Genomic DNA, 144,179 nt, shown 5'->3' on the forward strand with positions numbered 1-144,179 from the left:
GGCTAGTGTTGTGACTAAGGGTTACATTTAGGGATAGTGTTTGGGTTAAGGATAAGTATTAGGGTAAGGGTAGGTTAAGGATTAGAGTTTAGGATTAGGGTAAGGGCAGGTTATGAATTAAGATTAGGATAAGGGTTATGATTAGGGTATAAGATCAGGGTTAGGATTTAGGTTAGGATTATGGTTAGGGATTAGGATTAGGGTTAGGATTAGGATTAGGGTTAGAATTAAGGTTGAGGGTTAGGATTAGAATCAAAAGGCAATATAACGCCTAAGACTGTGACAATATAAGTTATATGGTTTGCTACTGACCCCCTACGGATCCATAAAGGGTTAGTAAAATCCATAGGGGGTGAGGCCGTAAGCCGAGTCCCCTATGGATTTTACTAACCCTTTATGGATCCGTAGGGGGTCAGTAGCGAACCGTATAACGAATTTATCGCACTGAGAGCGTTTTATGTCAAGTTTAGTATAAAATATCAAAATAATAACAATAACAATAGGAATTTATTAACACATTTACTAACAAGTATTTAAAGTATTTTCTTGTATGAATATAGAATTTGGAATGAAAGTCATTTGTTCAATGTTAGATTTTGAATGATTGTCACTTTACATTTGTGAAATAATTGTGGACCGGCAGCTTGTCTTGTGTTGCTAACATTTATGGATGATTCATTATAATCAAAGTCCCCTAATATAGCGTTCAAATCAAATCCTTCGAAATCGGAATGCAAAGTTTGTGGAGTGTCTGCTTCAATAAGAGCAGGCACCATAGATCCATTTTCAGTAAGTGCTAGTCTTGCAGGAGGTGCTGGTAGTGCTGATCTAATAGGAGGTGCTGGTAAAGCCTCTATCCGGGCTGGCACAGCTCCCTTAGTTACTCCCAGAGTTTGTCCAATTTCTAACGTTTCTTGCGTGTCTACCCGTTGATAAACGGATAGAGATTGTACTGATTTGTGACCGCGCTGAAGTACGTCCATTATTCATAGTTCATTATTCATTATTCAATAATGAATAATGAAATAGTTCATTATTCACTATTCAATATTGAAAAATGAGTAATGAATAATGAAATGGTTTATGTTTCATTATTCAAATTGAAGCGGTGAATAGTGAAAAAAAAATTAAAAAAATTGACCGTGACACTATAGCTATATTTTGATTCGCAATGACCATAAGAGGGTTTACGGACGACCTAAATGCCACAATATGCATAAAAAATGAGGAAATATAAAAAAAAAGAAGATGTGGTATCATTGCCAATGAAACAAACATCCACAAAAGACCAAAATGACACAGACATCAACAACTATAGCTCACCGTACAGCCTACAACAATGAGCAAAGCCCATACCGCGACCCTTAAGCCCCTAATTATAGATAAACCTTATACCTCATTCGAAAGCTTATTACGAGAGGAACAAAATGTATATAGTCAGCATGTTCTGCAACGCATATTAGAGGACTTAAATGTCGAAATACGCGTGAAAATTAAGAAATAGCCAATTTTGAATAATGAAATGGATATTTTGAATAATGGAATGGACTGCTGCGACCCTTTAACCCCTAATTATAGATAAACCTTATACCTCATTCGAAACCTTATTACGAGAGGAACAAAATGTATATAGTCAGCATGTTCTGCAACGCATATTAGAGGACTTAAATGTCGAAATACGCGTGAAAATTAAGAAATAGCCAATTTTGAATAATGAAATGGATATTTTGAATAATGGAATGGACTGCTGCGACCCTTTAGCCCCTAATTATAGATAAACCTTATACCTCATTCGAAAGCTTATAACGAGAGGAACAAAATGTATATCGTCAACATGTTCAGCAACGCATATTAGAGGACTTAAATGTCGAAATACGCGTGAAAGTTAAGAAATAGCCAATTTTGAATAATGAAATGGATATTTTGAATAATGGAATGGACTGCTGCGACCCTTTAACCCCTAATTATAGATAAACCTTATACCTCATTCGAAAGCTTATTACGAGAGGAACAAAATGTATATAGTCAGCATGTTCTGCAACGCATATTAGAGGACTTAAATGTCGAAATACGCGTGAAAATTAAGAAATAGCCAATTTTGAATAATGAAATGGATATTTTGAATAATGGAATGGACTGCTGCGACCCTTTAGCCCTTAATTATAGATGAACCTTATACCTCATTCGAAAGCTTATAACGAGAGGAACAAAATGTATATAGTCAACATGTTCAGCAACGCATATTAGAGGACTTAAATGTCGAAATACGCGTGAAAGTTAAGAAATAGCCAATTTTGAATAATGAAATGGATATTTTGAATAATGGAATGGACTGCTGCGACCCTTTAACCCCTAATTATAGATAAACCTTATACCTCATTCGAAAGCTTATAACGAGAGGAACAAAATGTATATAGTCAACATGTTCTGCAACGCATATTAGAGGACTTAAATGTCGAAATACGCGTGAAAATTAAGAAATAGCCAATTTTGAATAATGAAATGAATATTTTGAATAATGGAATGGACTGCTGTGACCCTTTTGCCCCTAATTATAGATAAACCTTATACCTCATTGGAAAGCTGATTACAAGACAAACAACATGCTTATAATCAATATGTTCCGCAACCAATATTAGAAGACGTAAATGCCGAAATACGCGTGAAAATCAAGAAAAAGGTCAATTTTGAATAATGAAATGGATATTTGGAATAATGGAATGGAGTGCGGCGACCCTTTAGCCCCTAATTATAGATAAATCTTATACCTCATTCGAAAACTGATTACAAGACGAACAAAATGTATATAGTCAACATGTTCCGCAACGAATATTAGAAGACCTGATTGCCAAAGTACGTGTGAAAATTAAGAAAAAGGTGAATTTTGAATAATGAAATGGATATTTTGAATAATGGAATGGAGTGCAGCGACCCTTTAGACCCTAATTATAGATAAACCTTATACCTCATTCGAAAGCTGATTACAAGACGAACAAAATGTATATAGTCAACATGTTCCGCTTTCGAATGAGGTATAAGGTTTATCTATAATTAGGGGCTAAAGGGTCGCAGCAGTCCATTCCATTATTCAAAATATCCATTTCATTATTCAAAATTGGCTATTTCTTAATTTTCACGCGTATTTCGACATTTAAGTCCTCTAATATGCGTTGCAGAACATGCTGACGATATACATTTTGTTCCTCTCGTAATAAGCTTTCGAATGAGGTATAAGGTTTATCTATAATTAGGGGTTAAATGGTCGCAGCAGTCCATTCCATTATTCAAAATATCAATTTCATTATTCAAAATTGGCTATTTCTTAACTTTCACGCGTATTTCGACATTTAAGTCCTCTAATATGCGTTGCTGAACATGTTGACTATATACATTTTGTTCCTCTCGTTATAAGCTTTCGAATATGGTATAAAGTTTATCTATAATTAGGGGCTAAAGGGTCGCCGCAGTCCATTCCATTATTCAAAATATCCATTTCATTATTCAAAATTGGCTATTTCTTAACTTTCACGCGTATTTCGACATTTAAGTCCTCTAATATGCGTTGCTGAGCATGTTGACTATATACATTTTGTTCCTCCCGTTATAAGCTTTCGAATGAGGTATAAGGTTTATCTATAATTAGGGGCTAAAGGGTCGCAGCAGTCCATTCCATTATTCAAAATATCCATTTCATTATTCAAAATTGGCTATTTCTTAATTTTCACGCGTATTTCGACATTTAAGTCCTCTAATATGCGTTGCAGAACATGCTGACGATATACATTTGGTTCCTCTCGTAATAAGCTTTCGAATGAGGTATAAGGTTTATCTATAATTAGGGGTTAAAGGGTCGCAGCAGTCCATTTCATTATTCAAAATATCCATTTCATTATTCAAAATTGGCTATTTCTTAATTTTCACGCGTATTTCGACATTTAAGTCCTCTAATATGCGTTGCAGAACATGCTGACTATATACATGTTGTTTCTCCCGTTATAGCTTTCGAATGAGGTATAAGGTTTATCTATAATTAGGGGCTTAAGGGTCGCGGTATGGGCTTTGCTCATTGTTGTAGGCTGTACGGTGAGCTATAGTTGTTGATGTCTGTGTCATTTTGGTCTTTTGTGGATGTTTGTTTCATTGGCAATGATACCACATCTTCTTTTTTTTTTATATTTCCTCATTTTTTATGCATATTGTGGCATTTAGGTCGTCCGTAAACCCTCTTATGGTCATTGCGAATCAAAATATAGCTATAGTGTCACGGTCAATTTTTTTAATTTTTTTTTCACTATTCACCGCTTCAATTTGAATAATGAAACATAAACCATTTCATTATTCATTATTCATTTTTCAATATTGAATAGTGAATAATGAACTATTTCATTATTCATTATTGAATAATGAATAATGAACTATGAATAATGGACGTACTTCAGCGCGGTTGATTTGTGACCGGTAACAGACATTATCTGAGCATCATTAAATTTATTTTTTGACAAAATTGAAGCTCCTGTTGATCTGATTGAATGATTTGTATATTTCTGGCTAAGTTTACATGACAAACTCAAGTCACTCATCAATGTTTTTAGCTTTTTCTCTCCAACGGGTGCGTTGTAATACCATATTTCGTTGTCATCATCAACAAAACAATCCCTTGGACGCTGCCACAATCTGAAATTTTTAAAATGAAGAATAAAATGAAGAATAAACATTAAAAAATCTGGTTTTTCTTTACCTTTAGAACAATTATGATACATACCATCATTGATACACTTTGGGTGGATTTTTTTCAGCTGTTTTTTTTTTATTTACCAATGTTGTTTTATGTTTTTGGGGTTTTGGTCCTCATGATTGTGTTTAAAATTGTTTGAAGATTGTAGCTTTTATTTATGCTAGATTTACTTACCTATCACAATCAGGGTGCAGTTTGTCTGTATACTTTATAAAGGAATCCACTGGACAATACATTGAGCCTGGAATAAAAAATTCTATATGATGTAGGTAAAGTAATAAAAAATACATTTTAAAGTATACAAACATTGAGAAAATGTTGATATTTTTTTGTGCTGCAGTTGTTGACAAGTAAAAATACATATCATTCCATGCTTTTTAAGATATTTATAGATTGATTGTCTGTGAATAATCAGGTTACATTTTTATTTTGTGTTTGTTTCGGGATTAGGACTCGTCAACTTTAAATTACCAATAATTCTGAGGTTGTTTTTCATAAAAAAATAAATTGGGGTGAAAAGATGGGAGATAATTAATGATACATGTATTACTAACCTAGTCTGATAATTATCAAATATATAAAACTAATGTACCTGTAGCTTCTGGCATGACTCCACTCGTTGTCTCCTTATCATTTCCTCTATGGTTTTTGGTTAATTCATCTAAAATCTTTTCGATGTATTTCATTCCAGTATTTGGGTCTGTTTTCAGAGCAAAGGTTGACTTGGTCATTGTATGCATATTTTCTGCACCTCGTCGACAAAAGTACAGTCTTATATCATACTGGACTTTATTAAATAGTCCTGTGGGGGTATGTGTAGAAAAGTAAACTGACTTGTATAGCTTCTCCCTGTCAGATTCCTGGATTATTGGATAGTGTTGTACGTTTCCCTTTCCAGCTTGTTTCAATTCGGCCCTAGCAGCGTCGAAGCTCATGTTTGCATATGGGAAAGCTGCATCTTTAATAATGTCAAATACCTTATTGTTCGGAGGTGCTTTGAGGTGGAGATTTAAGCCATGTCGAATCGATTCTAAGGAAGAGGTTTTATACATTGTAAAGCTTTCAAAGTCCGCTTCATGGTTTTTACTGGTAAGATATTCCCTGAACAATTTTGCAGATAGGGTGTTACTCTTTTGTGTCTTGTCGGCGTGAATGTTCCGTCTTTTATCGTCAATGTCCTGACGTGTTGACGTCCCAAATCTCTCCATTTTGTTGCAGACGAAAATATGACGTCACATGTTGTTTGCAATGGGAGATAACTTCTTTAAAGGGCCAGTTTTGTATACTGATCAACGGGGGACAACTCCCAAATAATTAATTGAATCGATAAGGTTTACGTTTAAAATACTGTTTTGAAAATTCGAAACGGCACATACGTCATCTTCCATCGCCGCCATGACACCCCATATGAAATCTACTGACCCCCTACGGGCCCATATGGGGTCACCACGTGACGATTTTAAACCAATCACAATGTGACTATTTACTCGAGGTGCGATAAACGTCAATATAACACCGTAGGCTGTGTCAAACGACAATCTAGCGCCGTAGGCTGTGTCAAAGAGCAATATGGCGCTGATGGCTGTGTGAAAGAGAAATATAGAGCCAAAGTGTCTAAGTGACTGTATGTCGATGTGTCTATGTGTATATATATCGGTATGTCAATGTGTCAATGTGTCGATGTATCGATCATACATCAAAATTTCGATGTGTCAATGTGTTGATGTGTTAATGTGTCAATGCGTCGATATTATGTCCATTAAATGTAATACGGATTCACTCATTAATAATTCGCTGATGAGAACTTTATATTTCTTCCGTATCATATGAAAACCTTCTCTAAATGACTTGGTATTTGATTTAGATGCATGTTTTTTTTTATTTTTTCATTAAAGAAATACTTTAGACATAATATTTCTAAAAAAAATCAAAATGTTATTCAGCGTGATGTGCATCTGATACAATTTGAAGACTTTCAAAATTTTAAATGTTTGTTAGGTCGTTTAATTTTGCCTCGACAAAAATTCAAATTTAATTCATTTAAATTCAAATGACGATATATTATATGCAAGAGTATTTTTGTTTTAGTTACTGTTGTTCTACTGATACATTTTTTGAATTAAGATTTAGATATTCGCCGGGCGTCCATAAATTAATTACGTGTTAAAAAAAAACATGAAGCACACTGATTGTTACTTTTTTAATTGCGTCCAAAACAAGAATAAACGGCCACAACATTCTAACCGTGGCGGATCTAGAAATTTTCATAGGATGGGGCGCCCACTGGCTGCCTAAGAAGGGACCGAATGGCTGCCTAAGAGGGGGACAACTCCTGTCCCCTTAAATCCGCATCTGTCTTAACTTATACAACTGACACCAGTGTACAAATATGTGCATATTGATTGGGTTATAATCTCGGTTATAATAGAGCATAAAGTGGTGCACGTTGTTTTTTATTTTACTAAACTCGTTGAAAATAGGTACATGCATGCATTCAGTCAATTTATTTTCATAAGTTAAAGAAATGTTACTTGGCAGTGCATCTTAAAGTAAAAACGTAGCATGAAATGAATGCACTTCTTTTGTAATAACCTTTAACAGTGGTTAATAAATGTCATCTAATTTTGTTAAATGCGTATGCTGTAATTTTTTTTAAAAGCAAACGGCAGATAACTCTTTCACCATGGCCGAGGGAGGTATTATAAACAGTGGTAATATTATATTTTAACGCATTTTATATTGGTCCTTTATAAAATAAGTGTTGCATTAAAGTATTTGGAACTTTATGTTTTTCAAAAGCCAGTAACACATCTACGATAACCACAAATTATCTTTTATGAATTCTCGACAATATTGACCGTTAGACTTTTAAAATTAATTGAGCATCAAGAAACATTTAAGGATAATAAAATTTATTTCATTAAATTAAGATACAAAAAATGGTTTCATATTTTTTTAGCTTCATAGCCTGTGTTGTATGAACTACATTTCCAGTGTAAACAAACCTACATGTATAATAGTTTCTTTCTAAAAATAACCAAAATAAGAATATAAAGATATGGAAGCCCGTTGGAGAGTATACAATTGTGATTAAATGTTTGCAGATTTAAGAAAAAGAATATTCAGTTTAGTGAATCTTATTATTTTAGATGAAAGGAATGTCATTTGTTTAAGTGATTGAAAATATTCAAAATAAAAAAAAAAAAAAAATAGACAAAAGTATATTATACGCAAAAACTGGACATGATAACGATACAAATTGAAAGTAATAAAAAAAATAATGAAAAAAATGGTTCTGGGTTCGATGAAATAAAAAATAAAATACTTTCTGGTGTTATAAAACTTTAAAGTCCTGTGACTATCATGCTGAAAAAGATTGTGTTTTTCTTGCATAGCATTGACATTTTCGGTGAAATGATTTTCACATACGACTGAAAAATCTCTGAATTTGCTAACCTTGTTTCATGAACAGACACATCGACACCCTTTCAGTGTCTCCTGCAACTAAAAATTTAATAACATTTAGTATGATAAAATAACTGCATCACCAATTAAGACATAAGGACTTTTTGGACTTTTTCGGAGGGCCTGGCTGAGTTTAAGGTAAAATATAAAAAAAAAATTATACTGAGCTGAAAAACACATTTTTTGGTGGTTTGTAATTAATTTTGGTTTTTGATAATTGTCGTCAACGTTATAGATATTATATGACTTGTCTGTAACAAGATATAAGAAGAAGTGGTATGAGAGCCAATGTGACAACTCTCAATCTAAGGTACAATTTGTAATAGTAAACCATTCAAGGTCAAAGTATGGCCTTCAATTTGGAGTCATGGTTCACACCAAACAGCAACATATAAAGGGCCCAACAAATTGCTAGTGTAAAATGTGCTTTCATTTCTCAAATAGAGTTTGGTCTTCCCATAGAACGGTAGAACCATCTTTATGAAAGTTACTAATTATATTTTGTCTTCATGCTCAAGGTTATCAGCTCAACGACACATCAATTCAGCGCTGGTGAAAGAATATATTACGGTCCAATTTCTTAAATGTGGTGGACTTATCTTGATTTCTGTCTGCAATCAAATGCTGATTCGAGTTGCAAATGGAAATGTGATCCAATTCATTTTATTCTGGAAGACAATACTTCCTAGCAACCTCTGCAACCATTGAGTAACTCCAAGATGCATATATGTTTGCAGGCAAAGAGAAAATTTAATTCCCATGATTTTTCTTTTATTCAAACTTTTGATATTTTTGATATTTGAGTTTAGGACGTTGTCAAAGTATGATGCAGTATATTTTTTTTCCTAAATATTTCTTATTTCTGTCAAAAATATAAGTTAGACAAATAATTTTCCTTATCATGTTTTTTGAACATAACAACTTTTTACAAAGAAAGTTGGGAGTTATAGTTTTTAGTTCACGTTTTTAGCTTACCTGGCCCAAAGGTCCTATAAAAAAATAGTGAGCTTTTCTCATCACTTGGCGTCCGTCGTCTGTCGTCCTTGAACTTTTACAGAAATCTTCTCCTCTGAAACAGCTGGACCACAAACCAAACTTGGCCACAATCCTAATTGGGGTATCTAGTTTAAAAAATTACTGATTTGGTCATTATTTATCTGTCCTGAAATTTTCAGATGAATCGGACAACCAGTTGTTAGGTTGCTGCCCCTGAACTGGTATTTTTTTGGTTATTAGCTTGAATATCATTATAGATAATGATAAACTGTAAACAGCAATAATGTTCAGCAAAGTAGGATGTACAAATAAGTCAACATGACCAAAATGGTCAGTTGACCCCTTAAGGAGTTATTGCCCTTTATTGTCAATTTTTAACAATTTTCAATATTTTTTTAAATTTTTACAAAACGTTTTCCACTGAAAACTTCTTGGCTAAGGTAATTGTAGATAGACATAACTTTAAGCATCAAGAATGTTCAGTAAAGTACAAAATGTAAGATCTACAAACATCATTTTTGTCATGAATCCATCTGTGTCCTTCGTTTAATATGCACATAGACCAAGGTGAGCGACACAGGCTTTTAAGGGCCTATAGTTTTATCTGCAACAGGTCTACAGTTTTATTATTAGTGTATACAGATTTTACATTAATTCAGTGAGTAATTTCCTCTGCTGGAGAGAATGAAATATAGAATGGAAATGGGGAATGTGTCAAAGAGACAACAACCCAAGCAAAGAGTATAAAACAATCACCAGTGGGTCTTCAACACAACGATAAAGTCCCGATTCCGCAGGCTGACTTCAGCTGACTTCTAAACAAAACCGTGTGCTAGCTAAGTGAAAATGGACGTCATACAAAACTCCTAAACATATAAATGAACTAAAATTAAAATTCATACAAGGCTCACAAAGGTCAGAGGCGCAAAATTACAGCGGGGTTAAACATTTTCAGTGAGATCTCAACCCTCCCACTTTACCTCTACCCAATGTAGATTAAACTAACGAATATCAAAGATTATGTCATATGAAAATCAAGCACAATCTCCCCGTTAGAGGTTTAGTAAAATACCACAATACAATATATGAGATTGTATCATGCCATCAACGGTTTTTTAGAATAAATGTGTTTTTTCCAATACAAAGACCATATGAATACCAAAATATGCAATCCCTAATGACATGATAACAGTTTCGTAACTATATCTTTTCTAAATAAATCTGTGTAAGGGTTTGGCTAGCTTTTTAGGTGAATGCCGTCATTTTTGTGCTTTGTAAAGAATAGTATCATAAAAGATTGGATGTGAAATACCTGAACGTATTTAACACGCATAAGATCTATACTTGTTGATTTATATTTACGAATAATGTTATTGTACCGATGACAAAACTTAGTAAATTTTTTGTCTAGTTTGTGATATTGAAAAAAACTGATGTAATAATTTTACAGTAATAGAGAGATGTCTTTGTTTAAATCAATTACGCTGTCACATACAAGAGCGAATCGAACAAGTTGAGATAGATAAACACCTTAAGGTGACGTGGTGACAAAGAAATGACTCCATCTAAAAATGAATGATTCACAATAGATAATGAAAAATCGTCTCTTTTATCATAAATTTTGATATTAATCTTCCTGTTAAAGATACAGAGATCAAGATCCAGGAAAGAGCATTGTTCATTGTTGGTATTAGCCTTTTTTAAAGTCAGTTCAGCAGGATTATTCTCTTAAGTGCACATTAAAACCTGAAACCGTGAACACGATTTGAAATGGTAAAATTGCAATGAAAAGAAATTGTGCTGCATAAGTGGCTCACTGACATAGACACACTTTTAGCTACAGTAATGCTTATCTTTCTCAAACTCTATATGCTGTTAACAATGTAGTAACAACCGTAGTCTTGTCCACCGCATACTAAATTAAAGGAAGACTAAGATATCATTTGATAGTATCATTAAAACTTTCCAATCTTTCTAGCAATGTGTTTGATCACTTTAATATACCCTAAACAAACAATTTGATTTAACATATTACTAACTGATTACCATAATTTAGAGTCCAAAGTATCAATTGATCATATTGATTAAAATATTATATATTCAAGTCTTTGTATTTGCTTTTTTTATGAGAATGAGGCTGTACACTATCATTATGTGTCTTGAAATTGATTTCCCAACTTTAATCTCGACCGAACCGAATGACGATTATTCAGTCCAAAGTGTTATACATGTATAATGAACAGAGGCATTTGTTATTTAGATGCTACATAGATACGTTTTGCATGCAAGACGACAAACTTCAATTACTATGTTTTATACCCCTTTTTTTTAACCCTTTTTGCTAACATTGCCTATGTAAATTTTAAAATTGATTGTATGCACATTGAACGACAAATTTATGTGACGTATAACATTTTCTGACGTCAGACACACACATCAATGAATGTGTTTGTAGATAGATGTGTTTGTGTTCTGTTAAATTGTTCCTTTTAAAAATGTTATACGATGATGACTGATTTACCCATATTTTGACTATTTTATTTACTGTGTCTGTTTAGTTAACGCATCAATGTAAATATAACGGAATTTGATGAGACTGTCATCAAAGTGAGAGGGTTAGCGCTATAAAACCAGGTTTAATCCACCATTTTCTACATTTGAAAATGCCTGTACCAAGTCAGGAATATGACAGTTCTTGTCCTTTCGTTTTTGATGCGTTTTGTTATTTGATTTTGCCATATGATTATGGACTTTTCGAATTGATTTTCCTCTAAGTTCAGTATTTTTGTGAATTTACTTTATTAGCATGTAAAATGTTCATTTGCCATTTGTTCTCTTTTAGAAACAACTGATATCGAATCACAGGAATGTGGACCATGTCAATCACAAGATATGTGTAAAGCAGCAACTAAGTGGTGTACAACATGCGAAGAAGGCTTATGTGATAATTGCAATGTTCACCACAAAGCAAACAAGGCATCACGACATCACAGCACAGTACAAATTGAGATTTACAAAAAATTGCAACCATTTCTTTCAACATTAAAAACGCAATGTGAACTTCATTACAAGCCACTGGAACTTTATTGTCCAAATCATGAAAAGCCTTGTTGTTCATCTTGTGCCTCTATTAATCATGCAACATGTCTTGGGATAACTTCCTTCAATCAGATTATAACAGAATCAAGAAAATCTTGTTTTAGGGAAGAAATTGATAGAAAAATTGACGACCTTTTGAATGAAATTGACGTAATCATAAAAAATCGGTCAGCTAATAATACACGAATTCCGAAGCAAATGAAAAATCGTAGATATTCAGTAGATGAACTTAGAACAAAAATAAATGGTTATTTAGACGAACTTGAAATCCAGCTACTTGACAAAAGCGGTGAAATTCTGACTGTAGAAGGCAAAGCTATTGAAAATGCTATTACTTTTTATGAAATGAAAAAAAAAGTATTAATCGAATTGAAGGACAATTTTTCAAATCTTCATATCAATGCATCTGATACTCAAGTATTTTTAGGTGGACGAGAAGTGGAAAAAATTTTGAACACTGAGGAGGGATCTTTGCTTTCAATGTTAAACGGGCCAAATACTTTGGAAAGTAATTTAGAATTTATTATTGACCCGACGATCGCAGAAATCCTTTCAAAACTTGTCGATGTTCATTTGAAGAGGGAAAAGTCAACACCAAGCTTGAATTTGCAGATTACGCCGCCCACATGTCAAATAATTTGCGATGAAACTGCGGTTTTGTTAACAAATTATAACACCTCTGCATTTACAAAAGATACAACAATATCTTCCATGATGGAAACCCGATCCGGCAAAATAATAGTTTCTGATTTTTCGAATAAATTATTGGTAGTATTATGTGAAGACGGAACAATAGCCAAAACTATCAAACTGAAAGAAACACCATTTGGCTTAGCTGGCATAAGTGAAGATAAATTTGTCCTCTCTCTACCCGACTCTAAAACTATTCGCACATACAGAATGGAAGATTATGAAGTTGATAATGAAATACAAGTTGCTGGTGAATGTTGGGGATTAGATTTTTCAGATGGCATGTTGATAGTAGCTATCAGAAAAAAGGAAATTTTATTTCTAGATATAACTGGTAATCCAGTTAAAAGATTGTCTATGCCTCACAAGAATCTCGTTTATCTTAACATATTTAAGGACCGACATTTTCGCTCAGATTTTGAGGAAAGTTCAGTTCACTGTTATTCTTCTGACGGAAAGAAAATTTGGCGCTTCCACAAAGACGATGCGCTTGGTACGAGGAGTATGTGTTGTGATAATCACGGAAATATATTCGTTGCATGTCAAGATTCCAATCGTGTCATATTTATTTCAAAAGATGGTGTCAGTGGTAAAGTTATACTTGAAACACACAAACCAAAAGCAATTTGCTACGATTCCGTTAAATCTGTCTTGTATGTCTGTAGTTTGAAAGGAGATAATATATCTTCATATCGTCTGTTTTTTCGCAATTGATTGAAAAGATATAAAGATTTTTTTTATAACGCCACTTTTAAGCACTGATTTTGGGTTATTTCGTAAAGCCAATTTTTATTGGGGGAGGAGGCGGAGTGCCGGGAGAAATATTTCAGTCTTGACTGGCTAGTGATTAAAGTAGTAACTACTTAGACCAATCGGCCATCGAGGTTTCCCTAAGCGAGATACAGAGGCTCGATAAATAATATGATTTCAAATATATAATCAGAATCAAAATCATGTTTACTTTGAGGCATTATTTTTTATTGTTTGGTTTATCCGTCTGTATATATCGCTTTAAATATTCGCCTATTTAATTAAAATCGATTATGATAATTAATATTTTTTTATGATATTAATTTTCCATGTGTAAAGGTTCGAGATTTAAAAAATATATTAAAAAAAGCATTGAAAGTGGGTCATATAATAAAATGTTCTTCTTTTTTTTTTATCATATTTGTGGATATTTTAAGGAATGTTGTTAGAATTTGTTTTTATATGATATTTAAATGATTTATTTCAAGTCTATATGTGTTTGTTAAATCTGTGGCATTTGAAGATGTAAGTTGTCACACATTTGAAAAGTAGTTTGAGAAACTGCTCAAACAGAGTTATGTAGAGGAAATATTAAAATGACACTCCGGAATCACTATGTGTCTGTGTCTTAACTAATAATGACATTTTTATCATTTCTTGTATAATGTTTTTACATATGTGTAGTCTGTTTTCTTAGTACCGAACGTACAAATAAGTATGACATCGTCACAGCTTTTTTTTTAGGTAGCCTTTCAATACCGTCGTAATTATGATAATTATTTGGACTAATATTGTGAAATAAATTTATGCATTTCATAATTATATATTCTTTACAAATATACTTCACTGTTTGTGACGGCCTGTTCTGCCGATAACGAAAGATGTTCGTTGTTATTCTGCGGTTTACATATTGTAACGGCTACGGAATCATTTATTTATGCGTTTTTTTTTTTTGTTCTGAAGAGTGCTTGCGTTTGTGTTTGTTGTATTCCGGTCATGTAGTTGTGTCATTTCATCGATATTTGAAACACTGTCAACTAAGCGGTTGGTTTGGCTTGCCATAAACCAGGTTCAACCAAACAAAGTTTCTTTAAATGTCCTGTACCAAATTATGAATATTGCAGTTTTTATCAAATAGTTCGTTTCTATGTATGTTGGCGTTTGTTTTTGTTGAACTGCAGTGTTTCTGTTTTTCCATGGTTTTTTCTCTTATAGTTGATATGTTTTCTATGTGTTTTAGTTTTTAAACCGGATTTGTTTTCTCTCAATCGATTTAAGACTTTTGAATAGTGGTATACTACTGATGTTTTTATTATGCACGTGTACAGTTCTTATAACTATAAATATATGAACAAGCTTTGAAAGATTACAAAAACTAATAATTTATACCTGTTTATGATAATGTTGAGGAGGTTGAAACATCAGGTAATATTTTCTAGGTTTAAAGCATTTTTAGTCCAAATAATTGACATTCTTTTACTTTTAATGACTTAACTGCCTTTGCTTTAAAACTATTCGGGTGGTGTCAACTGTGTTAAGATATTAGGAAGGCAAACAAGCCAAAATTTAAGACAATATGAACAGTTTGTAAATCTAAAACTGTCCTGTTTGGTCTTAGATATATCGTCTCAGAAATTGCTGAGCGCAATCTTGTATGCTTTAGATATGAGTATTGGAAAATAAGAAATTTTCTTTTAAACAAACTTTACGAAAATAGCTATGACAATCTAGAGTAAGATTTAATCGAATATAGTGTTCGATGTTGATAAGTCACTTGAACAAAAAACATGGGTCTAAATAAATTTTATTACCACTAACACGTCGAAGTTGTGTTTTGCCCAACTTTGCAAGGAGTAGGAGAAATGTTTTATATTTCTTAACTATTTGTTTAAGAAAATGATGCATCTTTTATTGATATCAGGATCGAAATTTTGTATTCGCGCCAGACGCTCGATTTGACTAAAAAAGACCCATAAGTGACAAAGATAATATAGGCGAGCCAGACTTGAATATCAACCGTAATCCATAATGATTTATACCAGATGTTTAGATCAGTTAAATGAGATTAGGAATTAAGTATTTAAAATTCATGGTTTTTTGTTGGAGTATTTGTTTTCTATAGTCTACGGCTTTACCTGATGAAGGGACCTAGTTTAAGTTGTTATTAGAAAGCTAAATCAGTGTTATATTTAACGGTGACATTGTATGATATATTATCAATTTTCAATAATTATTTATATTCTATTCATATGGGAATAACTAACAGCTTTATTTTTTTGATTTCTTAAATTTTATGTTTTTTAATATACTTGTTACGTATGGATGAACTTTTCAACAAACAGTCGGCATTGAACATTCCCTTGAAAACCAACTGTGCTCTTCCTCTTGTCTGCTTGTACCTATATTTATATGAGCATGATGAGGGTGGTTTGAAAACAAAACTTTATGACAAAATATATTATTTCAGATCACCCACATATGAATTTTCTATTTTTAAATTTTGAAAACATTCCTTCGTATATTTTTCTGACACAAATTGGTTAACTGTGTTGGAATATCCGTTTCACACATGATATCAGAAAGGTTCCTTATTACGTAACTACAAACCCGTCCTCTTTCCCAAAATTTAAACTATGGTATTAGATTTATTTCCGGGCTTATCTCAGGCAAAGATTACCAAATTCGTATTTGGCACAACTTTTGGGAATTTTGGGTCCTCAATGCTTTTCTATTTTATATATGTTTGGCTTATTAACTTTTATCTGAGCGTCACTGATGAGTCTTATGTAGACCAAACGCGCGTCTGGCGTACTAAATAATAAGCCTGGTACCTTCAATAACTATTGAACTAACTTTCGTGTGCACGATTTGGGGCACCTCAGATCGAACGCAGTTTTGGTAGGGTTCGTGTTGCTCTATTTTTAGTTTTCTAGTTATGTAGTATGGTTTTTTCTGTTTTTCTTTTTCCTTTTAGCTATAGTGTTGTTGTTAGTTTGTTTATGACTTATGGGTTTGAATGTCCTGTCGGTATATTTCGGCTCACTTATTCACGTTGGTTCTGTATTTTGTAAAATGTAGGCGTCCATATTTCGAATGAAACCAAGAACTCAGAAAACCTGTTATATTTAGAAATCTTATAACCCAGTGGCTTTCATTTGAAACCATAGTTGAATATGTACTAAACTATTGCACATAGTGGTTTTAACAGTTCATTAATTTGGCAGTTATAAAGTAATTAACATACTTAATTCACCATAATAATTAAATATGTTTTCACAAAATAGTAAATATTGCAGTAAAATTTAAAAACAATAATTAGAACACCTAATCGTTTTAATCTATACATTTATTCTAAATAAACACATCTATTTTTTAACGCTAGACGTGCGTTTCGTGTTTGTGAGATTTATCAGTGTCTCTCACTTGATTAAAAAAATGCCTTATAAAGTAAGAAGTTGAAGAACATTAAAAAGTTTAGATGATATATTCCTGTGATGGAATGGATGTTTTGAAGACTACCTCAAAAGGAATTAATGTTTACCAAAAGTAGTTTGATTGGCCTTATTATGGAAAGCATCAACTGTCATATATTAGAGACTTACAACACATTATACCGAAGAATAAATGTATAGTTAAGACAGCAAAAAGTGAGAAATCAAAATGCGTACTCTGATTTACAATATACTTAATTGAATCTGCGTTACGATGACTGGCAATGACAAGTGCTTCAGTTGTTCTAGTATAATAATAAGTTACGATGCTGTGGTGGTATGCCAACAACACACTACGCTGCGTTGAAATGGGGTGAAGTTGACGTTGTCTGATGTAAGATAGCAGATTGTTAATAATTTGTCGTCCACCTCGATTGATGGGATATCAAATAATGTGAATAGCTAAAATGTAATATGTGTATTGTGCTGACTTATTATTAATAATTGTTGAACTGGGATAGTACGATGTTATATCATGATTGTGATATAACGATATGTTTATCATGCAATATGTTGATTTAAGGATCTTCGCTCCTCTTGTTTTTGATTTTTTGTCAGATATTCTAAACCCTCTGGTTCTATCCATCTTGTGTCCATTAAACATTTTGCCCATTAAACCCTATCTTTCTTTTTATGATTTTTCTTTTTGAAGTATAGTTTTATAAGTCATATTCGAAAATCTTATAAATTCCTTGTTATTTTTTCATTGGTTTTGAAAGACAAAAGATGACAATGTTAATTGTATGAAAAATCTAGAGAGAAATATTTCCCACCAAATTTTCAATGGTTTATATCTCGGACTCCTATCTTATTCGCATTTCTAGTTTTTTAGCTCACCTGGCCCGAAGGGCCAAGTGAGCTTTTCTCACCACTTGGCGTCCGTCGTCCGTCGTCGTCCGTCGTCGTCGTCGTTAACAATTTACATTTTGAACTTCTTCTAGAGAACCACTGAATGGAATGGAACCAAACATGGCATGAATGTTGCTTATGAGGTGCTGACCAAGTGTTGTTACTTTGTAGCCGATCCATCATCCAAGATGGCCGCCAGCGGGGGACTTAGTTTAACATAGGACCCTATGGGAAATGCATACAAATGACTTCTTTTAGAGAACCACTGAATGGAATGAAACCAAACATGGCATGAATGTTCCTTATGAGGTACTGACCAAGTGTTGTTACTTTGTTGCCGATCCATCATCCAAGATGGCTGCTAGCCGGGGACTTAGTTTAACATAGGACCCTATGGGAAATGCATACAAATGACTTCTTTTAGAGAACCACTGAATGGAATAAAACCAAACATAGCATGAATGTTCCTTATGGGGTGCTGACCAAGTGTTGTTACTTTGTAGCCGATCCATCATCCAAGATGGCCGCCAGCAGGGGACTTAGTTTAACATAGGACCCTATGGGAAATGCATACAAATGACTTCTTTTAGAGAACCACTGAATTGAATGAAACCAAACATGGCATGAATGTTCCTTATGAGGTGCTGACCAAGTGTTGTTACTTTGTTGCCGATCCATCATCCAAGATGGCCGCCAGCGGGGGACTTAGTTTAACATAGGACCCTATGGGAAATGCATACAAATGACTTCCTCTAGAGAACCACTGAATGGAATGAAACCAAACATGGCATAAATGTTCCTTATGAGGTGCTGACCAAGTGTTGTTACTTTGTTGCCGATCCATCATCCAAAATGGCCGCCAGCCGGGAACTTAGTTTAACATAGGACCCTATGGGAAATGCATACAAATGACTTCTTTTAGAGAACCACTGAATGGAATAAAACCAAACATAGCATGAATGTTCCTTATGGGGTGCTGACCAAGTGTTGTTACTTTGTAGCCGATCCATCATCCAAGATGGCCGCCAGCGGGGGACTTAGTTTAACATAGGACCCTATGGGAAATGCATACAAATGACTTCTTTTAGAGAACCACTAAATGGAATGAAACCAAACATAGCATGAATGTTCCTTATGGAGTGCTGACCAAGTGTTGTTACTTTGTAGCCGATCCATCATCCAAGATGGCCGCCAGCGGGGGACTTTGTTTAACATAGGACCCTATGGGAAATGCATACAAATGACTTCTTTTAGAGAACCACTGAATGGAATGAAATCAAACATGGCATGAATGTTCCTAATGTGGTGCTGACCAAGTGTTGTTACTTTGTAGCCGATCCATTATCCAAGATGGACGCCAGCGGGGGACTTAGTTTAACATAGGACCCTATGGGAAATGCATACAAATGACTTCTTTTAGAGAACAACTGAATGGAATGAAACCAAACATTGCATGAATGTTCCTTATGCTGTGCTGACCATGTGTTGTTTCTTTGTAGCCCATCCATCATCCAAGATGGCCGCCAGCATGGGACTTAGTTTAACATAGGACCCTATGGGAAATGCATACAAATGACTTCTTTTAGAGAACCACTGAATGGAATGAAATCAAACATGGCATGAATGTTCCTAATGTGGTGCTGACCAAGTGTTGTTACTTTGTAGCCGATCCATTATCCAAGATGGCCGCCAGCAGGGACTTAGTTTAACATAGGACCCTACTGGAAATGCATACAAATGACTTCTTTTAGAGAACCACTGAATGGAATAAAACTAAACATTGCATGAATGTTCCTTATGAGGTGCTGACCAAGTGTTGTTACTTTGTAGCAGATCCATCATCCAAGATGGCCGCCAGCAGGGGACTTAGTTTAACATAGGACCCTATGGGAAATGCATACAAATGACTTCTTTTAGAGAACCACTGAATGGAATAAAACTAAACATTGCATGAATGTTCCTTATGAGGTGCTGACCAAGTGTTGTTACTTTGTAGCCGAACCGCCATCCAAGATGGCCGCCAGTGGGGGACTTTTGAATGAAATTAAACATGTTCCTTTCCTTATCAATGAGGTTGTGTTGTCACTTTTAGCCAAATTTTATATTTTTATGCCCCACCTACGATAGTAGAGGGGCATTATGTTTTCTGGTCTGTGCGTCCGTTCGTCCGTTCGTTCGTTCGTTCGTCCTTCCGTTCGTTCGTTCGTCCGTCTGTCCCGCTTCAGGTTAAAGTTTTTGGTCGAGGTAGTTTTTGATGAAGTTGAAGTCCAATCGACTTCAAACTTGGTACACATGTTCCCTATGATATGATCTTTCTAATTTTAATGCCAAATTAGTGATTTTACCCCAATTTCACGGTCCACTGAACATAGAAAATGATAGTGCGAGTGGGGCATTCGTGTACTGAGGACACATTCTTGTTTCATATGATTTCAAAAACCCAAGTAGAATCAGGTGAGCGATACAGGCTCTTGAGAGCCTCTAGTTTTATTTATATGCTATCAACTCATCACAGTCTTTACAAAAGATAGTTATTTTGAAACAGAGTAGCGAACATCCTTAAAACAACACAATAATCAGTTAAAAGTAAAAGGTGTTAAGTTCCATTGATATTTACTTTCTTATCACTATTGTACTAACTTTGGGTGCCAAGGCTTCGTGTTAAAAACTGCACTCAGACCTATTTATTTTATGAATTTAAACTTAGATGGAGAGTTGTCTCCTTGGCACTCATATCACATATTCGTATGTTTACAAGAACTTATTCACATTTTTTAAATCACTGACATTTGAATTACTAATTGCATCTCATTTTGATTAAAAACAAATCTATAGAAAAAGAAAAGATGTTAAAAAGCTGTTACACTGACTCATCTTCGAGTGGTTCCTGTTAAAATGTCTTCGACTTTACCTCACTAATCGATTTATCTTTGTATGTTTCAAATAAATCACTAGCATTAAATGATTTCTCCGATACAGCATACTTGTTTGTGAAATCATGTATATTGCCAGTTTGATGGAATAACGGTATTCCGTGTTTAAGCATGAACGATATTTTTGTCTGGCGAGAACCGGTTTGCATTCGCCTGACTGTTCATTTCTATGTCCTTTTGGTAGCGTTCCTGAAGCGGTTTATGAATTTCTGAATTATCTTTACTCACGAAGTTTGAGTTGAAAGAGGTAGTTGTGAGGCTTTCTTTTCGCATTACATGATTTTCTACTTGTTCATTGACGTCTTCTTTCATAGCTAAATAAAGGTTTGTCATCTTCATTACATGCTGTTCTAGGTTGGTTTTGATGAACCGTAACGGATATCGCACACGTGCATCGTCCAGGCAGGATTCTGAAAACGAATCATGAAACTCTGCACTATCTTGACTAAGATCGTTTGAGTTAAATGAATTAGTTGTAAGGCTTTTCTGTCGCAACGCTATGTTTTTTACTTTTTGATTGACGTGTTCTTCTTCAGCAAAATATCCAGCTTCATCATCCTCATTACATGCTGTATTATTCTGTCGTTCGTGAACCGTTACGGATACCTCACACGCATGAGCATCTTTTTGGCAGTATTCCGGAAGTGTAATATGAAATTCGGTGTTATCTTGACTAAATACGATTGAGTTGAAAGAACTCATTGAAAGGGTTTTCTTTTGCAATGTGTGATGTTCTTCTTCGTGATCGACGTCTTTTTTCATATCGAAATAAAGATCAAAATATCCAGCTCCATCATCATCTTTACTTGCCGAATACGATTGGCTCTCACGTATAACAAAGTTTATAGTTTCATTATGAGATGTTTTAGTTGCTACATTTGATCCTGTCATGATAAATGTTAATGGCGTCTTGTCGACTTCAGTATAGTTACCAATATCTGGAGTGAACGGTTCGGAGACAGTTGTTGCGGTTATGGCTCTCACTTCCAGTGATCTTCGCTTTCTGTACGTAAGAAAACAATGCCCAAAGCCAGTAATACAAACACAAGTAGTAATACAAAGTGTATAAATTATCCAGTCAGCTTTTGACGTTCCTGTAACAATTAATAGTAATAACTAGAAATTATATGATTATGTCAAAATAGGGAAATGAACCTTATTTCTTATGCCAATACAAATTCAAAAGATGTCACTATAATCCTTGACATCACTCTTACCTCGCGATGATGTTTGATTCGATGCACGATATCAATATATACGAAATGTTTTTACTATCGTAAAGATCTAATAAGAGATAACAAAAGCAAAAACATGGAACCTATACCACAAACTTACTTATATAATCTTTATCAGTTGATTGAAAAAGAAGCTTTTTTATTAAATGTATCTCGTCAATTTTGAAATTTAGTCATTGTGAGCAATTTAAATAGCACTACTTTACTGTCATGCCTGTCCATTACTACTTGATCAAACGCGTTATAATTTGCCAGTTTTATATACAATTAGTATATGCATACATATAATAGGCTTAATCGTGATGCTTTTCAACTATTGCATTTGGATCAACATTGTCCGAACTACTTCCTTCCTCAACAGTGACATATCAAAACGCGCAGACAAATGTAGCCAGACCCTTCCGGTTAACATTAAACAGGAAATTGAGTCTGTTATTCTTTATTGGGGCTCTTGGTTTTGTCAAATCTGTCATCCAAGAATAAGATTGACCTGTAGCGGACGCAACAGACACACCTCTATGACATATCTTGATACAATCCCTGCAGTGTGTTTGTGGACAAACAGAAACAAAGGAACTTTATTTATCAAATGAAAAAAAGTCAATGTATATTACAATGTAGAGCTGACCCCAATTTTGTATCACATGTTTATTTTTTAATATTAATTTAGTTTTTTAACTACATATAAAGAGTTCTTTAACATCATATGTTAACACTTATTTACTGCATACGTGAGACAAGCCGACTACCAATTAGACGATGATAATATCAATAATATGCCAGTGCTTAGTTCCTCATGCTTAGTCACAAGTCACAAGGCATATTTATACATCGGATTGTATAGTTCTACAACTTTAAAAATTAGGATCGTACGCTTCCTACCAATAGTGCGCTCGTCATTTCATAAAATGCAAGTTAAATAGCAGTTTTACGAATATCGTGAAACAACAATAGTTAATAATTTGTGTTTACTTATTATTCTTTACAATTGTTGATTACATTAGGTTGTGATGCCTTTTTATTTGCAGATATATTATTTAACTCGTAAGTCATTAGATATTTTGAATTGTGATCCCACATAAGCCTTACATACGCTAGCATTTGTTTTATATTGATATCACCGGGTTTGAATAATGTTGATGCAATGGATGAGCGTTGGTTCGTTAAAAATATAGCACGAACCCGGAAGCTCCTTGCGGTCAATCGTCTATTGATTTCAAATGAGAAACTGCATATGAAAATGGTTTACATTAATTCTTATGTAAGACTTGATTTGATTTCTGCAAGAAAGCGAATGTGTTTTTTTTTCAAAGAGAGAGAGAGAGAGAGAGAGTGCAACGTACAGAATTTTAAGTTTATCAACACTTTGACCTTTTTACTGTTTTACTAACCAATTTTTGTAACACTTCCCGCATTTGCAGAGTCGATTCCATTTGAAGATGCATCGAAAGTGGTTTCTACAGAAAAATAATATAAAGCTTACAATTCCTTATTTTTTTTTGCATTTCACTTTTTCTTTAAAGTTGATAGCATGTTATCAATACTTGCATACGTATTCACATTTGTTCGACTTAGATTTTTCTCCGGAAGGTTTATGGCTATATTAATTGACAGGCATTCATGTACATTTGGCCAGTATTATACTGTGAAAGTACTTTTATTCGTGGGGTACCAATTTTCGTGGTTTTCGTGGATGACTTTATCCACGAATTTAAGTGTCCAACGAAATAAAACAACCAAAATCAAGTCATGGAAAGATATCCATGTAGATGTAAGTTTGACTACTGTATTAAATGATCTAGAGAATATATTGAAAAAACACCAAATCTGAGAATACTATAATAGTAGTCACAGGGCAACGGAACTATGAACTACTGTACAACTGCATGCAGGATTATATCCATTTAATCTTAAATAACCTAAACTGTACAACTTTTATCTTTTAATACTCATACAATATTTTTGATCGATGGAAGTCATATTTCCGGTATTGATATGCTAGTATGATAAAGTGTTCATTTTATATCCTCATAGTTCTCGTACATATGGGAAATAATAATTTCATGTTGGGCTTGATTTTGATAAGAAATATTTTACATTTCAAGATATGTTTATAGCATTTGATTATGTTACTGTTTTCTTTAGGTGACATGTTTATGGCCTAATTAACACATTTGATGGCCTTTAATCTGTTGATCACTTTACCTTGAGTTAATAAGTGTTGACACTACGATTTATACGGGTCACTGTTTACTTAGCAATTTCCTTCAATCCAGACTTAGTGTAATCATTGTTTCTAAAGGCTTCAATTTTTCATTTTTTTTTTAGAAAACTTAAATCCACGAATTTAAAAACCCACGAACATGTAAATATTCCTGAAACCACGAAAATTGATACCCACGAATTAAAGTACTTTCACAGTAATTGTTCATATAATTGCTTTTAAAAAATAGGTGTTCAAAACAGAACAAAAAATGACATCAAAATACATTCAAAAAGGTAAACACATGATATAAATTTTACAAAAAAAGTATATGCATAGCACAAAATTATACAAAAGGCAAAGGAGCAGCGCCTTTATCGCTGTCCTTTTTTCTCATCTTTAAGTTTGAATGACGAATTAACCACAAAGCACAAAATTAATCCAAATCTCAGCTCACTGCAAGTTTAAGACGGTCCCTAACACAGGTCCAGTGAAATTGTTTGCAAAATGATAGGATAAATTTTATAGCCTGATAACTGATTTGACAAACATGTTTCCTAAAAAGATGAAAAAGAAACAAAACATTTAGCCAATTGTAAAGACAACAAAGTCGCTGAAAACTAAATATAAGTGACGGTAATGCTCACCTGTAATATTTGTTGTTGTGCTGTTCGTGTTTGGAATACATCCCACTTTAGAGTCACATCTGAAATATAGAAAATTGATTACTTGAGATTGTTGTAACATTCGCATTAAATGATATGTTCAGGAAGATATCACAACAAAGAATGATGAAAATCAATACATTTGCAATACAAGGGAGGAAATACAAGAACCTCCTTTGTAGGTTTACATATTTCAGCAATTGAAGACTGTCTTATAAAAATTAATAAAACAATGAGCTATTATCTAGGTGGTTGATCAAATTTTTCTACCCGAATAGAAATTTGGCCTAAGTAATTTTTGGAACAGCTTTTTGTTGAATTATTGTTTAATATGCTCGTCAACTTTGTTTCGACTACAGATTTACACCAGTTTTGATCTAAGCACCACTACTGAGTCTTATATTGAAGAATGGAGTTTGTCGTATCAAAACATCGATCTGATGTCTTTTATGAGTTTGTACATATTGATGTTAAAATAAATCTACTCAAACTTTGATCAGACAATCTTTATTTATTCAAATGATTTTATATTAAAAAAAATAATTGTTATCTGAAACACACATAAACATGATAAAATTGGCGTTTGACAATAAAAATTAAAAGAGCATTGATGAAACTAAGGTTTAAACAGAATCAACGTCTAGTTTATGTACGTTGGAATGTTAGTTGTCAACCTTTTAAAAATAGAAAGATATACCTCTCGGTCTCATCGCAACGACACTTCTGAGCACACTTCTCACCATAGAAGTCATTTTGACAAGACAAACATCGATCTCCAGCCTCCGTAGTCGTTCCAATTTTGCACTCTAATTTAAAAGCAGATATCTTGTCAATCCCTAACAATTTATAAATCATAAATGCGAAATTTCTACAATGTACAATGTATACCACTATACATACTAATTTGTATCCCACATGGTATCCCTTGTCTGTCGAATATGCTTAAACTGTAATAATAAGTTGTGAACATTCAAATTACATGAAATATGAAATTAGAAGTTATCATAGATTGTATATGCTCTTTGCGTTATTTTGGCTTAAATATGCATTTTTAAAAAACGAAAACAATTTAACAATAAATTTTTTTTTTCTATGGACTAGTTTGTCTGACAAATGTCTGATTGTGTTTTTGATTACGACCATTTGTTTTGTATTTAAAGCTGCTATTTGCTAGTTTGTATTTTAACATGTTTGCCATTAAATTCCATGTTCATTCGTCAACTTTTATTTGATTGTGTGTATGTCTTCTTCACTTATAAATATATATATAAAGGTATATGTACGAAAATAGGATGCATTCTGCTGGTAGCTGATTACATTGGGCACGTATTTGTCTTTTGAAAGGGATGTTATAGATATAAGCATATGTGGTATGAGTGCCAATGAGACAAATGTCCATCTAAGTCACAATGTGTAGAAGTGAACTATTATAGGTCAAAGAACAGTCGTTAACACGGAGCCTCAGTTCACACCGAACATCAATATATATAAAATATGTATGTATCTGTTTAAATCAAATTGCTATACAATTTTTACTTAATGTCATAAATGTATTCTACGAAAAGAGAAGATGTCTAATGACAACCAAAACAAAAACGTCAACTGAACCACAACTGATAATAGAGCTAAAAAAATGTGGACAAACATAAGCCCATCTGAATGTTCTGCACAAATACAAAATTTAATACACACGATGATTCCAACTTAATATCGAGGTCAAATTGTATGCCTCAGAAGCTTTCTTATTTTGGTCTTCAACATTTCAATGCTCCTCAACAATATACTTATTTGACTTTCTAATCTTTTTTATCTGAGCATCACTTATAAATCTTATGTGGACGAAACGTGTGTCTGGCGTAACAAATTATAAGCCTGGCACCTTTAATATATAATTATTCCACTGTAGTGACAAGTATATCAGGTTTTATTTCTTATTCAATAGTAGATTATTCATTGCATTTCAGCAGATTTTATTACATCGTTTGCTTTCTCTAAAGACATAGCCTATTGTGTACACTGTCCGATTCATATGAAAAATCTTATAAGCTTCCATAACCTTAACTGAAAATCGCAAACAAAACAATTTGCAATAACATATACAAAAGTCACGCAAATAGGTTACATAAATTTACCAAAAATTAATCTTATGTTTTGAAAACATTACTTAAGTATTTTGTTTTTCGTTCAAATTAAACTTCATCTGGGATCCATAAATTGAAAGCCAGTATTGTATACTATTTGATATATTCAGGAGTTATGTAAGTAAGGCATATATGCTTGGAAGGCATTACCAATCAATTTTATTTTCGATTAAGACTTTTCAGGTTTATATGATACAACAAGCGATGCAGATGACCCAAAGCCGAACACGTGGATCTGTCAAATATATATATATATATATATATATATATATATATATATATATATATATATATATATATATATATATATATATATATATATATATATATATATATATATATATATATATATATATATAGGTTAATTACAAATAATTATCCTGATTGTAATGGTCAATTGTAGGTCTAATTTGTTCATATCAACTTGCTAATAACGTCATAGTGATCGCAAACAAAACAATATCATAACAATATCACCTGGTGATATCATAAGCGATTTTTGTGCATTAAAGTATTAATATTACATATGTATATGTATCTGTTCATTTATCAATATAATTAGTGTAATTGGAAAGAATTGTAAAGCGTTATATCAATATGAATCACTTCTTTAAATACATTATCCAATCATTGTGGGCTAACTGTAAACAATGGTATTTATAACTTCCGTGTTTTTTTTTTAACTAAGTCAGGAATATGACAGTTGTTATCCATTCGTTTGAGCTTTTGATTTTGACATTTGATTAGGTACTTTCCATTTTGAATTTCCTCGAAGTTCAGAATTTTTGTGATTTTACTTATAACGTGTTTTCTTTTTCTTTTTAGGGTTGGTACTACGGATTGTCCTAAAACTTTTCTTTCAATTGCAATCTTGTTGCCTTATTTCTTTTTTTAAAAGTCATTACCATGAAAAGAGGCGACCCAAATCAAAGGGACATTCAAACTGATACATTGTGCGTTGAAAATGAATTGAGAATGCCACGCATTATTTAAAATGATTCAAGTTTGGAAGAGCAGGTTGCACAAAGGAACCTGTTGTTTACAATGGTAGTATTGGCTAAGGTGTGCCAATGTAGACGCACAATTTAAAAATGATAAAGTAAATAAAACAAAACTTACTGTTGCACTTTCCTTCACTCCATTCGTAGTTATTACAGCATACATCACGACGTCTGAAATGTTTAAGAATATACGAAAGGACTGATAAACTTTCTAATTGGGATGATATTTCTGAACTGTATTTTGTTATAAGACATTATAAATTCAATATATGTTGTCATTGTATATGAACCATACAAATCTTAAGCCGTTCGGTTCAGGTTAGTATAAATAATGACGTAAAATTGCAGTAATTCCGATGAATTCATGGCCCCTGTTTCCATGTTTAACAGGAGACCTTAACATGAAATGCTGACAAGACCAGTAATGAACATAGTTGATATAAGTTTTCATCAATTTTAAAGAACATTTTACTCCTTACTACAACCATAATAGCCTTATTTATCGTATCAAACATAAGCTAAAAAAACTCGCGAAAAAATTTGTCCCGGTTGATACGGCTGATAATGATATCATTATTGTTTTGACGTAAATTTTACATTAAGGTTCTTTAAAAGGAAATCACGAATTTAATCAACATTCCAACTGAATCCATTTTCTACCTCTTTACAAGAAGAACCAAATACAATGAAAACTCCAACTATGTTACTGTCTTCCGAAGCTGCACAAAACACCTTACAAATATAGATTCATTTCATCTTCAAGCCATTGTTCCACTACTTAACTATATATTGAATTTAAGCAGGGGTCACACATTCACGATTTTTACTGCCGTCCTTGACAGGACCATTCCCGATTAAAATTTGTCAAAAGTCTGATCAAGGTCCTGTGAATCGTGGATGGAAATTCGATTTGTATTTTTCGCCAGGTAAAATTCGACCGAGTCTGTCACGACTGCGTCCCGATTCTACCGAATGTAATCCGACAGAGATCAGATAGTGACAAGACAGTGAACCGACGCTGACGGAAGTTATCCGTTCGAAAACTGTCGGCATAATCGGGATGATCAGGTACTGTCGGAACGTAATCCTATCACGGTCCAATCTATCGTATTGCAAACGGCTTTGTCTGGTCTCAGTCGTATTGTATTCTGTTATTGTCGGGACTTCTCCGGATCATTCCCGTTCCACAGGACACCGTCCCGAATACACAGAACATTGTTAGGAATTCGATCCGATACAGCAGAATCTGTCACAACATAGGCACGATTGTAATCCGACTAGACAAAATCGGCTGAGTTCCCTCGAATGTTACGGGACGCACCTAACTGTCGGGGTGCTTTGCCGAACTATTCGGACCCTTCCCGACCAGTAGGAATCTGTTACGAACTAAAACGACTGCGTTCAGACAATAATAGGACATTCCAGATAATTGAGGATACTAATCCGACTTTTTCACTTTTCGTGTCGTATCGCTGTCTGATCTCAAACGGGAGCAATAATCGGCAATGTGTGAACCCCGCATTACTAGTGCACTTGGAATAATCGAACTTTCAGTAATGAATTATTCAAATAAGGCCTTTGAAAATAGTGGAATTAATTACTTTTTGATGGTCAAAAATTCGTTGGTAGTACTTGATTACTTGTATGCTAATATTGATTTTCTACCCTATATACCACTTTGCCTCATAATCTTATTTAGAAAAATTCACACACCTGATTTAATTGATATTTAAAAAGTCAGAATGCAAATATATATTTTCAATATTTTTTATGTCATTTTTTTTAGAAAGAAAACAAAAGAACTATTTCAATTAGATCTGCTTTGATACTATAACTGCCCTTGACATTTTTCTCGATAATAGTTTTGTTCGATAGTGGATATTCCATTTATCGTCAAGCTAACTGTGCACCACTTATTATGGACGTTTTTCTGTATTGTTATGAGATAAAATTTAGGACTATAATCAGCAAAGACCCATCGAAACAACATCTAATATCAAACATTTGATAACACGTTTTGATATTAGAATGATATAATAGCTCTCAATAACAACGACTTTATTATCTACATTAAAGAAAGATTAATCCTGCCGAACCGACTTTGAATAAAGATTATACTATTAATGAACAAGGAACACTATCCTTTTCTGGATCTAGATTTTTATATATTTAACATGTTTAACGGGAAGCTACATACCAAAATGATCAAAGAGATGAATTTTTGTATTTCATATTGTTAGTTACGAGGTTTTCAGTTGAACCTAAGGATGAAAATGTCGAATGTATTTTACTATTGATTGTTATTCATATACCATTTTCATGCGCATATTCAAATACGTTTCACATAGTGGTTTATTACGCATCGAGTGGTTATTCAAACCAGTTTTCACTGTTTGACTTCTATGAACTGAGTGGAAAATTTTCAACGGCATAAGGAAATATTTGTACTTACATGATGTAAATTGTTTAAAATATCCTATAATATTATAAACACTTACACTGTAGTTTTATTATAACAGAGATGGTCATCCTGAAAGGTATTTCTTATTCCAAAACAAAGTAAAAATATCATTTGATACTTCATTTCATATCGATATGAAAACGATGATTTCCGGGATTGAGCGTCGACATTTGAGGAAGGATACGTAGAACAGTGTTATTTGATCTATACTTTATGAACATTATTTTTTATTTTTAATGCTTAACTACTCATGAAATCAATAATATGTTTTTCGGATTTTTATTTGTAAAATTGTATCCGTATCTCTTCGTTACAATGGGGTTTCCTTTTTAATGTTCAAATAATGCTATGCTTGAATTGTGATGTATTTTGATAGTTTACACAAAGATCCAAAATTTGATGCACGTAAAATGCAAACATATCACACATAGTTCAATTTGAAACATGTAATAATTGAATTATTTTTAATGATTTATAAGAATAAAATATTGATGACATAGTTCACCTTGAATGACAAATGCTGATAACTGAAACTTAAAATAGCCATTCGAGTAATTGGCGGTGTACATACGGCGTATAACACTTTCAATACGTTCAGATAAACTTGCTACCCGTTCGTGTTAATTTTTAATGGGTTGGTTTTAAACTTTTAACTCGGTCATTTTGATAACTAACACATTAATTCGTTATACATACGGTATGAAAAATCAACGGGTTGGTTTCACTTTTTACGACACAGTCATCCATAATCATATTCTAACGGTAACGCATTGATTTTTTGTACCGTATGAATTTCGTATTAACGCGTTAGTATTTAAATTCATCGCGTTAAAGGGAAAATAGTTGCATTACGGATGACAACAGCACACCAACTAATTAATACAGAAGTTCAATGTACATGGTGTATACAAATCTTAAAGGTAAATTCTAAGGAGATAGACCTTGGGTACTATATGCGAGACGAAGCTTACACCTGTATTGAAAGTAATTTGTATGGTTTAACATGGCAGTAATTGAAACCGAGGTCAAGCAATCATGTTGTTTACATTTGGCTCTGAGAATGATACAGACAGATCCAGTAAATTAGACATGTAAGGCACCACCAAGCATTTAATTAAGGAACTACTTTTTAAAGATTGATCAGTTAAAGCTAAGAAATGGTAGACCAATAACCATCCAAACATGAAATGCTTATAAAAACAACAATGTATCGAGGAGTTTTGAAACGAAGGTTTCGAGAAAAAAAAATCGATTGGAAAAAAATGGATAGAATAATGAAGTTTTATGGTTTGACTGCTAAGTCATTGGTAAATATTTCTTTGTTTTTCTTTGGAATTTCTTAACAACTTCCTGTTGAAATACAAAACCGTCGTCGAGAAAAACTTCCACTACTGAAAGAGCTGAGACAGAAAAACATCAAAGCGTATTTTGTTAGAGATCAGATCTATGTCGGGGGGCAAAGAGTATACACTATAGGAACAAAGTAGGGGAAAACTTGAGAACTTAAAATGTCTTTCATGGAACATTCATGGACTGAATTCGGTTTTGAAGATAACACTTTTCTAAACCTAGTGAACAAATATGACATTTAGTTTTGATGTGAAACTTGGTTGAAAGATGACAATTATATAGAAATTGATGGCTTCGTTAAATTATTGAGTCTAAATAGAGATAATAACAATGGAACAAGGAATGAGGGAGGATTAGTTATTTTTTGGTAGAAGTTATTTAATAGATGGTATTTCAATAGAAAAAGAACTGAGTTGTGGAATTGTTGTTATAAAATTTAAAAAACATGAGTTTTCAATATACTGTATGATATTATTGTATGTATATACCACATGAGAGGTCAAATTTTTATGTAATTAAGTCTTTTCACTTTTTTGTGAAAAGACTTATTGTATTTCTTCTGATTATTTTTTTTTTCTTCCGCCAAATTTTGTTCTTGCGATAAATGTTTGTTTCGCAATATGTCGCTTAGATATTTCTAATATGATATCATATAGTTTATGTGCTTTTAAATTTCACCCTGCTAAACAAACCATTTTCTTTGTAAGAGTTATTTCCCTATTCACTGTTTATCATCTGTGTGCATCTCCTACGTAACAAAAAAAGATAGCGACAAAATTCCTCCTACAAATTGTTCGTTACATCCTCAGGAATTTTTGGCTAATTTGGATTGAAGCGATTCGATGAAATTTTATAGGAGTTATCTACCTTTACAAAATAAAATTGTCGGTATGTTTTTTTTAACTCATCAACAGTTAACCGTATAACCCTCGAGTGTTTCTATTTGAGGCCCCTAGGTCCTAACTTAGAAAATGAGGTCAAGGTCAAAGGTCAAGGTCAAGTTCTCAATTGTGACTTTTGCTTGTTTTTGCATTTTCTCTGACACTTTTAAAGATACATATAAAAGAACAGGTGCAAGATGTCTGCTTTATTGTAATAAAGATATGCTACGTTTAGTCTTATACAATTTAATGGCATCTTGTAGGAGTTGGTGCCCCTGAAATGTCTTGATATGAGGTTATTTGATTATAACTATAACTAAGTTCATTATAAAGGCATTTGACCGTGTACAAAAGGTTAGGTAACAAATGACCTTGAAAAATGACTACCGGAAATGACCTTTAGAAAACCGGAAGTTGCTTTTTATGCAATTTTATTCATATAAAATTACTCAGAATCCATATATTTTGTCATATAGATACATAAACTGATTACTGAAGACTAAAAATGACTTCCAACAAACCGGAAGTGACCAATTATCTCCCATTCTACATACAAAAGTATATAGAAACTATATATTTTTGGAATCAGTGTGAAAGAAGCTATCATATGAGACCGGAAGTGACATTCATTTCACCAGAAGTAGCATATTATCTCCCTTATATCACTCATTGATATAATTAAACCATTATTTATCGCATCAGTAGGAAGAAACTATCTTATCAAAATTTCTTTGATGTGGAAAGACTTTCAATTGTTCTCTGAACAATTGGTTTTTAATTAATGATATTGATTTTTATGAGATTATTGAAAATGTTATTTAAGAGTACAATCACAATAGTTCAGTTTTTGTTTGTGGTGATTTAAATAGCCGCATATGTATAATTGATGACATTTTAGAAAATGATTATTTAGAAAGATATGTTTCTAGTTTCGAACACATTGAAAACCCCATAATTCCGAAACGCCATTCACCAGATAGTACAACCAATGCGTACGGTTGAAAGCTACTACAGTTGTGCTTCAATACAGGTCTAACGGCGGCGAACGAAGATTAGGAAAAGACCAGGACGGAAACTTTACATTTTGCACACCAAAAGGTAGAAGTGTAAATGACTATCTTCTCTTATCACCAGACGATTACAAACTATCGGATTTTAATGTTTTAGAATTCAACGAACATTCCGACCATGCACCGTTATTTTGTGAACTCGTTTTAGCAGATGCAAGCCCAAAAAAACGTAAACCCTAAGACTCATAATATTTTAAAATGGGACGATAGTAAAACAAACGATTTTGTTGCAAGTATACAACAACAAACAGAAAATTTAACATCATTAGTGAGTAATATTTCGAACACGGATAATATGAATAGTGCAGTTAGTGATATGTCAAACATTTTGTATAACAATGCTTTTAAAGTTTTTGGTCGTTCGATTCTTATACGAGATAAAACAAATACATATGGACCGGATAATGAATGGTTTGATGTAAAGTGTGCATCTGCCCGTGATCAGTCCCATCGTGCTCGCAACTTCTTCTTTAGACACCCTACAGAAACAAATAGAAAATTGTATGTAACTGAAAAGAACAATTATAAGAAGGTGAAACGAAAGGCAAAATTCAATTACAAGCGGCGAAAAGGCAACATTTTGTGTAACGTGGCGAAAACAGACCCTAGGACATTCTGGACCGAGGTTCGTAGAAATAAAAGAAACACTGGTTGCAAAATAGACAATGCAATAATGTTAAAACACTTTGAATCTATCCTTGGAGATAACCCACCGGATTTATGTGACGAAGTTTTAAACCTTATGAACAATTCTGTTTTTGAAATTTTGAATATAGATGCCCTGGACACTGAAATATCTGAGGATGAAATTAAAGCTGCAATACATAAAATAAAGTCAAGAAAGAGTGCGCAAAATGATGGCATAATTAGCGAAATGTTATCTTGTTGTCCGATCTTATTTGCACCAATTTTGAAAATTTTGTTTAACTTTATTTTTTCATCTGGAAATATCCTGATCACTGGACAGAATGTTTAGTCATAGCGGTTCCTAAAACTTGTGATTTATCAGATCCAAACAACTATAGACCAATAGTTTTAGTTAGTGTTTTATCCAAACTATTTACTGCTGTTTTAACCAATCGTTTATTGTCGTGGTCAGAGGAAGGAGAAAAACTCATCAACAATCAAATGATTCAGACCCGGTCGATATACTATAGATGAAATATTTGTATTACATTGAATTATTACTAATACTCTTCAACAAAAGCAAAAACTGTACTGTTCATTCGTAGATTTCCGTAAAGCGTTTGACAAGCTGGACCGAAGAATACTTATGTATAAACTCCTTAAAAGTGGAATCAGCTCCAAATTTGTTACTATTGTGAAATCTGTTTATTCTTCTGTTAAAATGCGTGTTAGATCTGGTAGTATTTTTTCCGAATCGTTTGATAATTTAATGGGGGTTAAACAAGGGGAACCTTTCTCGCCTCTTTTGTTTTTATTCTTCATCAATGACTTGATTGAGGACATTCATATTGATATGCGGGGTAATGCCGTTACTGTGAATAATATTCTTATATATCTTATTCTTTTTGCGGATGACATTGTGTTGTTTGGAAAATCACAAGAATTATTGCAAGAACTTTTAGATAAATTATTGAAATACTGTCATAAGTGGAACATTGAAGTTAATACTGAAAAAACAAAAGTTATAGTATTTAGAAATATATGGCAACCAGTAAGTGCCAGATTCTTCTACGACAATAAATAGTTAGAAATAGTAAATTCCTGTATATATCTTGGCATGATGTTTTATTTTAATGGAAAATTCGTACAGACCCAGAAACGTGTGTCCCAACTGGGATCTCGAGTTTTAACCAATATCACCCCAAGTTTTTGGTTGGGTTCGTGTTGTTTATTCTTTAGTTTTCTATGTTATGACATGTGTACTATTGTTTGTCTGTTTTTCTTTTTCATTTTTAGCCATGACGTTGTCATTTTTTTTTTTAGATTTATGAGTTTGACTGTCCCTTTGGTATCTTTCGTCCCTCTTTTATCGTCATTGTTAAACTCAGTGAAAGATTTGTACTTATCAAAGAAGAAACAACTTGATCTATTTGACTGTATGGTGACCTCTGTTTTTAATTATGCTACGGAAATATGGGGTTTCAATCGAGTTAAAGATGTTGATATTATTCACAATCGTTTCTGGCGATATATTTTAAAAGTTTGCAAATCTATCCCAAATTGTTTTTTATAATTATGGAGAATTGGGCCATTTTCCTATGTATATTATGAGAAAATTTAGAATTTTGAAATATTAGTTGAATATCTTAACTAACAAAACACCATTGTTTATGATGTTTATAAATTGTTACTTGATAATGCCATAATGGCAAAACAAAATGGGCTTCTAATGTACGTGACTTACTATTTGATAGTGGTCTCAATTATATATGGTATCAACCATCAGAAAAACATACTAATGGATTTATTGATGTAATCAAGAATAGAATTAAAGATCAGTATATACAAAGCTGGTTAGCATATGTATAAAAGAGCAAAAAACTCCTTTATAAGGATATAAAGTTAGAATTTAGGTTTGAACATTATTTAGATTTTTGTTATAATTAACACTTTTTAACTTAATTGCGAAGTGGTACACTAAAACTGAACATTGAAACAGGAAAATATACTGGCATGGCTAGATAATTACGTTTATGTAAATGTTGTAATATGCAGTGTGTTGAAAACGAATACCACTTTTTATAAGTATGCCCTGCCTATAGATCAATTAGGCCTATATATTTGCCAAAATTATATTGCTCTTGGCCAAACCTTACTTAATTAAAGTATCTATTTAAATTAAAGTATGTTTTACATATTAAAAAAAAACATAAAATCTGTGTGGTCAATCAGATCACATATTGTTACTTAATGTTATTTGCTTTCTTATAATGATTTTTATGTATTGATCCCTGCTGTTTATCATTTGTAATGTTGTAAATATGTTTTTCGTTGCTATATCATAATATATATGTTTTTTTGCAATAAAGTAATCATTCATTCATTCATTCATTCAACATAACCCGCTGAATCTAGGAGATATGATCTATAATTCCATTCAAGTACAATATAATGCTTATAGATAATCTACATGATCACATACATAGGACTTTGATAGCGACAGACTGAAAACACATTGAATTCTTATAGCGTCAGCTATTGAAGACAGGTTCATTTTATAGTCTGCGGAGAGAAACTAAAACATAGTTGTGATACTAGTATGTCAATTCTTCAAAAAGTTTTTAACCCCATACTGAATATTACCGTTTTCCTTATAAACATGATTACAATTATTATTTGGAGAATACAGTTTTGACCTGTGCAATTAAAAGGATTGCAAAGACAGTCTGTCGAAGGTTTTGAAAGGGAAAGATGAATTTGTTCCAAAATTTCTTTTTTTATTGTGCCTTGTCAGTCAACCTGTTAAAATTTTTTGAAAACTAATTGAGCTGTCAAATTCATTAAGAGTTTGTGATTTTCAAGATTTAAGCATTTTTTTGCAGGAATTGAACGTCACTATTTTGTTTGGCAAATTTAGAAGAAAAAAGATGTGTTATCTGATTTGCACTATAATAAATCATTCATTCATTCATATAACTACTAGTGCTTTCAACCATTTTAATGTTATCAAAAACTGGACATATCCAATATTCCTTAAACATAAAATGCAACGATGAATTCCAACATGACTTCGGAAGATGATGCGTGAACCCCTTCTTTTGAAATTTAGACGAGAAGAAAATGTTGATGTTACCAAGGCGTATTCTCTTAAAGTTGAAATATTTCTGACTTGTCCGAAATTTGGGAAATAGTCTGTTTAATGCAATTTCCAATTGCCCATTAGTTTTCAATTTCAGAATGTTGGAAATAGTAAACAAGTCCTAAGTAGAACAACATGAACAACAAGTATCACTCCGTATGAAAACCCAGTGTGACTACTTTGGTGTATTGTTCGAGTTTTTCAATAGTTTGTTTACTTCGAATTCGCCGTTTCAAAATCTAATGCATTCTGGGTAATGTTTTCCACTCCAAAAGTGAACACCAAAATGTTGTGATTGGTTTAAAACGTTCTAAACAATAAAAATTCAACCAATGACGTAACGTTATTTTCAGTTTGGTGTACGAACAATTAAATTACCCACAGTCTTTTAGATTCTGAAAAGGCGAATTGCATTATAATTTAAATCAATAGGCTGACGTTGTCATTCACAACATTAATGTCTTTTGGCCAAGGAAAAATTCAACTACACCATTACACGCGTTGTAAGACACCATGCAAAAGTTATTTCAACATGTACTGCGTAATTGCATTGTACTGGTACATTTGTGCTAAGTAAAATGCAATTACAAATCAAATTTTGGACTGACTTCGAACATAATATATGCTTAACGTTACCACCAAGCGTCCAATGCATGCGTATGCACGATTGAGCATTTTCAGAATTTCCAGTTTACAAAAAACGAATTCCAACTAAAAATTACTCAGCGATACTAAAAACATTTTAAAAATTAAATTATTTCGTTTTTTCTACGTGAGGATAATATTGAGGATAATATTGATTACGATATCAAAACAGTAAATAGAAGAGTGACGAAATACACCAGAAGGACCGTCAAACTCATAGAACTGAGATAACTGACAACGACGTGGCTAATAAAGAAAAGATAACTAGACAAATAATAGTACACAAGACACAACATATAAAACTAAAGACTAAGCAACACGAGCCCCATCAAAACCTAGGGGTAATCTCATGTGCTCCTGAAAGTCAGAAGATGATTAATCATGCGTACAGGTACAAGCTCTAATTTATACATCTTAACGTACTGTTATACCAAACTGGTTTAATGAAGAATACTATATCATATTACCATCGTTACGAAGATCACTCAAGTTGTGAAATCACTAATATTATTCAAAATAAACATGATAAAGGCATGTTTATAAAATCAGTCTTTGAAAAAGTTTGTTTATGCAGTCATATAACATGTATAATCTATCCGCGCAAAACGACTAATTGGTTTATAAAAAAGTTTTTTTTTAGAAAAGCTTTTACATTTTTCAATTACCCTACATTGAAGAACCAATTATACCAAATACATATTGTTGATATGTTTATAACGCCACAATGACATCAAAATGACATATCCACACTTTTAACTTAAATAATAGAAATGGTTAACAAATTCTGACTGCTCTAACCTAACGATGCAAGTTTTGACTGCATGCTCGAACCTAACGAAACAATCTTTTTCTACATTTACCAATGAAAATTTGCTATAAACTGCACATGCTGAATGTTAAAGTGTGAAGATTTATTAATAAACCTGTTGTCTTTCGTCTATAAAATAACAGATATTTTTTTCCAGGCATTGTTCATTTTTTTTTATATAAGTGCGATGAAAAGACAAAAAAGAACTTTTCTGTTGTCATTGGTAAATACAATAATTTTTCAGTAAGCGGAATTCGTAACATTTTGAATGTAGAGGGAGCAACCATTACATGTTAGAAACCATTAAGGATCTCTACATATTGCTAGTGTTCCAATTTATATTGTTTTAAATTTGTTATTTCGGTATGGGATTTGTTCATTGTTGAAGGCCGTACGATGTTATAGTTATTAATTTCTGTTTCATTGTGTCTCTTGTTGAGAGTTGTGTCAATGGTAATCATACCACATCTTCTTTTTTATATTCGTAATTGCAATAAACTTGTACAAACGTGTGGCCTACCGAACAAGACTATTTATCGGATTTGATATCTCATAAGCAACACGACGGATGCCACAGATGATATTGGATATGGTTCTCACGTCGTAACTACATTTTCCATCCCATTTCATGAATGTGACCTACCGAATTAGACTATTTACCGGGTTCATGTAATAACATGAGCCACACGACGGGGTCACATGTGAAGCACCTTCGATCACCGCCAGTTTTTTGTGGGGTTTGAGTTGCCCAGTCTTTAGTTTTCTATGTTGTTTCTTGAATACTATTATTTGTCTGTTTTTTTTAATTTTTAGCAATGATGTCATTTTATTTTCCAATTATAAGTTTGACTGTTCCTCTGGTATCTATAGCTCCTCCTTTAGAGACTAAAATCGAAACCTGGCTGAGTGTTAATATATTTGTATTTAAACATTATATACCAAAGTTATTGTGTTCTGTTGTTTTACCTTATTCAAAAGAAAATTCAATTTTGATTAAATAGTATAAGTTCTTGTCCCCTAAGAATGATAAACGAGTTTAAACATTTGTTTATATCTATTTCATGTAGTTGTACAACTTCCACTCAGTGGTTTATTGCACCATGTCAGGGATATGACAGTTATTTTCTTTCACAGTTTTTTGCGTTTGACTTTTCGTTTTAAATTTTCCATGGAGTGTGGTATTTTTTATTTTTTTTACCGGCTTCTAAGTATTAAAAAATATAAATGACAAGATTTGGTCAATCTACGATATATTCGGTAAAGCAATGTTATGGTGCTCTTTAGCAACATAACAGTTATTTGAATTGTAACTAAATAACTAAAGAACACTTCTCATTCTAAATACTTTAATCAAAATTGAATGCAGTTCATCATAATCTTCGCAGCATCATCACCGAGTTTTTCAGTGAGTAGTTTATTCCTTTCCAAGTTCGCCAATAAACACCGCGGTGTTCCAATACTGGAGTTCTAATGAAGTAAACGCCATTCAGGTTAGCCGTCACGCATCTGTTATACCACCATCCGCCAGGGTACCAAGTCGAACAATTTCCATTCGGAGCATTATCGTTATCTTGGTCTCTGGTAGAAAAACTGTAGCCATTATGGTGTTCCAAACTGTTACCTATAAATTGATTATTTAAAAACCAATCAAAACATATATGTGCAGGGTATCTCCTTATTTGTTTGATATAAACGGAAATTAAGCATCTATGTTCTACCGAGAGGTCTTTCATTACATAAATAACACGTATTGTAGAGGACAATAAGGCAGATTGTTAAATTAACAAACAAACATTACAAACAAATCTATTTTGTATTCGTTTGATCATCAAATATCAAATATTTAACTTCTCAAAACTATATTCATAATAAAATATCTTTTTTTTCTGGTGAAGCATAATACTTATAAAGTTCTGTGCCACAGCTCCGATTATCGGCAACAATCCGTACACCTTTTTTTGACAGTCGTTTCTTCATGGTTAATCCAAAAAGTGATTTGATCAAATTGATAATAAACCACTCAATTCAATTTTAAATATAAAGAAATTACCTGCAGTACCGTAGTATCCATTTGCTGTCAGTTTGAACTTTGTACTTTCAGCACCTATTTTGAAATGTTTATATTTTGCAAACGCATGGTTTCCCTCAAAGTCTGTTAAGTCTATTCTCATTTCGTACTGTCCATTAGATGTAAGAGAATGCATCTTTATATTTCCTGAAAAAAGTCAGCCTTCATTTATATGTTATCTAATTATTCTCATATTTAAATTCATAAACTGAGAATTTTAGGACATATTAAGACTTGAAATTAATTGACAAATAATTGCGTTAAACAAAAAAAAAAACAAGTTGAAATTATCAATGATATCAGAGATATTTTCAACACAGTATGTACTATAGTCAAATATGAAAAAAATATGTCAATCTGCAATATTCAAAAAGCTTGCTTTCTTGAAGTATTGTAGAATTAGGGAAACACTTAATTTCGATTTATTTCCAGTCTTATAACTCAAAAATACAATACGTTCATTTTCAAAATTCTTAAGGTTAATGTGATTTTTTATAAACGTCTAGAATAAATACATAATATGTTTTATAAAAATAAAGTCATCTTTTTCACAGCATTCTGTAGTTACAAGCAATTGCAAGCAGCCAGTTATTCAGTGGTTTTTGCCTGTTTCTATGTATCATATTTGCCGTCAGTTCATAATGTTTTATATAAACCAGTACGTCAGTTTTGTCATAAGTTTAAAAAAAAAAGATGTGGTATGATTGCCAAATGAACCAACTCTGCACAAGAGATCAATGATAGTTTAACATTTGTCTTTTCAGGGCCTTTAAGGCTGACTGTGCGGATGAGCTTTGCACATTGTTGATGGCCTAAAGCTGTTACCTTCTATGTTATTGGGTTATAGGTGGACAGTTTTACCACATCTTTTGTTTATATTGACCTAAACTTAATCGGGGCAACAACAGAAACACAATAAATATATTCACGTTAAGATTTTTTACACCGAGTCTTCTAAATTAATTTCGTACAGCAGCATATAATAAACTCGCGTGAAAATAATAATATTGTTTCAAGAGCTGCATAAGTACTCCATTTCAATGTTTATTCAAAACTATAGCGAACCAATATACAATAGCTGTTACATTTGTTCAATGGAACGACAAGACTGCCAAAAGTTTAAATTGACAGATGAATATATTGAAAAGTATGATTGGCTTCGCAATAACAATTTAGAATTTTTTTATCAATATTTAGAATGATAAGAAAAGCTTACCAAGCCAGAATTCATGCTTGAGATATCCAAAACCATGTTTGTAATCATTCCATCCTCGAAGGAAATCAACATACCCGTTTTCTCGCCTTTGGAAAACCTGAAATAATTTTTCAGTATTTTTCTTAAAATTTGTATTTTATTTTAATAAATTTTTGGTGGTTTAAAGATTTATTTATTTTCAACGCTCCAATTTGATGATAATAATTCTATTAGTTTGAACGTTAAATTAAACGATAAATTAGCGCTTATTATGCATGCCGAACCAGGAATCATTCTATGTGCCTGTACTAGCTTATTAGTTAATTGTTGGTGGTCGTTAATTGATGTTTGCCATACTTACTTTTTTTTATTCAATGCTGTTTATATTTAAAGATAATTTTTTCTGCTTTCAGTTTCACATTTTATCATCCCTAGTAACAAAAATGACGGGAAAAAATACACAAAACAAAACGAAACAACTTCAAAGAGCATATTATTCATTAAATTGACAAAATCGGTAAGTTAATTATAATTTTGTTTAAACGTTTCAGTTAATTTTCTACTTTTAAGTCGTGCGGTCTCAATTGAATATAACATCAACTAACAGGGCTGAATCAACTTGGAAGTATGAAAACTAAAAAAGTGAAGAAAAAATAGAATACGTTAAGACGTGACATAATATGGTGACATCTCCATTCAATTGTTCGAATAGCAACACGTACAGTCTAATAAGATAAACAAAAGCTTACAGTCCAGTGTCCTCCATCTATTTTCATTTCGCAATACACTTTAAATCCAGTTGTATATCTAGGATAAACTTTATAAACGCCATTTGGACACAAATCTGGAATATCGTTGCAGTCATGTGGCCGTCCTCCTAGAAAGTATAAAATTAAAACGAGACAAATGCAATACGGAAGTAAGCTTAATAATATCATACGAATATCAGCTTTATTAAGATGCATGTCTTTGAATTTTATTAATGTAATATATATGTAGGACTCTAAAGTGCGATGGTCACGCTAAAGTACGATGGTGTCTCACGCTAAAGTGCGATGGTCCAAAGGTAAGATTCGAAGTATTAAAATATCGAGGTTTGAAAAGTCTTTGCAAAAGCTATTATGCTAAAGTATAACACATGTGATAGGCTTTACAATTTACCGGTAGGCTGGAGTGATTGTTTCTAAATTAACAAGTCCAACCAAGTAATACTTGCTATAAAGGTAATTTATGTTTTGCAAGTATTATATTTCATGTAAAATAATTTTTTAACAATTCGAAGCGTATTGAATATTGGATAATTGGTGCAGATTGCCGTTCACACTAATGTTACAACCTCCCTTAGCTTACATTTGTCATTGAAAATTAAAAAAAACGGTAACGAAATTCGTTCATTGTCGGAATATGCAATATTTATTTGTATAAGCTTCAATTAATTTAAATGCGAGAGAAATGCAATGTTCGCCGAGCTTTCTCCGTTTTCGTAGCGAGTACAAAGTGACATGTTTTATTTTCCTACAATGTACATTGCGAACTAATGTTTTAACAGACAATTTAAAGTTCACGCATGAAAACATCACTACAAACCATTTAAAGTCTGAAATGGCCTATATCTGTACTCGACTGTACTGATTTTTACTCGACCAGTCTGAATTCGTCTGAGATTTACTTGATAATACTCGACTGTAGTCTGAACCATACTTAACAGTCTGAATGTGTACTTGAGCAGTACTTGACCAGTACTTAACCATTTTATACGAGTCTGAACCGTACTCGACCTAGTCTAAACCGTACTCGACCTAGTCTGAACTGTACTCGACCTAGTCTGAACAATACTAGACCTAATCTGAACCATACTCCAACAAGTCTTAACCAACCTAGACCTATTCTTTGTATCTTTCAACTGAATTTTATCAATTTAGGAATTCTTTTAATAAAAATGGAATTTGAACAACATCTTGAAATTAAAAATGGATTCAATACAGTATTGAAATTAAGATTTCACAATAATCAACCATAATATAACTTCAACTCACTTTTTTTTATGAAATTCAGAAGAAGAAAAAAATGGTTTTTTTTTAATTTTCCGGGGGGGGGGGGGGGGGGGGGGGGCATAATTTTTTTTTCTAATTTTTCCTCAAATTTATTATTTTTAATTTATTATATTTTTTTATTTTTTTTTACCTTTTTTTTTGTTTTGGTTTTTTACCTTTTTTTTACTTGATTTTGGTAATTCTTTTTTATTTTTTAGCACCATTTTATTTTTTTCTTGATTTTGGTAATTCTTTTTTATTTTTTAGCACCATTTTATTGATCCCGTGGTGAACAAAGGTTGGGTGTTATTTACACCGGGGTAATTAACCAATCAGAATGCAGTATTTTTGCTGCATAAGAAATAAGTATGCGTATACTGTTTTGTATTTATATACAATTGTAGTAAAATAGTCGACTGTAGTCCTTCTTCCAGCACTCGAAAAAAACAAACATTGTGATTCAGCCGACAAAGAATCAATTACTAGTAAGTCATGGACATTTGGTGTTAAAATTGTTAATCAAATATTCCTCATTTATATCTTCCGGCATGTTCATTTTTAGTTTGTATAAATAAACTCATCATAGATACCTGGACTAAATTTATTATATACGCCAGACGCGCGTTTCGTCTACAAAAGACTCATCAGTGACGCTCGAATCCAAAAAAGATAAAAAGGCCAAATAAATTACGAAGTTTAAGGGCATTGAGAACCAAAATTCCTAAAGATTTGCAAAATACAGCTAAGGTAATCTATGCCTGAGGTAGAAAAGCCTTAGTATAAACGACTGTTAACGTCATTATCGAACCACGTTTCTAACGCCTATATTTTCGCGGACTTTAGCGTATGGAAGCAACACACTTTAGCGTAGACCATCGCACTTTAGCGTGACCATCGTACTTTAGCGTCCCCATCGCACTTTAGAATCCTACATACATAAAGATCAAAATTGTAAAAACAAATTTCCTTTTTGTGCTATTTAAAAAAAAAGGAATTTGCTTTTGTGTAATTGTAATATCCATTCGAATTAAATTGCTAAGCTAGTTAGTGTTCCTCTTGATTCATGTTATTGTTTTGTAAAAGTATTTCTTACTATGACATTCTGGATACCAATCACTTTTTGCCAATACCAGTATTCTCTCAGCAGCCTTTCCATAAAAACACACACCTGTATAGTAAACATACTCAGAAACAAATTCTTGTATAATAATAAAGTGTTTAAATTAATGAGTAATATAATCAATCAATCAAATTGCTTTTGCTTTAACTGATCAATCATAATTACCGTAAATAAACAGTTTTGAAATACTGGAAACACACACTATACAAACGACTCAGAGTCTGAAAAGACCATATCTTGTGCTCGACTAGTTAGGTCGAGCACATATTATACTTAACAAAACTCGACATAATCTCGAAAGTATACTAAATTGTACTTAATTGTACTCGTCTTTGGTTTTGACTTTACTAAATAGAATATTGTAAGTCTGATTAAGTATAGTACTTGATAATTTTCTATATGGCCTGAATATGGTAAATCACAAAATATTATCTTAATTACTTTTTAATTTTGATATGGTCTGAATATACAATGATATAGAAAAACCGGTTCTCAAAATATATGGTCTTTTCAGACTATGGACAGTTTTCAGTGTTACTAAACAGTGAGAATAATTGAGTCCGCATCTTTCGCGAAAGTTTAAATTGATCCTATCACTATAGGATTAAACACATTTTTTCTAGAGGTTATTGATGTGTAAACCGGGGCGATTAACTCACAAACTGAATAAAAGTCCGAAGGACTTTTATGTTGAGTTTGTGAGTAAGAGCCCCGGTTTACATATCAATAACCTCTAGAAAAAATGTGTTTAATCCTTATAATTCTTCAGCCAAACATTTTTTTTGTTGATGGCTACTATATATATTTACCATCAAAAGCACAATGACAAGTCGTAACTAATGAGTACGCCGCCATTTTGACTTTCTAAAAACCATAAATGTCCGATAATACAACGGAATCTTAAATGAAACAGCACCTACCTCAAAAACTTCATTTTAATTAAATTTTATCCGAATTTGAAGCGTACACGTAACGAAATAATCTTTACCTTGAAAATTTCCATTCGTATGACGTCGTGTTTTGCCATGACGTAAATTCGCCAAATCCTTCATGAAATTTCGCGGAATTTTTTTAAAATTTAATTTTTGTACATTTTCGAAGCTTTAGTGCAATAAATTTATTTCTTCTTTTGTTTTATATGTACAAGAATAGTCACAACTGTTATGCAATTGTTTTTTAATCTCAATTTGCTGAAAATACCGGGATCACTGCAAACTTGTGTATCGCGCATAAATAGATTACAAAAGTAGTTTCGGAAACATGGTTTATCGAAGTGTAAACTTAGAGAAAATTTCTAATTGATCAATCAAATTCAAGTATTTATAGATATGCAAATCATATAAGAATTATAAGCTATTAATAACGGTAATTAATGTTAGGTTAAATGAAAAAAATCAATACGTGCACATATATTTATACATTGTAAAACAAAATGTGTATTGATAAATGTACTAACATTGAACTTGCTGCAAACATTGGTCGATATACGTTTTTGTAATAAAAGTTTTGCCTGTGTTAAATTACTTTAGATTTTTTTTGTATTTTAATATGTAGCATACATATTTAGTCAATCAATTATACAAAAAAAAATCAAAAATCAAAGAGTTATAGGTAAGGTTGATCTAGAAACATTTTAAGTCGATTGATTCCGTGAATTTAAAAAGTAAAATCACAAAAATACTGAACTCAGAGGCGAATCCAATCGGAAAGTCCATAATCACATGGCAAAATCAAATGACAAAACACATAAAAAACGAATGGACAACAACTGTCATATTCCTGACTATTCAAATGTAGAAAATTGTGGATTAAACCTGGTTGTAAAGCGCTAAACCTCTCACTTTGATGACAGTCTCATCAAATTCCGTTATATTTACAATGATGCGTGAACTAAACAGTCAAAATATGGGTACAGCAGTCATCATCGTGTAACAATTTTAAAAGGAACAATTAACAGAACACAAAAACATCTATCTACAAACACATTCATTGATTCGCGTGTCTGACGTCAGAAAATTTTATACGTCACATAAATTTGTCGTTCAATGTATATACAAACAATTTTAAAATTTCACATGGGCAATGAGTGCATACAGGGTTAAAAAATCAAAGTAAGTATCCGAGCGTGTCTTTCGGTGTATTTCCCGTCGTGTCAGGCTATTATAGAAATTCAAATGGTTGCTGATGCATGCATAGCAGAAGATTTTTTCTAAGTCAACGTACTATGCCCACTGTTTTTCCAGTTCCTGATACTTTCTCGGGTTTTTTTCTTGTAAATTAACATACATGCATGAATTGGAACACTATTAAAGTACTTTTGATCACATGCATACACTTATTCATTGATATAGATATAAGAAAATATGGCATGAGTGCCAATGAGACGACTCTTCAGCCAAGTCATAATTTGTAAAAGTAAACCATTATAGGTGAAAGTACGGTTTTCGATACAGAGCCTTTGTTCACATCGATCAGCAAGCTCTAAACGAAGGGCAAAACAATAACTAGTGTAAGTAGTTATTAAGGTACCAGGTTTATACGTCAGACGCGCGTTTTGATCGTCTACATTAAAGACTCATCAGTGACATTCAGATCAAAATAGTTAGAAAGCAAAAACAAATTCAAAGTTGAAGAGCATTGAGGACTTAAAATTTTCAAAAAGTTGTGCCAAATGCGGCTAACGGGAAAACCAACTGTCCCATCTATATAAAAACGATCGAGAAACGAGAAACACTTATGAATAACATCAATTAACAAACAACAACCACTGAACATCAGGTTTCTGACTTAGGACAGGTGGAAACAAATACAGCGGGAATACACGTTTTAATAGGTACCAACATTTACCCTAACCTGAAACAATAGTGTTACATCACAACATAGAGAAACACATGTACACTATAGAATATTAATTGAAATGACTTAACTCAATAAAAAGACATGTTAACACAAACAAATGAATATACACTGAACGAATACATTTAATCTATGACACAATGTAAATACAAAATTAATAATATACGGGTAATATGTTAATCAAGTTCAGAAAAAAAAAACAATTTTAACCTTGAATAAAATGCCGACAAATAGAATAATGAACATAATTTTGTACGGTAATGGAGAACAGAAATATTTTTCATAATATAATTAATTTTGTTGTTCATAGTACAAGAACGGGAGTGAAAACGTATAGCCATACTACACAATGATCAAATTTAGTATATATTAATTAATTATCAAAGGTACCAGGATTATAATTTAATACGCCAGACGCGCGTTTCGTTTATATAAGACTCATCAGTGACGCTCAGATTAAAATAGTTATAAAGCCAAACAGGTACAAAGTTGAAGAGCATTGAGGACCCAAAAAATTGTGCCAAATACGGCTAAGGTTATCTATTCCTGGGATAAGAAAATCCTTAGTTTTTCGGAAAAATTAAAGTTTTTTAACAGGAAATTATAAAAAAAAATGACCATATAATTGATATTCATGTCGACACCGACGTGCTGACTATTGGGCTGGTTATACCCTCAGGGACGAAACGTCCACCAGCAGTGGCATAGCGAGACGAAACATAAATAAAAACATTAACTAACAAAACTGCATCATAAATTGCATCAAGAGGGCAAAGTAACACAAAAGCACGATTTGAGACACTACAAACCAGTAAAAGTCTGAAATGGTCCATATTTGTACTCGACTGTAGTGATTTTTACTCGACAAGTCTGAATTGGTCTGAAATTTACTTGATAATACTCGACTGCAGTCTGAACCATGCTAAACAGTCTGAACTTGTACTCGAACAGTACTTAACCATTTTATATGCGTCTGATCTATGCTCGACCTAGTCTGAACCATGCTTGACCTAGTCTGAACCATACTCGACCTAGTCTGAACCATACTAGACCTAATTTGTTTTTGTATCTATCTATTGTATTTCATCAATTTAGGATTTTTTTACAACAGCTAAATTTTTGAATGTGTCAGATATATTTTATGGTTACTGGACAATTTTCACCATCATTTAAGCCTATAGATTTATTGTGTCAGTTGAGTTTAGTTTATAATGCAGTGAATATTTTTCTATTAAAAAATATATAAAATAGTATATAAAGCAACTAAAAAAAATTTATATTAAATGACACTAAACGAGAATTTAAAATAACTAAGATAATAAAACGTCCATGATATTAATCCTTGATAACCTTTTAAAAAAGGAAATGAGTTCCAAAGTTACAGTACAAATTTCCTTCGATTACTTAAATTTAATCAATTTTTGTCTAAATTAAAGACATGGTATACTAGAAGTACTTTAATAAGGTTTAATAACCTCATAATACATGTGTGTTTTACAGGTAAAAAGAAAGCCCTTTGTTTTCTCAAACTCGTGTAATTCCTATCTTGTCAATTCAAAAGGCCTTGCGATTTAATTTAAACAGGATGTTGCAATTTTGAATGAATGTTATTTAGAATTTAATACTTTCTGACCAGTCGTGATCTTTTTAATGAGTTTGCGCCAAGCAGCAAGTATCATCTTATACTTCAACACTGATCAGAAGAACAATTTTATTAATCTCTTAATTTTTTTTATCCCTTTTAGAGATATATATTATATATATGATATATTCGAAATTATAATAATAGATATATTTCTAATATAAGGTTAAACAATTTCAGTGATTTTGTTGGCTGTTGTTACCTCATTTAAAAGATAATTATATAACTATTGTATGTTCCCATGAAACCTGGTTTTTATTAAGGAATTGAGGAAAATTAATCTGAAATTAAAAAAAAACGCATGCCAAACAAGAAGCACCTTAATAAGGTTTAATTATCATCAGCCGTACTCTTAGTATAGGTGTGGTTTTTAAGTAATTTTTTTTTAACAAAACTCTAAAACTTAAAATTAATATAATTAAATTATTATATATTATGATCATTAGATTTAACTATCTCTATTTCATAAATCTAAGAATCATGTAAGGATGTTAAAATCTGTTTTTATATACAATATATCTTTATTTTGATGTGGCTGTTGTCATGTCAGTTAAAAAGAAATATATTTAAACGGTTAAAATTTAAAATAAGTAGAGGTTATTTGGTCAAGTATAGTTCAGACTGGTTGAGTATTGTTCAGACCTTTGGTCGAGTATGGTTTAGACTGAAAAAATAGGTCGAGTACAAGTTGACACTGGGTTAAGACTGTTTCAGAGTGGTCGAGTAATAGTTCAGACTATTTGCAATAACAAAGATAAGGGTCAAGTACAAATCAGTACAGTTGAGTATGGTTAAGACTGGGGTCGAGTAATGTCTAGTAAAATTCAGACCAATTCAAACAGGTCGAGTAAATATTAGTACAGTCGAGTACAGATATAGGCCATTTCAGACTTTTACTGGTTTGTAGTGAGAGTACTCGCAGTTAATGAACGCTAGTTAAAAGCCTAAAACAATTAATCATAGAAAAATATCATGCATCAGAGACTAAAATCCTTAGATTGCAATTAAATTGCGTTTGCGCCGTCAAAAACCAAAACACCTAGTTCGTATACAAACCAGCTAGAAAAAACGAACACACAACAATTAAAAGAAATTGTGTACTAAACTACAAATAAGTATGCATTGTTTTTGCTTTAAACCATAAAAAAAATCAATAATTTTAACATTCACATTAAAATTCTTAAAATAATAAATTGATAAATATTGAATGGGCCTTACCTGTGTGACACCTAGACGGAACACAATGTTGGCGACTTGAATTAGTTTGTAGCTTGGCATTTCCAAAAAGGCAAACAATAGTGATCAGTGCAGAAATAATCATAATGCTTTGGTATGCGACGGAGGAAAACAGTTGCACAGAACAGTCGCTGCAAAATCATCACTTTTGCATTTCTAAACATCCTAAAGTATACTGCGTCGTGTGTGGCAGATGTTTGTTAATATGAATATTGCGTGATAAGATATTTTATGCATGTAATACTTATTCAGTTGCTGGAAACTTGATTTTCTTTTTATTGTAGTTAGATGTTTTTGAATTCATTGAATTGAATACGAAAAAATCCCACATCTCAGTGAAACAAAATTCCCCGTTTCTATTCTCGATTTCATCTTTTGGCGTTGACCTTGGATTATTTTCTCAGACAGAGCTGTGACTCCGAAAAATTAAAACTCAACTAACAATAACAACAATGTTTTTAAATTGATTAAGTTTTTTGAACATTTTATTCATCTCTCTCCATTACATGGCTGTTATTAAGGAACAATATGAAAATAAGACAAATTTGTCATGATTTTACACCAATCATTGCCTTTTTGAACAAGATTTTATAAACTGTACAACATTTACAAAGTTAACTTATTTTTGTTAATTTGGCATGCGGTACATTTTGTTTCGACAAGCAGCAGCTGATAACTCAACATGGTTGAGGGAGATGCAGGAGGTAATTTTAAAGTTCATAAATACATGTACATACGATGATATTGGTCTTGTCCCCGTTGTATTACTTGTGCAGTTTTGTGGTCATTTGTTTATTTAAACGTCATCAACAAAATATGCGAACCTGGACTATACCATTACTTTGTTTATTTTAATAATTTAGGTATGGCATGCATTATTAACAATAAACAATTTTAGAACAAGTTGTATAATCTTCATGATTTCTGAGAAAATATTCTTTGTTTTATTATGATTCGTGATACATATTATTATTTAGGTATTGTTTCAAATACTACATTTCACCTTCATTCCTATTTAAATTTAAATTAAACAAACAGGATTTAAAGATAATTTTCTATTCATAGTATAATATTACAACGAAAGGGTAAATTTTTTCATTTCTTTTCAAGTTCTTGCTTTAAACTGTAGACTTAAGGGGGTTCGTTCGCGTGTCTAAATCAATTTTTTCTTAATATAGGATTTCGTTATATTTTTCTATATATGAACTTTATCTTATACTTAACATGATAGAAAAAATAAAATAAAAAAATGGGGTCATTTACTCTCACAATCTGCATTCGAAAGAAGCATACACTTTTGTAAAGGTACTTTTTTCTGTTGAAATAATAGGAAAAATGGAGGTAATATGGAAATAAAAAAAGAACTAAATTACAGAAATAGGTCAAATTTTACAATAGTTTAGTTTAAGTCATGTAAGTACAGCTTGTTTAAAAAAAAATAATAAAAAATATAGGTCACAAATGAGTTTAAAAAGATGTTTCATTTTAATGGCCAAAAAATTGCATTTTTGCACCAAAGGGAGATAGCCTAGTTTGTAACTTTTTCTATGATATATACATTTTGAAAGTCATCTGGGGTTAAAACGAATTGATTTTTTTGAAGGAGTTTTGTACCATATGATAAAGTAACAAAGTTCTAATAAAGTAATAAATAAAATTTGGAATGAAAAAACAGATGTTTAATTTTTTTTCTGAAATTTGTATACCCTCGAGCCTCCTTAAATATTAATGTCAGAAGTCAGAAGTGATAGATTAAAGTAAATTTTTGGAAATTGCATAAATTATTAATAATTGCAAAATTTTGAATGCAGTTTGACCATAGGTGAAAATAGATGGTTTATGGGACGAAAATGGGCCCCAACACTATAGGTAATCTTCACCATAACTGATTAAGATTGGGCCATGGTAAATAGGATGAAACACATTTTACAATAGGAGGATTGAGTCTATTCAATTCAATTCTTTATTACTTTGAACCATACAGTCTATCAGTAATGACAGTAGAGTATAAAATTGAGAATGGAAATGGGGAATATGCCAAAGAGACAACAACCCGACCATAGAAACAAACAACAGCAGAAGGTCACCAACAGGTCTTATGCATTAATATACAATTTTACAATTTGGATAGTGGTTAACAAACACATAAATAATAAATTGTCAGAATATCAGTCACATGTACAGTTTGTGAGTTTCAGACTACAAATATAAATTTGTATAACTAAAGATGTGGAAGGAAAGTACTGTTATCATGGTTATTGTTTTATTCATTTGTAACTGTAAAATTAAAAAAAATCTTATCCAAGCTGACTTATCTGTCAGTATAATTTGTATTTTAGAATATAATTTGAAGTTGAACTGATAAGAAGAATCTTTACAAAATGTCCCATTTATAAATCACTTTAGAATTTTTCGTAATATTATTATTTTTATATTTAATTTTAAAAAGTATATGTATGCTATCATCCTGGTTTTCCCATATTTAATTGCAAGTTTTTAATGTTTATAAAGCATAGGGTGTTTTGTTGTTTTAACAATAATTTTAGTTTATCTATGAATTATAATATCTCTAACATGTCTAAGTCTGACCATTATTTTACCTGTAAAATAAAAAAAAAGATATTTGATTTTTCTGTTAAAACTAGGAAAATGTATCGAATTTGAAAAAAAACATATATACATACAAAGTTAAAATGTTTATTATTTTGACAAATTATCAACAAATTTTTAAATTGTTAAAATACATTCTGAAAAAAATAATTTAAAGTTATAAGTAAAACAATAAAACTGCAGAAATAAGCAAATTTAAAATTCACTATATTTATTTTTTTTATATAAAAATAATTAGAGAATGTGTTTTTTGGCAGTAGATTCCCTCAATTGTAAATATCCATGAGTCAACTTCCACATATGCAGGATTAGAGGTAGTTAAGACTGTCTTGAGATTATGATCATTGTGTATAAATTTTCTAACATTTGGTTGTGACGAAATTAAGTTCGAGAAGAGAAATGACAGATTTATTAATTTTCATACAACCGCACAAATTACCGCAAACTTTTTGCGGTCATATATTGGTATCACGTCTTCGTCATCGTCGTCTGAAGACAGATGGTTTCCGGATAATAACTTTAGTATACATAAATAGCAATCAATAAAATTTTAACACAATGTTTATAATCACAGAAGGAATCCTGGGATTGATTTTGGGGGTTATGGTCCCTAAGGTTTAGGAACTAGGGGCCCAAAGGGCCCAAAACAAGCATTTGTCTAGTGTCAGGACAATTAGTTGTGTATAAGTATTGAAATTGTTCTGAAATTGTACCACAATGTTTAATACCATAAGTAGAAGGTTGGGATATATTTTAAGGGTTATGGGACAAACAGTCTAGGAATAAAGTGCAAAAAAGGGCCAAAAACAAGCATTTTTGTAGTTTCAAGACAATAAATTGGAGTTATCTTTCTTTGTCAAGAATGGTTGTTGAATCACCTAAAACCAATGCTTTATGAAATATTCTTTGGAAATTGGAGTTATCTTTCTTTGTTCAGAATAGTAGTTGAATCAACTTAAATCAATGCTATATACAATATACAATGCAATATTCACTTTTAATACCAACTAATAAATTAAAACAATCTCTACCATTCAGTGATTACAAGCACTTTGATTACCATTCTAGGGTTATGCCCCTTTACAAGTGGAAAAATTGAAGTATTTTTTTGTTTCTATTCTCTTTACTTTAGTTTGTCTCAACTAAATTAAATGAAATGTGTATATAATGTTTATTACCTCTAAACTCAGTTCAAGTTCAATTTTTGGCAGCTTCACTTTTACAGTTCTTGAGTAATGTCCCTTTATAACGTTATATGCTAACAGGGGCATCATCTGTGTCCCTTTGGGCACATTCCCCATTTATTTTTTTAGAAGTTACTATTAATTAAATTTGTTTTAATCATGACTATGACATTTTATATTTTAATATTTTATGATGTATTTAAATGAGTAAACTCCATTAGAAATATGAATTGAGATCAGTTTTGGAATAAGGGAAATTGGGAGGTGGAAAAAAATGGGGGAGGGGGTCAATTTTTCTCATTTCAGATTTCAGAAATAAAAGAAAATGTCTTCAAACATTTTTTGTTGTTGAGAGGATTAATATTCAACAGCATAGTGAAATGCTCAAAATAAAAAAAAGTTCATTAGACCACATTCATTCTGTTTCAGAAACCTATGCTGTGTCAACTATTTAATCACAATCCCAATTCAGAGCTGAATCCAGCTTCAATGTTGTGTCCATACTTGCCCCTACCGTTCAGGGTTTAACCTCTGCGATCCTATAAAGCTAGCCTGCGCCCTGCAGAGCATCTGGTTTTATTTTAAAGGGGCTTATACAATATTACTCAAAAGTTAATGTTAAAGTTAGGCCAGCCAATTTCAATGATTTGTGTTTTATTATAATAAACATAGTGTGCATGAGCCATAAATTAAAGTGTGCAGTGAGAAGTGTTTACTCAGACATTTTTTCACAGAAAAGGTATTTTTTGATGTGTCAGATGCTGTGTAAAAGTTTTCATTCAATTGGACAATATTAGGTGATAAAAAATGGCTATCAAGTTCTTTCCTGTAAAGATTGATTATTGAATAAGAGATACTGTTTCACAGGAAAGAAGTTTATAAGATAGATAATAAAAAAGTTACTGAAATGTTTTCGCTATATTTAATTCCATATTGCTAATAAAAACATATAAAAGAACCAGTTACAGTTTGCTATAAACAAAAATGGAAGTGGTTGAATTCAAAAGTATTTTCAATTGTCTTAACTAAGTTGTTTTTAAGTATCCACCAGCCTAAACATGCTAAACTGACAATGTAAAAAGAACTATCATGATTGATCAGTAAAGCATCTACATGTAACTATAAAATTAAAATGATGAACTGTTCTATTAACAGTCAGAGGTGCGACTTAAACAAGTGATTTCATTATCATGTATTTCAGGGATTTTACAAATTCAGTTATCACCTATTTAAGTGATTTTGGCGTTTCCTTAGATCTTCAAATGCTAATTTCATTGATTTTCAATATTTTCACAAACTTTTCTATAATTTTCCTACATAAATCAATGATCCCTTTATCTTGGGATATCAATTTCACTAGTGCACTTTGGCAGTAAGTTAATGCGCTAAAGCTTTTAAACGTGCCCTTGGGAATCGTTCTGTAATCAAATATTCATTTACTACTCTTGCTATCAGACAAAGGTCAGCAATATCAGGTGACCTGATTGGTTTTCTATAGAGTTAGAAAGATTTATTTTAAGTATTGTTAAGGTTTTGTCCTGATCTACAAATTATTCCAGTTTTTGCATATTCAAATAAACTAAAATATGACAGGCTTATCAAGGAAAAGACAATTTCTGCATGTACATAGTTGTTTTTTAAATAAAATTCTTGTCTTTTGACAAATAAAATATTCAAGCTTGTGGGAAAAATATCCAAAGAATGTTATAAACACTTCTTGAAGTGATTACATTTTAACTTTTCAGATTACTTGTTTCAGTGATTTTGAAAAGTCTGTGTGAAAATTTTTAATATTTCACAACCAAAATCACTCAAAGAAGTGATATTGAAATCACTTGTTTAAGTAGTACCTCTGACTGATTAAAGTTTTGTTTTTTTTGTATTAGTTAGTACATGTTTTAATGTATAATTTATGTTTAATTTCACATGGATGATGATCATATATATTCCAGTTTACATGTCACGTTTTAATAGAGACGAAAGCACCATTGCTGTACTGTTAAGTCCACAATACATGTATCTAATGTCTACAACACAGACAAAGTCCACAATAAATTTCGGCTAAAGTCCATAACGCTGCTACAGTCTTCGAACTTTCAAATTTGCACAAACTGACCTCCACTTAAGTCCACAAAAACACCATTAAAGTTCACAATAACAAGTTTCGCTAAAATCCATCAGAGATAAAGTCCATCAGAGACATATATATAGTAAATGTATGTCTCTGAATCCGTCAAAAGCACCGTTAATACCGATTTAAAGCTGATATGCTTATGCTTGTATTTTTAAGATTTGGTTGGCTTGCTTGCTTTGTTTGTATAAATATTTGCTCAAGCATATTTTAATTAAGATTGGCACCTGCAATCAAAAGATAGGTTGGGCTTCAGCTTGTATGCATTACTGGTACTTATTATTTTATTTTTCATGTTTTTAGAAACGAGTGACCATTTTGACTGTGTGCCATGCCAAATGCAAGACATTCCGAAAAACGCTACAAATTGGTGTACAACGTGCGAAGAAGGGTTGTGTGACAACTGCAACATTCACCATAAAGCAAATTAAGCTTCCAGATCCCATACAACTATTGCTGTTGGTAAACTTAAGTCTTTAGATCCTTTTGTATCTTCCTTAAAGACTACATGCGATGTTCATAACTTACCCCTGGAGTTGTTTTGTCCAAATCATGAAGCTCCCTGTTGCTCAAGTTGTGCTGCTAATAGTCATGCCACATGTCTTGGGATAACATCTTTTCAAAAGGTAACACAAGAAGCTAATAACTCAAATCAAATCGATGACATCAATGCAAAACTGGACGATCTTTTAAGTCAAGTTGATATTATGATAAAAAACCGTAAAGATAATAAAACAAAAATTATTGATCAAGCTGGGAGTCATAAATCTAAGATGAAAGAGCTCAGAAAAAATATAAATGATCATTTAGACATTCTTGAAAATCAGCTGCAGTCTAAAAGTGATAATTTAATAACATTAGAGACAGGTGCCATTGAAAATGTGGTTAAACGTTTGAAGGTGAAGAGACATGACATTGACAATTTAAAAAACAATATTTTGAATCTTAAAGATGTTGGTTCAAATGCACAAAAATATATTGGCGGAAAAAAGGCAGAATTAACTATTGGCGAAGAGAATAAAATATTAGCTTCATTGGCAGATACTTCAGACATCGCTGAGGTCAGTTTAGAATTTACTGTTGACCCCATGACGGAAGAAACCATTATGAAATCAATTGATGTTTAGATGAAAAAAGAAACTGGAAATTCGAAATCAAAGGAAAAGGTTTCTTCATGTCAGACCATTCCTGATGAAACTACCATTTTGCAGAAAATTTTTGACACTTCTGTTTTTGACAGACATGTTACAATATCATCTATTGTTGTTTTACCATGGGAAGAAGTGATTGTTTCTGCTTATTCTAGAAGTTCTGTAGTAGTATTCAGCCCATTAGGGACAATGGAACAAACCATTCCACTAATGGATGCACCTTTTGGACTTGCATACATTGGTTGTGACGAAATTTCTATATCTGTTCCAAAAACAGAGATAATCTTGATCTTCACAACTAAGAGTTATACAAAAAGAAGACAAATAGAAGTGAACGGTCAATGTTGGGGGATAGACTTTGCGAACGATATGCTTCTTTTGGCAATAAGATACAAAGGAATTTTGTTTTTAGATAAAATTGGAAGTATGATTAAGAGGGTTTCCATGTGAAATAGCAATCTTACATATGTGCACATGTTTATGGACAGATATTATCGTGCAGAATTTACAGACAGCTCAGTTCATTGTTATTCATCTACTGGAAAGAAAATTTGGTGTTTTTCAGAAGCAGATGCACTCGGTACAAGAAATATGTGTAGCGACTCTGAAGGAAATTTATTTGTAGCCTGTCAAGATTCTAATCGTGTTATATTGATTTCAAAGGATGGCACCAGCAGTAAAACAGTACTAGAAACAAGAGAACCAAAGGCTATTTGGTTTGATTCAAAATCATCTGTGCTTTATGTATGCAGTTTAAACGGGGATAACTTATCGACATATAGACTCACATAATTATTACATTCACGAGTACTGCTTTCATCCAGCATACCACTGCTCTAGAACTTGCTTTGTAATCTTATGTTTTATGATAATTACCTATAAAACCTTTTGTGAAAAGAAAATGTTTTTTTTTATTGATCTTTATACAATAATACAGGTATTTACATGATTTATTTATGATCCTTCCATTTTATAATCCACTTATCTTTCATGTAAAGACAAGTGCATTATGTATGTATTATCTATACTACTAAAAAAATACCGAGGTCCAATTTGTTAGCCTAACTCAAATTCATAATACATCATACATGTAACTAAGTATGGTGTAGATTACGAAATAAACCATTCCCACGGGTAATAACATTGTCATATCAAGAATTTGTATAGATGCAAATGTCCGCCATTAATCAAGGCATGTTGAGCATCTTCCAGATGCAACACGGGTAATCACACAAATTATCGCGCTGCGTAAGCCATTATTCTATATGTACAGTCTATGCAAACGTCCACGAGATTCCAATCCTTCTTACTATACAAGTCCTTGGTCATATCGATGAGCGTTAAATAATATGATTTTGTCCTAGTTTGGTTAATAGTTATCAAAAGTACCATGATTATAATGTAGTACGCCAGACGCGCGTTTCGTCTAAATAAGACTCGATCATCAGTGACGCTCATATCGAAATATTTATAAAGCCAAACAAGTACAAAGTTGAAGAGCATTAAGCATGTTAAGTTAGACAACCCGCTGCATTCGTTTGCACCTGTCGTAAGTCAGGAACCTGATGTTCATTGCTGTAGTTTGTTAATGTGGTTCATAAATGTTTCACGTATCTCGTTTTTTATATAGATTAGACCGTTGGTTTTCCTGTTTTAATTTTAATCTACATTTGAATGGTTTTACACTAGTTATTTTTGGAGCCCCTATATAGCTTGCTGTTCGGTGGGAGCTCAGGATCCGTGTTGAAGGCGATACTAGTATGATCACAACTATTGAAATACTTTTGAAAAACATATTTTTGCTGATATTTTTGTTTGCGTTTAACACTTTGAGGCAATATGACTGTAGCCATGTTCCTATGCTGTTCTTTTGTTCACATACGAAATCAGTGTTTCACATTCTGTCGTTACTTGATATTCTACTAACAGATACATCGCTCGAGAAAATAGGTCGTCTGAAGTAAGATATTATCATTAAGTGTATGTTATTATAATTATAAAACACGCATATAATATAAATACATTTTGTACATGATATACGGAGATCAGAAGGGAAAGATATTACTGCATTCCTATAGCAATTGTCTTTGAAAGTAGGTTTATTTGGAATAGTAAATGACATAAGGAAACATAGTCATATTAATATATAATAAGTAGATGTGGAATGATTTCCAATGAGATAACTATCCACCCGAGACAAAATGACGTAAATGTTACGTCGGTGTACAACCTTCAGCAATTAACAAACCCATACCTCTTAGCAAGGGTACGACAACATTAAAGGTAAAGCAATTCAAAAAAGAACACACACGGCCAGATTTTTGTTTAAAATAATAGGCAAAACGCAAATATGATATAGACATGACACAAAAAACAAACTGCAATTGCCGCTTACCAAATGTAACATACCTAAGTCTTCAGACAAGCACAACCAGAAGTAGTGTTACAAATTATACAAATCAGTTGAAAAGGGGTTAACCCATCAGATAGACATAAAACAAAATTATCAAGTAACATAAACTTAAAGGAGAAAAAGAGCCGATTATGAGTATACTGGAAGTATAACAACTGATAAAAAATCCTGAATCCAAGACTAGAAACTTTTCTTAAATTTTAATTCTAGAATAGAAATCTGTTGCCAATACTCATCTTCCATTGTCTTCATCCATCTTATTCTCTGTTATTTTCAGCTGGTCGGACCAAAAGTATTGTTGTACACAGTTCAAATGTACTAAACAAAATAATACGTTGTGTATCCTTGAATTTTTGAAATTCATGTCGATCTCAATAAAATTGACATTTTCATTTACTAACAACTAGACCGACAGTGCTTTATTGCATAGAAGAAAAATGCTTACACGGATTAAGAAAGCATCATGTGCTTGGGGTATGTCACTCTGATTTTGATTTTGACCTTTGCTCCCTATGATAGTAGCTTTAATCCAAATCGTTTCCGGTTCTTATCTTTTGCACAGTAAGACTGGTGTCTACTTGAATTGGTATGAAGTAGCATCATGAGATGTGGTGTGTTAAATATCAAATTCAGGCCAATCTCACCTTTGTCACCTGTGATAGTTAATCCTTGTATTTGTGTCCTGGGTTTTACTCAAGAACAATCGAACTTTGGTAGACCCAACATGGTACGCTGATACATCGTGGAATGGATGCGTGTCATATATCTTAATCTTGTCACTCTTGCCTATATTTTGACCATTGACCCCTACAATAGTTTACAAATGTCTAAATAGTGTGGTGCATAACTGCTGTACTATCGCACTTAGATTGACAAAAGTAGGTAAAAGGAAGCAGAATACTGACCTTTATCTTCACCATGTTCACCGTAATTTCTGATTTTACAGTATGCTAACCCCAAACTTTGTTCCTAGGTCAATGTAATTCTTTCAGATTAACCTATCACTAACCATGTGTTGATCTAAGAAACGGGCCAAGCTTATATAATATGAACGACTTACAACCGCACATATCAGAATGTATACCTCAATATTAAATGTCACTGTATCAACTAAAATGCAAACGGGAGTATTAGTTCCTCTTTGTGGACATCTTTAGTTTTTATCAAGAATGAGTAGCTTGAAAAGAGTATATATATATATCTATATAGATATAAGAAGATGTGATATGAGTGCCAATGAGACAACTCACATTCAAATCACAAATTTTAAAAGTAAACCATTATGTATAATAAGGTCTAAGTACGGTCGTCAACACGGAGCCTAGCCTTCCACCGAAACGTAAGCTACACGGGGCCTTAAAATGACTATTGTATTCCTATATACCTATATTTGTGATGTACAGATTATCAAATCTATGGACAACATCCCGACCCGATGGGCCTTCAACACAGCACGCCATGTCAACTAGAGATCTTAATTACTGTGCTTATCCAGTAATATTTGTGGTATCACAATAGCAATGGCTAAAATAGTTTACCAAAATGCAGTTCGAATTCTTCTTCCACATACTGATCAACTGGTAAAATATTTTAACAAATTGCTGAAATGAAAGATTTTTAGTATGAAGTGAGTGCTGTGAAATCTATAGTAATACATGCCATCCAGCTCCAGTTAGTTGATGTTATAACTTTAGATAATAACTTTGACATGAAAACTTCTGTCATAAATATATTTTATGAAACAATAATTCAAAACATTGTTTTGTAAGTCTTTTATTTATTGATCTGTTTTCCAACAGCAAGTTAGTGCGTAATGGTTTACATTCACCCTTTTTCACGCTAAGAGCGCTTCTGTAACGTCGGTGGTTACCTGGGCGTTTGTTTTTCACTAAAACGCTTGAATCCAAGGTAAACAACAGTATTTCAAGGTGATTCATCGTGAAAATTACAGATGCCGTCGTATTGTTGTGTCCCCGGTTGCAAGGAAAGTGGAGGTCATAAATTCCCGAGTGACAAGGAACTAAATTTAAAGTGGAGAGTGGCAATAAGAAGAACAAACGAGACGAGAGGACTTTGGAGACCGGGAAAACATGATATTGTGTGTCATAATCATTTCACACTCTCTGATTACAAGAACACATTATTAGGTTAGTTTACCGTTATTTATTACAAAATGTGTTTGTATTTTTAAAACTTGTTACAATTTAAATTGATGCATGCAATTTAAAGGAGGAAACGTCGGATTGATTTTAATAATTAAAGTGTTTTAAAGATATATCTAGCTGCTACCCAATGACAAATTTAAATGACGAAATTGGCATAGACATACATGTAGTGTTAGATTTTGTTTCTAAAAAAAATAACTCTTTTTCTTGTTAATCATGCATTTATCATACAGCAAATGAAATAAACTGGTTGACTGAGTAAAATTATATTGGGGTGGTATGGTGACATGTCTTACTGCATGAACACCTCACAAACAATAAAATATGATGTAATTTGACATATAATGGTTTACTTTTATTAATTGTTATTTGGATGGAGATTTGTCTCATTGGCACTCATACCACACATTCCTTTATCTATATAGTACAAAGTATAGGTTTACTTGATGTTATTTTTGCAGAAACATGTTTCATCCTGAATGATTATGCATAATTTTTCTGTGGACATTTAACAGCCTTCTGTCGTCATCATCTATCCGAAATTAGAAGTCAAACATTCAAGTGACTGGTCATTTTGTGATTGATATTTTCCATATTTTAATATAATTTTCTGGTTTTTGTTTAAACCCCAAAAATGTTGGTTGAATGACTTAAATAGTTTCATCTTGACAACAATAGAGAAGATGTTTGTTTTAATTGTTTAAATACAAAAAATGCAAGATTTGTTTCAATGATTTTGTTAGAACTGCATGATTTTTTCATTGTTCGTGTTGCTTTGTGGTTATATTTTTCCATTTTAGGAAGATTGGAAAAAGAATGAGAACAGTAAGTTACATACCTCAACAGAATTTAATACTGAGAACTTGTACATCCTGTACATGTACATTTTATTAATGGTCATGAAATTGATACAACATGAATATAAGCTTCTAATGTGTTACAATGAAGTTAAGTATTATAATATACCGTTTTAAAACAGGTATGCATGTTAAGAATTCTGTTTTTACCTGTCAATAGTTGTACTTCAATTGAATACACAACAAAACAATTTTTTAAGCTAATTATTGTGCCCATTTCTGAAAACGTTATCATTTATCAAAATTAAACAAATACATGTATACATATGTATACTAGTATATAATAAAACATAAAGGAAATGAGTGAAAAACAATGACAATAAATACATATCAAACAAAATTATTCAAGTTATAGGATACACTAGAGTCACACTAGTTCTGGTATTTTGAGTACATATAGAAAGTACTTGTTGAGATTCATACTTTTTTTTCTCTTATACTGGATTGATACAGATAATTTTTATTAATCAATTTAATCAATCATTCATGTATTATCATTATTTATGCTTTTGAAGATTTGTTAACTAAATTTATCAGAAAAAAATACCTTGCACTGTACGTGTCCACATTTGTAACAAGAGTAAAGATTTTGTTCAAGTAAGTATAAAAAAGAAGATGTGGTATGATTGCCAATGAACAACTCCACAAGAGACCAAAATGACACAGAAATTAACAACTATAGGTCACCGTACGACCTTCAACAATGAGCAAAGCCCTTATGCATAGTCAGCTATAAAAGGCCCAGAAATGACAATGTAAAACACATTCAAACGAAAAAACTAACAGCCTTATTTATATAAAAAAAAAGAACAATAAGACAAATATGTAACACATAAACAAACGTCAACCACTGAATTACAGGCTCCTGACTTGGGACAGACACATTCATACGTAATGTGGCGGGGTTAAACATGTATTGATTATCCAACATTTTTCTGATTTAGAAAATAAGATCAGGCCTAAATTAATATATTGTTTGTTTCCCAAATCCGACACTGCCTAGGTAAAAAGCTGGAACAATATCTGTCCATCTGGCAAACCTGAAAATTTGAAATGAATAAAACAATATTTGAAATTGTTTTTGACAATAAAAATTTCTGAGTCGGACCATTCTTTCAGTCAGGATTGGGCAAACAAACAATATTTTTTTTAGGTCTGATCTTATTTTCTAAATCAGAAAAATGTTTGATAATCAATACAATTGACTTGGCCCTGCTGCTTATAAATTAAAATATAAATGTGTGAAACTTCATACATGTACAGCATATATATGTTAATTTGGGGCTTATGATTATGATACTACATGTAGTATAATAAAATTAATAAGTTCATACAACTAGTGTGCTTAATGGGTTTATTTTTATTAGGTGACAAGAGTAGACTCAAGAAGGATGTTGTACCCTCGGTCTTCCCTTTTCGTCAAGAAGCTATTGTAAGCCCAAGAGCATTGAGGATGAAATCCAGGGATCATGGAGATTTGGTCAGTAAAGACAAGTCTATGGAAGGTATTGAAAATGGCATACAGTATGAGGTTGAAATTGAGACAACAAGTAATGAGCGTCCTATTGAAGTAACAGATGAGTCAGACATAGGGAAGGTTGCTGAGGATAAGAATGTTCAGTGTGGATTGTTGGGTGACTACTCCATTGAAAATTTCATAAATAACCCCAAAGCAGTATCCTATTACACAGGATTTAGTTGTTATGATCATTTCATATTCTTGTTTCATTCACTTGGCCCTGCTGCTTATGAATTGAACTATAAATGTGTGAAACTTGAACCAAAAGACCAATTGTTTCTTACTTTGATGAAAATTAGATGTGGAAAGGAAGATTTTGAGCTGTCTTTATTTTTTAATATTTCCGAGTCTACAGTATCCAGAACCATTAATACTTGGATAAACTTTTTATATTTTCAATTGAAAGATCTTGATATTTGGCCCTCAAGGCAAGTTGTAGATGAATTTATGCCTGTGGATTTTGGAAGGAAATTCCCAACTACAAGGGTTATTTTAGATGCCACAGAAATTCCAATCCAAAAACCATCTGATGTTAACAACCAGAGTGTTACATGGTCGTCGTACAAGCATAGAAATACCATCAAAACTATGGTTGGTTGTACCCCAAGAGGTGCGGTGTCTTATGTTTCAGACTGTTATGGTGGGTCAGTCAGTGACAGACAAATTATCGAAAATTCACACCTACTTGAAAATGAAATCTTTGATTCTGGTGACAGCATTATGGCAGATAGGGGTATCATGGTGCAAGATCTTTTTGCAAACCAAAATGTATTTGTGAATACACCTACCATGCTGAAAGGGAAGTCCCAATTAGAACCAGAGGAAATAATAAAAGACCGTAGAGTGGCATCCAAGCGTATCCACATTGAGCGTGTCATTGGATTAAGCAAGAGATTTAAAATTTTAAAATATGAACTATCAAGTAGTAAATTTCCTCTAAGTAACAGAATTGTATTTGTATGCTTTGCTTTATTGAATTTCAAGAATGCCATTGTGGATAAATTAGCATAAGGAAATCACATTACTGATACATGTACAATAGGTCTTTTCCCTACATTAATATACAATTTTCTTCTACATTTAAGTAAAAAGCAGTCACACTACTAAATTTTACAGATATATATTATATTTGTTCTTTTGTAAGCAATAAATTAACTTCTGTATATATACAGTATTTACAAAATGTGTTTTTTACCAGTTTATAATCTACAGTTTAAATTTCCTTTAATAATATTACATTTGTACAACCAAATTATAAAACTTTTCTTTCCGATATTTAAAATGCTGTAAAATCAGACTTTAATGAGTGTTTTAATTAAAATACAATTTTGTTGTTTAATTAATAAAAATTTCAAGAAGTACATTATTTCAATTGATAAAAAAACATTCCACTTTTATGAATTTAAGAAAATATGACTAACTCACAACAAAGTGGCAATGTAGGGTCTGAAATGTCTAGTGTAGAACAACTGTAATTTGGGTATTAAGCATCCAACACAATAGTCATGATTTATTTCAATTTTTTGCACAAACAAATCAACAAAGGTGTAAACAACAAAAAAGCAATACTTCCTTTTACACAAAAAGAGTTGTCCTTGAATTTGGTCATAATAAGGACTACTTTTTCTCAAGACCATTGTGCCATCTCTTTCATACATTAAAAATTTAAATTTTGACCCTGGGAGAATTTTTTCATTTCTCCCACTGTAAGGACATTTAACCTCAACCAGACTGTCTGCTCCCACAAGTCCATCTGGAGATGCTCCCAAAAATGGGTAATGGTGGGAGACAATTAATCCACAATTAACTACATTCATTTTATAATTTTGTTTGAATTGAGTTAAAGCCTTGCTTTCATACATTTTTCCATGGAAAATTTGAGGCTTGTTAATAGGTTTTGGATTGTGAAGTGAGTCACAAAGTTTTTTTATGTTCCTTCTAGCTGTTATTTTTGTGACTTCACCAAATCTGGATGCTGTTACCCTCCACTGACGGGCCTTGAACCATTCTTTGTTATTTGATTGGCCTCTTGTGGTCTTTTCAATGGATTGTGCTTCCTTTTCTGTGACCTAAAAATACATGTATGTAATCAATTAAACATTATAAATGAAATTGGACAGCACATTATTGGTCAATGTGAGCTATGCTTATAAAATTATATTTAATTGCTTTTGATATTTAAATTCTCCAAGTTAATACTTTGAATAGCAAGAATGTTTATTATTTATATATAATTAACATGTAAATGATAGATGTAGGTTTGTGGGATACATGTAAATTATAAACAGGAACCAAACAACAACAATGCAGCAAATATCTTCTAAAGATAATCATATAACATTCAACAAATTGAGAAGTGTGTCTGTGTCTATGGTTGTGATTAAAGAAGTTTAGTCAGTAACCCAAATAAACAACTATTTAAATGTTTGTTTTAAACATGTTAAAAAAAATCAATGGTTTGTGTATTGTCTAATTTGTAAAAGTATGTATTGCTTGAAATGTATTGTTTTTTGCTTAATGTATTCTCTTTGAAACTATAATACATGTATGAACAATTGGGTTGCTGCTTCATATTATGATATATACATATATTGGTCTGAAGTGTCATTATATTTCTTTTTGCATGATTTTATATTGGGCTTCAACACTAATTTGATGATATTTTGGTTTAAAACAAAAGAATGTAATACATGGTAAACATTATGGTAGTTTACAGTTAATATACTTTTAGGGCTAAAATTATATTTGAGTACTTGAACAAACTCCTTGAACTATGTTTAAACTTATTCGAAAGTTTAATTACCTTTACAGCTTCATCAACCCAATGTTCAGCAAATGGCAATTTCAAATAATGATGATCATGTTGGGCAGCCTGAAAATGATATATTTTTTTATTATTCATTTATAAATAAATTTGGTGTATTAACTGTCTTCTGATTGGTTAAAAGTATTAGTTTTATTTTCAATGTTGTTAATTTTTATGGCGACATGTACGCCCACTCTGACGTTGTGTATTCATAACGCCAACATGTGTGTACATTGTTATTGCTTCGCAGATTATTCAATGTGAAAAGTCAAAAATTAAATTTATGGTTCAATAAATTCAAAATAAATAATAGCCATTCATTAAATAGAACAGCCATTTTTTTTGTTCTGCCATTTCTTTATTATTCATTATTAATATACTTAGTAACAAACATGATTAATATTAATTTAATTGTCAGCAATGTTTCTTTTTCAGGCAGTAGTATTTTTATAAGATAAATAAACATACCAGTAAGTTTGCTCTAGGGAAAAGATATCTCATGGCAATGTCTTTAGATGAGATGGCACAATAGTTAACCATTGTGTTTCTTACATAATCAGTATAGTCTTTCATTCTCCTGTACTTTTCTGGTCTAGGATCAGAAAGTAGATCATCTCCAAGTTTCCTTTTCAATGGAATGTCCTCCAGTTTTAATGGTTTACCTAATTGCAAAATAAGAAAACAATTGACTAGCTATTACTTTTCCTTAGTCAAAATATATCAGACAATGTTCAATAGTACATTGTATATTCAGTTCTTGCCTCTTTACAAGTAAAATGTCAGAACAAAATATTTTTTAATTTGTAGTTAAAAGAAAAAGATTAATATATTTTATCCTAATAATTTACATTTGATAAAAATCTATCTAAAGTTAAAATTCAATATTTTGATTGTATAAGAGTTGTCCTTCTTAATACACAATATGCCTTGAATTTTTTTTAAAGATTTAAGATGCTGTTTGATATTCACATGTATTTTCTTAAAGGAAGTTGGTATTTACAAAAATATTGTTTGTATTAAATTGGCAAATTAAAACAGTTCTACAAATCAGTGGAAGTTACTTTAAAGGACAATATTAAATGCACTAAAAAAAAATCAGACACAAAGATTTTATTTTAAATGTTAAACATGTGTACTTTTACTTTGTTAGTATTTATGAAAATGTTTTAGGCAACACTTATTAAAATCAGCATTTCAACATATTCCATACATGTAAGCGACATGTACAATTCTATAAATGCTTTATCTCAGCAGAGATTTTATACATTTATCACTTTGTTGTATGTTTATGTATAATATGCTTTTTGTCTTAATATCAATCCTATAAATTTGGATTTTAAATCAATAAAATAACTTATCTCACTTATCTTATCTTACCAGTATAATATGCCCTAGGTTGGTTGAATGTTTGGAGTCCTTCTGTACAAGATTTCTCCACAGCTAGTTGGCCTGACTGGGAAAATTCTTCTAGCATTAGTAGTACTGCTGCAATATGTTTGCAGGTTGCATGCGGACCCTTTCCTGCCGGACACTCACATTGTGAATTTACTGGACTTCCTGACCCCTTTTCCATTTTCAATTTGTAGTTATAAGTTACCTTAAAAAAATGTTATTATTATAAAAATAAGAAAAAATTATATTTTTGCCAATGGCATGAATGGCAATGAGACAAATACATTTGTATCAACTAGATTTCAGTTAATGTGGATAAAAGCAACTGAAGGTCATCCTACAGGCTTCAACAATGAGTGAAAATACATGTCTAGAATTATTGTTGATAGCAGATCACTGTTTCTTTCTGTTTTAAACATATGCAACTGTTTTGGATGTGGGAAAATTTAGAGCTTTGTTGCATACACACATGTGTTTTGTTTACAATTGCATGTCATTCTCTAAATATCGTCTTATTTCGTTATTGTAATATTTTGCTTCATCAATATTTACTTAACTTCTCTGTATATCAACTTAGTTACCTCTTTCTAGAGTTTTTGTGGTCATAGAACTAAACAAATATCACTCGATAGATAAGAATCTTTTATTCCAAACATATTTATGAATATTTGTACTGCATTTAAAAAAAATATTTATACTACATATATAAATATAAACCTGTTTCTTCATGGCAGCACCAACAATCCCAGTAAGATAAATGTCATCCACAGTAAATAAAACAGATGAAGCCAGGATCTTCTTTGCCTCCAACAAGTTTTTTCCTTTTTCAATTGCTTTTATATCTCCATTTATCTGCTTATCACCTTCAAAACATTATTGATTTTATCAAAATTAAAATGGAACATTTAAAAGGTGTGCATACAAAATATTGAATGTTGATTAAAGATCAACTGAAAATATGACATATTTTTCATGTTTCAATTTTTTTTTTTATATTTCTTTAAAAATGTCCACTTTTGACATAGAAACTGTAAGGACGCATATTTCTATATATGCCAATCTCCCTATAGTACTGTGCAGAGATATAGAAAGAGAATATAGAGAAATTACAAAGTGCACGGTTGTATTGAAGAGGTACAGACTACAGTACCTGCTGAGGAATATACATGTAGGGGTTATTTAAACTTATTATTGTATGAGACTTTTGAAAAAAAAAAAATTATTGTCTTTATTTTCTGAAGACCTTTCTGAATAACCTTAACCCGTAGCTGTACAACAATGGACCTTTTTCAATGCCACTGTAGTATAAATCACAATATATATTTTCACCAAAATATAAGGTTTTGTCTGAACTTCGAAAAAATGATGACAGACAGCAAGACTTGGCAATGATTGATCCAATTTTTAGATAAGGACAACAGAGTGGATGTGGGGCCACTAAGCTAATCTGCCCGCTTTGCACCAGCTAATATCAATTAATGCCTAGGGTGGGAATCGAACCCACATACACCAACTCTGTTTTCCTACAATGACCTAAAGATGTGAACAAGAACATATAAATTGACTACATACCAGCTAATCTGTATAAAAAGTACCCATCGATCTGTTCTCTGGTGAGTTTGGAAAAAACCAGTCTATGGTCTGAAATGAGTTGCTTATAGCCACACTTAGGCCATGAAATATCAGTGTGGTCAGGGATTTCAATGGCTGGCTGTTTGAAATTTCTATTTTTGTCATAGGCAATTAATCTGTGGAAAAGATATTTTAGAATGTTTTTAGTGTTAACAGATAAACATTAAAACCTAATAACATTTTTGCTAACTGTTATTGTTATGATAAAAGTTTATTTTTTTTACAAACCAATGCCATTGGCAATGCAGATTTGTTTATCTTTATTTTTTTATGATATGGTTTTGTCAGTTCAGTTGTTTTAAAAAAAACTTTCGATATTCTGTTAACATAAACACTCCGTCTTGAAATTATTAAATGTCAAATGAAATGGTCAGCAAAAAAGTCTTGTGTTTAAGTCATCAGAAAAATTTAATGCTTTAAAACAATGACTTTCACCAAATGAGCAAACAAAACTGTTGAAATTCTGAATTTAATGGTACCAAGTTTATTAAAATCGGTTCAGTAATGATACCACCATATACTTTTTAAAAATTGTGATGCCATTTGAAATCTATTTCTAGAACGGAAAATTGCAAGTGACACAGTCTCAGTTTCATGGTCAGAAACATTTTCTATTGACGGCTGTTTTATACTGTTGATCTTATTTCACATTGAAAAAATACCTATCAATCAGGTCTGCTTTTCTTCCTGTTATCACAGCTCCCCTTACAACCAATTCTGCCTTTAACTTCGGTACCGTCCACTTGTTGTACTTTGCCGCCTCCATTAGTTTATCGTAGTTACAAGCGTCTAAACGATAAAAAGCGTTTCGCTAACCACCGTTAACACACAAACGACCTCTCGAGTGCAAATTCCGGTGAATGAAAACCATTGTAATTTGTATATTTTTTTTCTAAAGCAATAACTTATCTGCTACTATAAAAGGGAAATTATTTACATTACTGTTAAAGCAGCACAATTTTGTTCTGTCTCACAAATATCAACTTCCTTCATTTGGAAAGTAAATTATTTGTAACATTATTTCCATGAGTATTTTGTTAAACTGTTATCCTTGGTTTTCAAAATAACACTGACATTTATTTCTAAGTTGATTAAAAATTTTAACTTTTGAAAATATATTATGGAACACATTCAAAGTTCTATAAATCGTACAAATTCCTCTATAAATAAAGAAGGTATCACCAGCCCAGTAGTCAGCAATTCTATACATCAATTCTATATTGACATGAATTTTCATTGATATGGTGAAATCATAGATTAACTGTATTGCAAAACTTTGAATTGTTCAAAGTACTAATGATTTTCTACAACAGAGAAATATATAACTAATACCGGTAAGCAGTATTTTGCAAAATAAATCGTAATTTCGCGTCCTCAAAGCTTTTTAACTTTCTATATAATATAGCTACTAAGTTGGCATTTCTACTTTTTTCCCTAGTAGCAATGAAGAATCTTTTGTTGGCAAAGTTATTAGCCTGGTATTATTGATTAAATTTTTATAATACTATTACTCAATAAAAAATATTTCCCTTTAATGCCAGCAGATCTGTAATTATAATAGAAAAAAACTATCTAAATTACAAATACGCACCAACTTGCTGTTGTGTCAAACACGTTATCGTAGAATTGATTCGAATAAGTCGAAAGTGAAATGTATATAAAGAGAAAACCCACTATCCTAATAGTGTATGTCATCGCAAAGTGTTTACTATTTGACTATAGACATCATCGGGGACGAAACGTTCACTAGCAGTGGCAAAAAATGGCCATGGCTAATGACAACGACTGGGTGGTTGTAAAACTTATCACAAATCTAGTTACGCTAGACGATCTTTTCGTCTACATACTTACCAGGGGTGCTTCAATCTACATTTGGTATGATTTGGTAGCCAAAAGGATGGCGAGCATTGATAGCCAGAATTTATTGGCATGCAAAAGTTATATAAAGTTATATTTTGAAGATATGTAATGCAACCCATAATCAACGTTCGATGACGACCAAATTTGTTGGACGAAATAGAAAAATGTAGAATACTACATCGAATTACAAACAGACGAGCTAATAACATATTTTGTTGTCATCGAGTATCATTTCCTAGTCATTGACTATAAAATATGATATTTGATAAACACCCCACTAAACACATAACGTTCAAAGAACGTTGTGGATTGGTTCCTGTAAGGTTATTTCGGACCTTAACGTTACACGAACGTTGTGAGAACGTTAAAATGGAACGTTACACTTCAACGTTCTAGGTACGTTTTGTTTCAACGTTGTGTGGAAGTTTCAGTTTGGTGATGTTACAAATAATACGTTGTAGAAACGTTTAATATTAGTTACTTTTTAACGTTACTTTACTAACATTCTTAAAACGTTCGAATAATGTTTCTCATTTTTTAAAAAAAAAAAAATAAATAATCTTTCCAAAAAAAATTAAAAAAAATAGCAAATAAATAGCAAAAAATGCAAGTAAGATGTTTGCCGTCTTGCATGTTAATCAAACATTTATTTTGTTTCAGAAAGTGAATGCTGATAATATTTAAAACTAAAAAACCGACACTGTATTAAGAACAAAATAACTTTTTATTCCTTAAAAATATAGATTGCTCGATTAAAAGTTAAAATTCATTATTTTCATTATTTATTTTATTTTTTTACATTCAACTTTAATTTGTGAAACATAATTAGCAATCATATACATAATGCTATTTGATACAGCCATTATGTTAATCAAGCATATTCTGATAAGGTTGACCTATAGAATGATGTTGACCAGATGTTAGACAAATTTCAAAGATAGTTGCTATGGTAATTAAGGTTATAGGAAATCTAAGTGTAATGGGATAGTCACTTTTGAGACTATTTCCTGTCGTGTATTTGTAAGAAAGCAGTGATAACGAAGAAAACAAAAGAGAACATCGCATCATCTAAAGAAAAGATACATGTAAGTTGATTGTTACTTTAAAAATTCTGATATATGTATATGATTATGAATGACAAATAATACATGTTTTTTAACCACAAATAAAACTTTTTTTATTTCTGAAATCTTTGTTAAATGTGAAGATTTTATTTATAACCCCTATCAATGGAAAAGTGTATTTTCGAATTTTCCTTGTTACATACTGTTTCAGAATGTTGTTTAATTATTTTTAGGTCATACAAATTTAAAAGAATTGGACAAAATGCACAATAAATTACTTTAAGTTAGTAACATAAAAGCAAATTTGAATCCTTAATGCCACATCGGATTCGAAATTTGCAAATATATATGCTTAATTAAAATGTTAAATATTATAATACCGATAATGCTGTTGTATTTAGAAAAAAGTAAAAACACAAAAATACTGAACTCCGAGGAAAATTTTGATTTGACAGTGTATTTTTTTCACAAGAATTATTCATTTAGTTAGAACATTTTTTTACATGGTTCTGTTTCCTGTATCCATATCTATCCTCAATTTTCCGGCTAAACTTAGCTAGCACAGTGAAGTCTAACAATCTAAATAGATGTTGGAAGATGTGGTATGAGTGCCTTATCTCTATGGCATCGCCTTGTATAGTCTAGTTTTAAACAAGAGTCTTTTAGGATTTATTATATTCATAATAAGTATACATTGAGTACTCATTTGTTCATTTCTTTATTACAGGGGCAGTGAAATAATTTTTATGAAGATTTACTACACTGGATAAGAATTAAACAAAAGACGGATTCAGAAAAAGTGCCAAATGAAAGTGTAGCAAAAAACAAAAGGAACACTCTTGTGAATACAACCCATGTTAGATAACAAATTAGGAAATAACTGTATAAACCTAATGAAGTGAAATTACAGAACTAGGAAGTAAGTGTATAAACACAATGAAGTGAATTACAAAACTAGGAAATATTCGTACGAACCGAAGGAAGTGAAATTACAGAACTAGGAAATAACTGTATGAACCTAATGAAGTGAAATTACAGAACTAGGAAATAATTGTATGAACCTGATGAAGTGAATTATATAACTAGGAAATAACTGTATGAACCTGATGAAGTGAAATTACAGAACAAGGAAATAATTGTATGAATCTGATGAAGAGAAATTATAGAATTAGGAAATAACTGTATGAACCTGATGTCAGAAGTGAATTACAGAACTAGGAAATAACTGTATGAACCTGATGTCAGAAGTGAATTAAAGAACTAGGAAATAACTGTATGAACCTGATGAAGTGAATTACATTTACAAAAATGAAACATCATGAATATACTTTTTAATTTCATTCTAGATCTGATGTTGCAACGTGTAGATACATAAAATTAAACTTTTTTAGAATTTGCTCCTTGTCTAGCTAAAATAAATGATGTATTGGTATTCATATCTTTGTATTCATTATTTAAGAAAAATAGGTAACATAGATGTGTTGATTTAATTCATACAAATATGGGTACAATTCCTGGAGGGAAAGATTAATTGATTGTTGTTTGCTAAAACGTCCAGTGTCAAAATGTTTATGCATGTTCAGGAAGATGGAGAGAACACAACGTTGAGCCAATGAATATAGATACGTTGGGCCATTGTTGTGCCAACATACAAATGTTATCTGGGACTAGGCTAAATTTGGGTTCCAGATTGGTAACAAATGATTAATTTAGGTTCCAGATTGGTTACACAAGGTTCTATAAAGGTTTCTGATTGGTTACACAAGGTTCTATTAAGGTTCCAGATTGGTTATACAAGGTTCTATCAAGGTTCCAGTTTGGTTACACAAGGTTCTATTTAGGTTCCAGGTTGGTTTTCCATAACGTTATATCATAACGTTCTTACAACGTAACTGGTAGTCCATACTTTTACGTTCCTACAATGTTAAATCACAACGTTCTCACAACGAAACAGAAACGTTCCTGGAACATTTCCTGAACGTTTTTGTGTTTTGTGGGACAGGTCGTTTCCTTTTTAATCGCAATACCACGTTTGTAAGCATCAATAACACTTTATTTTCTGACATAGGGCTGATCAGTTTAAAAAGCTTATTTAGTTAACACGGTATGATGGGATTTTAATCTTTATAAATTGTACTAATTTTCATTAAATCTCATATTGAACTACACATCTAGTATATATGCTAAGAATTTTTATGCATGCATATTGTAATAGCATTTAATATTAAAAAATAAATGGTAGTTAAAAAATGTGAATATGTGTATGATAGATATTTGCTATACAAGCTATAGACTGGATCTTCTTAAACCGATTGTGACCTCTCATTGCAGATGTACTTTTCATCAACAAACAATCGGATGTCATTAGTGGAGTTGAAAAATACTTTTCATTCCATTTACTCTTTAGTGCGTTCCACTTTTTTTCTATTTTCTGTAGATCGTGGACTTGATTGTTGTTGGTCGTTCGTTTTGTATTTGTTTGCAAGTTATATGTCTACTGCCGACAAATGTTTTGTTATCCCTTTAGTTTTGTCTTTCCTCTTCCCCTTTCACGGGATAAATACTTAATTATTTGGCTCATTTTACATATTTACCGTTATCTACTAATTCATTCAGCTTATATTTTAAAATACGATAACAATGTAGAATGTTCCTGTCATAACAAAGAATGTTCCTGTCATAACAAACGAAACAACACTTTATAATGTTTACGTGTCCGAAGCGCTTTTCTGAATCTACCTTCAGCAGGAACGTTCAATATTCTCAATACCGAATGTTAAAACGTGTTAGTACTGAAATTAAGCTTGTGATACCCTCGGCTACTGATAATTTACTAACAACAGTATCCACCAAGAGTTGTATAGAGCGCCTTTCTTGTTGTCTTACAATGTTTTAGCAGTTACCCTTCTAACATTCAAGGGGGCCTGGGTGGCCGAGTGGTCTAAGAACATGTAGAAGTCCAACTAGTTAATCAATAGTCAGTTAACCATGTTTACACTGTGGTGGTAATTTTGATTACCGCACTTTACATGTGCAAGTGATTCTAATTTTTATTGACTAGGATTGTCAGATCTCCTACCGAAGGATGAAATTACACAATATTGTTGAAAGTAAACATAGAATTCCAATGAATCAATCAATCAATCTAACATTCAAACTATACAAGTGTCGATATTGGATGGCTAGGATAAAATAAGAGATAAGACTTTAAATTTGTATGTGTACATAATAGAATTCTAAGTAGAACTTTTCAATCTGTAATTTATAAAATGTCAAAAGTGTTATATCCCACTTTTAATCCGTCTGTGTGACAGATTTAACCTAGATTACATGATATACTCTCGTTATGCAACACAACCGGTTTAAATATTTATGAAAAATTCGAATATAAACACTATCTAATTACAAGATAACTACATGTAAGTGCAAGAGTTAATCTCTTCTTGTATGGTACTACTGAATACTCCTTGTCATCACAGTCTTTAACGGAATATACAAGCAGTCTGAAATCACTCACATTTAAAATGTTATTTGCATCCTATTTTTGGAAAGAAAATTGTGTCTCTTATCTATAATCAAATTAATCTCGGAGTGTTTTCAAAGTGTTTTCGACTTTTCTACATCTAACGATTTATCTTCGTTGGAGTCGATTACACAAACACTGTCAATTGTTTTCTCCGATTTGACAAACTTGTTTGTGCAATCCTGTAAATTACAAGTTTTGTATACCGATGGATTAGCTTCCTGTAGTGCTGGTTCATTTACTGTTGTAATTTTTGGGATAGCAGATTTTTGTTCGCTTGGCGTTGTATTTGTTTGTCGGTTTGTATAGGTTGGAACATATCAGGATATATATTACTGGTAGCTTCTTTTTCCAACGGTGAAGAATTTTCAATACATTGATGCACCGTAACTATTACTTCACACGCATTCGAGTTTTCTTGGCAACTGTCCTGAGGTATTGTGTAAGGTTTACAATATTCTGCATTGTCTTGTGTCGCAAAATCTGAGTTAAAAGAAATATTTGACAAGCTTTCTGTGTGAACTATTTGACCATCTATTTTTGAAGTGTCGTTTTCCATATCAAAGTATACGTCAAGGTACCCTGTCGATTTTTCATCTTCGATTTCTGTTATAATCGATTGTCTCCCCTGCGAAATGAAATCAACAGATTTCCTAAAAGATGCTTGTGATGCAACATTCAGTTCCGTTGTATCAAATATTAACGGGTTTTCGTCGACCTCACTATAGATGCCAATACATGGGGTCGGTTGAAAAGATTCCAAAACAACTTCTTTATTGATTTTTAGTTTAAGTGATCGTTGCTTTCTCTTTTTATGTAATAGATGAACCACAACAGTTAGAGCAGTTAACCCACTTATACACAGTGTATACATTATCCATTCTTTGATTGAACTTCCTGAAATATGATTAGAAATAATTAAAAAATACAACTACAATTTAAGAGAAATCAATAGCAACATTATTATACACAACAAATTCGAATTCTCTATGTAGTTAATATACGAAGGAAATTATCGCCAGCTTGTTGATTCACTATTTCTTTTTATGAATACGATACTTCTGAAGTCAACTTGATAGAATCAAAAGATCTAACAACTAACTGACATCTTGATATATATGTATTTATACATGTTCCAGACCATATGAGTATTTGGACCGTACACGTGTATTTTTCAAATACGCGTACGGTATGTTTGGTTTTAAGAAGTTGGTCAAGTTTAGTAGATACAAATTTATATTACAGAACAACATATTAACTGAAATATTATATTAATTCAAAATGTTAAATTGTAAATCTAACTATGAGAAAAAGTCATGTTAATTTAATCTGATAATCTCCGGTATTTAGCATGTCAGTAAAACATGAAAATGAATTAAACTCGCTGACATTGAAGGTATTAAAAGGAAAAATAATAATAAAATTTTACTCAAAAATGCAAATGGAAAGGAATATGCATGAGGAAAACATGTAAATGTATAAAAGGTGTTTTGTCTAAAGACACCATACAACAGTCAATTGATATGGTCAGTGTGTGTCGATTTGCTTTTTTCTCATGAATAATGTATGTAGTTGCCAATCTAGTTCAATTTAGAACTATCATTGAGTGCAATATTATACAGATATATCAAAAAGGTGTCCACAGTTTATGTCATTAGCGGCAAAATGAACGTAAAGATTGTTTTAGTCTGATATATAAACTCATGTATATTCAAACTTACTATCTTTCAAAGTATTGGTCTGTTTTCCAGTGACTGTTTCATTTAAAAATTTAACTGACACTGTGCTCTCTGCAAATAAATAATTCACATCAATACTACTAATAATAAATAGCAAAAACTTTAAACTGCAGGAAAAAGACAGCAAATCTTCGACCAATCGTAATCATTTTAGGACTCATCTCCTGAGGGAATAGCAACCACAAATTTAGTACAATGACGTTATTTATCAATACTACAAAGGTAAATAACACCAGTCGTCGATTGTATTCGAATATGTAACATATATTTATCATGTTTATGTTTTCGGCAGATCCATAAATAATAACCTATACATAACACAAAAAAGCTGTGTTGACTTTAGAGCCAATAATACTCATTTAAAACCCGAATTAATTATCGTCATTCATGATAGACATTCCCTCGCAAGCAGGTGTATATAAAATATTATATAGCATCAATGTCTGCTGCCATGATGTACAATAAACAAACTATTACCGAGTAAAGCAAAGGAAAATGATGTAAACCTATAAAGGTCATAGCTGGACGGTTAAGAGAGATTAAAATAATAATTTAAAAAATGATTAACAATTTTAAAAAGAAAGCAAAATGCCTGATTCTACTTACATCATTAAAAAACATGAAATACACCAATCGATAGATTGAAAATCAATATTAAAGGAAAAAATCTATATTTTGAAACACACTTTACTAATTAAAACCTGCATGCTCAACGATCAAGTTTCTCATGTTTCAAACGCACGAACTATTGTCTTAGTAAATCAGATAATAGATGGTTTACCTGTGCTCTTTGAAATACATCCCACCTCATTATCGCACCTATTTTGTGTTAAAAAGAATTAATGTTATTTCTTTACATCCTATATAGCAAACATGTGAAATGATACATTATATATAATATCAAGTTTCCAATAAATATAAGAATTAAAAAGAATGTGAATTACATCCGAAAAGGGGGATTTTCATGTCTATGTCTCAACTTATTGCTCGAGCCCAAAGTATTTGAAAATCCAACGCTTAGTAAAACGACAAAGAGCTACAAACCAAAACGGTCGATAAAAAAGCCTAATCCAGGAAAACTGCGTTACTATTTTAAGCAAAAGTATCATCAAGTTAATTGAAAGTGTTCTTAATAAGTAAAATAACAAAAGACACCGAAGTCCAAGAAAACTTCAAAATGGAATTAAAGTATCTTATCGAATGGCAATATCAAAAACTCAAAAACCTCAAACGAATTGAAATTAACTCTCATATTCCTGACTTGAACATGTTGAAATTTATAAATTACATGGAATATCAATTCACTTTATTTCAGTACCAACCATACTATCTTTTTTTTTATATTTTTTGTTTTGTTTGGGTTGCAACTTAGAAACGTACCTTTCATAAGGATTACAGTCACATGTTTCACTACATAAAATACCATACATATTATATTTACATGGAAGACATCGACCTCCATCTTCTCTTGTTGTTGTTCCAATTTTGCATTCTAAAAGAGGGAAGTATTGATAAGTTCCTAATAAATGATATCCGCTCTTTGGACGGGTTTTGGTCTCTTTGACACATTCCCAAATTTCCATTCTCCATTTTATTTTCAAGCATTAAAATAATGTTAACAAAATTTCAATAACAATATGTTCATTTAAACATGTTAAAGGCGGCGTTGTCAATAGAATTTTATGAATTGCTATCCATTTTTCAAATCATGTACAGAAAGACAAAGTCATTCGATTTTTTTCCCTAATTTTGTTCTTTGAAATGTTTTCCCCCCACTGTTTATCTATATGCTTTTCTTAACCAGAACACACAAAAGCACCTAATGTTGTGCTCATTTTATCGTTTTATATATGTTAAGTTTTTTTATTTTTTTTATCTCATTGTTTTTGGTTATTTCTACGATATAATTTCTATAATCCCTGGTACCGTCTTCTCTTTTTCCTTTTAATTGACATCTTAAATCATTCTTGAAAAACTTTTTATCAATTATGACGAACAAAAGTCAATATTTTCAATTAAAAAAAATCGAAAAAGAAAACAAACGACAGTGATGAATAGTCTACAAATCAAAACAAGACACTCAGTGTCACGACTCAAACGCACACAAATGAAGCCATGCTTCATTGCACGATTCGTACAGTTACTCTTGGGTATCGTATATCGATGAGTTATAACCTGTAATTATATATCTTGTACTTGATAAAACGTTTTCCATATTTATAAATTATGGACATGCATATTTTATATAAAACCGTATTCATGATCAAAGGTAAAGTTTTAACTTAAAGCTTGTTTTCATCATTTATTTTTTCTTTATTGTTGAAACTGTTAATTTGAGGCTAACGGTCTATTTATTTTATATGTCAGATCATTTTCACCAATGACTAATTAAATACATTTGTTTTTATCATTTTAAAAATCGCTACAACTATTGACTAGAAGTTCATTTTGGAGATCAACAATCCAAAAGAAAGGACAAGGAAGTATTTTGTACCAATTAAGTTTCTCCAGACTATTAGTTTCATTGTTGATGAGTATTTTAATTGTGTTAGATAGTTCTTGTAAAGTTAACACCATTGCACATAACCCTTTTCACGTTTAATCTGTTCTATTTGATTTTTCAATGATAAATTTTCGCGAATCAATATTTATATATTTTATCTTATTCATATAATTATTATAAAGAATCAGTTATTACACTTATTTTCTTCTGTGCACGTTTGTTTACATTCTATCAACAAGGTTTTCCCTTGAACTTGTGCTTTGCGATGACCGAAGTTTTAACGAGAGGTATCGTAGGTAAGGTCACGGCAAACACCGGAAAATAAGTGCACAGGAAGACAAAAATTCAATAGCAGTACATTTAAATACACTATTAAAATATAAAGGATTTTCTTGTACAAGAAAGTTCACATACAATGTACACACGTTCTAAAGTTAGAGTGTAAGTTAGGATTTCAATTAATACAGACATATTCAACTTGTACATCATTTTTAAGTTTCATTTGACTTTTGTTAACCTAAAATAACAAAACAATGAAGATCAATTTCATGGTACAAATGGCAATGCAAAGGATTGGAATAAGACGTTTGGTTTCTTTATTGAAACTACACCATCCGTCACAATCTTGATTTTTTAGTTACATGGCATTGTATCCAAGTGATATTTGCATAACTTTTTGGATTCATTCTGGATTGTCTTATAAAAATTTACTCGAAATACTTATATTTTAGGAATAAGTTAACAGAATAACAGAACATGTTAAAAGAAAATTGGCTAACGTAATAGTACATTTAACGCTTCCTTTTGCATTTATTGTCCATTTTTTTTATTACATGTATCTATGCCACCTATCCTTTAAAAAAAATATTCAATCATATAGACCTCAAAGTAGTTTACAATGAAACAAAGATTTGGCTTTTCATATTATAATATGCACCGCATTCATTTTCCTATTATTTTATGTCACTTAAATCATAGAACATACTCTATACACTAAATAGCACCCATACCAATGTTGATATAGTATTCCGTAATCTGTTTAGGAATTTTATACTGTAAAAAGACATCCGTCAAATATGGTATTTAGACAATATGACTATTGAGGAGTACTGATACATTCCGGAAAAGTATACATTGATAACTAGAGGCTCTAAAGAGCCTGTGTCGCTCACCTTGGTGTATGTGAATATTAAACAAAGAACACATGACAAAATTGTGTTTTGGTGATGGTGATGTGTTTGTAGATCTTACTTTACTAAACATTCTTGCTGCTTACAAATAACTCTATCTATAATGAACTTGGCCCAGTAGTTTCAGTGGAAAATGTTAGTGAAAATTTACAAATTTTATGAAAATTGTTAAAAATTTACTATAAAGGGCAATCATTCCTTAGGGATCAATTGACCATTTTGGTCATGTTGACTTATTTTAAGGTCTTACTTTGCTGTACATTATTGCTGTTTACAGTTTATCTCTAATTAATATAATATTCAAAATAATAACAAAAAACGGCAAAAATTCCTTAAAATTACCAATTCAGGGGCAGCAACCTAACAACCAGTTATCCAATTCATCTGAAAATTCTAGGACAGACAGATTTTCACCTGATTAACAATTTCACATCCTGTCAAATTTGCTCGAAATGCTTTGGTTTTTGAGTTATAAGCCATAAACTGCATTTTACCCCTATGTTTTACTTTTAGCCATGGCGGCCATCTTGGTTGGTTGGCCAAGTCACTGGACACATTTTTTAAACTAAATACCCCAATGATGATTAAGGCCAAGTTTAGTTTAATTTGGCCCAGTAGTTTCAGAGGAGAAGATTTTTCTCAAAGATTACTAAGATTTACGAAAAATTGTTAACAATTGACTATAAAGGGCAATAACTCCTAAAGGGGTCAACTGACCATTTTGGTCATGTTGACTTATTTGTAAATCTTATTTTGCTGAACATTATTGCTGTTTATAGTTTATCTCTATCTATAATGATATTCAAGATAATAACCAAAAACAGCAAAATTTCCTTAAAATTACCAATTCAGGGCAGCAACCTAACAACAGGTTGTCCGATTCATCTGAAAATTTTAGGGCAGATAGATCTTGACCTGATAAACAATTTTATTCAGTTCAGATTTGCTCTAAATGCTTTGGTTTTTGAGTTATAAGCCAAAAACTGCATTTTACCCCTATGTTCTTCTTTTAGCCATGGCGGTCATCTTGGTTGGTTGGCCGGGTCACGCCACACATTTTTTGAACTAGATACCCCAATGATGATTGTGGCCAAGTTTGGTTAAACATGTTAAATGTGGTCCAGTAGTTTCAGAGGAGAAGATTTTTGTAAAAGTTAACAACGACGACGGACGACGACGGATGCAAAGTGATGGGAAAAGCTCACCTGGTCCCTCGAGCCAGGTGAGCTAAAAATGATAAAGAAGGAAATATGACAAACACTTGAGAACACATCTGAACAGTCAAAATGCTCTATTAAGGAAACCCTTCATTAATTTTTGCGACGCTGTTATACTTTAGTTTGACAATCCTTGATAGCAGATATACTTTAAACTATCATGATACCAGATTCAAAAATGCATGTTAGATAGATAGATAGTTTATTCTTATAAAACCATGCAAGTAAAAAGGTTACAGAGAAGTTAAAAACAATAATATACATAATTACAAAAATAGAAATGCATTAAAAATGCATAAAATTTCGGATGAGATAACATATAAAAGAATATATATATATATACTTATACAGTCAAATGTGAAATGTTCGATTGATAGCTTTAACAAATAATTAATAAGACGAAAGATGTTCATTCTTATATCTCTAAATTATGTTATTTGTTCGTTTGTTAGTAATTTTCGTCATCTTGCATAATCCCCTTTGTAACATTAAAGTTACACAAATAAAAATCCTTGATAATGTTCCTGACTAGAATAAAAATGCAAAATTAATTTGCAGATATCCATCATGTACGTGCTGTCTACAAACAAAGGTATTGGTAGAGTCGAATCAATATGTATTTGTTATTTCAGTCTGGAAATATTAAAAAGCAACTTACCCGTGCACAGTAGATCGGTCCATTCAAAGTTAGAACAGCAGAAATGCTTGCTGAAGGGTAAGAAAACTAATCATTATCATACTAAAGTAATAAGACATTATTATAAAAAATGTGAGCTGCCTACAGATCGATCCAAGACAAATCTAAAGTCGTCTATTGAAGGATTATAATATATTATTTATTAAAAAATAAAAAACTTAATCATGTTAATGTAACGATAAAGTCAATAAAATCTGACGAAGCAAAATTCTAGATTATACAAAACCACAGAACGATTAAAAACAGTTCTTGTATTTATGTACCGGAATTGCCCTATTAAAAACGATGGGATCAACCTTGCGTGATTGAGTTATTGTGATGTAAAAGTTGGAAATGATCAAAGTTGAAACCATTTGAAACAACTGAATATATTGATCAGTAGCAATAGATTGTGTTCTATTGTTTGTTTGTTTGTCTTTTTCATTTTTAGCCAGGCGTTAACAGTTTATTTTCGATTTTTGATTTCGACTGTCCCTCTGGTATCTTTCGTCCCACTTTTACAACTTTTCATTTCACATATAGTTTCAACAAACCTTAAAAGTGTAGTGATTTCAAATTGGTTTCATTTGCAAGATATCAACCGATACCAGGATGAGTCTTACACATACACTCTTATAAACTGTGCTTTGTAGCATGTAATCAGTTCTGAATACTTCATCGAGCTGTTATCTTTTATAAATTTTCATTATTTCAGTTTTGTAAATTTTTGACAAGCACTAAGTGATACATTAATCGCATACATAAATATGTATTTCAACATATATTACTGGTTGCCAATTTGAAATAACACATACTATTAGTATATACTCACTCTGTACTTGCATTGTAATAATAGTTCTCATTTAATTGCAAGGAACTTCTTATTCCATAAATAAGTAAACAAATCACTTGAAACTTCATTTTAGATCAATTGGAGAAACAACAATTTATGAGAGTGCACTTAGACCAAGGAGGAAGAATTCATTAAACAATGTCATTTGAAATACATTTTATAATTTTATATAATAACGCATTATACATGTTATACATGGAAATCAGGCACATTGAGGAACGAACACAACGGATGCTTCCATTTATATCCATTGCATTTTTAATGTTTTGCATATTTTTCAAATAAATTTTAAAATGTTCTGTTTCTAAACACAATCTTATAATTATAAATATCAAATAGAGTCAAATGAGTTTGAAATAAATGGCACTTATTCTGTGAATTACATATTTCCAGCCGATAATTAGGTCGAAGTTATCCTAAAATGGTAGGTGAGTGTAAGCATTTGTTCTATAGTAATTCCGCTTTGTGATTATGAGATTCAGGCCAACACAACTAGAGTAAATTATACAGGTTATATCTGCGTTTTTGTTTTTAGTATTGTAAAGAGCATATTTAGACATGACTTACCACCACATAATCCTCCTTTTGCACTGGATGGTTATGTTGTCTAAACCATGCTAGAAATATAAAAACTATAATATTGTAAGTATGTATTTCCTACTTTGTGAAGAATTCAGATATGCCAGATTGCAGATTTAATGGCATTCGAAGTCTGTCAAAATTGGAATATCATTATTAACTTATATTGAATACAATTATGATTAAATTGCACACAATAAATGGCAAATAATAGAAGTAGATGCCAAAAGAAGATGATACTATTCAACTATTGAAATGGCAAAGATGACCCATTCTTTAACATCGGAAACGGAAGATGGGGAATGTGGCAAATAGACAATAACCCAAATTAAGAGCAGAACACAGCCAACGAATGGGGCTTCAATGTTCAGTTTGCATACTTCTAGTTGTAAGCGTAATCATAATTTTATAAGACGAGAAAACTACCAAATACCAAGGAAGCGGATGTCAGAAAGAATGAGAGAAAAAATGAATAGATGGTTATTTCTGAAACGGAATCCTTGCTTTAATACCCTGAATACAGAAGTTGAAATCTAGATATACACACATCATAAACAGTTGATATATGTACATTACTTTCTTTAAAGTAAGATATAGCTAGGAATCATATAACTATTCCATGTTTTTTTTTTCTTTTCTTGTTGACACATTTTAATTTATATAAAAGAGATACGCATGACATACGTTATTTAAGAAATAAAAAAAGACACAAACAAAAACATCAAAAACAAAGACTGATCATAAAATAACAATTTGATAGATGACATTTGTTAATTTGCATAAACTATCTAGTGAGAAACCTAGCACAAACGTATACAGCATAGACATACTTAATATATGTGATGATAAAAAACTATCGAAAACTTAACTACACTTCCGGACACCTGAAATTGGAATAAACTGCAAACATTCATGCCTAAACTCTTGGATTATCAAATGTCTTAATAAAACCGTCGGTGCTGATTTTGTTTATTAGTAACACGCTATTTGTTAAAATCTAGCATGAAGTCTTAATCAAATACATTTTTCTTTTAACAAATTTTCTGTGGGTGTTTCTGTTTTTGTTATTTAAGTTCTGTTCAAATTTGAACTATTACTTTCGAAACTTAATATTTTAACATTCTAGCTGGTCAAACTAGATTTAATCTTGTATCGAAGTAAATTGTGAAACAAACCATAACAGTAAGCAACATAAGGTTTGCAATATTTAATCTATGAACGGAAAAATCAAGTGAACTTAGAAACGGAAACAAAAACAAAAAAGACTGAAAGTAATGATACGAGAACTTTATTTTTTTGTTATTTCAATCACTAGTATACCAAATTTTACACACAGAAAAAGAATTGGATTAAAAAAAAACTTTCAACTCTAGAATATCGATTTTTGTCGGCATAACAGATGACAAAAGCACAGTTCTGTCATGTAATGTTGTCATTTTATTGTTATATTTAACATTGCCATAAAAGCCACCATTATGTTATTAAATTGTCCTGTACCAAGTCAGGAAAATTGCCATTGTTATTATAGTGTGTTACATTTCAATGGTGAGTTTCTGGTGTGTCGTACGCGTTGTTCTCCTCTTATATTCGATATGTTTACCTCAGTTTTAGTTTGTTACCCGGATTTTTTTCTCAATCGATTTATGAGTTTCGAACAGCGGTATACTACTGTTGCCTTCATTTTCCAATTAAAACAGAAATACAGAATATGTGAAGGTTGTAAAATAAAGTATAGATTATTCCTGCATGTTGTTTTCGGAATTGAGATACAGTCCATGCTGTGGACTTTCAACTTACTGATGACTTTAAAAACAAATGTAGTCCTAAGTAGGCTAAAACATATCCCAAAGCAAGGGGTACTACTATGGTGTATTATTTGAGCTTTGAAGTGTTAGACTTCGTTATTGCATTATACTTTAAACATTATAATATTCGTGTCTTTTGTATAAAGTAAAGCCCACAATACCGTTACACTCTTTGTTAAATACCATTTCAAAATTATGTCCACGCGTATTGCAATGTACTAGTTCTGAATTTTGATAAAAAATGGAACGCAAAATATAGAATTTCAGATTTGCAACGGACACATTATGAACTCGATACATAACTTTAAGGCGTAAAATACATGTTTTATTGACGATTGAGGATTTTCAAAATTGGATTATGTCCCATTTACCAACACAAATCTGAAATCAGTATAACCCAATGATACAAACTACATTACAAAAAAAAAGAAAATTATGTTGTTTTGTTTTATGTATGGATAATGTTGATTACAACCTAAACTTTTGTATGTTTGTATGTAATAACTCTTTATATCAAGTTTAGCATGTTTACATATGCCAGGATATAATCTTTTTCTCTCGATACGTTGTATCCAACGGGTTTGCTATTATTTTTTTTTTAACTATAACTATAACTTAAAAGAATCCCGCATAGAAAGACAAAGTTTGGCAAATACATATTTTGCTATGTTAATGACGTCACAGTGCCATCACCAATGCAATTTTCAGACTTTCAATTTGAATAAAATAAATGGTTAACACAGTTTGACTGCTCTATTTTACGATCGATATATACATTTGTAGTCTTATTCTGTTTTAATTAAGTTTGCGTTGCAACTAAATGTTCAGGTGTATACATTATATATTGCACATATTTTCCTCGTTCATTAGATCCAAGTTGGCTACTTCCGGGCTATAATAATCGTGGAAATAACAACGATAAATTGCATTAGTTCCTCATCTATACTCATTGTTAGACACCATGTCAAAAAAATTTCCAAATAAATTGACAAATTGCAATGCATTTGTACATATGCACTCAAAAAGTGTAAAGCATTCATTGTTACTTTTTTTTTTTGAAACAAAGCAGGATCTTGTCTGACTTTTTTTAAATGATATGAACTGCTAATACACATGAAATATAATATATATGACTGTATGCAGAAAAGCTCCACATTAATCTTTTTAAAAAAATGTCATCTCTATTGCCCTCTATTAAAAAATATAGCGTGAAATAACATACTTTCTTTATATATTTATTGTCAATGTTGGTTGTCAGAACGTTTCTACAAAATAGGTGACAATCCTTGTACAACTAGGGTTGATTGATAAAGATAATTTATGCTAACCAGTAACTCATCATTCTTATCAGTTTCCAGTATTCTTAGACGATTTATCCATTTCCTGACATGTTAATTATTTTTCGCAAAAACGGTTCACAATCGAAAAGATCTGGATGCAATCTGGACTAAATCGGCAGAAAAACAGCAATGAAAAATTTCTCCAGATCATTCCCGTTCCACAGGACACCATCCAGAATACACAGAACATTGTTAGGATTTTGATCCGATACAGTAGAATCTGTCACGACATAGGCACAATTGTAGTCCGACTAGACAAAATCGGCTGAGTTTCCCCGAATGTTACGGGACGCACCTGTCGGGGTGCTTCGGCGATCTATTCGGACCCTTCCCGACCCGTAGGAATCTGTTACAAACTAAAACGACTGCGGTCAGACAATGATAGGACAGATAATTGAGGATAATAATCCCACTTTTTCACTTTTCGTGTCGTATCGCTGTCTGATCTCTAACGGGAGCAATAATCGGCAATGTGTGAACCCCGCATTAAGCGTCAATGCTCAGTTATGTAATTAAGTTGTAGTTGGCCGACCATATTTATGCTAAAAGCATACACATACTGTATGTAGAATAAATAAATTATGAGACACCAAATTTTGAAAAATTCTTTACATATTTCATCTGTTCATATTTCTGTTTTTTTTTTTTTTATTTTGAATAACCAATTTTGTAAAAAAATAAGTAAATGGGAATATGTCAAAGAGATAACAACCCGACTATTCTTTTTTATATAGATTAGACCGTTGGTTTTCCCGTTTGAACGGTTTTACATTACTAATTGTTGAGGCCCTTTATAACTTGATGTTCGGTGTGAGCCAAGGCTCCGTGTTGAAGGCCGTAGCTTGACCTATAATAGTTTACTTTTATAAATTGTTATTTTGATGAAGAGTTGTCTTAGTGACACTCATACCACATCCTCCTATATCTATATAAGAGACTAACAAAGGGTAGAGGCTTCTGACGACTTGTGAGAGCTTCAAAAATGTAGAGAGGGATTAATATAATTCCCAATCCGTTATAAATAAATATGTAAACTTAACTTCAAAAATGCTGAGGGTTTAAACATGTTTTGTGAGATCTCACCCCTTATAGATGATAGTATTGTACCATTTAGAAGTTAACATACTTGAAAGCAATAAGTGGTATATCTATTGTTTGAAGATGTTTACGTACTCCAAGGATGTATCAAATTATAAAATTTCACTTGAAATCTATAAATACATACCGTGGGCTTGAATTTCCTCTATCACACTTAGCTGTGAGGATTTTCTTGTTACGTCAATAAATCTAATTTTAAGCAATATGACTGGACCTTGATACTTGATTTCAAACAGAAAAAGGAAAATAAGATAAACGGAAACTCATGTGCTTTATACAATTGAGGACATATTCTACGAAAAATATAATTCGAAGTATTTTTTTTGAAATAATACTTATTAAAATCGGAAGTGACACAGTGATATCCTTCTTAGCAGGTGCTCCATACTAAGTCAGGAATATGACAGTTGGTATCCATTCGTTTTATGTGTTGGAGCTTTGGGTTTTACCATTTGATTAGGAACTTTCCGTTTTGAATTTTCCTTGGAGTTCAGTATTTTTGTGATTTTAATTTTTTTTTTTAAACATTGGATTCTCCTTTTTGTTTAGACTTATGCAGCTTGTATGTTTGAATATATCATATAAAGCAACAAAAAAAAATAACTTCTTGAAATTGCATACCTTCAGTTACATGTATATATATAGGTAAAAACGGTATATATTTTACACTGAACTGTATCCATTTAAAATGCGTTTCTGTGCTTGTGAACTTGAGAAACTTAAAGTTATTCAAATATGACAAGAAAACCCTTCAAACAAGCATTTGTTTATGCATAGTTTCTGTAATGATAATTATAACATCGACCCTTTAATTAAAAAAGAGAGAAAGTATGTACTTTTTAGTAATGATGACGTTTCCTCCTACATGATTTGCTCAAATTTCGGTACTAAGCCTCCCAACTACTATTGGAAATATTCAAACTTATTTTTGAATGATATTTAGATCATGAAATCATTATTGAATTATATATTTTATAGTTGATTACAACTTAAAACATTCTTATTCTTTGAATAAAAACAAAGCACCATGGGTGAATACATACATGTACAGTTATTCCTCATATATCAGTCTGATAAATAGACGAAATGTTAATTTAAACAACATGTTCAGTAATGATGTATTGCTACGAAAAGAAGTAGAACGTACTTTTTTCAAAGTATTATAAATGACTCAGTTAATATTTTATATATCTGATAATTTACGTGTGATAGGCTTCTATTATATTTCAAGTTAACAAAATTGGTAGAAAACGAACATCTTTCCTTTTTACGAATATTCAAGACAAGCAGTCGTGTAACAATATTTTCTTAAATTCCCAAAATAAGTTCTTCGAGTGTTTTTTTCAATAAGCCCATGGAAATCATAATGAGGTTGTATGGTTATATGGGATTTTTTTTTATTTTTAATAATTTTTAGCTCACTTGGCCGAAAGGCCAAGTGAGCTTTTCTCATCACTTGGCGTCCGGCGTCCGTCGTCGTCCGTCGTCGTCCGTCGTCGTCGTCCTGCGTTAACTTTTACAAAAATCTTCTCCTCTGAAACTACTGGGCCAAATTTAACCAAACTTGGCCATAATCATCATTGGGGTATCTAGTTCAAAAAATGTGTCCGGTGACCCGCCCAATCAACCAAGATAGCCGCCATGGCTAAAAATAGAACATAGGGGTAAAATGCAGTTTTTGGCTTATAACTCAAAAACCAAAGCATTAAGAGCAAATCTGACAGGAAGTAAAATTGTTGATCAGGTCACGATTTTTCTGCCCTGGAATTTTCAGATGAATCGGATAATCGGTTGTTAGGTTGCTGCCCCTGAATTGGTAATTTTGAGGAAATTTTGCTGTTTTTTTGTTATTATCTTGAATATTATTATAGATAGAGATAAACTGTAAACAGCAATAATGTACAGCAAAGTAAGAACTAAAAATAAGTCAGTATGACCAAAATAGTCAATTGACCCCCTAAGGAGTTATTGCCTTTCATAGTCAAATTTTAACAATTTTCTTAAAATTTGAAGATTTTCAATAACATTTTCCACAGAAAGTACTGTTATAGATAGAGATAATTGTAAGCAGCAAGAATGTTTAGTAAAGTAAGATCTACAAACACATCACCATCACCAAAACACAATTTTGTCATGAATCCATCTGTGTCCATTGTTTAATGTTCACATAGACCAAGGTGAGCGACACAGGCTCTTTAGAGCCTCTAGTTATTGAGATTTCCCCGCACAAATTATATTTTATAGACGATTTTTATGGAACGCCGGAACTGTCTTATAGTGTAAATATTTAATGTGTTCTGTCGCTTTGTCTTTACGTCCTGTCGTTTCTTCTTTATGTTATGTGCAAATGTTTGTATTTCATGACACGGCATCTCTGTGCTATGTCAAATTAGTTATTTGTTTGGTCAAACAGTAGTATGATATGTCATTGTTAAAGTTTGTTGTGTACAATAGGCATTACATCATGCTTTAACTACTATATATTCTGTGAATACGTCGAAACTTTATGATCAACCACCTTTACATTCTCTAATATTTTATCTATGTTGTGTCTATTCTTCTTTTACGTAAGTCAGTTAAAAATTGCGTCCTGTCTCAAGTGTTATTGTTATGTTAAATGTTCTAAACGTTTTGTGTACATTTATATTAACACATGTTTTGTTTTTACTTTACATCAATTTAAAGAGCAAGTAGCATTTAATAAAGGAGAATAACACTTCCAAAATTTAAGTCCGTTTAACATGTTTAAGGATGTACTTAGGTGATTTCAGGTAAAATTTGATTAATCAAGAATACAAAATTGATACTTAAAGATGGAAGAATATTAGTTAAGGATCAAAATAAGCAAACAATATTGATAGGTCTTGGATCTCCTTTTTGAGATATTTGGTTTATAAAATATGGCGTGAAAAGGCTGACTCTGACTTTTTCCTTGTATTTGCATTGATATTATTTTGGTCTCAAATCAAAAGAAAGAAAATTAAGAATCTGCCTAAATTTTGTCAAATGACTTGTTATGAGTTATTAAGTCTTATGTTAACAGATAAATTATTAGTGTTATGGGGCAAAATAGTTTACCTTGTATCGTATGGACAAATACAGAGGAATCCGAACATTTGACACTTATACCAAAACATCACCTAAGTAGATGCTTAATGCTGTTATTATTATTTTCAGGTAAAAATCTAGTATGCCTTAAAAATGTTTTCACATTATAGAAAACATGAATTAACTATTAACTCGATGCATAAATGGATTGGTTTTAGAATAAATAGATAATGAATAATGCCTGAACATAATCACCTCAAAATGTATCTAAATGCATATATAATGCTTACCATGCTAGAAGAAACAATTTAGGTCAAATATTTCTAAAGAACTATACAAAAAGTTATTGAATCAGTATGTGTCATTCATTTAAGTGATATGAACTTCTAACAAACAAAAAACAAAAGAAATATGACAAATAAGTGAAAGTATTCAAAAATGTCATCTCTATTGACGTAGTACCTAAACAATAAATAGCTTGACATTAAAACTTTCTTCATATTTTTATTGTCAATGTTTGTTGTCAGAAAGATTCTACAATTAGGTATATATCCATACACAACTCGAGTTGATGGATACAGAGAACTAGTATTGACCAGTATTTTTATCATTGTTATCGGTTTATCATCAATAATGAAAATACCCTTTAGCATTGTTAAAAGCGAAAATGCAAAATATATCAAAGTCTAATGAGACTTTTTTGTAGGTAATCAAATACAGAATAACACTAGTAAACAAATAAGAGTAGTTTTCAAAAGATGAACAATAAGACAAAGTTGCAGTTCATATTTAACTTGATGTATTGCATGGTACTGCAATTTTTTCATTAAATATTGATATTTCATACCAACATCCAATAATGAAAATAACACACGTAAAGTAAAGAAGTTCAGTTTTAAATTGATCAAATGGATCATTTAAATAAATTTGTATACTCTTTTTATCAATTTATCTATACAATGAATGAAAAACTGTATAAATTTGTTTTTATCTTCAATCACACATTGTCTCGCTACCGTAATATAAAGTGGATGGAACTATTCCAACATATCTTCAAATTTGCACACGCACTGTCGATTTCTTTTCAAAACCCCAAAACAAAATGAAAACATAACAAAGTCTTTAAGCGGGAAAGCTCATGTATGTCAGTTGTAGTTGACACAGTATATACTCATGGTAAAGGCTTACATATACTGTATGGAGAATAAATTAATCTTAAGACGCCATTTTAAAATAGATGCTTACATATTTTAAATATTTTGTTTTTATATTTTGCTTAATCAATTTTGTAAAAGATAAGCAGGTCCAGCCCATAGATCATATTACTGTACCAGTTAGCTGTTAACAAACTTAACAATAAGTGGTATATCGTTTGAAGTAGTATTCAAAATATGTAACAAACCATAAAATTCCACTTGAAATCTATAAATACATACAATGGGTTTTTATTACCAACCTTTGCATTTAGCTGAGAGGATTTTCTAGTTACATAAATATATCTTATTTTAAGCAAAATGACTGAACCTTGATACTTGATTTCAAACAGAAAAAGGAACATAAGATAAACGGAAACTCAAATGCTTAATAAAATTGAGGACAAATTCTACGAATAATCTAATTTGCAGTATTGTTTTTGAAAGAGTACTTTGAAAGATTAAAATCGGAAGTGACACATTGGCATCTTCCTTTGCAGGTGCTCTGTTCCAAGTCAGGAATATGACAGTTGGTATCCATTCGTTTTATGTGTTTGAGCTTTGGATTTTACCATTTAATACGAAACTTTCAATTTTGAATTTTCCTCGGAATTCAAGATATTTGTGATTTTACTTTTTAAATCCTTATCAATCTTATTTAATCATTGAATTGTCCTTTTTATTTAGACTGATGCAGATTATATGTTTGAATATGTCAAAAAGAGCAACAAAAATTAACTTCTTGAAATTGCATGTCTACAGTTACATGTATATGGTGGGTGCTAGCGGTACATCTTTCCAGTGAACTGTATCCATTTTAAATGCGCTTCTACGATTGTGAGATTGAGGAACATAAAGTTATTTCAATAAAATAAGAAAACCCATCGAACAAGCATTTGTTTATGCATACTTTATGTAATGATAGTTATCACATTGACCCTTTAATATAAAGAGAGAAAGTACGTACTTTTCAGTAATAATGACGTGTCCTCCTATTGGAAATATTCAAACCTATTTTTGAATGATATTCAGATCTTAAAAATAATAATTGAAATATACTTTATAGTTGATTTTCATACTATAGCTTGTCACAACTAAAAAAACATTCTAATTCTTTTAATACAAGCCAAGCACCACGCGCCGTTCGGGTGAAGACATACCCATAATCGTATGCATATCAGTCTGATCAAGAGAGGAAAAGTTCAAACAATAGGTTCTTTATGTTGTAGTGCTACGACAAAAAGCCGAAAGTACTTTTTGTAATGACTCTGTTAATATATCTTTAACATGTTTAATATATATCTTATAATGAAAGTGATGGCTTTTCACGCCACAAGTTTATAACTTTATTGTTTATCAAAATGTTTCATGATTTTTTTTCAGTAAGATTGATATCAATATGATCCTATTCTATTTCAAGTAAATAATTGGTAGAAAACGAATATGTTTCCTTTTTACAAATATTCAAGACAAGCAGTCGTGTAACAATATTTTCGTCAATTCTTGGATTGTTTTCGGTTTTTTTTTTCAATATGCTCATGGAAATCATAATGAAGTTGTATGGTTATATGGGAGTTTATTGGTTTTTTTTTGTGTTTTTTTTTATATTGAGATTTCCCCGCACAAACTGCCTCTTGTTTATCTTTTTATAGTGAAAATACACAAACCTGTTGCACTTGAGTCAATGTCAACACAGTATTAATTGAATTATCATATCTTGCTATTTTGTTGTATGTATTGCCTGTAGTATATATGTTTATTTTTATTACACATGTTACATATCTATTGTTTGTGTATCGCATATGCTATTGTTTATAATGATTATGTGTGTACCCTCCTGGGTCCCTAATTTGTTGAATAAAAATATTCTATTTTATTCTATATATAATCTGGAATCACTTTGGACTTTCATTGTTCAACAACAGGATTGTGTCACGTTATCTGTATATATCCTATATAAAATGAATTGTCGTATTTAAATAGAAAACTACTTACTAGATTTCTATTTGTTTTCCTTTGTGATGAGTGAATCTTCCTGTTTAAAGAGAAAATACTTAGTTAATGTGTTCTAAGTGTCATTTGAATTAATATGTTTTTTTAATATCAAAAATATATTATTAGCAAATCAAAGTTTGAAGGGAAACGTATATGTGATGGCAACATTCCATTCTAATCATGATAGAAATAATCTGTGTTCACCAAAAACTGTTGTGGATGAAAACCACACGTATGAGCCTTTAAAACCAATACACTTGCCAATATCGAATGGCAGGTATGATACCTTGCTAAACGTTCAAAATTCTGGAAAAAATCATCAAAACAAGCTCAGTGGAAACAGAGAACAAAGGGATTGTAATTTGGAGCACAATCAAACGTATGAAAGATTTACTAATCAACGTGGTAATAACCAAAATATTTACGATTCGACACATACAGACGCAGCATATGTATCTAAACATTTTGTGAATTCCGCGCCGAAATCCAGATTATGCTATAATCAAAATACTTATTGTTACGCTACCACGGCAGAGATTAAACAAGATGATCATTATAGCGAATTACAAAAACAGAATTCTCGCAGCTCTAACATATATGAGATTGCAGATGGAAAACAACTAAACTTAACCCAAAACACAGGACCAAATAAACTGTTACCTATCAGTGATAAAAAGAAAACAAATATCGTAGGTCAGCGAGGAAAGAGATGTGTGTGTTTCGTAATTGGTTTCCTTTTGGGAGGTGCCATAGCTAGTGTGGCTGTGTTTATGTTGCTGAATACTAATTCGAACATGTCTAAAGATGTTGAAAAGTACAACATTCAGGCACAAGGTATTTATTCTATTTGTTAATTACCGCTCAATATTTCACTTGAGTAAAAATAATTTCTCTCAAAAATATGTAAATTATATTTAAGGTAGATGGGTGTCTAATTAAAATTCATTAATTTTTTTAATAATTTGTCAGAATATAATTTATATTATGCTATTTTGAAAAAATATCATAACATGTGTGGATCACCACAGGCTTTTCTTCACGCTACAGGTTGTTCAACATTGTCAGATGTTGTATAAAAATAAACATGAAAACCGAATTTTGTGTGATAAAAAGAGTTACATGAATATGTGGCAAAGTTAAAACACATCATTTTCTATGTTAACATGAAAAGTCTTACACATCTGTTCAGGAAAATTTTGCCAAGGTAGAAAGTCTTAAGTAGTTCGACAAATACGAAGTTTTGTCATCAGCTTATTTATATGCTCATATGTTTATAGGATATCAAAAGTCAAAAACAGTCAAATATCATATAACTACAAATCAATGGCACTTAGCGCCAAATGTACACGATTCAAATGATGGAACTCATTGATGATGACTGGAAAAGCCAACATCTACGATATTGATCTTTAATATTCAATAGGTCTATATATATATACTAGTATCCTGTTAATTTTTTATGTGTCATAGATTAGAAAGAAAACAACTATTTTAAATCAAAATATATTTACTACAATTTCTTGATTAAAATGTTCATTGTAATATTAATCAATTATAAATATGTAAATATGAGCCTTTATATCATGAGATACGTGTATAATTGTAGTGTATAAGAACATATCGGTATGTGAGTGGGACACGTGGTCTTCCTGGTCAGAATGCAGTTTTTCATGTGGAAATGGTACACAATATAGAGAAAGACAACAAACTGGAACATGTAATGATAAAGCTAATAACGATACAAGAACATGCACTAATAACCCTTGCAAAGGTACATGTTGATAACATTTTTTTAATTATTCATAATTTAAATTTAAAAGATATACATATAGCTATGAAAAACATGAGTAAGAAGGGCAAGACTATTGGTATACAGAATCGTTTGGTGATTTATTACTTTATCATGTTTATACACTATCATGAAAAGCCGAACAGAAATATAGCCTCGAACAGCAATTTGTTCGATCAGTCGTCACAACAAACTTTTACTCGTTAAACAAACATAATACAAATAGTACCGGTAGTAATATGACTTCTCTACATCCGTTTTATATCTCCTTTAATGTTACTGATATATATGTTTTTAAGTATGCTAAATAGTTTTTTGACATAATATCACGAAACAGTTGAATGACTTTTTGGTATATTTCGGCTGTCATTTCAAATAATATTTTATATATTTTCAAGCAAATACACAATGCTTTCGTTTCGTATCCGTAGCTGGCACCAACAGCTCGCTATAGCTTGCTCATTTTGAGGTAAAGAGGTTTGATCCTTGGAAAGTAAAGACAAAATCCGTAAATTTGTCTACTCTAATATTTTTCTCTCGTATACTTTTCATGTCACCTACTTTTCTAAAAATGATCCGGAATAAACTCAGGTACTAGTTGTAAAGGAAGACATGTCTGACTGCTGACTTTGTCGTTGATAGCCAACATGACAATAAACAATCGCTGCTGAATTTATATTATTTCGAGGATAATTACTCAAGATTTTGTAGTAAAACCTAAAGCATAGCATAGTGGTTGTTTTTTTCAGCGTCGATGCATTGTTATCTTTTATTGTTTGAATCTGTGGCATTAAAGTTAATAAGAATCAACAGTGGTATTTATTTTTTTTCAAATTACCTTTCTCTCTTTCAGTAAAATCATAAATATTTTTCTGATGCGAAACAACATCTGAAGAAGTGATAATGGAAAAAAACATTTCATATATTATTATAGAATTAAGGCCTTTTACAAAATGTTTTAATAATGAGATATGAATGTTTAAGAGATAACAACACTAATTTGAAAATGTATATTTTCTATCCTAGGTAGAAGAGTATTACTGGATATGACTTTCGACCCATCTACTCTAAATGCGAAACGGTATTTATCAAGAGACAATACAATTCTGAGCAACCAGTGGTCAAGTCAAACGCCCAAAGGGTCTCCTGGTAGAGGCGCACTACAAACATATAGTGGAGTCATTGCAGACCAGTGTTTCGGAAATGGAAAGAAAATATATTACCGTGTTTTCTATAGCTATACTTTGAAAACTGTTTTGTCGGCCACTAATCTTATTTTAGAAGTAGGTCTTTCACAGAGGGACGAGGTTGATCGATCTGATTTTGTTGGAAATGTACAGCAAAAGGGTTGGTCATTTGCACTTGCCAGATGTGGTTCTTCAAACAACATTTGTTTGAGAGCAAAACATCTTAGAACACTACATACTAATGATTTCTTCAGTGGGAACAGTGTAGGTTTGCAGAAAAATGGTACCTTTGAGTTACTTATAGACAGGCAGAAAAATAAGTTTACTTTGAAAATTTCAAATACTCAAAAAACTGTTATTTCGTTTGAAAATGTTGCCTCAAACAAAGTACTTTGTCCAGTATTCGGAGTTCATAACATACCAAAAGTTAATGTTCTTCTCCAGATATTGGAGAGTAGAGATGTTACACAAGAACAGTTCGAATTTTAAATAAAAAAAGATAATATTTTTTTCATATAGAGAAAGAAATAAACATGAACAATAGATAAATAGATCAATAGTTATATAGATATGTAATTTTATGTATATACATAGATACATAAATTGATTGATTCATAGAAAGATGAACATAGTTTAAACATAAAGGCCATATATAGACATGTGTATTTTTGAATTCTTGTCATTCATGTTTGTCCATGGGCTTTGTGTATATGCCATTTTGTTTTGCTTTGTTGACATATTTGGTTTTTTTGATAGTGATAATGATTACTATAACACAAAGTTTGATTGTCGTATTCTTATTTCTGAGATTTTTACCTATTATGTACGTATACATTTGTTTTGTTGATAATATTGCTAATATAATGGAATCGTATACCACTATCATGCAAGCAAGGGGTTTCACTAGCAATCAAACTTGATTTAATTTACTATTTTCTACATATGGAAATGCCTGTATTAAGTAAGGAATATGACAGTTGTTTTCTTTTCGTTTGATGTGTTGGAGCTTTGAATTTAGCCAGTTGATAAGGGACTTTAAGTTTTACATTTTTCCTTGAGTTTGGTATTGTTTGTAATTTTACGTTTTGTTCGCGAAGATAGGAAGTTCCTTATTGATTACTCATTCCGAAAATTTACATATACTTTAATTGATGTTCTTTATTTGTTCAAGTAAAAGGAGAAATATCAAACTAATCAAGGTTTCATCAAGTATCTTCATCAAGTATCTTCATCAAGTATCTTCATCAAGTATCTTTTAAACCAGCATCTCAAAGATTCAAAATTAAAAATTAAAATTGAATGCAACAACTCAAAAAACATAGATATAGGAAGATGTGGTATGAGTGCCAATGAGACAATTCTCCATCCAAATAACAATTTATAAAAGTAAACCATTATAAGTCAAGGTACGGTCTTCCACATGGAGCCCTGGCTCACACCGAACAGCAAGCGATAAAGGGCCCCAAAATTACTAGTGTACAACTATTCAAAACGGAAAAACCAACGGTCTAATCTATATAAAATCTCCTATAAAGAACAAAATCGCGTCTAAATCACTGCTAGGTGAAAAAATCGCATCGTCAGATATAAGATTTACAAATGTAAAACAATTCAAACTTAAATACTGACACCTTGATTAATATATAAACCAATATCCGTTTAAAGAATAGGATATACAGCAATAAATGACAAGCACTGAATAACACGATTCTGTCTTGAGACATGCACATACAGAACAAATGAGTCGTTTTAAAAATTCATTATACATTATTTTTAAAGGTACCAAAGTCCTCCGATTTTGCTGCTTGCTGTTTTGGCTGTGTCGTCGTGTGTCTTTGCTGTGCATTGTTTAAGCAAGTACGATGTTTAAACTTCATTTATGTATGACCAATTTTAAAACCACATTATCGAGTCTTGTCAATATTCATTATAATTGTGAAAAAGCATCTTATCATTAAGTAGTATTTATAAAAGTTAATTCAAACAAAATCTGGAATAACTTCAACTGTGCTTATTCTGCTGCACTTAATGTGCATTCGACAGTTGAAGTCTCTTCAGTGCTTAATGTCTCTTCGGGGTCCAAATGTAGAGCTTCTAAACCATAAGGGACACAGAAATGTAGCCAAGGAATCAGAACGATGCATTAGCAAGGTTGATATCTTATAGTAGAATTGTTTAAAATATTTTATAGCATAAAATTTACGTTACAATATATCAATATTTTCATGACATTACCGAAGTGCTGGCAATATTCTTGGCTAATAGCTCTGATACAGGGATTCTGGGATACTGATTACTTGCGAAGTTACATTTATCATCTATATCATGGTATCTCTGTATCATGGTATCTCTGTATCATGGAATATCTCGGTATAATGGTATCTCTGTATCTTGGTATCTCTGTATCATGGTATCTCGGTATAATGGTATCTCTGTATCATGGTATATCTGTATCATGGTATCTCTGTATCATAGTATCTCTGCATTATGGTATCATTGAATATCTGTATCATGGTATCTCTTCATCTTGGAATCTCTGTATCATGGTTTCTATGTATAATGGTATCTCTGTATCATGGTATATCTGTATCATGGTATATCTGTATCATGGTATCTCTGCATTATGGTATCTCTGTATCATGGTATCCCTGCATCATGGTATCTCTGTATCATGGTATCTCGGTATCATGGTATCTCGGTATCATGGTATATCTGTATCATGGTATCTCGGTATCATGGTATCTCGGTATCATGGTATATCTGTATCATGGTATCTACAGTATCATTCTTTAGAATTCAAAACAACTTACAAATTGTTACTGTTAATGACGTCTTTACACTACATCCATAGGATATTGGATGTGTACCGATTGATGTTTTATTCATATATACATGATGTATAATTAGTTGTGATCCCTCTTATTATGTATTTGACTTTCCCAAGTCAGGAGTCTATTATTAAATGGTTGTTGTTTGCTGTGTAACACATTTGTTTTTCATTCATTATTTTGTACATACATTATGCCGTATTTTGTTTACATTTGCCATTTTAAGCCTTTTTTATCTAACTATACGACATGGGCTGTGCTCATTGTTGAAGGCCGCGAGGTAACCAATAGTTGTTGTTTGGTCATTTGAGAGTTGTCGTATTTGAAATCATACCATAATTATCTTCTTTTTTATATCATAAACATTCGTTTAGCCCCAAAATGAATTCTTTCAACATAGATTTAAATTAATGGTTTATTTAGGCGCCATGATTTTTAACGTTTGCTCTGATTACCAAAGTAATGAAGCTTGACAAAGTTTCTAATATAGCCGTAAACGGGGTTTTGTCATTTGAGAACACGGAAAATAATGTTCTGAAACGTATCCAAAAGGGCATCTAAACATGAAGGAGCTTTTTGTTTTACATAGTTTTTTCAAAGATATCGACCTCGGACAATAGTGAAGAATACTTAAATAGACTTTTTTAATGCGTGACTTGAGTTCGGAAAAATAGTTTTAATTTTTATACTGTCTGCCATATGGGTTGGAAACACAACTCATGTTATATTTGAAACATTTACTAATTTAAAGTACACTGCGTGTTTAACTACATGTATGCCTACTTTCAAAGTGGGATTGGCTGTCAACTTCATGTTGATCGATTTGACTCAAAGTCCCATATTAATATAACCCATTAGCTGGAGATGAAGTTTGCATGAATGATGCGTGCGCAGTTGTTAAAAGGAATTTAATGTCAACATCGAAATTGAAACAAATGTAAATCCTTCTTATACAGGTAAAAACGAAGATTACCATATAAGGTTAACCTATAATATGAAATAAAACAGACCTTGAAATTTTCAATTGAACGAGTTCGCTATCTTTATATATCTATATTTATAGTTATCATGAAAATACCGCTTTTTAAACCGTCGGATGTCTTCTGGAGTCACCATTATGGTTAAATAGATTGCGTCTAGCCTAAAATACTCACGAAACGATGATACGTATTAGCAAGCCCATGCATTGCAGGTTTTTTATTTTTATAACGTGGTGATACATTGTACGTTTTAGTATGTTATAAATCAAATATGGGAATTTAAGTCAAATCGATCAACATGAAGTTGACAGCCAATCCCACTTTGAAAGTAGGCATACATGTAGTTAAACACGTAGTGTACTTTAAATTAGTAAATGTTCTAGATAACGGATAAACATATATATTTTCTTGCACACACTTATGACTAGTTTAAAGGGAAGTGGATGATACTTCTTGGTACTTAAACAATAACTGGAAATAGTCAACCCTATTTGGACCAGGTCATGTAAATCGTAAATTAATCAGTAAATTGTATTTGAAGGTTGATTTTGATATTGCTAATTATAGCTGCGAGTCATTATGATGTATCCGTTTTTCTTTCAATAGATAAGATTAAAAATTTGAGTCAGTGCTTCTCGGTCTGATTAATTAAAGTAAGTATTCAACTCATCCAATATAAAGTTGACTTATTAACTACATAAATAAATATATCGGAGTTGGATAACACTATCCGCCCTCTTTGGTCGCAACACTTTCTCTCCTTGTATCACTTATCTGAGTTTAATTTAAATTAATTTTGTCGCAGAAATAATGGACTAATGTAGCGTCAGTCAAAATGAGAAAAACAAAGTGACAAATACATACACAGATCCTTAAAAATAAGAAGACAAATAGGACAAAATATGTGCTCAGAAAAAATGAGCAATTCCAATTATGAATACGGTAACATGTTCGGGAATGTGAATCCACGAAATACGGAGACAGTACACATCACTTCCAATAACGATCGATCAGACATAGTCTGAGAGATGAAACTCAATATATTTGTAGGGATACCGATTTTATACCCCGAGCTTATTTTAAAATCTAGAAAAATATGTCTCTTTTATTATGGATGGTGGAGATGCAGGAATAATGATTTACAACAAAACTTATTACGAAAAACAAATATGACGGACATGAATATTTCGGCAACTTCTATCTAAATATTCATAAGGAAAAGTGATAACGGGTCAGTGAAGGTATATGTCATAGAAATATACAGTCAACGCATTTTGACTGTTCAAATAGAATGAGTACAGTATAAAAGCCAATAACAAACTAGTAAAAAATCTAAGATAATGTGTGACATTCTTGTCCCGCTTGTGTCTTTGTCAAATTGTCTAATTTTAAAAACTTAGTACATTATGTGTTTTGTTGGAAACTTGACACTTATTTTTCATTTAAAGACTGTTTTCAAGAAGAAAGACATATTTAGATATTATTGATTTTAAGAAAGGTAGTTCATATATTAATTCAGAATCGGTGCTTTTCCATTACATTAAGAATTGAAAATGCTAGATACTAAAAAAAATTGTATTGTACAGCTGATAAAATTGAGGATGAGCGTCATTTTTCAATCCAATGCTCACTTCATAATAATTTGAGGGAGGAACTCTTTCACCATATTTCTAGCAGATGTAAGAACTTTAAAAAGTTAGATATAAATATGATAAATTTCGATGTTAGCACAAGGAAACTTTACTATTATGGGGGAAATGATGATTACATTGTTAGTTCTTTTGAATTATGTAGTACATGTCTTGATACTGACTGTTATTTGATATCAATGTGTTTTTTTTTTTATCTATTTTGTCTTGGCTCCGATTGTGACTGAGGCTTATAGTGATATACAGATAATCATATCATATTAGTATTGTAATGTCTTAATGTTGACCCAATCATTAGACTGCCGCTTCGAAAAAAAGTGGAGGTATACTGTTTTACCTCTGTCTGTCCGTCAGTCCAACCGTCCAACCGTCAGTTTGTCCGTCCGTCCCATAAATATTTTCGTTGCATGTTTTTCATGAACTACATTACAAGGATTTGTGAAAGGTTTATAGGAGTCGTCTATATCGTGTGATGCGTTTTCAAATTCATTACTCATTACATGACAGCCAAAGTTGAAAATTGTCGTCACATTTTTCTCAGGAACGACAATACAATGATTTCTGAAATTTGGTTTCAAGGTTTATAAAAGTCAGATATACTTTGTGATGCTTTTTCAGATTCACAACTCAAAAACTTCCTGTCTACCGAAATGTTTTTGCGGAGGTATCATCAGTAGCTCGTACCATCAATGATTGTTCTTGATTTATATGCTCTTTAAAGATTCTTGAATTTGGAAAATGAAATATTCTTTTCTGTTATATTATACATACAGATTTCGAATTGAGTATAGAGAAAGTATTCGAACTACCTCAATAGCCTTATGTTATGTATCCGGAGTTATTTCTTAAAATATGTTATTACATATCTAAACGTAATAATACAGACAGAGAAATTTTATTTTACCCTGATACCCTGGTACGTAACTTGATAAGTGCCGGACTTATGGGTTGTCGGAGTATTGGGCTGTCGGAGCAATGCGTTATCGGACTATTGTTTCTCGGACTAATGGGCCGTCGGAATAATGGCATGTAACCTTCAATATCTACAGATTTAGTATACAAAACAATATTAAATCAATGTCAGAAACAGAAATATGTTTAAATCAACACGAAACTATTATTGCAAGGTAAACCTAGACCTTGCTTACGTTTAAGTCTCATCTAAAGCAAAAAATATTTTTGTCATAGACGCAATATTGTATATATAATACAGATATGTAAATTTATTTTAACGTCCCATGACTCACATCAATTAAAAACATGCACTTGATAAATTTACCACGAAATTACGCGCAAGGGATGCGTCATCTTGATAAGAACATGTCAAATTATCTGTAAATAAAACAATAGACCCAAGGAATTTCCCATTTGACAAGTTTGAAATATCATGTTCAAACTTTAAATAAAAACTACTTTATTTAAAGAAAAACTGTATGTTCCTTTGTTTTGGTGTCGGTGCCAACTTCAGTAAATGTTGCTTGATGCATGAAATTTAAAGTTATTTATTAGTACAAAGTTAACTCTGCGATTAGAAGGGAATATACACGTGTATATTATGGCCAAATCATATTCTAACCGTGATGGAGATACTTCAGTCAAAACACTTTTAAGTGAAAATCAAACGTATGAACCGTTGAGGGAGCAGCACTCGGAAGCAACAAATTGCAGGTATGATACCTTGCAAAATTTTCAAAATGCAGAACACAATTATAAAAACTCGAACAGTAGAAACATGGAACAAGAGGATTGTAAAATGGAACAGAATCAAACTTATCAAAGTTTGACCCTTGAATGTCGACTCACTCCGAACATTTATGATTCCACGAACTGTCAGGGCGACGTAGAACATGTGTTTGAAAATTGTGTTAATTCAGAGCCAACATCAAGAATCTACACTTACATTTCTTGTGATACTAATCAAATTGCAGATGTTCAGCAAGGTAATTATTATAGTGATTTGCAAACCCAGGCTTCTTATAATTCTAAATTATATGAGATTGTGGATGGGAAGCAACTGAATCTCACTAAAAATGCCCCTAGAAGTTGTAAAAATATTACAATTTTCGACAATCAGCGAGGAAAATGGTTGGCATGTTTTTTCGTGTTCTTCTTGTGGTAGCTGCCATCGGCTGTGCCGCTGTTTTTCTGTTGACGAAGACCAAAACTGAAGATCCCGACAGGCAAAATATTACGGATCAAGGTATTTAGTCTTTTTATAATACATTTGTTAACAACTAAAATATTGGTTGCATACTCGTTTTCTCAATTACTAGTAGTTAATGCTGAATTGAATTAAAATTTTATCATTTTCAAAATATAGTATCCAAGTTTGAACTTGGTGTGTAATCGTTTGCCTCAAAAATTGTAATTCCTCTTTGTATTGAGTAAAATCTTAAAAGCGTATTTTATATTATTCGAACATACAAAATTTATTAAAAAATACCACACAAATGTTGAATATGTCACTAGACAGTATAATCTCTATGACTAATTTGTTTTTGGGTTTTACTTTTCTACTTCATAAGATAAAAGTCTACAAGAATGTATGCCTCTCTACTCTGACACATTATTCTGACTTCGACATGGTTTTCGATTTTACTCTTAAACGACGATGAGAAACATCAAATGCTATTTTACGTTGTTTTTTAAATAAAGACAACAGTAGTATACCGCTGTTTAAAATTCATAACTCAATAGAGAAAAAAAACAAATCCGGATTACAAACTAAAACTGAGGGAAACGTATGAAATATAAGAGAACTACGACACAACAAAGACACAACACCGAAACGTAGCACACACAGAAACGAACTATAATGTAACAATGGCCATTTTCCTGACTTGGAACAGGGCATTTTATGAAAAAATGGTGGGTCGAACCTGGTTTTGTAGCATGCCAAACCTCCCGCTTTAATGGCAGTGTTAATTATAACCTTAAAAGGACAACATTACACGACAGGGTTACACTAAATAAACAGATAAATGGGAGAAAATATAGGACAGAGAAACAAACGAATAATTGCCATCCAAAGGTAACAGGTTAAAAAATATTTTATACACCAGACGCGCGCTACGTCCACACAAAACTATGCACGGATGTCAAAAGTTTGAAAGCCATAACAACTACCAAGTTGAAGATCGTCGAGGACCAAAAGTTCCAAAAAGTTGTGAGGCCAGGGTTATTCGCCTGGGACAAAATCATCATTATTATCAAGCATAATACATAGTTTTGCAAACAGTAAATTTCATAAAATGACTATAAATTAGATATACATGATTAAACTAAAGTGGTGACTAGCTGTAGAATAAAAAACGAATATACTACAAAATCACAGCCCTGTTAACCTGGTCGATTATCGAACCACGACGTTCCGGTCTCACTGTGATCACGCAACCGTAGGTGATACATCCAGGGATTATAAAGATTATTCAAAATAGATGTATTACCCAGAATAACACAATTTCTACGATACATTAATGTTTGGATATTTCTGTTATTCTCTTTTATTCAAAGCATACATGTTTGATTACATTGTCATTTATTACTGTCAGTATTCTACTAGGAGATATTCTGTATGCTTCATTGTCATCTTCATGGGACATGGTACATAACATAGCTGCGTTATTACATAGGATCTGTAGAAAAGTAAAAAAAATCTAACACAAAGATGTATATGATATACTCTGAAATTAGACATAAATGGGGCAGGAAGATGAATTTAGGTTTCATTGCCATTCATAAACTTGTCAATTATATGATCGGAAATGACTTCGTGTCAAACTTAGTTATGAAAATTTAATTGTTCTATGTGTGTGTTTCGAGACTTATCAGATAAAGTTAGTGACATGTTAAAGACCAAATTTCAAAAAGACATAGTAGTGATATTTAAGAGACATTTCAATATCTTAATCTATCAAACAAGTTTTAAAAGTATGTACAACAGACAGATGCGCGTTAGGTCAAAAGACCCAACTGTGACGCTAGAATCAAGCTAATAACATAAGCAGGCCAAATAAAGAACGAAATCAAAGAAAAAATTATGACAACATAAGTTTAGAATTTTGGACGGTTGACGACCTTATGGTACGGTGGCATTCGGCTGGTATCTACTCTATGGTCGGGTTGTTGTCTCTTTGTCATATTCCTCATTTCCATTCTCAGTTTTACTAATATGTAATGGTCGGCCCTTACAATGTTTTATTGATAGTTATTATGCTAGCGCTGGATTATTGAAACTTTGAATAAGCGATCTAGAATGTCGCCTATCAATGAAACAGTACATTTAAAAAGTTACGATATGCTTAAGCAACATTATTCAAAATGCTGGGGTTTCTTGTGATTAAGGATACATTGAATATTTATGAAAATTAACATTGATATCTCTGGAAATATTCTTTTTTTAAATATATATTATAAAACTCATGCACATGTAGTCGGATTTTGAAATAGTTGAAATTCGATACATGTATATGGTTAACATATTGATGCCATCTGGAATAAGATAAGCACATGTTAAGCGTAACAATAATACTTCTCTGAATTACATACTCTACACAAGGCTCGCGTTTCACAATTGGTTGTATGACTTACATATATCACTACACTAAAGTTTTATACCCTATCCAACTATAAATGTATCATTTGACATTCAATGTTACTCGTATGAAACGTACGCCAAATACACTGACAGAACAATACTTTTGAATTATGTATTAGGAGGAAACGAGCATGCACATCTAAAAACAAAACAAAACTAAATGTTATTAAAGTTTGTCTGAGACATATTTTTTAATATAATTTCTATTCATTTAAAGTCAAATCCAACATTTGATATACCAATAATCCATAGAACTAGTTCATGTAGTAGTATGCCTTTTATATAGATTTATCAAATGATGGAATACACTAATTATGACTTTTCTACATCTAACTGTAGCATTGAATAACACATCAGGATGTGAGTGGGTCACTTGGTCTTCGTGGTCAGAATGCAGTGTTTTATCTGGAAATTGTACACAATATAGAGAAAGATACCAAGATGATACAGCGCAAACATGTAGTGGTAAAACTGATAATGAATCGCGAACATGCAACAATAAATTTTGCCAAGGTACATTTTAAGAAGAGGGTACAGTTGTTAAATTAGAAATTCGTTTTTAATGCAAATTGTATTGGTCGTCTTCGTATATTTTGAAGATGTTTATTTTTCTTAAGGGGAAACGCTATTTGAATTCCAACAATGTTGGGTATTTGATTTCTTCCAATCTAAACCAAACAGTCACGCTTAACTTCGTTTTGAACACAGGAATAGTTGTCTCATATTCAATCTAACCACATGTGCAGCTCCTGATTGGACATGAACATACAAGCTTACGCATCTACTACATCTAGACAAGTGTACTTTAAAGGCGGCAAGTTATTTCGTATCTTTACCGTTTTGTTCCTCTGCCTTTACGATATATCTTTTAAAGAAATAAAACATTAAGGGAGTACTTCGCTTATCAGTTTCAGAGTAATTAACTTTTCAAAACATTAGTTTATATTGATAGGGAAATAATAAAGAGATTCAAAGAGCAAAAAAAATATATAGGTCACCGTGCTTGTTTTCGAGATATAAGCAATTGAAATTTTGGCGGGAAAATATTCTCTCTTGGCTTTTCATAGCTTTATCATTGACAGGTTGAAGTTCTAAAAAACTGTTAAAAAGTAATTAAAATTTTATAAGACTTTCACAGATGGCTTATCATTATACATGTAAAAGATTTACAAATAGAAAAATGGGGGTCACCGGGCAAATTTTTTCAAGGCATTCAAATGGATAAAACCAGAGGATTCCGAAAATCTGACAAAAAATCCAAAACAAGACAAGCCAGCTTCCTTAATAGATTTTTGTTGTAAATATTACATTAATCATGTTAATAAAATGAAACCAGCCATGGACATTTCTTTTAAGACCGATGTTTTGTTTTGATAAAGCAGTACTTTGAAACTTGCAAACTTTGAATACACTTTTTTTTTGCAATATTATACATAATTATTTTTTCAACTCTAAAATAATGAAGTAAATTTAGCAACCGTTTTTTTTTTATATTTATGAACAGTTGTTCAAATAAATCTTGCATGAGATACGAAATGGTATAGATATGAATCTTCCATGGGGTAATGGCCTACATATAAATCTTCCATGGGGTATGAAACGGTATATACATATTGATATTCCATGGGATACGAAATGGTCAATGTTCGAAATGCACACGGAACTAAAATGTCTTTCCAGGGTACGAAACATTAAGGATACGAAATGACTCCAATACTCAAAACTGTCTTTAACATGTTTAAATATACGTATATAAAAATGATGGATCACACTATCATAAACTTTCCTGCTCCTTATCTCAGTGCTCAATAGGCCACTAGTATGTGAATGGGACCAATGGTCATCCTGGACAGAGTGCAGTGTTTCGTGTGGAAATGGTACACAATATAGATCTAGACGACAAAATAGAAGATCAAAAACATGTATTGATAAAGTTAAAAGAGACACAAGAACATGCACTACTACACATTGCCAAGGTAATTGTAAAATTCAACATGATTAAGATATCTTTGTACGTTGCTATCAAAGAAGATAATAAAGATGATCTCATCCTAATGTCTCTGAGCATTTCGTACTTATAAAATTCATTTCTTTTTCTATAAATATTTATCATTTACTCGTCAATGGAAAAGCGGTAAGTAGATCACTTAACAACATCCGTTGAATGTTTCCTATTTTGTAAATGCAGATATAGATGTATGTGTATAGTAAGTAAATGTTTAGGTTATGTTTAGGTTAAAATATACATGTAAAATCACAAAAAGATAATTCTATTTATGCAGTTTTAAGAGACATATATATATGCAATACCTTCCTCATGTCACTTTGGCACCTTGTTGATTTGTAAAGTTGTTATTTGCTTCTTCTCCAATGAGTTCCCACATTTTAAAGTCGATCTCGATTATTACAATGTATTGGTCAGCTTTGAACAAAATGTTGAAAAACAGTAAAGTAACAAAAATTCTGAATTCCAAAGATAATAAAAATCGGAAATACCTTTATCAAATGACAATATCAAATGCTCAAACACATCATAGGAATGGAAAACAACTGTTATATTCCTGACTTAGTACATAAAAATGATTCTGAATAATTTTATATTATAATTTCTCGTTCTTGTATAAATTTATTGAAGTTATAGGGAAATAAAACGTATCAAACATAATGATTTTGATGACCTTTCATTAATTATTATACTATAAAACACTATACATAAAGGTGTATTTATATATATTTGAATAAGTTTTAATGTTTAATTTCTATCCTAGATGGAGGACGACCGATGGACATACGATTCGATCCTTCTACTCTAAATGCGAACTGGTATTTATCAAGTGACAACAGAATACTGAGCAACCAGTGGTCCACGCAAACACAAAAAAGTTCTCCTGGTAGAGAGGCACTACAAAGGTATAGTGGAGTTATTGCAGACCAGTGTTTTGGAAAAGGAAAGAAAATATATTACCGTGTTTCTTATGATTATACTTTGAAAACTGTTTTAACGAACACTAATCTTATTTTAGAAGTAGGTCTTGCACAGCGTGACGAAATTGATCTTAGTTATTTTGTTGGAAATTTACAGGAAAAGGGTTGGTCATTTGCACTGGCCAAATGTGGATCTAAAAACAACATTTGTTTGAGAGCAAAACATCGCAGCACACTAAACATTGAAGATGTATTCAGTGGAAACAGTGAAGAGTTGCAGAAAAATGGTACTTTTGAGGTTCTTTTAGACAGACAGCACAATAAGTTTTCATTGAAAAATTCAAATGCACAAAAACCTGCTATTTCATTTGAAAATGTTGCCTCGAACAAAAATCTTTGTCCTGTGTTCGGAGTTCATAATATACTAAAAGTCAATGTGCAACTCAAGATCATAGACAGTAGAGATGTAACACAAGAACAATTCGAATTATAAATCAGAGAGAGAGAGAGAGAGACAGACAGACAGACAGACACACACAGAGAGAGAGAGAGACAAACAAACAGACAGACAGACAGAGACACAGACACAGAGAGAGACAGACAGACAGACAGACAGACCGACACAGATACAGAGAGAGACAGAGACAGACAGAGAGAGAGGGAAAGACATAATATTATATTTATAAATATTTATTATATAAAGAACAAGAAATTTCATGTTATACGAATAAAAAGGAAATGAAAACATGTTATATAATAAATATATAAAGACTGAGCAGCATGAGTCCTTTTAAGAAATGCCTGTCTAAGATTATTAATGGAAAAAAACGTTACTGATTCTAGGGCACGTGTCATGTTGATCATAGTAAGTACACATTTTGGTAATGCAGTGCGTCTTATTCGATGATGAACTAATCGAGGAAATTGGGGTTTCTAGATACCAGGATTAAAATCATGTACAACAATTTAATTTCAATAAATATCCTTTTTCTATGTTAAGCTTGCGAGGATCTCACAGCACACTGTTTTTTTTCTGTTCTCATAATTATAAAATCAGCCATTGGAAATTCAGCCTTAAAATTTTTGTTGGTGTGTTTGTATCCCTGAAAATTAAAAGATCCCGAAAGGTCTTTAAAATCAGAGAAGCCAATCTTTACTGGCGGAGGAAGCCGAAGTGCCCGGAGAAAACCCCCGACCTTCGATAGGAAAACTGACAATCCTAGTCAGTTAAGATTTGAGTCGAGTGCACCAGCACGAGCGGGGTTCACAATCACAACATCAGTGTTGACTGGCTAGTTGCTGTAGTAAGTACTAAGAGCACTCGGTCACCGAGGCCCCTAGCACAGCTTGGATACAGGATCTTTATTGTTTAATCCGATTGCGTACAGAGTAAAAGCGTTTTTCGTCTAAACAAACTCATCAGTGACGTTCAAAAACGTAGTTTTAAAAACAAAATAAAGTACAAAATTGGAGTGCGTTAAGGGCCAAAATTGCCAAAGGTCTTGCCAAAGAAAGCTGAAGTAATATATTCATGAAAATATCAAGTAATGATTAAGGTAATAAGTGATTTAAATTTCAAACTTTAAACTTCCTCACAACTTTTACGTAAAAATATTTGTTGTAATGTATTACGACGAATATGACAGTAATTCTGATATTCAGTAAGTGCATTGCCTTACATTTCCTTAATACTCTTTAATGTTTTATAATAAGTAAAAACTTGAAAACTTTTTTTTATTCAAGTTTCAATAATGAGTCAATTTTCAACGAAACGCCAGGTGTCCAAAATTATATGTCATGTTTCTATGATGAGTTATTTTTAAACGTCACAATGTGTATGGCAATTCTAATGTAAAAGTGATGTAAATAAGATAGTTTAATGCGGCATAACTCAAATTGTCTCATCATACTAAATCATAACTTAGATTATTAGTACATAAATAAAGGCAACAGTAGTATACCGCTGTTCAAAAATCGTAAATCTATGGACAAAAAACAAAATCGGGGAAAACACACTAAAACTGAGGGAAACGCATTAAATATAAGAGGAGAACAACGACACAACATTCATATGTAACACACATAGCAACGGACTAAGCATTAGACAAAATCCGATGAAAATAACCAATATAACATCTAAACCAAATACATGAATTTGGGATAGAAAAGTACCGTGACACGTCTTATAGTAATGTGAATTCACACTCAAATATAATACAGACACATGAAAGAATAATCTGCACCTTGCAATATAAACATGACAAAGGAAGTGTAGAAACACCTGGAAATCTCTAACAACATAGGTCCATGTACATAAAACAAATATATAAACGAATAATTGGTTAAAATCATCCATATCAAAATCAGAAATGATAAGGAGTACCATCTCAAGAACAGTTTTACAATAATAAAACAGAACTTTAATAAGTTGGAAAACTCTGTTTAGTTTATGATTGTTTTACATATATTTTTAATAAATGAAAGGTATGAGAAAAATGAACTAGAAATAAACTACAATTATTTATTGTATATTTACTATTGCAGTTTTATAATATGCTTTTATAGATGTAAGAAACTGTGGTATGAGTGTCAATGAGAAAACTCTCCATCCAAGTCGCAATTTATTAAACATTACAATTACTGGTCAAAGCAAGGCCTTCAACACGGCGCGTTGGCTCACACTGAACAGCAAGATATACAGGACCACTCAAACAAACAGGAAAACCAACAGAATAATCTATATAAAACACTAGAAATACATTTTATACGAATAATAAAAGGAAATGAAAACAATTTATCAAATAATTAAGGAATGACTGTAATATTTTTTCTGTCTATGAAGAAATAACATAAAAAATGTGGTGCACACTGAATAACGCCCATAGCGGGTTATTTACAGTGTGCACCACATTTTTTATATGTGACAGAAACAATATTACAGTTATTTCTTATAATTTAATTCTAAATTCCATTTTAAACCGTAGAAAACCATGAAAAAACTTTGATGACGTCACGGTCAAATGACTAAATTATGTCTATGGGTTGACAACAAAATAACGTCAGCCAATCAGAAGACGCGTTACATCCAAAATTAAATTATATATATATATAATTACAAAATAAAGACTGAGCAACACGAGTCCTTTTAAGAAATACCTGTCTAAGATTATTAATGGAGCTCTGTAATCGAAAAAAACGTTACTGTTTTTCTACAGCATATGTCATGTTGTTAATAATGAGTACAAATTTTGGTAATACAGTACGTCTCATTCGATAATGAACTAATCGAAGAAAATTGTGGTTCCTAAATTGACAAATCATAGATACCCGGATTAAAATCGTGTACAACAATCTGATTAAATAAATAGCATGTGTCTAGGTTACGCTTACGAGGTTCTCACATCACACTATTTTACTTTCTGTTCTGGTAATTATAACATCAGCTCGATAGGAAAACTGACAATCCTAGTCAATTAAGATGAGAGTCGCGTGCACCCACACGACCGGCGATGAACTCCTAACATCAGTGTTGACTGGCTATTTGCTGTAGTAACTACTTAGACCACTCGGCTACCGAGACCCCTCGGTCAGCTTAATAGACACATGATCTTTATTTTAATAAGATTGCGTATACAGTTGAAGCGTTTTTCATCTCTTAAATAATATTCAGCTGTGACGCTCAAATCAACATAGTTTAAAAAGAAAAATCGAAATTGAAGTGCATCAAGGACCCAAATTCCGAAAGGTCTTGCCAAATAAAGCTGAAGTAATATATTCCTGGAAACATAAAATAATGGTAAATGTATTAAGTGATTCAAACTTAAAGTCACATGAAACCTCAAATATCAAATAAAAAAAAAATGATGCATATGTTTTTTTTTATAGCAAAATGGATAGTTTTCATTTTTAAACTTATTTACATATACTTCTTTAATTTGTCCACATTTGGAAGAAGTTTACTGTTTTTTAATTGCTTGCTTCCAGGGAGCAATTCCCTTACATATTTTCCGTATGGAAAGTGACCTTAGCGTGACCCCTCTCGTAAAAATCCGATGATCGTAATACGCATTGATCTGTCACTGAAATAAACTATATATACTTGTACATGTTAAACACGTCCTCAATATCCATGTTTCTTTGTTGATTGTTTACTATAAGGTGACACAGAGAGAAAAAACAAATGACGATTATACGATGTGTTTGCGTAAAATATGATAAAATCGTGCACACGTGCAAGATTAAGTTGATGATATCGTGTATTGGTGCATTGGTTCAGTATTGGTTTAAATTAGTAACTCTAAAAGAGTAGCGAAAGATACCAGAGAAACAGTCAAACTCATAATCAAAAATAAACTGATAACGCCATTGGCTCAAAATGAGAAAAAAAAGACAAACAGACAATTAATAGTACACAAGAAACAACATAGAAAACTAAAACTGAGCAACACGAACCCTATTAAAACTGGGGTGATCTCAGGTTCTCCGGAAGGGTAAGAAGATCCTGCTCCACATGTGGCACCGTCGTGTTGCTCAAATTATTACAAACCTGGTAAATAGTCTCAGTCTGTAGTGACGACGTAAGAAACATCCGATATCATCTATGAAACGGCTATTCCATAACGGTCAACCAACTCGTGATGGCGTCCGTAATATTTATAAAGGGATGATTCCAACTTCATTATGTATTCAGTAAATGCATCGCATTTCATTTAATCATGTTCATAAATGCTCTTTAATTTCTTTTTTTCTTAATTGACTTGAAAACTTATTTTTCTTCGAGTTTCAATAATGAGTCTATTTTAGACGAAACGTCAGGTGTTGACAATAACACTTGACACATCTGATGTAAAAGTTATGTAAAAAAAAAACAATAGTTTAAGGCGGCATAACTCAAGTTGACTCGTCTGCTATTAATTTGATACTACAGTTTTATTAAATAATACAGAAATACGAAAGAAGACTGTATTCAGTGTAACATGATATAGAAAGTATAATTGAACTGTAAATTTGAAAATTATGTTAAGGACTTTATGATTTGCATGTAAATCCCACGTTTTTTTGTTTTGTGTGGTTTTTGTTTTTGTTTTTGTTTTTGTTTTGTTATTTTTTGTTTGATGTTCTCATTTGGTAAATCATGTAAACCAATAATTGTTATTAATGATATTTCCTTGAAATTTGACGGATGGTACCCTAGGAAACTTACTTCTTTCAATAGCCATACAAACCCATGTGGTAACAAATCTATGATTTATTTATTCTGTTGAAGTTTTCATTTGAATTTTTTTCTCAAAAACATTTATGAAGGTATATCCTTGGACTTAACATATATTTGTAAACGTATGTGTCATGTAATAATAACATATACGATTTGCTAGAGAGAGCTACAAAAGTTTTCCCAAAAAAAGAATTATTTGCATATAAAAACATAAAATCGAAATAATATCAAATTGATGATACAAAATAATTAATATCTGTTAGACTTTTATAAACAGAAATGTAAATTTTCTACATGATAGAACAACTACTTATTAATACGCGTCTTAAGCAGACATTAACTCTCAATAACAAAACAATGAGTTCGTTTACTTTTATCATTATTGATATTTTGGCATGCAAAAATGTACTGAGATTTCCCTCATTATATTAATTTTACATAAACAGGTCCTCCTAATGCTTCCATCTCTGACACATTAATTTTTCCTTTTGTGTCATTATCTGTTTAACCAAAATTAGATATTGACAAAATTGATCATTTTGACAATTTTTTAACCAATAATCGTCACGTCCGCCTTTTTATTTTTATTTTTTTTTTTGGAGAATCATCGCTTCCTAATATTTATCAAAGGTATATTTGTATACCAGGATTATAACTTAATACGCCAGACGCGCGTTTTGTCTTCATACTACTCATCAGTGGCGCTCATATAAAAAAGTTATAAAGCCAAACAAGTGTAAAGTTGAAGAGCATTGATGACTGAAAATTCAAAAAACATGTGGCAAATATAAAAAAGAAGATGTGGTATGACTGCCAATGAGACAACTGTCCACAAGAGCCCAACATGACACAGACATTAACAAAGACGGCTAAGGTAATCTATTTCTGGGGATGAGAAAATCCTTAATTTTACGAAAAAATTAAAGTTTTGTCAACAGAAAATTTACTAAAATGAATAGGTGCTGAATACTGGGCAGGTGATACCCTAAACTGTTGATGTTGACTCGCAAATATTCTAATGATTAATTTTTTATCATGATTGATTTATGTTTGAAAGTCATAACGAAATTGTTTGACAGAAAATTAACATTACCAGTAAGCCATATAATTTTGGTAAACATAAGTTTAATCCTTTCAAATAAACATGTACATGTGCGCCTTATAATTCTTTCACATACCAAATACAGATAACCAATGTGATTTGTATTTGAGAAACAGTCATACCCAAGATGACAATATTTTGTCCAATGATATAAGTGTTCTTTTTTCATATTTCTGTGTCCTTATGTATTTGAAGTTGTTCGGGGGAAACAACATTTTCGAAAAGTCAACACTTAATCCGGCGAGACTGTAGCTCTAACCAATAGTTACAAATATTTACATAAGATTGGAGAGACATTCTTTGGTATTTTATCATGGACACGCGGTACACGTATGATGTGCAGTCATTAATGCTCACTACAACATCTCTCCAATCTCATGTATATATTTTTAACTATTGTTAATAGTTACAGTCTTTTACAGTGAAACAACTTAAGGTATATCAAATAATTCCCCTTTAAAACAATACCAATCAAGGTAAACATCATCTCTATAGGGTTAACAGGTTTTGAAAACTAACTGAAATAAACTTACTGGCAGCTTACGATCATGAAGATGATATTAAAAAGGCTAACATTTTTTTTCTTTCTTTTCTCAGATAGATTCTTAAACTTGTTGATTTTTTTCCCCAATAGATGAAAACATGTTCACATAGCTTTGGGGTACACCACAAGGTTCACGATAGTTCAAATTTTGATCAGATAAGTTATATCCTTGATAAAAACGTCAAACGAATTGACCAATGAAATTAACTCAGTTAAAATATGTACGAGAAATCTAACAATCATTTCTTTTTAATAAAAGATGTATCCGTAAACAACGATACACGATACAGAAATGAGTTTCCGTTGTGGTAAACAAAAACTTAAGTTGATATGCATGTACATGTAGTAAACGTACATTTAAGAAACGTACTGCAAATATATATTTGATGTAAACTGTAAAAATTTACTGAAAACGAAAAAGGTCAGCAGTATAGAATGGCTGGTTAGGGCTAACCTATAAATAAATCAAATTGTATACAGACGTATGAGAGATTGGAAGATGGAAGTAAAACGGACTATAGCCGCAGTTATGATACTTTACAAAATGTGCAGATTATATATAACTCTAAGGGAAAAGGCGAATATAGCAGGGTAATTGAAGATATTCTAGGTTATGAAACGTTAATTAGTGCACGTGAACAAGACAAGTCATATGATATCTTGACAAAATCACAAATTGGAGACAATTCCCAAACACGAAGCGTTGAAAGCATAGCACGTAGACAAGAAGAACCTATTCTAGTAGGATGCCGAGTATCGAAAAAGACGTCTAGTTAACGAGTTTAAGTTAACGGATAACACAGGGCTATTTTTATATGCAAATTATTGGAAAATCATTATATTTTCCAATCATGAATGTCGTCGTAACCGTTGTACCACCATTCTTGCTATAAATCTTACTCTAGCAGACACAAATGCAGTTATTTTAAAGCTGATGTTTTAGGTCATATATACAAGGTCGTCAAATTCCTGTCTGGAAACAGTTTCTTTGAGTCAGTGAGAACCAGTAGGCCTTAATCAGATTTCTTGGCGATTGTTCAGCATCATGGTAGATCAACAGTTACTATGAAAGAGGGACGAAAGATACCAAAGGGACAGTCAAACTCATAAACAAACTGACAACGCCATGGCTAAAAATGAAAAAGACAAACAAACAACAGCACACATAACACAACATAGAAAACTAAAGTATAAACAACACGAACAACTTCCTTATGATATATAAGAAAGTCATTCATCTAGCTAGCACTTCCAAGGATCCTAAATCTGCTCAGAAGGAGTATTCAGGTTTTAAGAATGGTTTTGTACGCCCGATGAAGTAAATACTTGCATGATTTTACATGCTGTTCATGTAGACAAAGAGTTCGGTGTGAAAGGAATCAACGGTACTAAGATAATAATAATAAAGTCAGAAGATGCAGATGTTCTGATCTTATGCGTTCATTACTTCTCCTCCATGCAGCATACGCATTCAAGAGCTATTGTTTCAAACAGGCACTATCACTCGTACACAAGATTTGTGCCGCTATATACCTGTCCACGAAACATGTAAAAGTCTCGGGTTTGCCATCTGAAACATTCTACCAGCTACATATGCTATCACATGATGCGATACAAGGTCATCCATGGTTAGGATCGGTCAGCGCACTGTTTCTCAGTCTTGAAGGAAAACCCAGATGATTTCACCGATTTGTCAAACCTTTCGAATTGTGATATCGATGAATAGATAGATGCAGCTCGAGATCTTTATGTTAGGTTGAATGATCTAAAGTCAAAACTTAAAATAGAACATTGTGACCTTAACAAATTGAGCGTAAAAATGGCTAAAATTGTCTGTTCTATGGTCTGGTTGTTGTCTTTTTGACACATTCCCCATTTCCATTCTAAATTTTACAATTTGAAATTTCTCCCTTGTCAAACTTCCTCCTTGTGAATCTACTTTTAAACAATATGTAATAAGATGTCTTCCCATATAGCAAAACTACCCTACATTCTCCTCTTCGGTATGGGAAAAGAAGAATGACTTGTTCTTGTCTATTTCGAAAGTCAGATGTCATATGGATTTCTGCAAGATATAGTTTGTACTTGTAAGGGGAAATCTGAGTTTTCAAAGGGTTGCATTTGCTTCGAACAAAATCGATCATGTACAGATTTATGCCCATGTCTGGCAAATTACACATGTCTAAATGTAAATACTCGTCTGGTTGCAGTTAAAACATTGATGACGACGAAGATGACGATGTATAAGATTTTTATTTTTCTGTTTGTACCTTATGAATCATTGATAGCTATCGAATAAAAATTAAGCAGTCCATAATATTTTCTAAACAATAAATAAAACATCTACTCAATTTTGAAATCGTGGGAAATATAGTAATTATCTATCTAGTGGAGAAAGATATGTTAAAAAAACAACAAAAAAACACTGCCATATGGTCTCTGACCTTGACGTGGTTGATGGGCTTAAACTTCAGGAGACCATAGAACGTAGTAGGTAATACTAGCTTCGATAATAATTTTCTATTTGCATTTGGTTTTTTTTTTTCGTGTTTTTGTCATACTGTTGTCAGCTTGTCTTCATTTTATAAGTTTTTAATGTCCCTTTGGTTGCTCACGCCTTTTTTGTTTGTAGGTTTTTGTTCAATACATCGGTGATGTACATAACCCTCTTCCTTATTATGTTTTGGAATTTTTGTAAACATTATAGCCAATTGTTGCTCATCTAGTCATCTGTATATGTAGGATGAGGTGATTTACCTGTTTCTAATAGACGTTTTGTTTTCATAACTTTAACCCTCCCCCTCCTTTTTTCTCCGTTTGCAGTAATTTTTAATTCTGTAAAGCAAAGCTATACACCGAGCTTTAAATTCAACCAAGTTCGACGTTAATGTTACAAAACTTCGAAACAAATCATTTATATATACTCTTTTACACCCAATAACAGAAATTTGATATTTACCTAGAAATTGACGAACACCTTACTATCAAAAGACGAGAAAAAACACCTTTTGTTTTCGACAAATTATTAAAGTTAAGATCTTAAAAACATCTTAGTAATGAATTCAACACAAAAATTTCAAATTTAGAAATTGAAATAGGTCATGGTCACTGTTATTTAACAGCTGTTTGAAAATTTCAAATTTGCACCCTATATGCAAAAAAATCAATCTAAAGTCATTTTTGGCGATACAAATATAAAATAAGTTCTAAACATAGATACAAAAGATATTTTTCTATAAATCAGTTGTTTTTTTTCTCCAAACGCATATATGTAGAAGAAACAAGCTATCTAAATGTGACTGTGCATTTTTCTGGAATTTTTGCTTTGACCTTTGACCCTAATTTAAAAAAGAACGTGACCACGGCAGACAACGGTATTTCGATGAGGTTTGTTCTCCTCTTTCCAATGATATAAAATATAGCCGTGTGTTATTCCGTTAAGGCAAATCGATAAAATTTGTTGATTGGGCACCCTACTATTTTAGAAATAACCGCAATAGGTATTGGCCATGAGTCAAATAAGTCGAACCATTCTTATTGCAGGCATTTATATGACATGGAAAATATTGATTCGTTTCCAAGTAGCTCTCAAAATAAGAAAGACAAGAATGATAAAACTGAAAAATATCCGACTAGAAAGCAAATTGCATCTTTTCTATTCGGCTTTGTGGTTGGTGGTGTAATATTTGCAATAATAGTCTTTGCTGTACTCAGGAATCAAATCAAGATGAAGATAATGCATGTAATGGGAACAGTATATTTCCAGGCAATCATGGTAAAGTATATTAATATCAATATTTATCTGACCTACTATACATGTCTATTATAATTGGTTTAAAGCTACCGCGCGGAGATCTGTATATTTCATATTAGGTTAGTAGGCGGGGCTTAATTCAATACACAGTTAGTAGTGGTTTTACGTTCCTCTAAAAAATCAACACGGTGTTGAGGAAAACTCTTAAAGGTTTCAGCAGACAAAAATAACATGATAAACGATTGATATATATTTTTAAATAGATATAGGAAGATGCGGTGTAAGTGTTATGAGACAACTCTCCATCCAAGTCACAATTATAAAAGTAAACCATTATAGGTCAAGGTAAGTCTTCAACACGGAGCCTTGACTCACACCAAATAGCAAGCTATAAAGGGCCCAAAAGAATTACTAGTGTAAAACCATTCAAACGGGAAAACCAACGGTCTAATCTATATAAAAAACGAGAAACGAGAAACACTTACGAACCACATAAACAAACGACAACTACTGAACATCAGATTCTTGACTTAGGACAGATGCAAACAATTGCAGCGGGATGAAACGTTTAAATGATACCAAACCTTCTCCCTTGTCTGAAACAATAGTGTAACATCACAACATAGAAAGACACACTATAAAATATAAATTGGAATGGATTAACTTAACCACAAAAGCACATTTAAAGTTGTTACTGCTTGATTTTTTTTCTGAAGGGACCATGAAGTAGCTGGTTCTGAATACTAACGGTATTGAAGACTTGATCACTTTGATAGGCCACTGGTCTAAATACCACATGATAGTCTGTAAGATAAATTCGTTACATAATGTGCTTGTGACCTAATATAATATATATGGTGTCAGTAAATTCCATATAGTGATTCCTGCAAGCATCGCTCTCACCCCATAAAGGTGTAACTAATAGCAATCTTTTACGCCAGCCAAAATCAAAGATATATCACCTAATCCAGAAATATTCAATCTAAATGTATGGCCTATATCAACATACTCTTTAAAAATAGAGGTTTTTTTTTTAAGACACGCGACAATTACTATCTGCCTCATAGAGAGCAGGAATTCAAAAAGATTACTCTGGCTTATTCAAAACATTATGTAGCTTGTGTTATAAAAGGAAAATTGACACCTTTACTCCCTCTTTGACAAAGGTAGCAGATTTTTTGACAAGTCTGTTTACTAGTGGACTTAAATATAGAACAATATATCTGGATATCTACAGTCTTACCACCTATAGACAAAATTCTGTAGGCCAACATACATACATAATAAGAAAGACTTTTAACAGGTGTTTTGAATTCAAGACCCCCTAAATTAAACTTATTCCAGAATGGGATCTTCTGAAAGTTTAGAAATGTTGAAAAAATTCCGTTTGAACCAATGAAAAACAGTGCTTTAAAATGTGTTACTAGAAAAACTAATTTCTTATTGTTATTGCTACTTTCAGCCTGTGAAGTGATCTTCAAGCATTGAGATTAGGAGATGGTAATATTAGTATGATTAGTGTACATATTACTGCTGTTTATTTTTCATTAGAGAAGGCCTTTCAAAACAGGATCGTCCTGAACATACTGGTTCAAAAATATGTGTTACAATTTTTAAGGACAACAAATTATTGAATCCGAAAAGGTCATGGCGTTATTATTTGAAAATGAGAGATGACTTCCGTAATTGTGACTGAAGTAATAGTGAATTGTTTTTAAGTGTAAACAGTCAGTATAAACCAGTTTCAAGCCAGACAATTTCGAATTGGATTGTCCAAACTATTCAATCAGCATAAAATGACAGGAAAAGGTATATTAAAGCTTATAGTACAAGAGCTATTGGCCCTTCGTAACCCCTGTTAACGGTTTCGTCTATGAAATCCATCATGGAGGCAGTAGACTGGAGTATAGAGTATACTTTCACGAAATTTGAGGGACCTAGAACCGAACGTGTTATCTTAATTGAAAAAAAAATATATATATAAAAATAAACAAACAATAATGTACATTTGTGTATATGTATGTATATATATATATATTACGGATTACAAACGTGTCGAGTTTTGGGGTTGGATAACAACATAGAGATGTCAGTATAACTGCCGGAGTATATACGACGTATTTATTCCAAATTGGTATCTAAATAACGGCATTATAACACCTGTTACTTTGTGACGTAGTCAAACTATACAGAACACTAAGGACTATCATAGGCTCACAGAGAGAAAATATTGACGTGCATACACCAATAATCAATTTTTAATACACAATCACGCAATTCACACTTCAATTACTAAAATGTTTTGTTTTAAAGTGTTATTATGAATTAGTCTATACACGATCAAATTATTTTCACTGCAAATTACAAAATCCTTCACTTTTGCAGAACATCTCCGGTTGTATTTCAATGAGAAAAAAAAACACTTACAAACAAACACAAAACATGAACTATAAAAACTTTATTGAAAACATCTTCTTAACGGAAAAAAATTGTCAATATAAAAAAGTGCCTTAAAATGAATTACTCAAAATATTAAGAAACAATAAACATGTATTGAATAAACATATTCATTGTGAATGTTTAACAAATACCTGCACTGGAAAAAAACACTAAGACAGGAATGAATTTAAAATTTCTAAAAAATAGCGTCTTCAGGTTTTGGCTTTTCTGGTGATTTAAGAAAACGGTCGTTTTGGTATTGGTATTGGTTTGGGATTGGGCACAACCTTTTGGGTCCTCAGTGCTCTTTAACTTTGTACTCTTTTTTTTTATCTAAGCGTCACTTGTTTGTCTTGTGTGGACGAGGCGCACGTCTAGCGTATTAAATTATAAACATGGCACCTTTTGATAGCTATTATGCGTGTGTTTCTGTGTCCTTTATGTTCTCCCATTTTTTTTTTTTTTTTTGTATTGTAGTCCTGTCATGTAATGTTGTCATTTTAATGTTATATTTAGCATAGCCATAAAAGCGGGAGGTTTGGCTAGCCACAAAACCAGGCTCAGCTCACCATTTTTTTTCTTAAAATATCCTTTCAGAAAAATGGCCATTGTCATATTATAGTTCGTTTCTGTGTGTGCTACATTTTAGTGTTGTGTTTCTGTTGTGTCATAGTTCTTCTCTTATATTTGATGTGTTTCCTTCAGTTTTAGTTTGTTACCCGGAATTATTTTTTTCACAATCGATTAATGAATTTTGAACAGCGGTATATTACTGTTGCCTTTATTTGACCATTTGAGATTAAAATCAATTTACTTTGAAAATGACCACATTGTTATATGTTTAGTGCAAATAAACTGCGTTCGTAGGAAATTCAAATTTAAATATGTATACATTATTAGACTTCTGGTTCTTTCAGTAGTCCTTCATTTGTCCTTCGGGTTGTGAATTATTTCGAATTCTTGTGAAAATTAAAAATGGTATGTTGTTAGTATGCTATAAGTTTGGTTTGTTCCTTGTTTTTGTTTTTGTTTTTAATTTTCATGAAGCCGAATAAGTTTTGGCTATAAATATACCTTTAAAATTGTTTGATTGGCCGACAGCGGTGTGAACATGGTTGTTTAACCCTTACAAAACTGTAATGTTTGCTGCGGATCTGTAACGCTGCAAAAAAAGGGTTGCAGGAACCTTTAGAATAATGCTTGCAGATGTTTGAGTCTAGCTTAATTGCGGGCAGTTTGCAGAAACAACATATGTTTGCAGTAAGATTGCAGGAAAATCTAGAATATAATGTATGTTCGCAGCTACAATGTAGATTGTAGAAATATTTGACAATTATTTAGATGTTTGCAAAAGCATTTTAAGAACTACATAAAATGACTGAGCATGCCTATTGGTCACTTCCTAGAAAATAGGGATTTGAAATTTAAAAATGTTGTTGGTGTTTGAGATATAGTGTTCAGGGAGACATTTTAGTTCGTAAATTGATAGTATAGTTTTAAAAGACATTATTTGTAAGTATAAATAGTAATAGATATAAGAAGATGCTGTATGAGTTCCAATGAGAAAACTCTCCATCCAACTCACAATTTGTGAAAAGTAACCATTATAGTTCATTCAAAGTACGGCCTTCAACACGTAGCATTGGCTCACACCTTTCAGCTAGCTATAATGGGCCCCAAAAATGACTAGACTAGTGTTGAACCATTCAAACATGAAAACCATAAATACAGGTTATACGAATACAAAAAGAGAAATTAAACCAAGTTATCAAACAATATATAACATGTATAAGGTGACTAATGGAGCTCCAATGGGAAAACGTTCCTGTTTTTCTATGGCACATGTCATGTTATTAATAGTAAATATAAATTTGGTATACCGTACGTTTCATTCGATGATGTATTAATCAAGGAAAAAGAGTACAAAAAAGTGGTTACGACATGGGAACATATATACATATTCTATAACGGTTAGACAATCGTGGTGGTGTCGATGCAACATTCAAGAGATAAATGAATTTAAATATTATCCTTTTGACTAATTATTGGTTTTACTTTGTAAGCAGCAACCATATATCCATGAAATCATGACGGGAAACCGGAATCAAAAATATCGAAGCAACTGGCATTTTATAAAGTATGTATCATAAATGAAAGACAAAAGGAGGAAAAACTCCGCTGGGGTATCTAAATTGACAAATCATAGGTACCAGGATTAAAATCGTGTACACCAATCTGATTTAAATAAATATCCTGTGTCTAGGTTACGCTTACGAGGATCTAACAACACACTGTTTACTTTCTGTTCGGCTAGTTATAACATCAGCCATTGATAATTCAGCCTTCAAATTTTTGTAGATGTGTTTGTATTCCATAAAACCAAAAGATCCCGAACGGTCTTTACAAACAGAGAGTAGAGCAAAGCTTCAGATCCTTAAACGCACAACTTGCATTTTTCTTTTGTTGGTTTGTTGTGTATTAACGCCACTTTTGAGCACCGCTTTTAGACTATTTCGTGGCGACTAGTTTTTATTGTCGGTAAAAGATGGAGTGCTCGGAGAAAAACCCAGACCTTCGCTAGGAAAACTGACAATCCTAGTCAATTAGAGTCGAGTGCACCCGCACGAGCGGGGTTCGAACTCACAACATCAGTATTTACTGGCTAGTGTCAATAATAGTAACTACTTAGACCACTCGGCTACCGAGGCCCCTCGCACAGCTTGGACACGGGATCTTTATGTTAATAAGATTGCGTATACAGTAGAAGCGTTTTTCGTTTATAAAATACTTATCAGTGACTCCCAAATCGACATAGTTTAAAAAAAAACAAAATATTGCGTTCAGGACCCAAATTCCGAAAGTCATGCCAAATAAAGCTAAAGTAATATATTCCTGGAAATAGAAAATAATGGTTAAGTTAATTGCTGATTCAAACTTTATACTTGGAACTGTGTTTAGTTTATGATTTTTACATATATTTTTGATAAATGAAATAAAAAAAAGTGTAACAAGGTATGAGAAAACAGTACTAGAAATCTATATAAAAACATAATTTAGACAGTTGTTCTTAAACTGTCAATTTGAAAATCATGTTTAGGGCTTTTTGATTTTCTTGTTGATCAAACTTTTTTTTACGCTTTTGTTTTTTGTTTTTTGTTGTTTTGTTTTGGTTTTTTGTTCTCTCTTGGTAACTCAATACTTGTTATTGAGGGTATTTCTTTGAAATTAAAATGTCTTGACGGATGGTACCCCTAGGAAACTTGCCTCTTTCAGCAGCGATACCAACCCATGTGGTACCAAATCTTTGATTTACTCTTTTAAAGTTTGAATTTGAATTGTATCTAAAAAAACATTAATGAAGGTATATTCTATGACTAAACATATGTTTGTGAAAGTATGTGTCATTTAAAAATTTAATTAATCTTTTTGTAACTTCATTTGGGTGTAAAAGCGTTGACTGAAGTACATTTTGTATGAAACGCGAAAGCGCTTAATTTTAAAAATGTGCGCACGGTCATAGCTTTTACAACCCTATGAAGTTACAAAAAGAAGCATTCAATACTTATAATTACATTTTTTAGCTAGTATAATAAAAACACGATTTTAATCAAGTTTTTATTCAATTTACCGGTACACTTTATTGTGGGACCTCATGTCATCATGAATGATATATTTTATTGCGTAATGAAGTTGATTAAGGAATAACGCGAGATTGCAGTGTAGCCAATCAGAATAACGTATTATAATGAAACATACATCTAATGTAATCATTTAGTAATAACAAATACGATTTGTTAGAGATAGCGGCCATATTTGACCAAAAAGAGACTTTTTTGGATATGAAAACATAAAATCTTAATAATATCAAATTGTTAATACAAATTAATCCATATCTGTTAGACTTTTAAAATACTCAGAAATGTGAATTAAAAAAAAAGATAAAACTACTAACGAGCATAAAGTAGACCTTAACTCTCAATATCAAAACAATGATTTCGTTTGCTTGTATCTTTATTTATATTTTTTAATGCAAAAATGTACTGGGGTTTCCCTCATTATATTATTTATACATAAACAAGTTCTTGTAATGATTCCATCTTAGTTACTGCAATTTTTCCTTTTGTTTCATTTTCTGTTAACCCTAATCCAATCATTGACAAATATTTAAAAATTAGAGAAGTAATTCGAGGGCTACTTTGTTTTTCCATTTTGGATTAAAAATGCATGCGTTCTACATGTAGCTAGACGATAACATAGGTGTATATCGTGTAAACTGTCCATACCTGTCTACGATCTTTTGTCCAATACAATATTATGAAGTCTTTAGAAAAGAGTTCAGCTTCTTAACTGAATTTTGATAACATGTATATGCTGAGAATTTTAACAAGAGTACACACGCTGAACTATTTTGCTTAACTCACTGATCTGATTGATTTATGTTGAAAGTCATAATGAAAAAGTTTGACATAAAATTAACATTACCAGTAACCCATGTAAATGTGGTAATATTCATGTTAATCCTTTCAGATAGACAGGGGCACCTTATAGGTTGCATTTCTGTAAATATTGACAATGCATTTATCATAGGAACTCCTTTTACGGCTAAAACTGTTCCACTTTTACTATGAAGTTTTGAAAAAAATCTTATCCTAGAATTGAAAGTTCATATGCACCACAAGTTTTTTCAAAGGTCAAAATATAGGGCTGTGCGGCATATTTTCAACGTTTATATGCCCTGAACTTCTAGAGTTTAAACTAACACTAATTTTCTTAACTACTCCTACCTCGAATGAAAGGTTACCACATATTTCAATGTAAACAATATGCACATGTTTATTTACTGGTAACATTCAAATTATGTCTCTGTGAGATGGAACACAGAGAGCATAACTGGGAACCAGCATGTAAACAAAATTAATTTTCTATGAATATTCAAGATTCCCCAAAAGAGGTGTGTTTTTAGAAACAGCTGTATTTACAAAGTGCAACCTATAATCACTTCACTCACCACATATAGTTATCCAATTTGTTTTGTATCAGAGAAACCACAAAACTATACTTTGACAAATGATATGTGTAATTTTCATATTTTTGTGTCCTTATGCAATTGAAGTTGTACCAGTGAAGATAAAAGCGTAAAAACATCATCTCTATAGGGCAAACATGTTTTGAAAACTAACTGAAATAAACTTACTGACAGCTTATGAGATAGAAAGTTGATATCAAAATGGCTAACATTGGTACGTAGTACAAAGTACTACCTTATTTTTCTTTCGTTCTTCTCTCAGATAGATTCTAAAGCTTGAAACAAAGTTGATTTATGTTTCAATGGATGGAAAATTGTCGTATAGCCTTAGAGTACACCACAAAGTTCACGGCAGCTCATTTATTGATCATATCAGTTATATCCTTGTAAAAAAACGTCAAACGAATTGGCCAATGAAATTAACCCAGTTTAAATGTGAACACGAAATCAAACAATCGTTATTTCTGTTATTAAAATATGTATCCGTGAACAACTATACACGATACAGAAAAGAATTTCCTTTGTGGTTAAAGAACCTGAGTATAAATATATACATGTATATATATATATATATATATGTAATAAATCTGCATTAAAGAGACGTACTGCATATGTGTATTTGATACAAGCTGTAACATTTATCTGAAAACTAAAAAACGGTCCGTAGTATAAAATGGCTGCCTTGGGCTCACCTATAAATCAATCAAATAGTATTCAGATGTATGAGAGATTGAAAAAGGAAAGTAAATCGGACTATAACCGCAATTACGATACTTTACAAAATGCACAGATTGTAGAAAACTCGAAGGAAAAGAGCAAATGCAGCAAGATATTGAACCACAGTAAAAAGGAAACCGACGAAAGCGTTCCGTATGAAAGACTAAATAGTAAACCTAGTCAATGCCAAAACGTATATGATACATTGCAAAATAAAGAGAAAGGAGAGTATTTCACACAACAAAGTTCCATGAGCAAAGCTTGTGGTAATATAGGACAAAACGACATTAAAGTAAAAGAGATTCCAGGTTATGAAACGTTAAATAGTACATGTGAACAAGACAAGTCATATGATATCTTGAAAAAATCACAAATTGGAGACAATTCCCAACCACGAAGCGTTGAAAGCAAAGAAAGTAGACAAGGAGAACCTATTTTAGAAATAAACGCAATTGGAACTTTCCATGCGTCACAAAAGTCTGAGCATTCTTATTGTAGTCCTTTATATGACATGGAAAACATTGATCTTGAACAAGAACGAAGTTATGCATATGCTTCATTTCCAAGAAAAACTCAAAATAAAAAGGACAAGAAGGATAAAACTGCAAAATATCAGACTTGCAAGCATATCGCATCTTTTCTGCTCGGTATTATATTTGGTGGTGTTGTATTTGCAATAATAGTCTTCGCTGTACTCAGGAAGAAAATCCAAGATGATGATATTGGGTACAGTATATCGCCAGGGAATGGTAAAGTTTATAAATATATTAAGACTAAGGGTTACTTCAATAGCTTTTTGGAAATAATGGTGTAACGTTTGAAAATTCTTGTGCATGAATATTTTGAAATGGTACGAAGTAATAATGCTTAAAGTTTGGTTTGCTTCTTGGTGTATTTTATTTTTTTATTTTTTAATGCAACAGAATACGCATTTGCTTATAAATAAACATATTACAATGTTTAATTGACATCAGCGGTGTCAAACATGTGTGCTTGTTATAAGTTCAAAACCAAAATACATATCAAACCATCATGCTGTTTCGCTTAAGTTATTATAGTTAAAGGTTTTATCATCAACATAAACCAGGAGCAATAATGTTTCTTATTTTATTTTTGATTGAACGATACACAGGTATCCAACCATCTAACATAATTTTCCAAAGCATTTTACACGTATTAACAAGATTCATATTTGGTCAAGGAATACTCGTATGTAACAATATATGTAGATTTTCTGTCTTTTATTATAGTATTAATGAATGGGTGTTTTTATAATGGCCCTGTTACATGTATATTGTCGAGGTCTGTACTAATGGTCGAAGAAGTCTGTAATGGCCCGAGGCAACGCCGAGACATCTGAGGCCATTATTACTGACAGAGGACATATAACAGGGCCATTATAAAAACACCCATTTCTTAATACATTTATAAACCAAATGAACAAAAGTATAGGATTTGTGTTGCTACCAACTTGATGTACTCTCTTACACTTTTAATGACAGTTTAGTTGAAAAAAAAATTGTACTTCACCATGATAAAGATTTTAATATACCAAATATTCAAATAAAGTTGAAAGAAGTTATGTATTGAAAAACAGGATGAACAGTGATCCCTTTAAATGGTTCTTTATAACTCTTTAATGATTGTTGCTGGTTACTAAATTTAACAAAATACAAAAAGGTATTATACTCTTTACAACTTAATTTTATTAACTTTATTAAAAACCGTAACTGGGCTTAATACAGACAAACTGGGCATTAATACAGGGTCATTACAGAAAAACAGGGCCATTACAGAAAAAACAGGGCCAATACAGAGAAACAGGGCCATTACAGAAAATATGTAATTTTTAATAAATAGTCATGTTTGGCAGTAATGTACTTAGTTGGTTAATAATTGTCTACTTTGTACAATGTTTGCAATTTTTTTTGTAAACCTACACCTTATTAATACTTCTTATAGAAAGTAACAACTTATTTTTGTCTGCGCGTTAGAAAGATATCGGACTTCCTTAAACAATACCGGAAAGTAAGTACTAACCTACGGTGTAACAGGATTACGACACTTGTGTAAGGTGTATTAATTTGTATACATACATGTAAATGTAGTGATCAATTCTTTAAATAGAAACAATTCCCGGTAAGAACTCGATGTGAAGCGTCCCCCGAAAATTCCACCTATGTGGAACTTGTTATTGTGGACTTTAACTGTGTTTTCTTGTGGACTTTAGCGGAGGTCATTTTGTGGACTTAAGCGGTAATTTTGTGGACTTAAGCGGTAATTTTGTGGACTTAAGCGGTGTTGTGGACTTTAGTGGAATTGTGGGTTTAACAGTGACACACACCTACAGTAATTAAATGTGTCATTCGAAATAAAAATGTTTTTTTATTAAAACATATATATTTTTTTCAAATTGACAGAATTGCAGAAAGCGGCATTACTCTTGTATGTTCGTTAGAAAAATGATCATTCAATTGCCCTATTGACTTGTGTGGACAACAAGAGCTGCAATTTCAGCATGACAGTAAAATTTGGGAACTGAATCTGTGATTTGTTTTATAACGAGACAAATGTGTGTTCGAGTAGTCAAGAGAAATTCAATGCTTATATTTCGATGACAAACTTAGGGTAGCTAGCCACATACATATATAAGAACGCGTAGTTGAAAGGGGATTTGGAATTAAAGTGCTATAAGAGAAGATATTTAGTGTATAGTCTTTCTAAAACCTTGATATTTGCAACAAGTTTGCTTTATTTAAGCAATAATAAGTTAATTTGTCTGTGTTTGTATCAAAGTTTTCCATTGTTGGGTTATTGCTACATTTAATGAATGGCTATTATCTCTTTTGAATTTATTGAACCATAAAACTAATTTTTGACTCTTCACATTGAATAATCCGCGAAGCGGATTATGTAAAATGTGAAGAGTCAAAAATTAGTTTTATGGTTCAATAAAATCAAAATAAATTATTGCCATTCATTATAAATAAATTTCTATCAAAAATAAGGCTCAACGAACTTTTTATATTATGTTTATTAACAATAACAACGTACACACATGTTGGCGTATGAATACACAACGTCAGAGTGGGCGTGTCGCCATCAAAATGGACAACATTGAAAATAAAACTAATAATTTTAACCAATCAGAAGACAGTAAAAACACCAACTTTATTTATTATCGTATGTACCGAGGGGAGGCAAATAATACCAACGGGATATTCAAACTCATTGTAATTAATTCAAACTGTGTGATATGTCCGCATATTCGCTTATTATAATATGAAAAAGTATATTCAAAACGTTGTATTCATTGTATCTTAATATCAACTTTGTTTTAACGTGATTCATTTTAACTAAATTACTCCTACATACATTATAGTTATTTATTAACCAACTAAGTACATTATTGCCAAAAATGGCTATTTATAAAAAATAACATATTTTCTGTAATGGCCCTGTTGTTTTCTGTAATGGCCCTGTTTTTCTGTACTGGCCCTGTTTCTCTGTAATGGCCCTGTTTTTTCTGTAATGGCCCTGTTTTTCTGTAATGGCCCTGTTTCTTCTGTAATGGCCCTGTTTTTCTTTAATGGCCCCGAATTAATGCCCAGTTTGTCTGTATTAAGCCTAGTTACGGTTTTTAATTAAGTTAATAAAATTAAGTACAATACCTTTTTGTATTTTGTTTAATTTAGTAACCAGCAAAAAACATTAAAAGAACCATTTAAAGGGATCACTGTTCATCCTGTTTTTCAACACATAACTTCTTTCAACTTTATTTGGATATTTGGTATATTAAAGGCTTATCATAATGAAATACAAATTATTTTTTTTTCAAACTGAACTGTCATTAAAAGAGTAAGAGAGTACATCAAGTTGGTAGCAACGCAAGTCATATACTTTTGTTCAGTTGGTTAATAAATGTATTAAGAAATGGGTGTTTTTTAATGGCCCTGTTATATGTCCTCGGTCAGTAATAATGGCCTCGGATGTCTGTAATGGCCTTTCTCGACCATTATTACAGACCTCGGCCATATAACAGGGCCATTATAAAAACACCAATTCATTAGTACTATAATATATTGTAGGGACAGGTAATAAGTCATCATGTGTATGGACAGTATGGACACAATGGTCGGATTGTAGTGTTTTATGTGGAAATGACACACAACATAGGACCAGGCAAAACACAGGTGTAGCAGTAGGATGTTTACCCAGAACTGAAAATCAAACGAAAAGTTGCAATCTAGGTGTCGCTGGATGTCAAGGTAAAATAAAAAAAATATTCAACGTTACAATTTAAAAGTAAAGAAAATATTAGGCCAAATAAATAGTATATGTGGTTCCAGTTACATAAAAAAAGTTAGTTTAGGTAGGAACGGATTTTTTTTATTTTAATTTTTTTTCCATCGAGTCTAATAAATGCAACATTCTGACATTATCATAATGGTGCTTGATAAAAATGACAAAAAAATATCGTGAGAGTAGGCAGCCTTATTATTAAGTCTACTAATTATGGTATGTATGGTTACTCAATACCTGACAATAATTGGTATTTTAAACTGTACATGTGTATCTGAGTGGACCATATCAAGTAAAATTCAAATGTTTGTCTATTTATCATCTTCTGCAGGGACGAAAAAAGATAACCTGTAAAATCCAGTTAAGGTTTTCAATTTCTAAAACATACAATGCATTTTCGTTCTATCTAGCTAGGCCTAAGGGCATGTTATGACATAAAACTTTTCCAGATTCACAAGTTCGTCTGTTCTCAGAGTGAATTTTGAGGTGAAAATGCAGATATGTTAGCCAATGGGTCCACATGCACCTTAATAAACCCCATTTCAAGATGGCAATTTCGGTAACTCACTTCACATGATTTATATATTTCAGCACCAGCACCAGCTTTTGACATGCATTTTGACCCAGCTACACTAAATTCTCGTGGTTTTTTGTCAACCGATAACAGTATACTTAGCAATAGATATTCTTCAAAAACACCAAAACGGTCCTCTGGCGGAGATAAGTCCCTGCAAAAGTACAGTGGTGTAATCGCAAACCGCTGTTTCGGAGGAAAGAAGAAAGTCTGGTTCAAAGTTGCTTATAAATATACAATTTATCAACTTTTATCATTCACTAATTTGATATTAGAGATTGGAGTTGCAGATCGGAGTGAAATAGACAAGGATTTTTTTGTTGGAAATGTACAGAGAAATGGTTGGTCCTTTGCTCTTGCCAGATGTGGAGAAGATCACGATAACATCTGCTTACGTTCAAAACACATGGAAAACTTGCAGGACAATATCTTCTTTAGTCGTAATAATGTCGGATTGCAAAAAAATGGTACTTTTGTCTTGGTTGTAGACAGACAAAATAACACGTTTCAGTTACATGATTTGGGTGCTCCTTATTCAAATATTTCTTTCGCAAATGTTGTCTCTGGTAAAGAACTATGTCCTGTATTTGGAGTTTATCATAGAAATTTACTTGACGTTCAAATCCAACTTTTAGACAGTAAAGACGTCACAAACTCATAAGGTCTGTCATGAAGATATATGGCTCTTTATACATTAAGAAGAATAAAATTTGGGTTTTTTTTAATCATGATTCATTTAATATATGAATAAAAGCAGGAAATACGGATACAGTTTATTTTAGAGTACTAGTATATTGACAACCTACTGCAAAAGCCCCACATTCGGGCATGTTTTAGGAGCAATTGAAAAAAAATGTAAATAAAGACAACATCATTCATTAGACAATAGAGTTATATCCGGCCAGCGGGTCGTCGGAGGACGATTAACCTTGACATTTTCTGGTATCAAGTGCACACTTTTGAATTATAACACACAATTTTGTCGTTGATTTAAATTTAACTGTCAACATTTTTTCTAACTTCGGAAAATGTCTTTGTGTGCTCTCCTAAATCGAAATAATGGTATAGGTTGAACATTTATAGATTCAGACCATGGTAACCAATCAAAACGTTTGTTGTAAGCTGTTTGAAAATCAACTTACAATTCCTTAACTGGAGCAATTTTCGTATTACTCATGTAATTCAACGCAATCGAGATTTTAGTTGCATTGCATTTAGATCACATACATTGCAGCTACTGTTTTATTTTTAATCAATTATAAGAAATTTCCATTTTTCCTGCCTGCTGGAGGAAGTTGATTCTGTGCGTACTTTTGGTTCCTTTCCCAATAAAAAAACTTACCTTAAAAAAAAAACAAAAACAAGAGTTACACATGGGGTTAAACATCAACACGCAATTAATCAAATTATTTTTCAATCATATTTCATTAATGATATCTAAATGACTTCCGCCAAAATGACATTACATCTGTACAATAATATTATCATATCCCTATTCATGTATCAGTAAAATCAAAGTATCTTTGAAAAGAATACAGAATTTCTATTTATTGTTTTTTGTAAGTAATTTCGGTCCAAAAGGGGAATCTTTAAATATATATACTTCTTAATTAAATGTTGATATCTTTGTTGACATCGTCCATGCATACAAAAAAAAAAAAAAAACGCTTTTTCATATCAGATATTTTTATCTGTATATTTTCTTAAATTATTTTGGGTTGTCTTTCTTTCAATTTAAAAGATACAGTATGACTCTGTCATTAAAATACTAGAAAATTTCAAACGACATGTCTTGTCTGTAAAGATATTGCAATCATTATTGTTTATCACAATTAAACATTTACATGTATTATAGTGTTATTAACTGGCTGTTTCTGTATTAGCACTGGTATAGATTCAATGTTTGCTGTATTGGCCTCGAGACCCGTAGAAAATTGAAAACCAGAGGTGAACGTCCTGTATTAGCCCTAGAGGCCAATACGGCATTTTCCGGCTTTTTTCTGTATTGGCCCTGTTTTTTTCCGTATTGGCCCTGTTCGAAGAGCAATGTTAAATCTTGATTTATATCGACAGTGGAACGTTTGCAGTATTGCACATGCTGATTTATCCGTATTAGGGCTTATTTGCTCATGAATATCATTTAATAACTCCATTTATTGCAATCAAATAATCGAATACGAATAGAGATGAAATTTAAAAGTGTTTGGTTTGTTTTCTGTGATATCCATTTGACGTGGCTCGATAGTTATACATCCCGTCAATGTGTTTGTATTATCTTTCATTTTTGCTGGTGTGTTTTGTATTTGCGACTTTTTGTGCTTCTTTGGTTCTTACAACGTGACTATGTACTTAATAAGATCCCGTCATTATGTTATTGTTCTTTATATGTGATTATGTTATAGTTCTATTATAAATTAGTAAATACTTTGAACGACGAACGACAAGATAATTTTATCGCGTAGTGATATTCACCATTTGTGGATTCTTAAAAATTCTAAAGAACTTCTGGACAATTTTAAATCTTGGTCTATTTCTGAAATTAATTCTAACATACTTTTGATTTTTTAACCCTGTATGCCAACATTCCCCATGGGAAATTATAAAACTGTTTTGAATAAATATTGAAAGACAAAATTTCTTTATATGTGACGTTTCAATTTTCTGACGTCAGACACACGAAGCAATGATTGTGTTTTTAATTAGATAGATGCTTATGTGTTTTTAATTTGATACATGATTTTGTTCTTTTTTGTAAAACTGTTTCTTTTAAGATTGTAACACAGTGATGACTGTTGTACCCATATTTTGACTATTTTTTTTATTATGTCTGTTTTGATCACGCATCATTGTATATATAACTGGATTTGATGAGACTGTCGTATAAGCGAGAGGTTTAGCGCTATAAAACTAGGTTCAATCCACCATTTTCTACATTTGAAAATGCATGTACCAAGCCAGGAATATGACAGTTGTTGTCCATTCGTTTGATGTGTTTTGTCATTTGATTTTCCATGTGATTAGGGACTTTCCGATTGAATTTTCCTCAGAGTTCAGTATTTTTGTGATTTTATGTATGGCTACTAATGAAAAATGATCGTATATCAAACCCTAGTACATGAAACACGACATAGAAAACCAAAGACTGAGCAACACGAATCACATCCATAACTCGGATGATCGCAAGTGCAGGTGCTACAAACAGGTAAGCAGATTTTGCTGAAAATGTAACACCCGACGTATTAGTCATCTAGTTACAAATTCGGCGATAAGTCGAATTCGGTATGTCACATTTGATAAAACACCAGCACTTACAGCCACGTCATGTGAAGTGCAGATATGGTTTGCTTTAGAAGAATCTGTTAACGTTTAAATTCAATATAACATTGATGTTCTGTGTAAAAATGTGTCACGATATAGCCCAAAAGCGGTGCTTAAAAGTTGCATTAAAACACCAAAACAATCATTCTTCAACAAGTAAACAATCTAATGAATGTGATACTTTTATTCCAGCAATATTGTATGTGACTAGCCCTTTAGAACCTCCATCAACATACTTAAGTGCTAATAAAATTACATGTACATACTACAATCTAAAAAAAAAAGAAGCGATCAAAATATTTAGGAAAATCATCTTGTCAATAAAGTTCAAACACAACAAACGAATGGATAACAACTGTCATATTCCTGATTAGGTACATGCATTTTCTTATGTAGAATATGGTGGTTTAAAGCTAGGTTTATACTGTTAACTAAACCTCTCACTTGGATGACAGTCGAATACAATACCATTATATTGACAACGATATGTGAACAAAATAAACAGACATAATAGATAAAAATGTCAAAAATTGGGGTACAGCAGTAAACGTTTTGTTATCATTTTAAATTCTTAATCAATTATGTCAACAAAAACAAACAAAAAGGCATATAGTCAATCACATTAGAAAAAACGGAGAACAAGGATACAAAATTACCCACAGCACTAAAACACGGGATGCACACCGAGGCACGTATGTACAGGGGCACGACAAATGAACACTGTCAAACATAGGCTAAGCAGAAAAAGTGATAATTTTCAAAGAAAAATAAAAGAATATTTTAACACGTTATCAAGATGATAAACAACGTCAGTACCTATAATCTATACTTTAAGACAATCGTGTATAATTATTTGTATACACATCTTTAGGCAATAAGCACTGGTATTATACTGATAACTGTAACTGGAATTACGACTATCCCAATATGGCGACTGCAGATATAAGTAAAATCTTTACAGTCATTTTCTCAAATGTAGCATGTTTTTGTCAATAGTTTCTCAGCTGCACGGTTTTTCTAAACCATTACATCATATTTGAATCGTAACGGTGCACTGGAATTGTCTAAGCGCTTTGAAATTTGCAGTTGAAAAAATCGGGATGATAATCGTAACTCGGAAAAAATATTGGGATAGCCGTAATTCCAGTTACGGTTATCAGTTTAATGCCAGTGAATAAGGGGAATATAACCATGTTTTAGTTATATAAAGTAAGTACTCGAAAGATGACAGAAAACAATACAAGCAACAAAAGAAAAAGATTTAAAGCTAAACATCAGTACAAATAAGCTTCATTTACTTGATAAACTGAAAACTGCGCATTACAAATCACAAAAACCTAGATTGAGTTCAGATGTTCTGGAACAGTAAAGTATTAGCAGTTATTGAAGTAGAAGTGGCTCCTTCGTGTGGTTTAATTATTGCAAATATATATCCACTGCTCAGAGGGCATCGAGTGGTCTAAGTAATAACTACTGTAATCACTAGCTAGTCAACACTGAAGTTGTGAGTTCGAACCCCGCTCATGCGGATGCACTCGACTCCAATCTTAATTGACTAGGATTGTCAGTTTTCCTATCGAGGGTCTTTTCGGTGGTTTTCTCCGGGCACTCCGTCTTCCTCCACTAATTAAAACTGGCCACCACGAAATAGCCCAAATGCGTTGCTTAAAAGTGGCCTATTAACACCACAAATTAAAAATCAAATCAATTTATCGTGTGTTCTATATACATTCAAATGCAAAACAATATCTAGAGACATTCACTCACGTCCTCAAAATATAAAACAAACGGTAGCATACATCTTTTACCCTCATTAATCAAACTTATAAAGATAAAATTTGACAGTGAGATGTACAGCAAAGTCACAGAGGTTTATGATTCATGATTTTATTTCATGAATTAAAGATGAAACAACGTATATAGATCTTAAATCTTCGTTTTTGACATATTAGATATCGACCTGCATTTGTTGTAATGAGTAAACATAGTAGCAAATAGAACAATATTCACAACATTAGAGAAAACTAAATATTCATTCCTAAAAGACTATAAAAATCTTTAACAATGTCATCTCGGTGTTTACAGAATGAAGAAAAGCAAAATATAACCAGCATGAAAAACGAAACAGAAAAGGTCAAAAGGATGATGCTGCATCAACTTGTGTTTGATCTCTGTATAAGAAAAGGACAGTAGTTATCTTTAAATACATGTTAGAATAGGTCTAGGGAAGGGTTTAGGGATATAAGATAATCTATTTCAAAATAATAAGTTCTTCAAAAGACTGAAACAGTTATACATTGATTGTATATAAATATCGGAACTTAAAGCAGAAAATGATTGGTCCACTTCTTTGTCTTTTCGATATAATAGTTTAAAAATTTGGCAGGGAATTATTCTCCTGAGATATTTTTTCGTTCAACAAAGGCACATTTTTTCTTTGAAAAACTGACATGAACAAGAAGTTTATAAGATTTTCAAACATGTCTTTTTAAACTATGTGTAATGATATTATGAAAAAAAGATGAAAGGGTTAAGCAGTCAAACTCTGTCTTGGCACTACATGTACATGTATGAAATAGGAAGATACCAAGTATTTGGCAAAAATGCAAAAACATGAGAAGCAAACATCCGTTAAACCTGTTACAATGTATCAACTTGTACTGTCAAGTCGTTTTATAAACAACAATACTGTTTATCAGAGACATTTTATTTTTTTCTAAGTTCGAGAGACATGCACGGCATTATCAAACAATACAATTTTATATTTTGCTCATAGTTGAAGGCCGTACGATGACCTATGGTTGTTCATTTTTATGCCATTCGGTCTCTTGTGGAGATTTATCTTATTGCCAATCATACCACATCTTCTTTTTTTATATTATAAATGATCCTCATCTATGTTTTGATCCATATACTTTTTGGGACCATTAACTGTTATAATTATAGCCTTAATGCCCTGAATTATTTGTCATTTATTGTATATCCATCATCGATATTAAGCCAATATATACATTTGTAGTCAAATTAAAAAACGGCAATATAGAAAATCAAGCTTATTTGTACCAATAAGACAAATGTGTCCCTATAAAGGAGGAAATTGACAGAAGTAATAAAAAGAAGCTGTTTAATCAAAAATCTTGCAACTGTCTGTGAGTTAATTTAGACATTTGAAGTAGAATATGTGGAAATTTATACTAATATAATTACTTGTTTACCATTCATATGATACATTGACGAAAACATTGATGACGGAGAAAGCAATCAAGATAAAATCAAGAAATTATATAAAGAGAAAGTAAACAGTCGACAGCACTCCCATGAATGCACAATAAACAAACAATAAGGCAGAACTTTTTTCAATCTACATATTTCATTTCCAATCCTTCCTCTAAAACTTTTAACGAAAACAAGTGAATACATTAATTTAAAAAGTTATTTTTTTGCAAAAGTAGTCGACCTACAAAAAATCGGGAAATTTGGAATTCAATTTGAATAAAGTTTTATTTTTAAGGACACGAACTTTACATTAACAGGTTACTCATTAAAAAATGTTGAAATAATCCAACGGATGGATAACATGTAAAAGTATATCATAAAATTGAGAATGAAAATGGGGAATGCGTCAAAAGGTAAACAACCCGTTAGGAGCAGAAAACAGCTGAAGGCCACCAATGGATCTACAACACGACGAGAAAATCCCGCACCCAGCTGGTTCCTTAACAAAAGTGTTCACTAAGTCAGTGATAATGGACGTCATACTAAGCTCCGAAATATATAAATGAAATAATATCAAAAATCGTACAAGACTAACAGAGGCCAGTGGGTCCTGACTAGGGACAGGCGCAAACATGCGATGGGGTTAAACATGTGTTGTGGGGTTTAAACATCTTTTGTGAGTTATCAACCCTCCTCCTCTACCTCTAGCTAATGAAGAAAAAACAAACACGCAGCAATGTTTTTAACACACGGCGTTTGTGATTAAAAGAAAAAGATCGTCCGTGCGTCAAGAAAACCCTCCTTGGATAGCAACAGCATAATAAATAATTTAAAAAGTGTTTTTTTTTTTTTCAATTTAAAAATTGAAAATATCGGTGCATCATGTTCCCCAAGAAGAAGGTGCTTGTTCGGATCAAACAAAGACTTCCTTGCTACTTCAACACAAAGCGTGATTAATTAGAAAAAAAAATTAGATCGGCAGCGTTAAAAAATAGTATGTAAGGTTGGGTATCATAACTTAGTTGAAACAAAATGTTTATAAATTCCCCGTGTCCTAACCGTATTACTGTATTAAACTTCATGAGAGACA

General features: G+C 31.9%; 7 protein-coding genes and 2 long non-coding RNA genes across 11 annotated transcripts; 5 read left to right on the forward strand and 4 right to left on the reverse strand.

Annotated features, from left to right (window-relative positions):
* Positions 1–4,415: 4,415 nt before the first annotated feature.
* LOC143046527 (uncharacterized) lies at positions 4,416–6,204 on the reverse strand. Its single transcript, XM_076219683.1, has 3 exons — positions 5,320–6,204; positions 4,910–5,001; positions 4,416–4,674 (listed from the first exon to the last, which is right to left on the reverse strand). The coding sequence occupies exons 1-3, from the start codon at positions 5,941–5,943 to the stop codon at positions 4,416–4,418; spliced, it is 975 nt and encodes a 324-aa protein (XP_076075798.1). The 5' UTR covers positions 5,944–6,204.
* A 34,356-nt stretch (positions 6,205–40,560) lies between these two features.
* Positions 40,561–51,509, reverse strand: LOC143046728 (microfibril-associated glycoprotein 4-like). Its single transcript, XM_076219827.1, has 6 exons — positions 51,367–51,509; positions 45,624–45,698; positions 43,247–43,374; positions 42,519–42,615; positions 41,285–41,449; positions 40,561–40,855 (listed from the first exon to the last, which is right to left on the reverse strand). Exons 1-6 carry the CDS (start codon positions 51,467–51,469, stop codon positions 40,605–40,607), a joined length of 819 nt encoding a protein of 272 aa, XP_076075942.1. The 5' UTR covers positions 51,470–51,509; the 3' UTR covers positions 40,561–40,604.
* A 523-nt stretch (positions 51,510–52,032) lies between these two features.
* LOC143044774 (uncharacterized) lies at positions 52,033–59,362 on the forward strand. The gene is made up of 2 exons (XR_012968771.1): positions 52,033–52,088; positions 57,613–59,362. It is a non-coding gene; the product is annotated as an uncharacterized LOC143044774 (long non-coding RNA).
* Positions 59,363–62,690: 3,328 nt separating this feature from the next.
* Positions 62,691–66,576, forward strand: LOC143044775 (uncharacterized). Of its 2 annotated transcripts, none has more exons than XM_076216936.1 (2): positions 62,691–63,020; positions 65,263–66,576. In XM_076216936.1, exons 1-2 carry the CDS (start codon positions 62,825–62,827, stop codon positions 66,423–66,425), a joined length of 1,359 nt encoding a protein of 452 aa, XP_076073051.1. In that variant the 5' UTR covers positions 62,691–62,824; the 3' UTR covers positions 66,426–66,576. The 2 variants fall into 2 exon arrangements, 1 of the variants encoding a protein (XP_076073051.1); XR_012968772.1 differs by lacking the exon at positions 62,691–63,020 and adding an exon at positions 63,554–63,863 and having other exon boundaries at positions 65,263–65,347.
* A 37-nt stretch (positions 66,577–66,613) lies between these two features.
* LOC143046528 (uncharacterized) lies at positions 66,614–72,110 on the reverse strand. The gene is made up of 8 exons (XM_076219684.1): positions 71,907–72,110; positions 71,185–71,360; positions 70,330–70,475; positions 69,598–69,817; positions 68,689–68,882; positions 68,218–68,286; positions 66,984–67,483; positions 66,614–66,620 (listed from the first exon to the last, which is right to left on the reverse strand). Exons 1-8 carry the CDS (start codon positions 72,008–72,010, stop codon positions 66,614–66,616), a joined length of 1,416 nt encoding a protein of 471 aa, XP_076075799.1. The 5' UTR covers positions 72,011–72,110.
* A 4,358-nt stretch (positions 72,111–76,468) lies between these two features.
* LOC143046729 (uncharacterized) lies at positions 76,469–81,111 on the reverse strand. The gene is made up of 4 exons (XM_076219828.1): positions 80,811–81,111; positions 80,212–80,249; positions 79,413–79,481; positions 76,469–78,588 (listed from the first exon to the last, which is right to left on the reverse strand). Exons 1-4 carry the CDS (start codon positions 81,011–81,013, stop codon positions 77,930–77,932), a joined length of 969 nt encoding a protein of 322 aa, XP_076075943.1. The 5' UTR covers positions 81,014–81,111; the 3' UTR covers positions 76,469–77,929.
* A 16,088-nt stretch (positions 81,112–97,199) lies between these two features.
* LOC143044776 (uncharacterized) lies at positions 97,200–100,530 on the forward strand. The gene is made up of 3 exons (XR_012968773.1): positions 97,200–97,761; positions 98,534–98,698; positions 99,743–100,530. It is a non-coding gene; the product is annotated as an uncharacterized LOC143044776 (long non-coding RNA).
* A 6,200-nt stretch (positions 100,531–106,730) lies between these two features.
* On the forward strand, positions 106,731–113,657 carry LOC143044777 (uncharacterized). 2 transcript variants are annotated; one of them, XM_076216937.1, is made up of 4 exons: positions 106,731–107,560; positions 110,297–110,470; positions 111,760–111,933; positions 112,726–113,657. In XM_076216937.1, the coding sequence occupies exons 1-4, from the start codon at positions 107,443–107,445 to the stop codon at positions 113,373–113,375; spliced, it is 1,116 nt and encodes a 371-aa protein (XP_076073052.1). In that variant the 5' UTR covers positions 106,731–107,442; the 3' UTR covers positions 113,376–113,657. The 2 variants fall into 2 exon arrangements, with proteins under 2 accessions (XP_076073052.1, XP_076073054.1); XM_076216939.1 differs by lacking the exon at positions 110,297–110,470.
* Positions 113,658–131,539: 17,882 nt separating this feature from the next.
* LOC143044778 (uncharacterized) lies at positions 131,540–138,404 on the forward strand. The gene is made up of 3 exons (XM_076216940.1): positions 131,540–132,428; positions 135,768–135,947; positions 136,573–138,404. The coding sequence occupies exons 1-3, from the start codon at positions 131,636–131,638 to the stop codon at positions 137,214–137,216; spliced, it is 1,617 nt and encodes a 538-aa protein (XP_076073055.1). The 5' UTR covers positions 131,540–131,635; the 3' UTR covers positions 137,217–138,404.
* Positions 138,405–144,179: the final 5,775 nt, after the last annotated feature.

This window comes from Mytilus galloprovincialis, chromosome 9 (assembly GCF_965363235.1).
Source record: "Mytilus galloprovincialis chromosome 9, xbMytGall1.hap1.1, whole genome shotgun sequence".
Lineage (NCBI taxonomy): Eukaryota > Metazoa > Mollusca > Bivalvia > Mytilida > Mytilidae > Mytilus > Mytilus galloprovincialis.

Coding starts and splice junctions, on each gene's coding strand:
- LOC143044775 (XM_076216936.1), top strand. CDS start 62,825: ATGCCGTCGTATTGTTGTGTCCCCGGTTGCAAGGAAAGTGGAGGTCAT. Junction 63,021..65,262: donor TTACAAGAACACATTATTAG/GTTAGTTTACCG, acceptor TATTTTTATTAG/GTGACAAGAGTAGACTCAAG.
- LOC143046527 (XM_076219683.1), bottom strand. CDS start 5,943: ATGGAGAGATTTGGGACGTCAACACGTCAGGACATTGACGATAAAAGA. Junction 5,002..5,319: donor CAGAAGCTACAGGTACATTA/GTTTTATATATT, acceptor TTACTTTACCTA/CATCATATAGAATTTTTTAT. Junction 4,675..4,909: donor CTGCACCCTGATTGTGATAG/GTAAGTAAATCT, acceptor TAAAAATTTCAG/ATTGTGGCAGCGTCCAAGGG.
- LOC143046728 (XM_076219827.1), bottom strand. CDS start 51,469: ATGATTATTTCTGCACTGATCACTATTGTTTGCCTTTTTGGAAATGCC. Junction 43,375..45,623: donor TTGGTATCCAGAATGTCATA/GTAAGAAATACT, acceptor TATACTTTCTAG/GAGGACGGCCACATGACTGC. Junction 40,856..41,284: donor TGGATACTACGGTACTGCAG/GTAATTTCTTTA, acceptor ATCAATTTATAG/GTAACAGTTTGGAACACCAT.
- LOC143044777 (XM_076216937.1), top strand. CDS start 107,443: ATGGTTGGCATGTTTTTTCGTGTTCTTCTTGTGGTAGCTGCCATCGGC. Junction 107,561..110,296: donor GCAAAATATTACGGATCAAG/GTATTTAGTCTT, acceptor ATCTAACTGTAG/CATTGAATAACACATCAGGA. Junction 110,471..111,759: donor CAACAATAAATTTTGCCAAG/GTACATTTTAAG, acceptor TCCTTATCTCAG/TGCTCAATAGGCCACTAGTA.
- LOC143044778 (XM_076216940.1), top strand. CDS start 131,636: ATGGCTGCCTTGGGCTCACCTATAAATCAATCAAATAGTATTCAGATG. Junction 132,429..135,767: donor CAGTATATCGCCAGGGAATG/GTAAAGTTTATA, acceptor AATATATTGTAG/GGACAGGTAATAAGTCATCA. Junction 135,948..136,572: donor AGGTGTCGCTGGATGTCAAG/GTAAAATAAAAA, acceptor TATATATTTCAG/CACCAGCACCAGCTTTTGAC.
- LOC143046528 (XM_076219684.1), bottom strand. CDS start 72,010: ATGGAGGCGGCAAAGTACAACAAGTGGACGGTACCGAAGTTAAAGGCA. Junction 69,818..70,329: donor GTGCTGCCATGAAGAAACAG/GTTTATATTTAT, acceptor CATTTTTTTAAG/GTAACTTATAACTACAAATT. Junction 68,883..69,597: donor ACCTAGGGCATATTATACTG/GTAAGATAAGAT, acceptor TTTTGCAATTAG/GTAAACCATTAAAACTGGAG.
- LOC143046729 (XM_076219828.1), bottom strand. CDS start 81,013: ATGGAAATTTGGGAATGTGTCAAAGAGACCAAAACCCGTCCAAAGAGC. Junction 80,250..80,810: donor GACTGTAATCCTTATGAAAG/GTACGTTTCTAA, acceptor AACACAAAATAG/GTGCGATAATGAGGTGGGAT. Junction 79,482..80,211: donor ATGTATTTCAAAGAGCACAG/GTAAACCATCTA, acceptor ATTTATTTGCAG/AGAGCACAGTGTCAGTTAAA.